Here is a 121,896-nt window from a genome sequence, read left to right as displayed (position 1 = left end):
GAGATAACTCACTGATCGTCCCTCTCTCTTAGTATGAGGCAGGACCCCTGCCCTCTCGCACGCTCCTCTTCATGCTTCCTCCCGGTATCCCACTTCCCCACTGACCTCAGGGCTTTGGTCTCCTTCCCCCCTAGTTTAAAGCCCTCCTCACTAGGTTAGCCAGCCTGCTTGCGAAGATGCTCTTCCCTCTCTTCGTGAGGTGGAGCCCATCTCTGCCTAGCACTCCTCCTTCTTGGAACACCATCCCATGGTCAAAGAATCCAAAGCCTTCTCTCCGACACCACCTGTGTAGCCATTCGTTGACTTCCACGATTCGACGGTCTCTACCCAGGCCTTTTCCTTCCACGGGGAGGATGGACGAGAAGACCACTTGCGCCTCAAACTCCTTTATCCTTCTTCCCAGAGCCACGTAGTCCTCAGTGATCCGCTCAAGGTCATTCTTGGCAGTATCATTGGTGCCCACGTGGAGAAGCAGGAAGGGATAGCGATCCGAGGGCTTGATGAGTCTCGGCAGTCTCTCCATCACATCGTGAATCCTAGCTCCTGGCAAGCAGCAGACTTCTCGGTTTTCCCGGTTGGGGCAGCAGATAGATGACTCAGGCCCCCTGAGGAGAGAGACCCCGACCACCACCACCCACCTCCTTCTCTTGGGAGCGGTGGTCGTGGAACCCCCAACCCTAGCACAGTGCATCTCATGTCTTCCAATCGGCGGAGTCTCCTTCTGCTCCCTTCCCTCAGACGTATCATCTGGTCCACTCTCCGCATTAGTACCTGTGGAGAGAACATGAAAACGGTTACTTACCTGTATCTGCGTTGCTGGTACATGGACGCTCCCCTTTCTTCTTCTGGAGGTCACATGCTGCCAAATTTCTTCACCGTCCTCCTGTCCCCGCAGCGCAGCCTGCTCTGAATCTTCAGAACCTTGTGCCCGTAGAAGCATATCCTGACGTCTGTCCAGGAAATCTTCAGTTTCTCTTATGCAACGCAGGGTCGATACCTGTTGCTCCAGACCTTGAACTTTCTCTTCCAATATGGAGACCAGCTTGCACTTTGTACAGACAAAGTCGCTTCTGTCCTGTGGAAGAAAGACAAACATGGCACATCCAGTGCAAGTTATAATGGCCTCCAAGTATTTATTTACTGAGCTGAGGTTTCCAAAGCTACTTAAGGATATGAATCGCACGGGGCAGGAGGGAACTATAAATACTGGACCAAGCGTCCCTCCAGCCAGCCTGCACCTGCAGCAGCTTCCAGCTCCACACGTGTCCCTGCAGAGATGGCATGGGTGAGTCTCGGCATGGGTGAGTCTGGGAGCAAGACAGGAAATGTGCCACTCCACTCTCTGCACTGCTGTATGCACCTGCATGTCCGAGAAAGCTATGGTTTCCTCTCCTGGCACCTTGCTTTCCTAGGGTGTCTCTGACCCCTGCTATTTCTGCTCCCACTCCCTCAACCTCTCCCAGGAACAACACTTCCCATGCCACAGCCTTTGAGTGCCTGTGACAGCTGGTGCTCATGAGTGGAGCCTGGGGAGTTGGGGGGGCATATTGCTTTATAATCTTTGTACACGAGTGTGGAGTGCCGCAGGGCCCATTTGAAAAAATCCAAATCAATCAGTAACTTACTGTGTTTCCTGCCCTTCTAGGAAATAGCAGAGTGGCATCAAGTGGACAATGCAGCTACAGTAACTCCTTGCTTAATGTAGTTATGTTCCTGAAAAATGCTACTTTAAGTGAAACGATGCTAATCAAATTTCCCCATAAGAATTAATGTAAATAGAGGGGGGTTAGGTTCCAGGGAATTTTTTTTCGCCAGACAAAAGACTATCTATATATAGTATAAGTATAGTAGAAGTTTTAAATGAACAATTTGATACTGCACACAACAATGCTGATTGTGAAGCTGGGTGGAGGTGGTGGAGTCAGGGTGGGATGTTTCCCAGGGAATGCCTTGCTGCTAAATGATGAACTAGCATTCGGCTGACCCCTCCAGAGTGAACACATTGTTAATGTAGCCTCACACTCTACAAGACAGCAGGAATGGAGGGAGGAGATACAACAGGGCAGAGAGAGACACACACACCGTGTGTGTGTGACGAAGACAGACAGACAGACAGAGACACGCCCCGTGTGTGAGATGCACATTGCCCTTTTAAGTTCGCTGACCCCACTCTAAGCCCTGGTCTACACTGGGCGGGGGGGTGTTGACCTAAGATACGCAACTTCAGCTACGCGAATAGCATAGCTGAAGTCGGCATATCTTAGGTCGACTTACCTGGCCGTGAGGACGGCGGTGAGCCGCTCCCCTGTTGAAGTGAAGACCTGCCCTAAGTACACTGCCTTTTTAAGTGGATCAGCAAGTTGAGACAGCAGCTGCTGCCAGCAAGCTCCCTCCATCCTGAGCCCTGTCCTGTCCTGGCCTCTGCACAGGAAGCAGGAGGCTCCCTGAGCAGCTCCCAGGCAGAGGGCAGGAGCAGCACAGGGCAGTGGGGGCGGGACAGCTGAACTGCCGTCAATTGGTAGCCTGCTGGGAAGCTGCTGCACAGGGAACTTAGGGGATCTGATGGGGGGCTGCTGGTCCACCCTGGTTCCAAGCCCCCACTGGGCTGCTCTTCCTGCAAGCAGAGGACAAAGCAGGCGGCTGCCAAACAATTTTATAAGGGAGCATTGCACAACTTTAAACGAGCATGTTTCCTAATTGATCAGCAACGAAACAACGTTAACCGGGAGGACGTTAAGTGAGCAGTCCCTGTATTTAACTGGGGCTCACTGGGCAGGCTGTGTGCTCACACCCCTTGCTGTGCAGATGCACTCTGCTCCCCCCAGAGGTGGCCCTTTCTTCCAGCGAAGTCATGAACGGGGAACAGCCCCTCGCCTTGTGCACTGAGTTGCCCTGTAAGGCCAGTACCACTAACCGTTAATGTGCATCAACCTTTCCTGGCCTAACGAATGGCTCAGAGTAGGTGACCAGCTACAAGTGTGTGAGAGCGAAAACTAACCAGTAACTCACACAAAATGGGTCTCTCCTAGGGAGCAGTCTAGCGCAGGCAACGCTGCACTACTAGACAAACCACCCCTGCCAAGAAGGGACAGTCCCCGTTTGAGGGTTTCCCCTCCCTGGCCCTCAGGAAGCTCTCCTTAATTGGGGGAGAGCTGTCAGTTCCTGGCAGGAAGGCAGCGAGAAAGTGTCTGAGCCTGCTATGGTGAGATACATTCTCCTCTTACCGGAGAGAGGCCCCAGCATCAAGGTTTTCCTGCAGTTTGGGACATATGGGAGCCACCGTGCTGTACACGCTTTATTTGTATTCACACAGACAGCACTAAAAATGGAAACAGAAGCTCTGAACTATAATTAAACTGACAAGGAGGAGAACTCCATGGTAGCATTAAATACTAAGATACATGTGTTAGAAACCGCATTTAACAGTGGAAGGGAGAGAACACTTCAGCCAGCCTATAAACCATAAAACCAGAGCAGCTGTCACTGCCCCTGGTAGAATGCTGTCAGTTCCTTTGCAGGACAGGGATGTGTGCAGCAGTTATGCCAAATGCCATGACTTCCTCGTTTGTGGTTGTTATGGCTAGTGCTGTGTGTCATGGCTCATGCCAGACGTTTCTTGAGGGACACATGCTGGGCCGTTTGGTGGGGTTTTGCCTAATGCTCTCTGGTTCTGTCTATTGAGCTAGGTTTTTATCCCACACCTATCCTTGCAGTAGCTAAGCCCCTTTCTGGAAAATACAAACACAACCTGCTTTCCTGCAATAGTGATCCATAGATTCATAGATGCTAAGGTCAGAAGGGACCATTATGATCATCTAATCTGACCTCCTGCACAACGCAGGCCACAGAATTTCACCCACCCACTCCTGTGAAAAACCTCTCACCTATGTCTGAGCTATTGAAGTCCTCAAGTCGTGGTTTAAAGACTTCAAGGAGCAGAGAATGCTCCAGCAAGTGACCCATGCCCCATGCTACAGAGGAAGGCGAAAAACCTCCAGGGCCTCTTCCAATCTGCCCTGGAGGAAAATTCCTTCCTGACCCCAAATATGGCAATCAGCTGAACCCTGAGCATATGGGCAAGATTCACCAGCCAGATACTACAGAAAATTCTTTCCTGGGTATCTCAGATCCCACCCCATCTAACATCCCATCACAGGCCATTAGGCCTTTTTACCATGAATATTTAATTACCAAAACCATGTTACCGCATCATACCATCTCCTCCGATGATGCACTTTGCTCCATAAGGGTAACATTTATCCTTAATCTGCAGTTTGGACTATGCCCAGGTGCCTTCTCAACACCAGGCTCTGAAAGCCAGCACCTAGTTCCAGGCCATGCTGCTGAGAGCCAGGGCAATGCAGAAGAGTTACTCACTGTACGGCCTTGCCAACTCCCTCTACAGGCTCTGCTTTCAACAACTTGTTCCTGATGCTGTTCGCTTTTGTTCTGGGTTAAAAATTTTTCACTGTTCTTGGGCCTTGAAGCACTAGTGTACCCTGTGGATTTGTCCAGTTGGTGAGTCTGGTGTGACTTCGGTGGAGCTGGGTCAGTTGTGATTCTCAGCTCCTTGAAGGGAGGGTTTGTATTTTTAGTGTCACTCCATCTCTTCCTTTTTTCAGCTGCCCAGCACCTCCTGCTCCTCACCTGCCTGCTGGCCCTGTCAGCCACAGTTCTCACCCTGGCCATAGGAAACCTGAATATCTTCAATGGACCTTCAGATAAATTCTGAACTTCAGCCCAGGGGATCCTGTGCCTGGTATGCAATTTATCTCTGCTGTCCTTAAACACTGGTCTTTTGAGTTCCTGGAGTCCCAGACCCTCCACACAGACAGAACAGGAGCAAGAGGGACAAGATGTTATTGTGTTAGAGAGAGACAAACCAGGTCAGATCCAGTAAGAACCTCTACAGATCTTCATCCCAACTCATATCAAACGCAAGCAGTTTGAGATTTGGAAGTTCAGACCATTTCTTCATTCTGCATTCTCTGGTTTCATAGAATCATAGGGTTGGAAGGGACCTCGGGAGATCATCTTGTCCAACCCCCTTCTCAAAGCAGGACCAATCCCCAATTTTTGCTCCAGATCCCTAAATGGCCCTCTCAAGGATTGAACTCAAAACCCTGGGTTTAGCAGGCCAATGCTCAGACCACTGAGCTATCCCTCTCCTCAATTTCAGCCAGGAAGGATGCAAAAATTCCATGAGAGCTTTGTTCTCTGTATTTCTGGGCCATCCAATACCAGGAAGTACCCAAAATCTTTGTGAAAGGAGCTAATAATTTCATGAGTCTTCAGCCCACTTTCAGAGAAACGATGCATAAGATACCCAACCAAAGTGCCCTGCTTTCTGTGGGTCACCCAGCACAAATCATACTGAGGACCGGGCATTAACAATGCCACAGCTAAGAGACCCTCTGCTGGGAACTTTCCTTTCTGGAACCTAATGTTAGAGCTACCTCTGAAGTGGGAGCAGGGCAATCACCTGTCTACCTGCCACCTACCAGCCTGAGGGAACCAATTTTCAAATCTGCCTGTGAGATTTGGATGCCCAATTCTCAAAATTCATGGGACCTGCTGCCCAAATTCCTGGGGGACCCTGCCGATCTCAGACTCCATACACAGCAGAGCAGGTGGGAAGGAAATTCCGACATTTTGGAAATCCCTTTCATCCCAAATGAGAATGAAAAGTCCGAATTTTAAATTTCCTCTAAACCCCCAAAGTCATAATATAAAACTAGGTAATGAAATGACGAGGTAGCCTAGGCCGGTAGCAATGTAATTACAGCATCTTCCGTGGCCACACCTTGCATTCCTCCTGCCTTGTGCACAGCCACCAAAGCAGCAACCACTGGACAGCCAGCGAACTTTTTGCCATTTTGATGACTTTCTCTGCCCTGTGCTGGTTGGCCATTTGCTCCAACCCCTCCCTCACAATCTCTTCCCCTCAGCATCACTCCACACCTGCCCGTCTGACCTCTGCTCCCCGGCCCAGGGCCCCTAATCCCTTTTCTCTTCACTTCTCTTTCCATTAACTGAGCCCCTCTGAACTAAATTCATCCGCACAAAACTGTGGCACTCCCATGGTGTTTGCTGCCATCCCATTGTGCCCTCTGCTCGTGGTGGTGTGTTCTACACCTTCCCCCGCGCTGGGTCTGGCAGGTCTGTCTGGATAGTCAGCTTTTTGGGCAGGGACCATCTGCTACTCTGTGTACAGTCCGTACAGCTTGGCTTGGCCTTAGGCACTACAGCAATGATATAATTAATAAATCACTCCAGGTTCCAGCTCTCCAGACTAGTGCACAATGGTGAAGTCCACACACCTTCTGGCATGAATCACTGATACCCCAAACAACTCCACCGGATTCCCACTCATTTCAGGGGGCAGTTCAAAAAGCAACCCCCATATTTTTGAAATCCTCCATGGATTTTCCTTGATCCCATCCTAGAAATGTTCTCTATTTCCCTTCCGGTCTCCCTTCTTCTCCACCAGCACCCTGCTCCACCCTTCACTGGTGGAAGAGTTTTCTTCTCTTTGCCACCTGAGGCCTGGATCAGCCACCCCAACTCTGTAGATCATCAGCTCTCCAGCCATTGCTTTTCTTCCCTCTTGCTGTCATTCCCATTATTTCTTCCCATCTTGCTGTTATTTAGCATTTGATTCTGTAAAGCATTTGGAAACAGAATTTGTCTCAAAGATGCTAAACTGGGAAAATAAAGCCCCCCTTCCCTTGGACAGTTTGGGACTATGATGATGATGCTCACCTGACCCTGAAGTGTGTGTGTGTGGGGGGGGGCAAAGCCAAGAGGGAAGAAAGAACATGATAAAGGGAAGAGATGTTTGCCATGCTCTTCCCCTCTCTTCCACCTCCATCTACAGACATCATCACCAAGCAACTGAAGCGTTGATCAACGGGGAGAGCCTGGCTGAAGGTTGACCAGCCAGCCTGTGGTGAGAAGCTTCTAAATTTGTAAGGACATTGAAAGTGTTGAGATCGGCTTCAAATGCGTTTTGCTTTTATTTCATTTGACCAATCTGACTTCTTGTGCTTTGACTTATAATCACTTAAAATCTATCGTTTGTAGTTAATACATTTGTTTGTTTAGTCTATCTGAAGCCATGCATTTGGTTTGAAGCATGTCAGAGACTCCCCTTGGGATAACAAGCCTGTTGCATATCAATTTCTTTGTTAAATTGATGAACTCATATAAGCTTGCAGCGTCCAGCAGGCATAACTGGACATTGCAAGATGGAGGTTCCTAGGGTTGTGTCTGGGACCAGAGATATTGGCTAGTGTCATTCAGTTGCATGATCCAAGCAGCTTACATGCCAGAGGCTGTGCATGAACAGCCCAGGAGTGGGGGTCCTCACAGCAGAGCAGGGTAAGGCTGGCTCCCAGAGTCAAGGATTGGAGTGACCTAGCAGATCTCCAGTCCAGATAACATTAGGGGAATATCACAGTCCAGAGAAGAGCAACAAAATGATGAACGATCTGGAAAACATGACCTATGAGGGAAGATTGAAAAAATTGGATTTGTTTAGTCTGGAAAAGAGAAGACTGGGGGAGTATGGGGTGGAGGGGGGGCATGATATCAGTTTTCAATTACATAAGGAGGAGGGAGTAAATTTGTTCTTGTTAATCTCTCGGGATAGGACAAGAAGCAACGGGCTTAAACTGCAACAAGGAAGTTTAGGTTGGACATTAGGAAAAAATTCCTAGTGGTCAGGGTGGTTAAGTGCTGGAATAAATTGCCTAGGGAGGTTGTGGAATCTCCATCATTGGAGGTTTTTAAGAGCAGGTTGGACAAACACCTGTCAGGGATGGTCTAGATAATACTAGATGATGTCTCGAGGTCCCTTCCAGCCCTACAATTCTATAGGTCATAGCAGAGGCATCTTTGTGGCAGCCTAGGGGACAGGATCCTGGTGTGCTGACTGAACCAGTACCGTTGTCATGGTTATCCATGTGTTAGTGTCTCTATAACTCCTATGGGGCGCTAGTACTGGGCCTTCACAGCCATAAACCTGGCTGAGCACCTTTGCTACTGAACTGAGCCCGTAGCCTGTCTTTATGAAGAACATCGAGGTGTGCTGAATCAGCATGCTGCACCCTCTGCTTGCCCAGCTTCTCTGCAATGCACCTCCCATCCAGACACCAGCCTCATCACAAGCTAAGGTAAGGGAGCTTTCTGGGGGAGCCCTGGGTTAAAGTATTGGCAGTTCTTCACTGCAGAGCAGTCTCCTCTTCTTAGCCTGGCATGCTATGAAACATCTGTCAGCTGGTGAGGCCTAACAGCACCTGGTAAAACGCAGCCACCATGTGCCAATGACCAGGGTGAGTGTGGATGGAGGACGGAACACTAGAGAGCAATACACGTGGCATATTCCGGGTGTGATTCACCATCCTGTTAGTCCAGGGCTGAGAGAAATGGAATCGCACACCATCCACCTGGAGAGGGGCAGTGAATAGTGCTTAACATGGGACACTGCTTAATAACACAGCACTGGATAGGCTGCCAGCTGGCGCCTTGAAGTCAAGACTATTATGGGGAACCCACCATGCCTTTCCTGACTGCTGTACAACCCTATACATACACCTGCCCCACCCCACACGTAATGTCTGCCCAGTTTGTGACCATGTCAGTGGTGAATGAGGAGAGGGGACAGAGGGCTGGGGAGAAGTACAGTGTGGTTGAAATTAGGGCTGTCAAACAATTAAAAATAGTAATCGTGTTTATTTGCACTGTGAAACAAGAACAGAATACACAAAGTGAACTTTATTATATACATTTTGGGATGTTTTTCTACGTTTTCAAATATATTAATTCTAATTACAAGACAGAATACAAAGTGTACAGTGCTCACTTTCTTTTATTATTTTTGATTACAAATATTTGCACTGTAAAAAAGATAAAAGAATGTTTAGCATATCTGGCACCTAAATATCTTGCAACACCAGCTACAACAGCGCATGTGAACTCCTGTTCTCACTTTCAGGTGACATTGTAAATAAGAAGAGGGCAGTCTTATCTCCCATAAGTGTAAACAAACTTGTCTTAGCAATTGGCTGAACAAGAAATAGGACTGAGTGGACTTGTGGGCTCTAGAGTTTTACATTGTTTTGTTTTTTGAGTGCAGGTATGTACAAAAAAAATTTCTACATTTGTAAGTTGCACTTTCATGATAAAGAGATTGCACGACAGTACTTGTATGAGATAAACTGAAAAATACTATTGCTTTCATTTCTTTTTTATAGTGAAAATATTTGTAATAAAAAATAATAATGGAAAGGGGGCAGTGTACACTTTGTATTCTGTGTTGTAACTGAAGTCAACATATTTGAAAATGTAGAAAAACATCCACAATATTTATAATAGATGCAGGTTGGTATTCTGTTGTTTAACAGCGGGATTAAAACAGCGATTAATCATGATTAATTTTTTAATCAAGTTAATTTGTTTTGAGTGAATCTCTTGAGTAGACTGCGATTAATTGACAGCCCTAATTGAAATACAAAACGTTGCTGTGCTGTATGTGGGAAGGGTTCAGGCCTGGACCCATAAAAGGATGTGGGCGTTGCAACAGCATCACACTGCTTACCTGTTAGGTGCCTAGCAAATCACTGGCACACACTGCGATCCATGAGCCTGCGGTAGGTGCCCAGGTTCCCTGTACGCTGCCGGGGGTGAGATGGGCTCCTGAGAAAGGGAGCATGCTAGGTGGGAAGCTGCCTAAACTAGCCAATGGGAGAAGCTGCCCCGACGGGGCGCTGGGCCCCATCTCTCTCTCAGAGATAGATATGGAAGGCCAGGCTGCAGTGAGGTACCCAGCTCTGCTAGTGAGTCTCAGCTGAGAAACAGCTCCAGAAGGTGGGTGCCTCTTGCAAGAAGCTGGTGGGAGGGCAGAGGAAGACACCCTCCCTTGTAAGACTTGGCCCAGTGATTAGTGAACTCACCCAGCCTGCGAGTGGGTTCCGGGTCCAGTCCCTCCTGCCTGATGAGAAGGGGAGTCCCTCACCATGGGGTTGTGGGGCTCCCTCCTGGAGAAACTGCTCCATGTTGGCTAAATAATGAAAGCATTGGGGTGGGGTGGGGTGGTGAAGGAGCACATGAGCATGAGAATGATGCTGCAGCCTGGTGAGAGAGCGAGGACCCTGCTCCAATGGCTCTGAGCATGACCACCAGATCGGGCCCAGCAGGCAAGCACCTCTGCTCCCCCAAGGTGTGACTCACTCTGGGGCTTAGCTGGGTGACAGGCATCCAGACCCCTAGATGGAGGAAGCAGAGCACAAGTCCAGAGGCAGAAATGGAGACACTTGGGAAACAGCCCAAGCTGGTGTTCTGAGAGCTGGCTCTGCCCTCGGGCTGCAGCGGTGCAGGCAGGGTTCCAAGCACCGTGTCTCCAGCAAGGCCCGTTTCTGGTGGCTCAGGGGGGACACTATGTACTGTGGGTTCCCCCCACAGGACGGTCTGGCTTCTGCTAGCTCCACATACAGCTTCTCACTCAACGCAGGTGGTGCCTCCTCCTGGCTGCTCTGGGGAATAGCTCGCTTCCAGATCCGACACATCCCCTTGTGGTCTCCCATTGTCTCCCCTCACTGCAACCCCTCTCCCGCGCCAGGAGCTGCAGCTTCCTCTTGGTGACTCAGCCCACTATGGGGTGTCCCCTCTGGCGTACAGAGTCTCACTGGACCCGCTATCCAGGCAGACCCACTCTGCCAGTGGCTGATAGGGGCCCTGGGCTCGCCCACTACGCCATATCCAGCCCAGGGACCCTACAAGATGCAGCCAAGGTCTGCTCAGTCCCCAACCCTGCTGCTTTCTCCCTGGGCTGCTTCCTACCCACCTCCCACAGGCTTCCCGAGTCCACCCTTCCTGTAGGGCCAAGCCCCCAGGGGTCTTGCTCTTTCCCTGGCTTCCCCCCGTTCCCACCCCTAACAAGAGGGGTGACTGCAGCCTTCCTCCCTGCAGCCAGTTCTGGAGCCAGCTTCCTGGCTATTCTAGCCCAGCCTGCACCAGCTCCATCACCCAGTCAGGGGTTGCTTCTCCAGCCTGAGCCCCCCATGTGGGGCCAATCTCCCTAATTGGCCCTTTCTCCTCCCAAAGGCCTGATCGGAGGGGACTGGTCACACAATGGGGCTAACAACAAGAGAATACCCATGATGGACCCAAAACTGCCTGACTCCCATTCGTTTTAATGGGATTTGGGTGTCTAAATCCCTGTGGCTACACTGAAAGTCTCAGCCATGGTTCCCAAACACCCCAGAGGCTGGAATTCATTTGCATAAAGTGTTCATCAAACAATTAAAAATAAACCAATTAGGAAAAATCAGTGTCTGTGAACAGTTTGGGCCAGCCTGATCCCCTTAGCTTCTTACCCTGGGCCTGGCCCCGCTGGCGTCACTGGAGCTATTCAAGGAGTCAGGCACTAGTCACCATGAGCCAGGGGATCAGAACCTAGTCTCCTGGAACCAAATCCATCCACTGAGCTGTTTGTTACAAACCGGTCGCCCAGCCCAAGGCCTGCATTCTGTCATGCCAAAACCTAGAGACAGTAACTTTTAACATGGAATCCTTCTCATTGGCACACACCTTAGCACAAACACACCTCGTGCACACACACACCCTACAAGTACAAACATACACACATGCATGTTCCTGTTACAAGAGGTTCCCCCCACAAGTAATTCCCATCAGCCATATTTATTGAGAACTTTGTGGAGCGATAAAAATATTTCCACTAGAGCTGTAAGATTTTATAAACCTATATTCTTTATATACTTTAATAAATGCCTCTCTGACAATCATGCAAAGATAGGTATTTCTGTAAGAAAACAGCTCGATAAAAAAGGAAATGGAAAGCACTAATCCGTCCGGTGAGGCTCTCCTGCCCTGGACAGCTGCCTGGTCCCTCACACAGCCAGGGAGAAGACACCCTCTGGCTTTTTGGTCTATTCAGGAATGCAAATCACTCATGACGTGGTACAGTTTTCCCACAATGCCCTGCTTCTATCAGATGAGCCAGACCTGTCTCCTCAGAGTGTGGAATGACCTACAGGCCTGTCCCCTCTGCTCAGCACAGGTCGTGTCTTAGAAAAAGCTGCTTTGACTCATACTGACTACACCGAAGGGCGGCAGGGAGATAGCTTCCTTTCCTCCTATTCCTGTCCAGCACACCTGGAGAGACACTGCGTCAGCTGCGTCTCAGAAGTGCTGTGGCCAGGGGGCTGACTGGCAACTGCCCACAGCTCTGCATGTAGCCTGCGATGGGGGAGCGGAAAATGGTGTTGAACCAGAATGTGCAAAAGCAGCCAGAATTTGGAGACAAATACACATCACTGAGTGAAAAGCAAACTGTGCAAAAGGCAGAAGAGATGGGGGCAGCCCAGCACTCAGACCTGAGCTTGGATTCTGACCACCCGTCGTGGGAGGGATGGGATCTGGGTGGGCGGTGAGCTTATCTGCACAAATACACACACCAGTGGCAGGAAGCTTCTCTGTTGCACCCTGCCCTGCACAGGAGCAGGAAGCCTAGCACGCGGGCTGCAAGCTTCAGTGGCACCAAGGCCGGGAGCAGGGACATGGCTGTTTGTGGAAAGCAGGCCACCTACTCGAACTTCCCAGCAGAACTCAGCTATTTTCCTAATGGTGGCAGTAAGGGAAATGAAGCCCAGTTAGACCTAGGAAACTGCCCTGACTTCCCATGAATGATGCCTTCAAAGAACCTCAGCTAGGTCTGGCAACCTACTAAGAAGCAGATGTGTAGCCGTCACTTTGGGGGGAAGGTTCTTGCCCTCGCTTATTAAGACCTTTACATACAAACAGGACCACTGGTGCTTAGGCATCTGTGGGCTGCTTCTTGTTCCCCAGATTCTTCTGTGTGTGACATCACAGTGGTTGCTATGGAGATTATCATGATGTCACAGAGGGTTCTGACAACTTCTGGGGAATAAACACCAATGAGCCTGCTTTCATGCAAATGTCCCTTGTAGGAGACATAGCATGGAGGTGACTTCTAGAGCAGCCGGACTCTGCAGAGTGTTATTCAGAGCTCTCAGCTGGGCTGTATGGGGAAGGAATGGGCTTGCACTGTACAGCCTCTGGTTGGTGCATCCGCATTTTCTATGTTCCTCAACGGCTCCTCTGCTGACAGGGAGGAGCTAAGTGAGGTCAGCTGTGCTGTGGCAGATGCGATGACCTCAGTGGGCTCAACTTGTGAGCTACAAAACCAGAAAGGGACTATTACCACCTGGAGTCTGATTGTTCAAACCCAGGACTGCCTCCAGCTGGGCACTCTCACTGGGGTAACGACACTGTGGGAAGCATGGGAATTGCTATTGCAGGATGCTGCTTAGGACTGATGCTCACTCGGGTGGAACTTTGTTGCTGAAAACGGCTAGTGGGAAGGGATCGCCGGTCTGAGCCAAGCTGCTCAGAAATCACACAACGCTTGAGAAAAAGTTCAGGAAAGCCTTCCCCATTGGTCGCTGAACATTTGTTTCAATAGATATTTTTGATGGAGCTTTAAATTTCAGACAGCGAAAGACATCCCTATGGGGTGAGAGCTAATTAATACACTGGCATTTCAAAAGAGCTGATTGTCCTAGTACCTGAGCACCAGACACAAGAAGCTGAAGAATTCCCCTCTATTTGACACTGGTGAGGCTATATCTGGAGGCCTGCATCCAGTTTTGGGCCTCCCACTACAGAAGGGATGTGGACAAATTGGAGAGAGTCCAGCGGAGGGCAATGAAAATGATTAGGGGGCTGGGGCACATGTCTTATGAGGGGAGGCTGAGGGAACTGGGCTTGTTTAGTCTGCAGAAGAGAAGAGTGTGGGGGGATTTGATAGCAGCCTTCAACTACCTGAAAACTACCGGAAAAATCATGGAGCAGGTCCTCAAAGAATCAATCCTGAAGCACTTACATGAGAGGAAAGTGATCAGGAACAGTCAGCATGGATTCACCAAGGGAAGGTCATGCCTGACTAATCTAATCACCTTCTATGATGAGATTACTGGTTCTGTGGATGAAGGGAAAGCAGTGGATGTATTGTATCTTGACTTTAGCAAAGCTTTTGACATGGTCTCCCACAGTATTCTTGTCAGCAAGTTAAAGAAGTATGGGCTGGAAGAATGCACTATAAGGTGGGTAGAAAGTTGGCTAGATTGTCGGGCTCAACGGGTAGTGATCAATGGCTCCATGTCTAGTTGGCAGCCGGTGTCAAGTGGAGTGCCCCAGGGGTTGGTCCTGGGGCCGGTTTTGTTCAATATCTTCGTAAATGATCTGGAGGATGGTGAGGATTGCACTCTCAGCAAATTTGCGGATGATACTAAACTGGGAGGAGTGGTAGACACGCTGGAGGGCAGGGATAGGATACAGAGGGACCTAGACAAATTGGAGGATTGGGCCAAAAGAAATCTGATGAGGTTCAATAAGGATAAGTGCAGGGTCCTGCACTTAGGACGGAAGAATCCAATGCACAGCTACAGACTAGGGATCGAATGGCTAGGCAGCAGTTCTGCGGAAAAGGACCTAGGGGTGACAGTGGACGAGAAGCTGGATATGAGCCAGCAGTGTGCCCTTGTTGCCAAGAAGGCCAATGGCATTTTGGGATGTATAAGTAGGGGCATTGCCAGCAGATCGAGGGACGTGATCGTCCCCCTCTATTCGACATTGGTGAGGCCTCATCTGGAGTACTGTGTCCAGTTTTGGGCCCCACACTACAAGAAGGATGTGGATAAATTGGAGAGAGTCCAGCGAAGGGCAACAAAAATGATTAGGGGTCTGGAACACATGACTTATGAGGAGAGGCTGAGGGAACTGGGATTGTTTAGTCTGCAGAAGAGAAGAATGAGGGGGGATTTGATAGCTGCTTTCAACTACCTGAGAGGTGGTTCCAGAGAGGATGGTTCTAGACTATTCTCAGTGGTGGAAGAGGACAGGACAAGGAGTAATGGTCTCAAGTTGCAGTGGGGGAGGTTTAGGTTGGATATTAGGAAAAACTCTTTCACTAGGAGGGTGGTGAAACACTGGAATGCGTTGCCTAGGGAGGTGGTGGAATCTCCTTCCTTAGAAGTTTTTAAGGTCAGGCTTGACAAAGCCCTGGCTGGGATGATTTAATTGGGTATGGGTCCTGCTTTTGAGCAGGGGGTTGGACTAGATGACCTCCTGAGGTCCCTTCCAACCCTGATATTCTATGATTCTATGATTCTATGATACCTGAAGGGGGGTTCCAAAGAGGACGGAGCTCGGCTGTTCTCAGTGGTGGCAGATGACAGAACAAGGAGCAATGGTCTCAAGTTGCAGTGGGGGAGGTTTAGGCTGGATATTAGGAAAAACAATTTCACTGGGAGGATGGTGAAGCACTGGAACGGGTTACCTAGGGAGGTGGTGGAACCTCCATCCTTAGAGGTTTTTAAGGCCTGGCTTGACAAAGCCCTAGCTGGGATGATTTAGTGGGCTTGGTCTTGCTCTGAGCAGGGGATTGGACTAGATGACCTCCTGAGGTCTCTTCCAACCCTAATCTTCTATGATTCTAAGTAGGCTCCTCCCAAGGGAGGACCCCAAACTCTTTGGTAAAGAGATGCTGAACCAGAGACAGCAGCTGGTGCAGGGCCTGTGCATGGAGATTGACGTGACACAGGGACACCCACAAGAATCACCCATCTTTCTCCAGATGGCATTGGTCACCATCTGACAGAGGCAGGATTCAGAGAAAGTGATGGAACACCTCAAGGAACTGGACTGCGCCCCAAAGTGACACAACCCAAACGGTGGAAGCTTCTCAGAATTTATCCAAACTATCTTGAACCTAGTGAGTCTGCAAAGTTGGGCTGGACGACACAAGAACCAGCTTCCTCAGGACATTTCTGGTCTTCTTTGCTTTGCTGGGCTGGAGATGCTGTCAGGACAATGATCCTCTCCATTCTTCAACACCTCTGTTTTGGGGCAGAATGCAGGCAGCCTAGCAAGCGTGGGAAGCCCTGGAAAGGTTTTGTTCAAGTTTTGGGCAAAGGTTCAAGTCAGTCTATTTTATTCAAACTGGTTTCTCCATCTGTGGTGCCCCAGAAGGATAGAAATACCAACTGTCTGAATGAGGAATGCTCTCCGGGCACAACCAGAGAAGTCAGTTGTAGGGGGAAGAAGCTCCAAGAGGACAATTGAGCAGGTCTTTAATCTGGATTGAGGCAAACAAAGGGGTTTTCCATTGCATTTGTGAGTGATATTTAGTAGGAGACTTTGCGAGACAATGCAGAAGACACTGGGAGTAGAGGTCTGGGTGCGGATAGAAGAAAGCTGCTTCTGTCCTTGAAATGGTTTGGCCGGTCTCCAGGCCCCACCTTGTTGCCAGAGCTGGCTGGGAGGGTGAGCTCACCCAGGTCTTGGTTCCTGTTCTTTGCAACGATGTTGGGAAATCCACTCTGGACATTGTGAGTCTGTGGCCTCACCCACCAGTTTGCTACAGTCATGCTCCTTGCAAGGTGGAGTCCGTGATCAGCAAGGGGGGTTATAGGGAGCTGTCAGCTGCTGTGTCCCCGGACTGGTGTGCAGCACACTGCAGGATGGGAGACTGGAAACGGGGCCTTAGTCTCCAGCATGGCCAATGGAGGTTCATCGAGACTCTCCCAACAAGGCAAGGACACTGGCTGAAACAGGGCACAGAAGGGCAACTTGCCTGGCCAGGGGATTTCTGGGAGGGCCTAGCGTCAGGGATCTCCTTGTGCACTGCCATGTACAACTCACAATGAAATGCTGCCTTCCTGCCCCCATCACCCAGCTCACAGGAGAGAGGAGGGGCCCTGCAGCATCTGTGTGCACATGCCAGGAGGGGACCTGATGCCTGCTGTACGTGTGCGTAGGCACCTGTGCCAGGCTAGGGCCCTGCAGTGTGTGTGTGCGTGTGTGAGCAGTGCAGCACCAGCCCTGTGCTCGCACACACAGCGCTGCTCCCATCACTAGGCCAGGTGTGCCTGTCCGTCTCTCACTGCCCTGCTGGGGGAGTGGCTGGTGTGGGAGATGCTGCCTGGCCACACCAGGATTAGTAGAGCAGACGGGGGGCACTGGAGGATCCTGATGTCCAGTCCCTCAAGGAAGCATATTCCTGAGCATATTTACCACCATGGGACATGGGTTCTGTGGCACTAGGACTGTTTCTATCTTCTCTGCTCCTCTCCCACCGGTGCCACGAGGCCACACTCTTCTCTGAGTGCCACGCATGGAGCCCACTGGCCTCACTAGCGTAGCACATGTAGGAGAGAACAGAATGTGGGTAAGACCTGAGTAGGTTCCTGAGGGTGGCTCTCAGCTGGTGGCCAGGAGGGAGGGGGCCCACAGAGGCTACAGGCGCCCAGCAAGTGGTGTGACTGTGGCTTGGGGACACAGACCCGCACTAGTTTTAATATAGTGAGGGCGGGCTGCAAGTAGTGAAGCTAACTGGAGTATGGACCCAGCATCCTGGGAGAGTTTTACGTGGGTGGCTCGTCCATGTCGAAGCCTGTGCTGCTGTCGTTACCCACGCTAGCTAGATGGACGCTAACGGGGGCATGCAACGTCTGCTACAACCCCCCTTCACTTGCTGTGTCGACATCCCATACATCCGCTCTGCCTGGGCAGGGCCCTGGGGGAGCAGCTCATGCTTTGCTGGGAGCAGAGCAGAGCTCCCTGCAGCATAAGCTGCCAGGCCACAGGCTGCCTTGGGGACTGAGAGTTTTGCTCTGGAACCACTGCAAAATGCTGACTTCACTGGCTCCTCATATTGTTGGGGAGCAGCCTGGGCACACGGCCATGGCCACTGCGCTGCACCAATCAGCCACGTCCCAGGCCTGCACCTGCCGCACGAGGCCTGCTCTGGGGCCCAACTGTGAAGGAGCCTTGAGGGGAAAATATGTGAAACTCAGCACTGGGGTGGGGGGGGAGGGGGGGGGCTGTAGACAGACATGCGGCTCTGCACACATTCAACATGAGGGAAGCAGCCCAGTGGCTGGGCCTGACTCAGTCAGACCATGGGGAAGACTGCCTGCAGCCGCAGGTGGGCAAGGCTGGGTTTGCAGGAGCCTTGCCAAGGAAGCCGGCTGAGTCCAAGCCAGGGTAGGCATGGGGAGGGTGGCAGCAGAAGCTTTGGTGCGGGTCAGCCTTTATTTCCTGTAGGTCGCTGAGGAAAGCGCAGCGAGGGTCCATAATAAGGCGTATTGCGTCAGCTGAAGGTGCTAGGTGCATTGTTGGTATTGAGTAGCATAGCTGGCTTTGATGGCTGGGCTTTGATGTAAACATTTCTGGTCTAAGTGGGGCGGGAGCTGGAGAGGAATGAGGTGGCTAGTGGGAGTCCTTCATCTGTCTCTGGATCTTCTGCAGCATCTCCTGCATCCGCCGCAACTGAAATGGAATAAGAAAGCATGTGAGGGCCAGCTCCCCGCCACCCATTGCTTGGGCATCAGCACTCTGCTTCGGAGACCGGGACACAACCGTTGTGCTCCCTTGTGCCAGCCAGCGGGAGTGACAGCACAGAAGACTCGTCCTCTGTCACCGTAGGGCCTGATTCTCCCCCACCTCACACTGGGGTAGCTCTTTGATACCTGTGCACAGGGAGTGCAGGGGCTGTTCAATGCTGCCCACTCTGAACATTCCACCTGCACGAAGGGGGCTGATGGTGAAGAGTGCTGGGGCAAGGAGCAGGCCCAGCATAGCTAGGCAAAGCCTTGGGAATACAGAGAGAGGGGTTTCTCCTGGGAACTCCAGTGGCAGGAGTTAATTAGAGCAATGCCGCAAGGAAGGAGGGGCTGGTGAGGCAGAAGGGGTCCAGGCCGGGTCTGGCTTTAGCTCATATCTTCAGTCCTGAGCTGGCAGAGGGGAGCAGGTCCCTGGAATGTGCAGAGGAGGCCAACCTCGGGGTGCGCCAAGGCCAGCGAGAGCAGGGAAACAAGCTGGTTAGCACCATGGGCAGAGCAAACTCGACCTTCAAAGGATGTAGCTAATTCCTCGGGGGGAAGAACCCAAAGCCCAGTTCTGTGGGAGGGAGACCCAGGGAGGTGGTAATGGCTGCAGGAGGCCAAAGGTCAGTGGACAGCTTTGCACTGTGGATGGAGCTGGACTCTGTTAGCTCCTCCAGTGGGAGGGGAGTGGAAATACGCAAAGCGTGGAGTGTGTCAGGCCCTGCTGCAGGCTGCCTCTGCTGCCACGGAGAGCGAGGGGGCCACAGCCCAGCACCGTTGCATGCAGGGAGCGGGCGAGAGCACAGCTCTGAGTTCTAACCAGGCCTCCCACGGGCGGGGGGGCTCCAGTGTAGCCCCTGGCAGGAGACAGAGGCCCCGGCCCCGCACACACCTCTTCGTCCTTCTCCCGAATGAGTTTCTCTGTCTCAGAGTCCGGCACTGCTGGGACAGCTGGGATGGGGAAATCTGTCCCGCTTTCCCGCGTCAGTTTGCTAGAAGGCAAAAGAGGAAGAAACACATGGGTAGTTAGCACGGCCCTCAGTGCGCTGGAGAGGCCAGGCCAGCCGGGCAGGCGGCATTTAGAGCGATGGCACAAGGGCGGTGGAACTATGGGAGACTGCGTCCCACAAGCCGCACCTTCCCGTCTCTCCAAGACTGCACCGGTGGGACCTGCACCAGAGAAGCAGGATTGGGCCTGAGGCTCCTGTGCCCTGTGTCCCTGATGCCACCAGCGCAAATGGGGGCAGAGCAGCACCATGCTGACAGGCCGGCGTGTCACACCCAACCCGCACTAGGGAACGCGAGCCCACAGACAGCGCCCCAAGGCAGACTCAGGCTGTGGCTGCAAAGGCTCCTCAGAGTTGCTCTGGTGTCTGCGATGCCCATGGTCACACACTGCCGGGCCCGTCTCCTTCTGGGGAGCGCGCAGGGCCAGCCGGCTTGAAGGGGAAGTGAGCAGGGCCTGCTCCCTACAGAACCCCTGCCCGTCACAACAGTCAGAGAGTGAACAGGTGACTTCCCATCACAAGGGACAGGCCCACAGTAGGATCTTGCTGGAGAACTGGCAGATCAGAGAAAATCAAAACACACAGGGGGTGGATTTACCAGAACCCAGAGTCGGGGGAGGGGAGTGACAGAACAGGCCAAAGCTCCTAATTCCCCCCAGATGGGGCCCGCACTTAACACCTGAGCAGCTCCCCTTTGCCACTCAAAGCCTGGCCAAAGAGCCAGGTCTTGGAGATGGGGGAGCCCATTGGTAGGGCCCCAGTGCCTCTTCCCTCTCCTCCCCTGAGGATATGCACACTGGGTCTGTGAGCCCTGGGGCTTCTTTCTGAGAAGTCAAGCCCCAGCAAAGCGCACACACAAGAGGGATTGATACTGTGCCCATCGCTTTGGTAGCTTCCAGAGAGGCATTCATGACGTGACTGGCCCCGGGCCCCCTCCTGCTGCTGTGCAGTGCTGGGTTTCAATTGGGGAAGGCAGGCTGAAGCAGTGCACCTCAACTTGGAGCAGGACGGGGCGAGGTTTGTGGAGGTTCTTCGTCCCAGTGGAAGGGAGTTTCACAGTCCCTACCCAGCCCCTGAGAAAGCTCTGTCCCCAGGTGAGCTGCTCCCATGCTACTGGCTGCCGGTGCTGCAGGTGACAGAGTCCTGTTCCACTCCTGCTGCTGAGGGGCCCGCCAGATGGGCTCTGGGGCCACTGCTTGACCCCATTTGGATGTATGGGGATGTTACATTTCCCACACTAGAGGGCCCAGACACACAGGCTCCGTGGTCACACCCAGCTACCCAGAGAGGATGCTAATGTGTCCTCGGACCACCATGCTCGGGAATGGTCCAGCTGGCAAGTGCAGCCTGGCTGCTTCATGGCAGATACTCTCCTAGTCTCTAGCTTTGCCTCCATTTATCCCAGGGTCAGTCAGCAGCTAGCCGGAGACCCAGGTCACCCCCCCCCCCCACTCTGGCCTTCACCAAGGACACACCCAGGCCCTGCTCAGTGGGGGCAGCTCTTCTTAACACACATGCTATGTCTCATGTAGGGATCAGCCTTCTAATCCACACAATAGGACTCAACATGAAATGCGCTGGCCCAGTACGACATAATCCACCCAAGGCTTTGCCATGTGGCTGGACCACAGAGCATCACCCTGGGATGCCAGGGACCTGTTCCTCTAGCAATCAGGGAAATTCCACAAGAGCATGAGTGCCACCTTGTGGGGCATCCAAGATTGTTAGGATATCCCACAGGGTGTCCCTACCACTCACTGGGCCTTGCGTGTCTCTGGGCATTAGGAACAGCTGATGGTCCCCGAGCATACTCCTATGGGGAACACACACTGGCCTCCCCTTGTCATTCTGCAGACAGACTGGGCCCATCAGCAGCCAGGACTCCTTTTTCCTGTACAGGCATCTGCGGTGCTTTTGGTGGGTCAGGTAACCTAGCAAGGCCCTTCCCCTCCATCAGTGGTCAGTGTCCTCTCTCAGCCACTGGCTGACATCCAGACCCATCAGCCAGACATTGTCACACAGCTTGGGGACTGTGATACTTGCCATCAAATGATCAGTTTGTAGACATATAAGAACTGCTGTTGAAAGAAGCCCAGGTTAACGGGGAGGCCCCAGGACAAGTAGAATCCAAGACCAGTGCGGGGGCAAGTGCTAGGACTAGAGCCTCCCTTGCCACTTGTGTGGCTCACCAATATAGCAGCAAACCCACTGTACAACAGGCAGCGCTTGCCTAGCAAGCGCTTGCTCCAGGATCTGCTGGATTCCGAACTCGGGTGCAAAACTTCAAAATATATTTCTTTAGGAGGAAACTCAATTTGTATAAACCCAGCCAGATTGGGATGGTCCCGCGCTTCCCATGGGCAAGGGGCCATTTCACAGAAAGTGAGATTCCTCAGTGGGAGAAGAGTCTGGGACAGAACAATGGTGATGCTCTCGTTACATGAGGCAAAAGCTCCAAGCTCAGCTCCAAGGGAAAAACCTGCTCTGGCTGAGCTCAGTGAGGAGTGAGAGTCACCCCTGTGCAGAGGGTTAGCACACGGCCTGTGCACTGCTTCCCTCCCATCTAAACTCACACCACTTCAGCACTGCCCATGCCCTGGGCTTGCCCTCTGCCCAGCAGCGAATGCTACCCAACAGACAGCAAACTGCAGACAAAAAGGCAGCATGTTTGCAGAGGAGCAGGAGAGTGCTGGGGGATGGGGGGGGTCACCCCAGCGAAAAGACTAAACTGGCAGCTGGAGCAACTCATTCTGGGGGATGAATCAAAGCACGTCTCTTCATGCGCGGTGTTTTCCACTTCCCCCTGGAGAACGAGGAGAGACATTGTGCTCTATGGACTGAGCCTGTGGAGTGCTCGGCATCGACTGGCACCTGGCAGGCCTGTCTCCCAGGGATGCCAGCAGAAGGGAAGAGGCTGTGGCTCTATGGAGCACTGGACTCTCCCCAGTGGGAGAACCCTGCTGCTGGTTCACGTCCATCCTTTGGTGGAGTGTTGCTCTGACTGGTCACAGATCGTGGCCCCCTTGGGGTGGATCTTCAGACGCATTCAGCGCTGGCCTGGCTCTGCTCCCACTGACGTCGGGAGGAGTTTTCCCACTGACTTCACCGGGCACAGAGAAAGGGCAGCACTGAGCACTGACCAAACTCCCACCCCAGGGGATTTAGTTATTTATTATCTGACATGTGGTCATGCCCAAAGCCCCCGCTCTGGCCAGACCCCATTGTGCTGGACACCGTACAAACCCAGAAGACAGAGACCGTCCCTGCCCCAATGAGCTACAATCGTATAACAGTGCCTGGAGGGGCTTGCTGCTTGTCAGTAGCAAAGCATTGTGAGAGACAGCCCAGGCTGGGGAGAGTTCAGGGGGCACAGTGCTCCCATGGTCCCAGGCTGCACCCCGGGGATCCCGTTACAGTGGCTCTGTGAGCAGGATGAAATACACAGCTTGTTGTACTGAGCAAGATTTGCACTTCATACACTGGTGTAAAGATTTTAAGTGTGGTGGCTAAGGAGAGTCAGGAGGAGGCTACCAGTTTGTTATTTTGGGAAAGGGAAGTAGGGACAGAAAAGCGGAAAATGACTGAAAGAAGTGAAATCTTTGCAAAGTTGGAGTTTTTTAGACTGCAGGTTGCAGAAAAAGAGAGAGAACACCAGAGACTCAGTCTCAGCCCTAAAGAAACTGGCCACGGAGGAGAAGGAAAGAGAATGAGAAGAAAGAGAGAGAGAAAACATGAACTGGACCTGCTAGAGAAGGAGAACCAGAAACCACTGACCCCAACCATTCCTGTCACTCCAAAAATTCACAGTTGGGACCATCTATGGCCTGCATACAACAAGACCAGCTCCTGCATTGCAGCTCGAGGCAACACCACACCAGGAAGAGATGGTGATGTAATGCCTGCCACGGAGTGAATTGTCCAGCAAGTTGCAGCTGAACCAGAGACAAATCCCATTCTAGGGAGCATAGAGAAATATGTCCCGGAGGAGAGCCCAGAGAAGGGGGAGGTAATCTCAGAAACCACTGAGGTGGGTGAGGATTCCTGTGACTCCGTAACACAGGGAAGCAGGGTGCTTCCAGGTATGGTGTGGGCTGAGACTAGCTCCTTTTCAGCAGAAGGCAACATGCCCTCAGGAGCAGGGGCAGGAGAAGTGTTGCCAGTGATTAAGGAAACTACCCCAGTTGTTAGCTGGCAGGGCTTTGCAGATGAACAAGGAATGGATTCCTTCTTGGGGAGCACAGAGAAATGTGTCTTGGAGGGGAATCTAGAGGAGGAAACTGGGGAAGGAACAGTGGGAGTACAGGAATGTCTCCTCATTGGTCACCTGAGAGAGGATGCTCATGACTGAATGGGTGAGTTAGCATCTGATCAGTCTGTGACCCAGGTTTTGAGAAGGAACTGCGTAACTGACTTTCCAGAGGGGAACAGTCACACAGCTGACTTCTCAGGGACAGAGAAAGGGGTGACGGAGGGTACCCCAATCCAGGTCCCAGTTTTTCAGGATGCTATTTCTGATAAGTGTTTGGAAAGTAACTGTGTCTCTTTACATCAAGATGCAGCTCCAACGCCTGTGACAGCAGAGGAGTTGAGACCAGGAAATTGCCAGGTGGTCGTTTGTGAGAATGCAAATGGCCCAATTGACAGAGAGGTGGGTGTCCTTCCCCAGGCTGGTGAGACACAGAAAGCAGCTGTGGGAAAGCTGCTGGGAAAAGGTGAACCTGATCAAAGGGTAAACACACCTAGCCCAGAGAGCATGGATCAAAGCCCTCTAGGGGCAGAGAAGGACTCGGTGCTGGGAGGGGGAAACACAGGGTAACCCTAATAAGGGAGCTGGATTTTTTGCATATGTACAGTCCTGCGGTTGGGAGACAGCTCCTCAAAGGGCCAGTGAATATGCAGGATCCCCCTAAACATCTATCTTGCCAGATCCTGAGGTACCAAAATCCCAAAAACATGATTAAAATAAGAACCCAGGCATAGGGGAACACTGGAGGGAAAGAAAAACCAGTGCCTGATTACATGGGAGAGAGTCAAAGGACACTATGGGTAATGAACAAACCAACGTCAAACCAGACTGTCTGAACAGAGGGCATGGTATCATAATGATACTTGTAAACGCCCATCTGTTATAACAATGTTGGTATTAATTTTAAATCTTGGGGTAAGAATTTTGATACTGATGTTAAAACTTGTGGTAACGCTAGTTCTCAGTTAATACATGTAAACAGATTTAAAGCTTATCACAATAGAGAAACCATAACAAACCTGGTTTGCTGTGTGTGAGGGGGAAACTGAGGCACGCTGCCTCATGGTCTTGATGGCTGGATGCCAAGAGAACTATAACAAGAGAACTGACACAGGGAAGAAAGTTAAGCAGCAGGATACGGACCCTGGACTTCAGGAAAGCAGACTTCGACTCCCTCAGGGAACGGATGGGTAGGATCCCCTGGGGGACTAACATGAAGGGGAAAGGTGTCCAGGAGAGCTGGCTGTATTTCAAGGAATCCCTGTTGAGGTTACAGGGACAAACCATCCCGATGTGTCGAAAGAATAGTAAATATGGCAGGCGACCAGCTTGGCTTAACGGTGAAATCCTAGCGGATCTTAAACATAAAAGAGAAGCTTACAAGAAGTGGAAGGTTGGACATATGACCAGGGAAGAGTATAAAAATATTGCTCAGGCATGTAGGAATGAAATCAGGAGGGCCAAATCGCACCTGGAGCTGCAGCTAGCAAGAGATGTCAAGAGTAACAAGAAGGGTTTCTTCAGGTATGTTGGCAACAAGAAGAAAGCCAAGGAAAGTGTGGGCCCCTTACTGAATGAGGGAGGCAACCTAGTGACAGAGGATGTGGAAAAAGCTAATGTACTCAATGCTTTTTTTGCCTCTGTCTTCACTAACAAGGTCAGCTCCCAGACTGCTGTGCTGGGCATCACAGCATGGGGAGTAGATGGCCAGCCCTCTGTGGAGAAAGAGGTGGTTAGGGACTATTTAGAAAAGCTGGACATGCACAAGTCCATGGGGCCGGACGCGTTGCAACCGAGAGTGCTAAAGGAATTGGCGGCTGTGATTGCAGAGCCATTGGCCATTATCTTTGAAAACTCGTGGCGAACGGGGGAAGTCCTGGATGACTGGAAAAAGCCTAATGTAGTGCCAATCTTTAAAAAAGGGAAGAAGGGACCGAATGGCTAGGCAGCAGTTCTGCGGAAAAGGACCTAGGGGTGACAGTGGACGAGAAGTTGGATATGAGTCAACAGTGTGCCCTTGTTGCCAAGAAGGGCAATGGCATTTTGGGATGTATAAGTAGGGGCATAGCGAGCAGATCGAGGGACGTGATTGTCCCCCTCTATTCGACATTGGTGAGGCCTCATCTGGAGTACTGTGTCCAGTTTTGGGCCCCACATTACAAGAAGGATGTGCATAAATTGGAGAGGGTCCAGTGAAGGGCAACAAAAATGATTAGGGGTCTGGAACACATGACTTATGAGGAGAGGCTGAGGGAACTGGGATTGTTTAGTCTGCAGAAGAGAAGAATGAGGGGGGATTTGATAGCTGCTTTCAACTACCTGAGATGTGGTTCCAGAGAGGATGGTTCTAGACTATTCTCAGTGGTAGAAGAGGACAGGACAAGGAGTAATGGTCTCAAGTTGCAGTGGGGGAGGTTTAGGTTGAATATTAGGAAAAACTTTTTCACTATGAGGGTGGTGAAACACTGGAATGTGTTACCTAGGGAGGTGGTAGAATCTCCTTCCTTAGAAGTTTTTAAGGTCAGGCTTGACAAAGCCCTGGCTGGGATGATTTAATTGGGGATTGGTCCTGCTTTGAGCAGGGGGTTGGACTAGATGACCTCCTGAGGTCCCTTCCAACGCTGATATTCTATGATTCTATGATTCTACGATAACACAAACTGCCTTCAAGTTAGTCAGTGATTAAATCCTCTTGCAGTAAACTAAGGAGGGGAGGTGTGACATTCTGTACCTTGGAGGAGCACCCTGTAATCCTCCATGTTCCTTATTTTTAGACAATTGTGATATTACATATAAAGCAGGCCTTGTAAGGCATCAGGGGAAAGGTTATGATCTACTGAAAGTCATTTCTCTATCCATAGATGTGTATCATTAAGGCACATGATGTTATACAAAAAGAAAAGGAGTACTTGTGGCACCTTAGAGACTAACCAATTTATTTGAGCATAAGCTTTCGTGTATGTGTATGATACATAGCTTATCTAAAGTGATCACTCTCCTTACAATGTGTATGATACATCATACACATTGTAAGGAGAGTGATCACTTTAGATAAGCTATTACCAGCAGGAGAGTGGGGTGGGAGGAGGTATTTTTTCATGCTTTGTGTGTATATAAAAAGATCTTCTACACTTTCCACAGTATGCATCCGATGAAGTGAGCTGTAGCTCACGAAAGCTTATGCTCAAATAAATTGGTTAGTCTCTAAGGTGCCACAAGTCCCCCTTTTCTTTTTGCGAATACAGACTAACACGGCTGTTACTCTGAAACCTGTCATGATATTATGAGAATTGTGTTGTATGGTTGTCACTAAAACATGCTGCAAGTTGAGGAATCAGCCAGATATTAGCTCCCCAGAGGCAATTGCAAGGAAAGTGACCAGCGTGTTATAAGAAAGGGCTTATATGCTATTTTATATGAATGTTTAATAAGTTTGTTCTTATAACTTAGCATAAGTTACTAGCTTAGCATAAGTGATTAAAGTAGTTGAAGCCTTAGGCCAAGGTCAAGCTGACCTGAGAGGAAGGCTGAAAAAGCAGCTGAAAAACCAGTTGAAACTGCCCGTTATCACTGAAGATAAGGAAGAATGCAAGGAGTAGGACTGACTGTCTCCCGGAGCAAATTCTGTGGGATCTTAGAGTCGAATCAAGCACCGAGAGTGGTATGGAAAGGGCTAATTGTTTTTTTTCCCTAACACAGCGCCCGGGCAGGGTGTGAAACAGCCCATCCACAACCATTGTCCAGCAAGGGAGCTACAATGCAGTAACTCACCTGCATGAGGCGATACCAGGGAAATTGCTCAACCTTGCCTGGAGACTCAGCAATGCCCCCTAGACATGCCTGGATTTGTGTTCTACAAGCACATGGACTGGGGGTATAAAATTGAACACAGGGGGGCCATGCTTGGCCTTTCTACTTCACCCATCTACACTGCAAGCAATAAGGACACTCTGAAGCCTCCAGCTGAGGGGACTGGCCCAGATTTCAAGGGTGAAATCTGTGTACTATGAACTGCAATATCCAGTGTGGTGAGAAAAACTGCTTAGTCTAGTTGTTGCCCAGTCTAACAGGGTTGAGAGACTGCGTGCTTATATTTTATTTCTTTTGGTAACTCTGACTTTTTGTCTATCACTTAATATCACTTAAAATCTATCTTTTGTAGTCAATAAATTTGATTTACTGTTTATCTTTACCAGTGAGTCTGTATGAAGCGTGTGGCAAATCTGCTCAAGTTCTGCAAAGGCTGGTGTATGTCCACCTTCCATTGACAAAGTGGTGAACCAATTAATAAATCTGCAGTGCTCATCTGGAGCAGTGCAAGACGGTATATTCCTGAGGTACAAGGCTAGGAGCTGGTGCCTTCTCTGTGTGATTCATGAGTGGCTCTGGGAGCATTCAGGCAATCTAGCTGGGTGTGGGGCTCCACACGCTGTTGTGCTGAGTGATCACAGCACCTGGAGGGGCTTGCTGCTTTTCACTAGCAAAGCATAGTGAGAGACAGCCCAGCCTGGGGAGAGTTAAGGGGGCACAGTGGTCCCACGGTCCCAGACCGCACCCCATGGAACCCATGACAGTTCACACGCTGTACTGTGGCCAAATAAAGCCTCCTGTTGCTACCCCACAGCCTACAATTGGGCAGCACAGGGCATGAGGGAAAGCTCTGGTTAGCTACATAGGGCATGTGATATTTTTTGTGTTACTGGATTGGATGACTTATGTAACTAGTCATAACCCCAACATGGACCTCAATACCTGGTATTGACCCTCAGCCCGATTCCTGACTCTGTCCCTGACCCTTGGCTTGACTGCTGACTTGGACCTCAGCTTGTTCTTGACACGGATACTTGCTCTGACCCCTTGCTTCAGTTCCTGGCTCCCAAGCTGTTGCCACTAGTCCTGCCTACCTCCACCCTGGATCCTGAGAGTTTGCCTGGACCCCCACATAACCCATGGAGAAGGCCGGCCTGGTGGGGACATGGAGGCAGCGGGACACCCTTTACCCGGCATGTCCCACCAGGCACTAGACTTTCCTGAATGGGTTGATAACCCCCAGGAGGAACTTCCCCCATTGTGAACACAAGTGGTGCAGCTCTCATCTGAGAACCAGGCTCTGCAGGTGCAGATCACCCAGCTACTACGAGAGCAGGCTGCCCAGGGTTGGGACGAGAACACTGCGCTCTGAGCATGCGGTGCAGCCGCTCACCTGGACCCCAGACTGACACTCCCCCTCCCAGAGCACTTCAGCAGAGTCTGCCAAAACTTCAGCAGGTTCCTTAACCAATGTTATCTGCTCCACTCCCCACGTCTACCCCACAGACCAGGCCAAAGTAGGACTCATAACTACTCTCCTCTCGAGGGAAGCGCTGGATTGGGCTTTGCCTCTACTAGAATGACAGAGCCTGACACTGTCATACTGGGAAACCTTCTCCCAGGCCTTCTCTTCTATTTTTGATGACCCCCATCATGCTTGGTTGGCTGAGGTGGCCTGCAAAAACTACAGCAAGGGCAGGGACCACTCGCCTCCTCGGCCACCCACTGTAGGTGGCTTCTCTCCAATACAGAGTGGAACAAAGTGGCCCAGCTCCACCAATTCTGGTGAGGATCATGCAAAAAGACCAAAGATGAGCTAGCTCACGTGGAAATGCTGACCCGTCTAGATGACTTAGCTGGCCTCACCATATGCACTGACAACAAGTTGCATGAGCAGAGTGAAGAAAGGAAGGGGACTGCGTTGCCTCCTAGCTGGTGGCCCCAAGTACCCATCTCCAAGCTGGTCCCAGAAACCAAGCAAATTGGTGCAGCCCATCATCACGTGACCCCGAAGGAAAGGGAGCACCACCCAGTATTTCTACTGTGGAGAGTCCGGCCATACTCTCACCAGCTGTCCCTTGCAGGCTCTCACACAGAAAAAGACAGGAATGACCAAACACAGGCCTGGAGATGTGTGCCAGCATGGGTGGGCCCTGGGTTATACATCTCACTGGCTGCCCACATATTACCAAACCACATCCAAGGCACCGTAAGCCCTTGCCGTACTTGCAAATCCAGGTTTTTGTGCACATCCCAGGGAAGCCCCAAACAAATTCCCCACAGTGGCGCTCGTGGACTCCAGGGCTATGGTCACTTTTATAGACGCCGATATGGCACAAGCCTTGGGCATCCTGGGGCAGCAAAAAACAGCCCCCAACCTCATAGAGACTATATATGGCTCACACCTGTCCTGGACCAGTAACTCTGGAAACTGTGCCCCTGGAAGTTGTTATCCAGGACCATGAAGAAATCCTGTGGTTCAGAATGATTGGCTCGCTCCACTTCCCCATAATTTTCAGCACCTTATGGCTGGCCACTCATGACCTGCATGTCCTTTGGCATGAGCAGAATGTCAGTTTCTGCTCTGAATTCAGTTTGCCTGAGTGGACCAACAGACGAGTCTTGACTTCAAGATACACTTGTCCAGGCCAAATCCAGGTCGCCCTAGAGGTGCCCTCAGGCCCAGGGTGTGGCCCAGCTGTGTTCTATCATCCAAGCTGACTCCTGCTCTTCCTGCTAAGTGCCATGACTATGCGGATGTTTTTGAGAAGAACGCGGATGTCCTACCACTGCACTGTGACAACTGAGCTGCAACCTGGGGCCAAGACACCTTTTGGTCGCATCTTTGACATGTCAGAGCTGGAGATAGCCACCCTGTGATCCTATGTCCAGGAGAACCTAGCCCAGGGGATTATCCATCCCTCCATCTCCCTTGCTGGGGCCCCAGTTCTTCTTGTGCACAGATTACTGGGCCCTCAACCAGGTAAACCATCAGAAACCAGTATCCTCTCCCACTCATTTCGGAATTGTAGGACTGCGTATGATCAACCCAGATATTTACCAAGCTCAGTCAGCGAGACGCCTACAACCTGGTGCAGATCCGTGCAGGGGATGAGTGGAAAACAGACTTTTGAACCTGCTCTGGCAGCTACAAATGCCATTTGGTTTTACAAACGCTCCAGCAACATTCTAGCACTTTGTGAACAAGGTATTTTGTGACATCCTAGATCACTATGTCTTAGTCTACCTTGATGAAATATTTGTCTTGTCGGAAAGCCACGAGCAGTACATTCAACATGTCCAGTCAGTTCTGGATCAATTCTGCTGACATGATCTAAATGCACAGCTCCAAGTGCACCTTTGATCAGCACTCCATGGAGTTCTTAGGTTACATCTTGTCCCCTGAGGGCCTTCGAATGGATCCTGGAAAGGTGAATGCTGTTCAGTCCTGGGCAGTCCCCAGAACATCAAGGAGCTGCAACACTTCCTGGGTTTGCTAATTTTTATAGGCACTTCTTCATTCCTGGATTCTCAGACTGAATAGCCCTATTGACAGAACTTCTCTGCAAACACGGCTCCTTCACCTGGTCTCCAGAGACTCAACAGGTGTTCAATCAACTCAAGATGGCCTTCACCAGTGCTCTAAACCCGATCCATTCCAACCACACATGCGCCTTTGTCCTTGAGACTGATATATCTAATGAAGCAATTGGGTTAACATTTTCCCAAAGATATGGGCCCCCAACAGCAATTGCTTCCCTGTGCCTATTACTCCCAGAAACTCATTCTGGCAGAATAAAATCATTAGATTTTAAATAAGGAACTTCCAGCAATCAAGGCTGCCTTTGATGAATGGTGCCACTGCCTTGAAGGTGCCTGATACAGGTTTACACAGATCATAAAAACTCAGAGTATCCCCACAGAGCAAAGGCACTCAGCCAAAGACAGCTTTGATAGGCCCTGTTCTTCACAGGCTTTAATTTTACCATCACCTATCACCCAGACCAAGGCAGCTGACATCCAGTGTTTCATATATCTCTATTAATGCCATACATCCCAACCCCTTTGTGCATCAAACACAACCACCTCCCCACCAGTGCAGGTCCAGGGTCATAATGAACATGTGATTCACAAAACACTGGATTCTAAAATGAAACGTGTCTCTTTCAGGTATCTAATTGACTGGGAAGGCTATGGCCCTGAGGAGTGATCCTGGGAGGCAGTGTCCCAGCTCCCAACCTCATGGCGGCCTTCCATGCAGACCACTCAGACAAACCTGGCCCAGCAGGAAGCACCCATAGAGGGTGGGAGATAATGTAAGGATCGGTGGCACTGAAGGGCTACCAGGCAACCAACAGCCTCACACGGCCAACTGGTGGCAGCTGTAACCTGGCCACTCCCTGCAACCTGTGATCTGCAGAGATGGCATACCACAGGAAGTTCCACCCTAAGTGATCTGACTGACAGTTGTCTTGGTGATCCCTGATTGGCTCCTTGATCCAAAATAAGCCCATGGAGCGTGCCAAGAAGCGTCCAGTTAACAATGTGGATCCTGGCTTGCTGCCACAACTGCCCTGCTTCTCTGTTCCTGAACTCTTAGTACTGACCTCAGCTCCGACTTGGATTCTGAGTCCCGATCAACCCCTGGAACTCCAACATGGACCCCGATACCTGGTATTGACCTTCAGCCCGATTCCTGACTTCATCCTTGACCCTTGGCTTGACTCGTGACAGGGATCCTGGCTCTGACCCTGGGCTTCAGTTCCTGGCTCCCAAACTCCTGCCACGACTCCTGCCTGTTTCCACCCTGGATCCTGACAGCTCCTTCTAGTAATCCAACTAGCACCATCATATGTTACTGAATCAGTCTGGATCTGGGCTTTGGGCACATGGAGACCTGAATAGGGGTGCCTCACTGAATCTGGGAATACGTTTTGCAGCATGAACAGCTCCACGTGGACGAGAAGAGGGGGCTGCAGCAGTCTTTGGTTTTAGACTTGAAAGGAATTTTGGCTTCTTCAGTTCATGCCCACTCCACAATTATCTTCAGTTGTTCAGAGGAGCCAATAAAGCAGCAAAGGTCTGTATGTATCTATGGTATCAACCTTCCATCTCCAAGCAGCATTAGGTCTCCTTCAGATTTCAGGGAGGGAAGTGAGGTTGGAATGACTGTGTAGTTTTGGTCATCTCTGGCACCTGCTCCTGACCCTGCACCCAATTGTAGCTGGACTTCCTTCTGGCAGAAGAGATTGAGATCACCTCAAGTATTCCAAGAGCTGCTATTCTGAGAATCGAGGAAGACTCCAACAGAGATTAAACAATTCCCTCTCTTTGAGATGCTCAGGGCCTGGGGTTCATGCTCAGCATTGTAGATCAGGAGACCTGGCTTTTATTCCTAGTTGGGAACAGAGTTATGGTGTGACTTTAGCTCCCTTTGTCTCAGCTGCCAGATGGGGATGACAATCCCAAGTGCCGTGTTTGTACAGTCTGCGAGACCCAAGCATGGAGGATGCTGTATTGAGCAAGGGCAACTATCATAGTGCCAGGGCCTCTGCTGGAGTGGATCAGCACAGCTCCACTGCCTACAACAGGGTTACATCAGTTTACACCCCCTGAGAATATGGCCCAAAATACATATAAATCACTACATGCACACATGATCACTGACACCTTTAGGACCCCAAAGCAACCCCCTGAATCAGTACAGTTCACGTGGAATGACAGAGGCAGGCTTCTTCCTGATCACAACATCTAGTGTGCTGGGCATGGACCTGTGATTTATGCCATGGAAGCCGGCCCAAGAACCGGTGATCCTCCTTTTTACACACAAGAAACGGGGCCACCCGCAGTAATGGGAACGGCTCACCAGCGTCACCGCTGTTTTACTACTCAACGGCCTTCCCAAGTGACTGACAAGCCTGTGTCTTCCTCCCAGGCAGAGCTCCTCAATGGTCCGTACAGACGTATCAGTGCAGGCTGAGGGCTGAAAACAGGAAGCCCCTACCTCTTGTGGCCTAGACACTGAGTGGGATGCTAGGACCAGAAGTTTATCACCACATCTGGGATATCAACGGTGTTGGTAGTATAGCCTGTTCCAGCTCTCAGGGATTTGGGAAGAGGTTGCTAGCCAAAAACACATTAGCAGCATTCACTTGTTTTAGGGGGCTGGACTCCTCTTCCACACCATAATAGAGGCTCAAATTAAACATGTATCCCAAATTAAAAAACATAGCAAGAGGAGCAAAAAAGTGCCACCGTGGCTGAACACGAAAGTAAAAAAGGCAGAGAGAGGCCAAAAGGCATCCTTACAAACTGGAAGTGAAAATCCTAGTGAGGAAAACAGAAAGGAGCATAAACTCTGGCAAGTCAAGTGTCAAAGTATAACTAGGCAGGCCAAAAAAGAATCTGAAGAGCAACTAGCAAAAGACTCAAAAGCTAACTGCAAATAAATTTTTCAGTGCACCAGAAGCAGGAAGTCTGCCAAACAATCAGTGGGGCCACTGGATGATCAAGGTGCTAAAGGAGCACTTAAGGAAGATAAGGTTGTTGGAGAAGCTATATGAATTCTTTGTTTCATATACTGCAGGGGCTGTAAAGGAGATTCCCACACCTGAGCCATTCTTTTTAGGTGACAAATCTGAGCAACTGTCCCAGACTGAGGTGTCAAGAGAGGAGATTTTGGAACAAATTGATAAATTAAATAATAATAAGTCACCAGGACCAGATGGTATCACCCAAAAGTTCTCAAGGAACTCAAATGCAAAACTGTAGAACCACTAACCACCTACTAGATCTCTATCAAGCGTTCTTACAACTACAATACCCACCTGCTGAGGTGAAGAAACAAATTGACAGAGCCAGAAGAGTACCCAGAAGTCACCTACTACAGGACAGGCCCAACAAAGAAAATAACAGAACGCCACTAGCCATCACCTTCAGCCCCCAACTAAAACCTGTCCAACGCACCATCAAGGATCTACAACCTATCCTGAAGGACGACACATCACTCTCACAGATCTTGGGAGACAGGCCAGTCCTTGCTTACAGACAGCCCCCCAACCTGAAGCAAATACTCACCAGCAACCACATACCACACAACAAAAACACTAACCCAGGAACCGATCCTTGCAACAAAGACAGTTGCCAACTGTGCCCACATATCTATTCAGGGGACACCATCATAGGGCCTAATCACATCAGCCACACTATCAGAGGCTCATTCACCTGCACATCTACCAATGTGATATATGCCATCATGTGCCAGCAATGCCCCTCTGCCATGTACATTGGTCAAACTGGACAGTCTCTACGTAAAAGAATAAATGGACACAAATCAGATGTCAAGAATTATAACATTCATACACCAGTCGGAGAACACTTCAATCTCTTTGGTCACTCGATTACAGACCTAAAAGTTGCAATTCTTCAAAAAAACCCAAAAACCTTCAAAAACAGACTCTAACAAGAGACCGCTGAATTGGAATTAATTTGCAAACTGGATACAATTAATTTAGGCTTGAATAAAGACTGGGAGTGGATGGGTCATTACACAAAGTAAAACTATTTCCCCATGTTTAGTCCCCCCCATTGTTCCTCAGACGTTCTTGTCAACTGTTGGAAATGGCCCACCTTGATTATCACTACAAAATGTCCCTCCCACCCCGCTCTCCTGCTGGTAATAGCTCACCTTACCTGATCACTTTCGTTACAGTCTGTATGGTCACACCCATTGTTTCCTGTTCTCTGTGTATATAAATCTCTCCACTGTATTTTCCACTGAATGCATCCGATGAAGTAAGCCGTAGCTCACGAAAACTTATGCTCAAATAAATTTGTTAGTCTCTAAGGTGCCACAAGTCTTCCTTTTCTTTTTACTAACTGGTATGTAACCTGTCGCTTAAATCAGGCTCTGTCCCAGATGACTGGAGGATAGCTAATGTGACACCAATTTTTTAAAAAGGCTCCAGAGGTGATCCTGGCAATCACAGGCCGGTAAGCCTAACTTAAAAGTACCAGGCAAATTGGTTTAAACTGTAGTAAAGAACAGAACGATCAAACACATAGATGAACATGATTTGTTGGGGGAAAGAGTCAACACAGCTTTTGCAAAGGGAACTCATGCCTCACCAATCTGCTACAATTCTTTGAAGGGCTCAACACTCATGGAGAAGGGTGAACCAGTGAATATAGTGTACCTGGACTTTCAGAAAGCCTTTGACAAGTTCTCTCACCAAAAGCTTTTAAGCGAAGTAAGCAGTCATGGGATAAGGGGGAAGGTCCTCTCATGGATCAGTAACTGGTTAAAAGATAGAAAATGAAGGATAGGAATAAATGGACAGTTTTCAGAATGGAGAGAGGTAAATAGTGATGTCCCCCAGGGGCCTGTCCTGGAACCAGTGCTGTTCAACGTATTAGTAAATGGTCTGGGAAAAGGGGTAGACAGGGAGGTGGCAAAATTTGCAGATGATACAAAATTACTCAAGATAGTCAAGTCCAAAGCAGACTGCGAAGAGCTACAAAAGGATCTCACAAAACTGGATAACTGGGCAACAAAATGGCAGTTGAAATTCAGTGTTTAAAATGCAAAGTAGTGCACATTGGAAAACATAATCCCCACTATATATCCAAAATGATGGAATCTAAATTAGCTTTTACCCCTCAAGAAATCTTAGAGTCATTGTGCTCTGAAAACATCCACTCAATGTGCAGAAGCAGTCAAAAAAGCTAGTAGAATGTTAGGAACCATTAGGAAAGGGATAAATAATACGACAGAAAATATCATAATGCCACTATATAAATACTGCATGCAGTTCTGTTCGCCCCATGTCAAAAAAAGGTATATTAAAATTGGAAAAGATACAGAGAAGGGCAACAAAATTGATTAAGGGTCTGGAACAGCTTCCATATGAGGAGAGATTAAAATGACTGGGACTTGTCAGCTTGGAAAAGAGACAACTAAGGGGGGATATGACAGGTCTATAAAATCATGACTGGTGTGGCAAAAGTGAATAGGGAAGTGTTATTTACTCCTTCTCATAACACAAGAACCAGGGTTCACCCAATGAAGTTAATAGACAGCAGTTTTAAAACAAACATAAGGAAGTACTTCTTCACACAACACACAGTCAGCCTGTGGAATTCATTGTTAGGTGATGTTATGAAGGCCAAAAGTAATACTGGGTTCAAAAAAGAACTAGTTAAATTCATGGAGGATAGATCCATCAATGGCTATTAGCTAAGATGGTCAGGGATGAAACCCCATGCTCTGGGTGTCCCTAGACTCTGACTGCCAGAAGCTGGAAATGCGAGACAGGGGATGGATCACTTGATGATTACCTGTTCTGTTCATTCCCTCTGAAGCACCTGGCATTGGCCACTGTCATGATCCTGGGCTAGATGGACCTTTGGTCTGACCCAGTATGACTGTTCTTATGCTCTTACCCATGGGAAGAGATAGTAGCAATACTCATGTCCAAGAGGAACCCTGTAGGTTCTAGGATGCTCCTCTATCTTGGGGCTTTCTACAGCAGCTATCACCACTGCATCTGAGCGCTACATGGAGTCTTTTGCCCCCTCCCTTCTCTGGTTATGATCTGAAGGCCAGATACGGTGATGAAGTGTTAGCCAGCTGCTAGTGGAAATGTGGCACAGAGATAGGCACATGCCACGACCCACCATGGAGGCTGGACAAATGCATTGTCCTTGCTGGGGGGTGAGGATTGACTAATAGGTTCCTCGATCATTCAAGAATGTGTGTGAGAGAGCGCACCTCGGATCCATCAGGCTCATTGTACATGAGCCCTAGCGTACCCCACCAGCTGCGGCAGACTGAGTTTGCTACAACTGAGTGGGAAAGGAACTTGTCCTTTTTCAGTCTGGTGTTAACTGATACTTCCACTGTGGCAGTTTATGGCAGCCACACTCGGAGCTCCCCGAACTCTCCTTATCTCTCTCCTCCCTGAGAGCCTGAACAGCTAATCTGTTAGAAAGCTGCAGTCCTTTACCACCCGAGCCCCAGAGCCGACGCACTTGAAACAGCCGCTCTTGGCTCACTGTTTCGGTGTGTCCTACGACCGTACCACTTCACTTTCAGATATGGTAGGGCTCCACCCGTATGTCCAAACTAAACTCCTTGGTCGTATGCTGCTGTTGGATTCCCTCAAGACAGCAGCTCCCTATTATAATCCTGGAATGAAAGGCCATTGAATGTTGGCTGAGATTCTCAAGTGTATTTAGGCGCCGAATGCCCATTGATTTCAAGGGGAGTTAGTTGATTAACCCCATTGAAATCAGTTAGGTACCTAAATATCACTGAGGATCTGAGCCACTGGGACTGAATTCTAATCCCTATTCTGGTGTCTGACCATCAGGCCTTTGCTGTACTCCACCTTTAAGCACAGAACCTCGGTATGGCCAGAATTTCCTGCTCTGCCAGTTGTCTGAAGACTAGAAATTGTTCCCACAGCTCAGTAATGCAGGAGGCTTAGCTCAGGAGAGGCCGCGCTGTGCTGGGCTCAGCAGGGTAAGTGCCTGTGGCTGCCTTTGGTGGAATGGTCCATCTCCTGGCCACTGTTTAGGGCTATGGTTCTCTTCAATGCCTCCTGTGTCCACTTGGCCCAGAACTGGAGCTCTGGCCGAGCTGTCTCCAGAGCCACCACGGGGGTGCTCACAGACTGCATGCTTTAGCAGTAGTAGGGCTGCACAAGAAGGAATGCCTTCCCAACAGCACTGGTCACTGAGTACCATTCACAATGCCAGCCTGTTAGAGTACTGCATGCCCACTGGCGATTCTGGCTGCAGAGCCACCATGACTGATGATGATGCCCAAGAAAGGAAGAGACCAGCTTGACTCTCAGACGCCAGGCAGAGTCTGAAAAGAGACCGTCATAGTAACTGAGCCCTGCTGGATTGGAAATGACTGGGGCATAACAAACCATTGGCCTAGCATGCCGTTTCACATGGTCACTTTCTGGAGTAGATATGGATGAGACCAATACAGGATTTGATACAACAAAATACTTTTTATGAACTAATGCAGGTAGAACAGACACACAGGGCCAGCTGCGGCCTGTGACAGCAGATCAGAGCAGCACTCCACCAAAGGACAGCCGTGAACCAGCATGAGGGAAGGGATCTGGGGAGAATCCAGTGCTCCAGAAAGCCACAGCAGCTCCTGGCCTGCTGGAGTCCTTGGGAGACAGCACTTCCTGGTGTCATCCGATGCCGAGGAATCAGCGGGGTCACTCCATAGAGCAGTCGCTGCAGCACAGTCCCAAGGTGGAGGACTCTCTCCTTCTTCCCCAAGGGGATGCCGCAAAACACCGTACACGAAGAGATGAGCTTAGATTCATCGCCATGAATGAGCCATTAGAGCTGCCATTTTAGCCTGCTACCTGGGTGTCACCATCCACTCAAGCTATGGGCAGACAGCTCCTTACATGGCCGACCTGCCCTCTACTGTGCTGGCCTAACTCAGGAGTCGCTCTGCTGAAGTCACTGGAGTTACACCAGGGTGAGAGGAGAAGCAGCAGTAGGGACCGGAGCCACAGCTGGTGTAAACTGCACTTATTCTCTGATCGCAACACGGGTACGGAGCTTTTCCCCAGCGGAGGTTCTAGCCCTAGAGCTCAGTGCATATGTGGGGGCACTGCAGACAATGAGCAGCAGATACATGGGCAGAGGGCCTGGCTCTCCTCTGCCCTGCGCCCTAGGCCACCACCTACTCCTAGGCAAAACGCGACCAGAGGAGAAGCCAGAGCACCGTGCACCTCGGTGAGTGACTCCACAGAGAGCTCTCCCTCCCTGCCGGAGCACTATCAGAGCAACCTGTGCTCCCAGCCCTGTGCTGGCCACAGAGCTGCCCCTTGGCTTCCAGGCTGTGCACGTGGGGGAGGAGTTCACCCTGGCACTGCGGCCATGTTGTGCCAGCTACACATGGGGTTGTACGTCCCGCCCAGGCAATACTGCTGGCAGAGGCACCTTCTGGGCTCGCTCGGAGCTAACTGTCCTGGCTCCAGGGGTAGCCTGGGGCGAAGGGGCTTGTCGGGGTGGGAAGTGGCATGGCTGGGATGTTCCAATGATCTGGCTGGTGCCTGGCTGCTGCAAGGCCCATCTGGCAGGGATGCTCGAACCAGCCCCCAGCAGCCACAGGATTGAGTGCTTCAGGACCACCCCCCGGGGCTCTGCACAACACGGAGATGAAAGTGACCCATGGTTTTCCTGCACAGTGTCTATCATTGTGGCTCAGTGTGCAGGGTGGGGCGGCCTCACCCCGCACTCCTGCTGCCCACACACCGGTATCATGCCACGTTCCTTGCCCAGCCATGGGCTAACCCCCAAAGGGAGAGGCTGTCAGGGATAGATGGTCTCCTCTAGCTCCTGTCCTTGACCTGCCTCTCCCAGGCCCATTCCTGGATGTGGGCACCATGGCTCTGTTCCCCCAGACTTCCCCATGCAGAGCTCAGTGCAGAGGCTGAAGACCCTGCTCGTGACTCCCAAGGTTCTTGGCAGGGGGGGCACTTGTGTCTGGCTCCGTCCTGCTGCTCCTGTGCCCACTCCTCCCGTACCCCCACAGGCCCTGTGTCTGCTTCCCCCATAGCCCCACAGGCCCTGTGCCCTCTCCTCCCGTACCTCCACAGGCCCTGTGCCCGCTTCCCCCATAGCCCCACAGGCCCTGTGCCCTCTCCTCCCGTACCCCCACAGGCCCTGTGCCCTTTCCTCCCGTATCCCCACAGGCCCTGTGCCCACTCCTCCCGTACCCCCACAGGCCCTGTGTCTGCTTCTCCCATAGCCCCACAGGCCCTGTGCCCTCTCCTCCCGTACCCCCACAGGCCCTGTGTCTGCTTCCCCCATAGCCCCACAGGCCCTGTGCCCGCTCCTCCCGTACCCCCACAGGCCCTGTGCCCGCTTCCCCCATAGCCCCACAGGCCCTGTGCCCTCTCCTCCCGTACCCCCACAGGCCCTGTGCCCGCTCCTCCCGTACCCCCACAGGCCCTGTGCCCACTCCCCCATAGCCCCACAGGCCCTGTGCCCGCTCCTCCCGTACCCCCACAGGCCCTGTGCCCTCTCCTCCCGTACCCCCACAGGCCCTGTGCCCGCTTCCCCCATAGCCCCACAGGCCCTGTGCCCGCTTCCCCCATAGCCCCACAGGCCCTGTGCCCACTCCCCCCGTACTTGCGGTTCCTCTCTTTCACCACCATGCGGGTCATGCTCTGGATGCACTGCGCCCGGTAGTTCTCATAGTGGGTCTCTCGTGTCACATCCTTGAGGTCCTGCATGTGGGTCTTCACCAGCATGGTACGCAGTTTCACAAAGTCACAGTGCGCAGGGTTCTCCACTGCAGGGGAGGGGCCTGGCTTAGATGGGCAGATTAGGGGACACCCAGCAAAGCAGGGCCTCCCCGACATGGGTTGGGGAGCTGAGGGCTGAGGGAACAAATGACCCTGTACTGCAGAAAGGCAGAGCACTGCTTTGAGTTGGCCTGGCTCCATAGTTGCATGAGGGGACAATGAGGGCTAAGGAGGGCCCTGCTGCAGGCCGGGGACGTCGCCCTGGCCTCCCCCAAATCACATGGAGGTGGGGCAGCACCTTAGTGCCCCCCGAGTACCCCCATTGAGATCGCCAGCCAGGACCTGTCTGGTGTGAGTGCCATGGCCCTGCCTGCTGAGACTGGCAGCAGTCCCCGTCCATGAGCACCACTGCCCTGGGGGTGGAGTGATCAATGGCTCCATGTCTAGCTCGCAGCCGGTATCAAGTGGAGTGCCCCAGGGGTCGGTCCTGGGGCCGGTTTTGTTCAATCTCTTCATAAATGATCTGGAGGATGGTGTGGATTGCACCCTCAGCAAGTTTGCAGATGACACTAAACTGGGAGGAGTGGTAGATACACTGGAGGGTAGGGATAGGATACAGAGGGACCTAGACAAATTGGAGGATTGGGCCAAAAGAAATCTGATGAGGTTCAACAAGGACAAGTGCAGAGTCCTGCACTTAGGACGGAAGAATCCCATGCACCGCTACAGACTAGGGACCCAATGGCTCGGCAGCAGTTCTGCAGAAAAGGTTCTAGGGGTTACAGTGGACGAGAAGTTGGATATGAGTCAACAGTGTGCCCTTGTTGCCAAGAAAGCCAATGGCATTTTGGGATGTATAAGTAGGGGCACTGACAGCAGATCAAGGGATGTGATCGTTCCCCTCTATTAGACATTGGTGAGGCCTCTTCTGGAGTATGGTGTCCAGTTTTGGGCCCCACACTACAAGAAGGATGTGGAAAAATTGGAAAGAGTCCAGCGGAGGGCAACAAAAATGATTAGGGGACTGGAACACATGACTTATGAGGAGAGGCTGAGGGAACTGGGTTTGTTTAGTCTACAGAAGAGAAGAATGAGGGGGGGATTTGATAGCTGCTTTCAACTACCTGAAAGGGGGTTCCAAAGAGGATGGCTCTAGACTGTTCTCAGCGGTAGCAGATGACAGAACAAGGAGGAATGGTCTCAAGTTGCAGTGGGGGAGGTTTAAGTTGGATATTAGGAAAAACTTTTTCACTAGGAGGGTGGTGAAACACTGGAATGCGTTACCTAGGGCGGTGGTGGAATCTCCTTCCCTAGAAGTTTTTAAGGTCAGGCTTGACAAAGCCCTGGCTGGGATGATTTAGTCGGGGATCGGTCCTGCTTTGATCAGGGGGTTGGACTAGATGACCTCCTGAGGTCCCTTCCAACCCTGATATTCTATTATTCTATTCTATGATTCTATGGAGGTGGGCGCAGGAACATGGAGGAGGATGTGGTCCCTGAGCCACTGAGCTACAAGCCAAACCCGCCTTACCTTCCACGATGCCCCAGGGATACAGTCGCCCACGGACTCGCCTTCCTTTGGCCTCCACAACTGTGTTGCTGCCGATCACAGCGAAAGGAATGCTCTCCTGGAACAGAGCCATGGGGTTACTCCTGGCCATGGCCTCCCCTATCCCCGGTGCCCTGGGACCCCATGGTCCATCTGCACTGGAGTGGGTAGTGTCATTCCCCATGTGGGCAGACACACCCGCAGTAGCTTGCTCACTGCACGGGTGTAGCTCTGGCTGCACAGGTGATGGGGCAGGCTGGCTGCCCTGAGAACAATCCCATTGGAGCTCCTACACAGGCTAGCGTGGGTGAGTCCACCTAAGTGTAAGTTACACGGCCAGCTCCAGTGTAGATGCACCCTCTATTTGCTCTGCAGTCCAGCTAACAAGCCTGGCATGGGAGTGCAAGTAGCTTTCCATTACTGGCACTCCTTCCCCTCGAGATCAGCACTCAGGGTAGGAGCGGGGCCAGCGGGAGAGAAAGTGGAGCAGTGAGAGAGATGGGCTGGAAGAGAGAAGCCAGCTGCAAAGGGTCACACAAGGTTGGTGGTACCAGGTATGCCCCACTGAACAGGAGCTGGAGCACCCCAGAGCAATGGCTGGAAAGGACCTGGAGAGCTGCTGCTGGCTAGGAGCGGAAGAGCCATGTAAACTGACGGTTCAATGGGAGCTGGAGCAGGGCTTGGGTCTGGGCCCAGCTGCTGATATAGGAGCCCTGCAGCAGTGGAGAGCGGGGGCTGGACTTGCGACAAATCACCATTGTGTTAATCCTGCTGCAATTCCTGCCAGCTGGGCCGGGAAACAGCATTTTACTGGCCCTCCCGGTCCTTTCTGCATGCCTGTCACTCAGAAACTCACCTCCCATCCTCTCAGTAGCCAGCAGTGATCACTGGTGGATCCCCTACCAACCCAGACAACCAACTGGATGGCTGCCCCTCCCTCCGCTCCATACAGCAGAGTGTGATGCTGGGGTCCACCATCTGGGCCTGATGTGCCATGCTACATTAGCTTGGTACGTTGCGCTGGGCCACCACCCTGGTTCTGTGCCCCCCCCGCAGCTCAGAATGACAGCACCATGACGGTGACACTGCTGGCTGGTCCTGTTGGCTTGGCTAAGGCAGTCTGCTCGCTGTGGCAAGACCAGCAGCCTGTCAGTCCCACTGGAGAGGCCTTCCTCCCCAGGCAGCCTCCTTCCATGAAGCTTTTTGTCCCATCTGGAGAAGCTGCCCGTGGCCACATTAACCTGTAGCTCCTCTGTGCACTCTGGGTATTACCCTGCGGGCCGGTATTTAACCACCATCCTGCATGGCAGCAGGTGCAATACCATCCCGGCACTGGGTGGTTCTGTAACGGTCTGCCACGCTGTCCTCCTCCCACTCTGCTGCCTGTGTGGGACGGGGCAGCTGCAGCGCCCCCATGACAAGCCCCCCAGCTTGGTGCTGCCCTTCGTTGCTTGCGGCCTCCCCGCCAGCGCTGTGTCTGTGCCAGGCCACGGGGAGCCCAGGATGGAGGCTGGGAGACGCCATTGCAGGCGTGATCCTGCCCACGCCGGACTCAGTGGCAGGTTGGCGATCGACGCCAGCGGGAGCAGGCCCAGGGTGCTTTACAGGCCACTCTGGCAAAGGAGCCGGGAACTCAGCTGACGCACTCGACAGTTTGTGTCCAGCTCTCCTCACTGCTGGCAGCGGTCAGCAACTAATAACACCGAGTCCCCGTGACCGTGGTCTATATTCTTTCCTTCAGATTTCTTTTAAAAGGTTTATTGTCAAAGGCACCTGTGACTCTGCTGTCTCTGAAATCTCCCTAGCCTTGCATTCACACCTGGGCACTGTCTCTCTCTAGTGCTTTCCCCCCAGGGTTCTTCTAATGCCCGTACTTTGGAAGACCTTGCTGCCTTAGTCCTTTGGTACATGTCCACTCATTCCTTTATCTGCCGCTGGTCGCTCTTCCTCCAAACCCTGGGCTAGTTCTGAATACGGACTGGTCTGGTTGCTTCCCCAACACGTTGCATTTTCAGGGTGTCAGATCTCTGAGCAGCCCCTCCTGCAGCCACACTGGCTGATTCGTACTCCTTGCCTCTTTCCTTTTCAGAGGATCTAGCCTTTGGGGATCCCCCACTCTTCTCCCATGCCTGTGGATTTCAACCCTCCCTCCCATTGCTCCTTACTCACTAGATCAGGTGATTCTCCAAAACTGGCTAATGCCCAGATGCTGCTGTGTTCTGCACGTACCTTGTGGGGTCTGATTCCATTACCTCCTGTTCTTGGTCGGAGCCTCCCTCCCAGTAAGCAGATGATCCAGGAAGGTTTCCCTTCTGGCTGGACTACAAAGCTTCCCTTCTCAGAGTGTAGAAGCCACTGGGCTGAGGTATGTCTGGCTGCATTTGTCACACAAGATATACCTGGGGCTTAGCAGGCGACTCTGACCCTGTTCCCTGAGCTGCATTCAGTGGGACAGCTGCTCTCATCCGCTCACCTTCAGTGCCTGGTCCTGCAGCTTGAAATCCTCATCTTCATCAGAGTCGCACTCAGGGAACTGGTAGATCCGGATCCCATAATGTTCGATTTCCTCTCTAATCTGAACAAAGAAACAACCCCTAAGACTGATGGCTCTGGCGCTCAGCCCTCATTTTAAGGGCATCCCAGGAGAGAGAGGAATACGTTATGCTCACCTACATGCCAACTACTGTCTGTTCTTCCATCTCACACTGAACAGTAAAATCCAGACACCAGTGGTTCATTTCCTATGGTTTCCAAACAGGCCAGGTCCCTGACATGGTACACGGGCTGCTTTCTGCCAGTTCTGACCATTGTCTCGTGCCCCAGGAACCCTCTGGCACACACGGTGTGGCAGCTGCTCTCTCTGCAGCCTGGCCTGTACCTCTGTCCCTCTTCTCACCAATCCTCAGACTCCATGAGGCCACAGGGACCAGCTCTTGTCTCTTACATCCTCCATTTCAGAGGGGTTGCACCCTGCTGTCCCTTCCCTTAGTATCCTGTAGGACTCTGCAGCTCCCTCTCCTGACCTGTCCTCTCCCATTCCTGGGATCCTGAGGGGGGCACTCGGGACTCTGGGAGCAGCCCTACAGAAATGCCTGTTTAGAACAGGCCTTGGCTACACTGACCCAACGGGATGGAATACCCCAGGCGCAGCAGCACCCGAGGAGCGATGGCCGAGGCTGGGGCGTAGACGGAGCTCATTGTACCACGGCGGTGCCCAGACACGCGCAGGACACCCTGGCTGAGTCCCGGGAGGCATACAGCTGCTCCCCTAGCTGTCAATGGTTAACGGTGCAGGTGGGAAATTGTGGCTCCCATTTGCCAGAACAGAGGCAGTGCCAGAGTGAAAGACTCTGTGTTAGCCCGGGACGGGGGTGGGAGGAGCATTCCATTACTTGGGCTGGGGGGAGGGAGGAATTCAGAGGTAGCCAGGCCTCCTCTCACCTTGCTTTTCTTGCGCTCCACCTCTGAGGGCGTCAGGGTGTCAGCTTTCGCCAGGATGGGCACAATGTTCACCCGCTGATGGAGAGCTCTCATGAATTCCACATCCAGGGGACGAAGGCTGCCGACAGAGAGCAGAGTTAGCCCTGTGTAAACTGGGGCTGGATGTTCTCCTCGCTACAGGACTCTGGCAGAGCGAGCATCCACCAAGCACTGCCCTGGCAGTGCGAGCTGGGAACTCCAGTGTGAGCTTCCCCGGAGCAGTGCCCTGGCAGTGCCCAGCCAGGACTGCGGCAGTGCAAGCATCCTCCAAGCACTGCCTCCCCCCACTGCCCGCTGAGCCCCCTGCAATGCAAGTGTTCCCAGAGCAGCCCTCAGCCAAGAGTCCTGCAGCAGCCCAGTCAGCGCTTGGCTGGGAGTCCAGAGCTGGGAGCTCCACACTATGGGCCCACCCAGGGCCCGCACTCAGTCACTGAGCTGCAAGCTTTGCTCGCTAGGGCCATGTCTCGGCCTTGTGGGCAAGGTGGTTTTAGCCTTCTCAGGGAAGGCGGGAGGAGCGGCTGCGGCAGGAGTTCCCAGACCCGTGTCCAAAGGGTGAGATGACGTAGAGGCAGCAGTGCACGCGGTTGTCCTGGATGTTCTTCCGGTTCAGGCCACTCTCGTCCCGGAAATATTGCTCGAATTGCTGATCTATGTAATCAGCCACAGGTTTCCAGCTGTGGAGAGAGGGGACAGGCTGGAGAAAGCCAAGTGAAGCCAGTGCCCGTTGCACCGGCCGGCATGTTAAAAGAACTCTGTACTAGGAAATGTAAGACCGTCAGCTTGGAATTACCCTGCTTCCACTGTCCTGCGGGAGCTGCAGGGAGATGCTGCCCCTCTCCAGCCCGGACCCAGTTGCGAGAAGCTACGAGCTTCACTAGTGCTGAAATACAGGGATGACTGCACCAGAACCCAGGCCGGCATCTGATCTATGACAGTGCAAATGGCGGAGGGCAATCGGGGGAAATTCTTATCCTCCTCTTTCAGCCTTGCATCCCAGATTAACCTCACAGGCCTGGGGAACTGTCCTTCATCCAGGCCTCCGTTAAGATAACACAGCATGCGTAAAAGCAGATCATAAAGTGATAGAAATGTAACAGAGCCACCCCTCGCCTGACAGAAGTGATGTGCCAAATCAGGAGATCTGGGACTCTGCTATTAGACCCATGTTGCGATAGCTGCCTCTTTAGCTCAGGCGGTAGAAGCTCCTGCTTTCCCCCCGTGGTGTCAGGTTCAGTGACCCCGATGACCCACACACAGGCACTGCACTGTCTGTGAGCACTAGCCTGCAATCTGCTCCCACAAGCAGGAAGACAAACCACAGATCCCGCTGCCCCCTGTGCTGCTGCTGTCTCCCAAAGCCTTGTGCAGCCCACTGGACAGGGGAGAGTTGGGCCTCCTGTACAGGTCAGCCCACAGGGAGCAGCAGTTAACGTAGAAGAGGTCTGAGCTATGGACCTAAAGATGGCGGGTTCACACCCAGCTGCTAAGCCAGGGGAGCAGTAAATATAGACACGTATAGCTGCTAGGGAGAGGAGCCTGGTGTGACTGTTAGCAGGGGTCTAGACTCTAAGCTGTGGTATGAGAAGTGATGGGGACACTGTACTAACATTCGTTATGCTGGGGCAGTTTACTATTTACTGGGTTAATGGGAACTGGCTGTTTGCGGTAGCCTGAGACTGAGAGCAGTTGTTGGGGTGGGATTTTGCCTGTGTCCAGGGCAGGAAAGCCTGGTCCTGAACTTATCATAGAATCATAGAATGTCAGGGTTGGAAGGGACCTCAGGAGGTCATCTAGTCCAACCCCCTGCTCAAAAGCAGGACCCATCCCCAATTAAATCATCCCAGCCAGGGCTTTGTCAAGCCTGACCTTAAAACTTCTAAGGAAGGAGATTCCACCACCTCCCTAGGCAACGCATTCCAGTGTTTCACCACCCTCCTAGTGAAAACGTTTTTCCTAATATCCAACCTAAACCTCCCCCACTGCAACTTGAGACCATTACTCCTTGTCCTGTCCTCTTCCAACACTGAGAATAGTCTAGAACCATCCTCTCTGGAACCACCTCTCAGGTAGTTGAAAGCAGCTATTTGATTTAAGAGAGCAGCCTCGCTCTCCTCCACACCTATTACAGGGGGGGAAGAGGGTGCTGTGTATCTGTCACCAGTTTGAATCCTGCCCAGTGTAGCTCCCACACATGTCTGGGGGCTCTGCCCCATTTCCAGCTCCCACCGCCCCATGCACCCCTGTGCTCTGCATTACACTGTAAGCTCTTCAGGGCAGGGCTGTCTCTGACGTGTGTTCAGACAGAGCAGAGCACCATTGGGGCATGCCCCTCTGGGCAGCAGGAACCACAGCTGCCTCTCTGGGCATGTGGCAGAGTCGGTCCCACTGTGACTGGCACAGGGCGGGTGGGAAGCAGATCAAACAAACAGAGAAAAAGCCACTCATCTTTTCTGGTAAATCTCTCTGTCTCTGGGCCGGTCTCAACATCTGTTTGGGTTTGGGTCTGGGTCAGGATTGTTGGACTTTCAAGGTTGGCCATATGGGTTGTCTGATCTGTAGCTGTGTCTGGGGAAAGGCAGTGTTTCCCAGTGGGTAGAGCACTGAACTGGGACTCAGGAGACCTGGGTTCTAGTCCCAGCTCTGCCACCGGCTGGGTGACCTTGGGCAAGTCACTGTCCCATGCCTCAGTTTCCCCATCGGTAAAATGAGGATAAGGACCCTACCCTCTGGAGATCTGTTTAAGAGCTAGGTGGCATTATTTCCTTTACTTCTGTTGGTTTAAACTACAGTGTTTCTCTGTACCACGAACTAGACTTACTGGCAGAAATGAATCTAGAACAATGGGGCTTGTTAAAGGGCAAAGCTCACACCACAGGTGGGGTCAGGACCTGCATGCACACATCCTTTTGGCGGATGTAAGAGCTGGAGTGCGCCAGGCTGGCTTTCCAAAGTAATTTTCCTGGCTGAGTCCCTCACATTGTGCAGATAAATCACAGGAGCAACAAACAGCCAGACCAGACCGGACATTTACCTCGCAAGGCAGCCTGGGAAGCCAGGAATTCTGTTCCAGCCATGAACATTGCCACCTTGTTCAGCTCCCTCTCTGGGGTCACCAATAACTGTACAGACAAGCACTGACCCCAGGACTGCACTCTGGGATTGGCCCCTTTGTACACGATGGCTCAGTTACTACCGCTTTTATGTTCCTCTCTCCAGACCGGTGTCTTCCCCATGCAACCACTCAGCACCAGGCTTCCAGGCCATTAGCAGAAAGCCTGATTTGTACCCCGAGCCTCCTCCAGTCTCTGCTGCCCCCCTCCCGCCCCCACCGGATGTGAGCAGTTCAGTGAGGCAGGGCTCACCTGCTCAAACCAGCTGGTTTGTGTGCAGTGGCCTGTGCTCATCTAGTACTTGGTATCATTTATGTTCTCTCCAGGGGCCAGACTGCCCAGTGTGTGTGGCTGCCCGGGCTCCTGCTCATCCTGCCAGGCGAACTGCGGAGCCATGGCCCCTTCCTCTCCCGTGGGACATACCATTCCGTGTTGTTCACAGCGTCGCCGAATCCTGGGGTGTCCACAATGGTCAGGCGCAGTTTGACCCCCTTCTCCTCAATGTCCACCACGTGTTTGGTGATCTCCACTGTCTGAGTAATGCGCTCTGGAACAGCAACAGAAGCAGTCAGTGGGTTGATCCGGCAGGGGCCAGGGGGAGCCGAGCTTGGCTGCACCAGGACGGTGGAGGCCCAGATCTGTTACCTGTGCGCAGCTGCAGGGCCAGCCTGTGCCAGGTACCTGGGGGTGATGCAGAGCTGTGCTGTGCCAGCGAGCTCTAGCAGGGATGGTCTCAGATCCTCAGCACAAAGAGGCAGGACCATGGCCTGGGCTCTTCTTAGCTCCTCCCCTTGCTCTCTGGGGAGGTCTGTGCCTCACGGATGCTCAGAGGGGACAGCCCTTGTGCTCTCCTGACTGCAGGCCCCTCGACTGGGACTGGCCCTTGTTCAGGGGTGCAAGGGCTGGGGTGAGAGAGCTCCAGGCTCCCTCTTCCTCCCTGCATGCCTGTGCCTGTGGAACCTGGAGCACTGCTCCACTGCTCTGGTGGTAACGCACGGCGGGCGGGGAGCATGTTGGGAGGTAGAAAGAGACGAGTGGAGAAGAGGCAGCTGCAGGGCTCCCCTGAAAGAGCGGAAAAGGGGAAGCAGCCCCAGTTGGGGAGCGTCTAGGCAGGGCGGCATGGAGTGATGGGAGAATCAGTCCCATGGTGATTTCCAGAGGAGTCCGGGCTCTTTACACTCACCAGGGCAGGGCAAGCAGGCTGAGCAGAAGCCGCTCCCTGGCCATGCCCAAGGCCCCTTGCTGCAGTTTGTGGCTACATTATCAATGCCACGCTGCTCCAGTGCCTTGGAGGGGGAACTCGGTGCAGGGAGGTTTGCAGCCCTGGGGCCCAAGCGAAGGCCACACCAGCACTGCTTAGAGACGGCAGCTCCCGCGGCTGCGGTGTGGGGACAGTGAAGATGTGGGCACTGCCTGTCATGGTCCTGCACCGCAGCGAAGGAGCTGGCCTGCTGTAGACTGACCATACATAAACAAATCTGGGTCATCCCCGGAGAGCCCCAAACACATTGCTCAGGGCCCTGGCTGTGACAGGCGCTTGGCTCCCGTGCAGCTCCCCAGACCCTGAGAAGAGAAGCTCGGTCAGGACCCATCCCAGCCCTGGAGGAGCTGATTCTGGGGGCTGACATGCCAGGAAATGTGCGAGTCCCCCCTCCCCCTGCTCAGCTAATGCAGCGGAGCCCTTTGGATTGTGTAAATGGGCCTGGAGTCATTTCAGCATCTGTGACTGTCTGCCATTTAACCCTCCCTTTTCAGAGGCTATTCCTGAGGCGCGGCGTTCTACGGCTCCAAGCCAACGTGCAGCACTGGGCCCAACGGCACCTTGGCACAAGGCAGGCGGGAGTCATTTGGCAGAGGCCTTCACTCTGCCTTTGTCATTGGTTGGGCTGCACAGGCCGATTCAGACAGCCTTAAGCGGGGTGTCCCCAGGCAGGGGTTCAGCCTTCTCCATACCGGACGAGCTCCAACAGGCCAGAGGGGAGCAATGGACCCCAGAGCCAAGCTGTGCGTGGGCAGGGAGGAACGGGGACAGTGCACTGCCACAGAGGCAGCAGACCCCCAATTCTTGTGGGATGGGGGAGAGCTATACAGAGTCCCCTCTGTGCATGGCTGAGGGGTACAATGCTGCCTCCACGCCCCCAGTACCTGGGCACTGACCACAGCCAGGTGTAACACACACACAGGACTCTGCCCTGGCCGCTAGGGGCATCTCTCCTGTCCTTTTGGGGGGTTGATTTCCTGTGGGAGGGGAGTGTGACATTGCACTCCATAAGCTTTATGAAGGTATGCTTATTAATGTGAATATGATGTAACTGGAATATGCTTTATGCAAAAGGTCTCTTGTAAGGTATCATTACAAAGCTTATAATCTACTGAGTGTGGTCATCCTATTTGTATGCATGTACCATTCTTGTATCGGAAGCTAGAAATATGAAGTATAACGCTGAGGTCCTATTGTAATTATGCAAGGTATGGGCCATTAATGGTGGTTTAGAATCCTGATGGCTCCCATTGACTAGGACAATTGGTTGTAGATGGTTTATTTACCTGCAAGCCTTCCTGTGTATGTGTGGGCCAGCCCTTGGATAATGAAAAATGAAGTCTCACAGGACATGTGACCATGTCACATGACACTGGAATCCATCTTAAATCTGGTACTTTTCCATTTAGAAGGAGGGGTGGAGACCCAGAAAGACAAAAGATTCCCGCTTGTGCCAAAGCTATAAAAGGGGGTGGAGCAGGACAAAGCAGTCCCAGTCATGAGAAAACCCCTAGTTTCTACCTAAGATGTCTGCTGGAACTAACAAGGACTGTACCAGGGGAAAGGATTGGGCCCAGACTAGGAAGGCATCCAGTCTGTGAAAGAAGCTTATTGGAACATCTCTGAAGGTGAGATATTACCTGTAATCAGTTTCTTAATGTATTAGGCTTAGACTTGCGTGTTTTTGCTTTATTTTGCTTGGTGACTTATTTTGTTCTGCCTGTTATTACTTGAAACCACTTAAATTCTACTTTTTATACTTAATAAAATCACTTTTGTTTATTAATTAACCCAGAGTAAGTGATTAGTATCTGGGGGAACAAACAGCTGTGCATATCCCTCTATCAGAGAAGAGTGAGGGGGGATTTGATAGCAGCCTTCAACTACCTGAAAGCGGGTTCCAAAGAGGGACGGAGCCAGGCTGTTCTCAGTGGTAGCTGATGACAGAACAAGGAGTAATGGTCTCAAGTTGCAGTGGGAGAGGTCTAGGTTGGATATTAGGAAACACTATTTCACTTGGAGGGTGGTGAAGCACTGGAATGGGCTACCTAGGTGGTGGTGGAATCTCCATCCTTAGGGGTTTTTAAGGCCCGGCTTGACAAAGCCCTGGCTGGGAAATTTAGTTGGTGTTGGTCCTGCTTTGGGCAAGGGGTTGGACTAGTTGACCTCCTGAGGTCTCTTCCAACCCAAATCTTCAATGATTCTATGAATTCCAAACTCACCGGGAATGTTCTCAGCAGGGGTGGCCAGAATGCTATTGATTTGGGGACAACTCAGAAGAGGGAAAGTGGAGGCACATGGAGCATAGGCAGCTGTTGATTGCACTCTGCTCGCTGGCCTAAGAGAGCTGAATGTGTGGACATCCTGAAGGAGAGGGGAGAACTAATGGTTCTCTCAGCTGGGAGCCCAGGACAGAGTCTCAGCCAACAGGGGCAGCCAGAGGAGAGGGGAGAGAGGCCTTCATTCCTTCAAGCCTGCCCCAGGTGGGCAAGAGTCCACCTTCCCTTCCAGTCTGGGGGGAAGAAAGGTACTTGGGGGTGGGGGGAGGAGAGGCACTGGCATGGGCAGAGAATGGGGGAGCCTCTGCAAGGGAGGGGGATGGGAGGATGGCATGAAGTGAGCTCAGGGGAGAGGGGAATGCAGGGAGCCCTTGGTGCGTATAGTGAGCTCAGCTACGCGTGTGCACTCCCCTCAGACAGTCCCTGGGCTACTGTCACAAAGGGGCCCAGGCACCTCACCACCTCGTTAGGTGTCACTGGCATCTGCAAACCCTCGCTTGGCTGCCACCGAACCCTGCAGGTGCCTAAACTCGACGGTTTCCGAGTGGAAGTTCCACACACACGGATGCTTCTGCCTCAGGGCATCGCACTACAGGCCCCCGGCAGGCCTGCAGCACCTGAGCCCCGGTGCGAGCCACGAATGGGGCATTCCTCCACTGCACTCTGCTGCTGGCCCCGATCCCACAAGCACGCTCCCAGCCCGCCCCGCTCCACCCAAAGCAGCCAGGAGAAGCAGAGGAGCAGGGGTTCCCTGCTACCCGCCAGCCCAGCAGGCAGGGCACTCACCCGGGAGAAGAGACGTGTGGTTCTGGTCCCCCTGCTCCAATTGCTCTAATTCTGTACCCACCATGGAACTGCTTCACCAGGAGAGACTGAGGAGCCCAGGGAAGAACAGCACCTGGCGAGTGCACTCGCCTGGGAGGGGGCAGATTGTTGAATCATATTAAAGAAGTTCTATATTAAAATCACAAATGAGTTTGATTCCCCATAGTTTCAATTCCAGGGTATTACTAATTAAGAGGTCTCTTGGTTTTTGATACTGTTTCTCTCCCTGTATGTGTGAAACTTGCAAGCTGCTAATTGCGTTAGTACTTTCTAAGACAGAGTCTGTTCTCAAAGCAATTCACAGAGAGAGAGACTCAAAGCAATACTCTGTAACAACAGAAACAGCACCCAGAGACTCCCCGCCCTTTTGTTGTATTAACAATTGTGATTAAAATAGAGATAGAGGATGTATGTGGATGGATGCTTGGTGTGGATAATAACTGAATGATCAGGGAGGTGCCAGCCTAAGAATCCAGTGTCCATCGGCTGAAGAAGACATCAAGTGGAAATAACCAGAGGACCCCCGGAGGGCAGACTGGAATCCACCCAGCAGCCTCAAGAATGGGAGAACCAAAGAACAAGATACATCTGGCAGCACGGAGCCATCAGGAATGTGACATCTGCTGATTGATTCAGCAACAGCATGATGAAGCAATTCCCATAGACTGGCATAGGAAGAAATTCCTATAAAAATGGACTCTGGAAAGTGAGAACTTTGGGGTCTGATTCTGCAAACCAACTTCCAGGAGCATTAGATGAGCATCTGACAAGGCCCTGCTCCCTCCTCATGTCCAGGTCACCTGGCCAGTGGCTTGGCATGAGCAACTCTAAGGCTGGTAACTATGATAACAACCTTGCAGAACCTGTGTGTGTGTGTGTGTATGAATGAATGAATGTGTGAATAAATATGAGATTGAATGGAATGTTATAGCTATAACTAACTGCTTACTATGATTCTTTCTGTATCCACAATAAATGTGGTATTTTGCCTTTCCCCCTTTAATAAGATCCTGCTGGTTTTTATTCTATTGGTATAACAAGATCCCTGTTCACAGCTCTTCTGCTCAGGCCAGGAGAGTGCTCCAGCCACTGGGCGAGAGGCTAGGGGCTCATGGCAAGCAGAGACAGGCGCTGCTCTGCAGCTTGGATTGAGGTGCTGAACTCCCTTAGGGGCGGGGCTTAGGACACCTCCCTCTCATCAACATCTCCCATTGGCTAGCTTAGCGTGCTAGCTTTTGTGGATCCCGTTCTCAGCCGCCAATCTCTCCCGCCACACAGGAATCCCAGTGATCTAGACACCAAAGTTAGGTGTTGCAGTACTGAGCAGTGCAGCGCTGGAGACCCTTGGTGTATCTAGCCCTGTGAGACACAGCAGGGCACGGGCCTTTGCTGTTGCGCTCCTCGCAAGCTCTTGAAACGTTTCTTTTCTTGCCAGCATCCCTCCCTCTGCCCTGGGCTGGGCTCTGGGCAGTTGTGGGCCAATGCGGGGCACTGGAAGTGAACCCTGTGTGAAGATGGTCACTGACTGTGGAGCTCAGCAGTGCTCAGCTTGCTGATGGCCGTACAGCCCATGGCATCCGATGAGCTCACCAAGGGTCACGTATGTTGAAAAGGACATGGGGTGGGGTTATGTCATGGCATGGGGTCTGGAGGAGGAAGGGCAAGGGCCCATTACAGCCCTGAGAGCTGCTGGCGAGAAGTATCAAGGCCAGAGCTACGAAAAGAACCCAGCTGGCTTGACTCCTCGTCCTGTGTTTTCCATTAGTCTCCCTCCACCAGAAATTAACTCACTTGTTTAAAAACCTGAGGGTTCCATATAAGCTTTGGCCTTTTGTAATGACATGGTCCCAGCCAGCCAGCTGGAACGAAGGGGAAATGGGGGCCGCCTCCGGGGCACATTCATCAGGCTGCAAACAGCAGCATAAATCACACGCCAGTTCTAAGATGATCATAAAACAGGGGTCAGTGTCACAGTAGCACCTCTCTCCCTATTGTGGGATTCTGGCTTGTGCAAAACCAGTGGGATTTACATGCAAACTTCACTGGCAGTTACAGCCACTTATAACGGGCCTGAATTTACACAGCAACTAAACAATAATGATCTCTAATGCTTCTCCTCAGATCCCAATGTCCTTTACAAAGGAGAGCTGTATCATTATCCCCATTTTACAGCTGGGGAAACTGAGGCACAGAGCTGTCCAAGGTCACCCATCCCCCCAGTGGCAGAACCAGGAAAAGACACAGGTCTCGCGAGTCCCACCCCAGTGCTCTACTGCTCTGAAGAGAGATGCCACGCCAGTGCAAGTTCGCCTGTTTTGCCACTGACCCGTATACACCTAATGGTCTGATTTGTCCTGGCCCTGCTCCTTCTGTTTCACTGTCACGGAGTGTGGGGGAGTCCAGGCCCTGCACCCCTCATCCTGGGATTCACTGAGACTCTCAGCCAGCCAGTAAAACAGAAGGTTTATTGGACAACAGGAACACAGTCCAAACCAGAGCTTGTGGGTAGAACCAGGACCCCTCAGTCAAGTCCTTCTGGGGGAGCAGGGAGCTTAGACCCCAGCTCTGGGGTTCCCTGCATTCCTCCACCCAGCACCAAACTGAAACCAACCCCCCACAGCAGGCTCCCTCCTGCAGCCTCTGTCCAGTTTCCCGGGCAGCGGTGTTACCTCCCTCTCCCCCTCCCCCTCCTGGCTCAGGTGACAGGCTCTCAGGTCTCCCATCCCCAGTGAAACCCCCCTGCCACATTCCCAGGTCAACACTCCCCCCTCCCTGCTGCATCACAGTCACTTTACACCTGGGCAGAGGGCGTGAAATGCTCCGAAATCAGGATTCCCCACGAACTGCACAACGCTATGGAGACAAGCTGTACTGTGATTTTTGGCACTGCTGAATTTAGCCCATTACTGAGAGTCTCTGTGCACTTACACTGGCTTTAACTCCACTAACATGCATGCGGTTACTCCAGAATCTCCCTGGTGAAGGGAGAGGAGAACCAGCCCCTAGGGTCATGTTATCTAAGGCCTATCTGGGGAAGAGCAAATGGGTTTGGATAAAGTTAGAACTGATCCAAACATTCGCACCTGACTCAAACTGAGCCCCAAACCAGAGCCGGGTCCAAGACACAGTCTGGATGTGCTCTGGTTTCACAGATCGAAAGGCCAGAAGGGATTGTTAAGATCAGCTCCTGCTTATCACAGGCCCTAGAACTCCCTCCAGAGACTGGAGGCCCTTTTCCTCCCTAGCGTTGGGGGGTGGAGGGTGCCGATGCAGGGGTTGGGTCAGGCCCAGCTCTGCCTCAGACCCAACTCGAGGCCTGAAAACATTGAGGAAGCTTCTGCTGGGGGAGGTTGCTCATTCTCCCCCAGAAGCAGAAGCCCCCACTTTAGGGAAGGCTCTTTCTCAGTCAGTGGGTTCCTGGCAGGGGCACTCTCCATCTCCAGCCCAGAGACATATGGGGGCTCGTGCCAGAAACTAACCATCTGTGATGCTCTGTCCGCCGTGGCTGAGGTGCTGACAAGTGATGGCAGGGCAGCACGAGGGGCTCGGCAGTTAGTCTCTCCAACCCAGAGCTGCAGGGGTAGTTAGGACTTTAATTGGACTAAATCAGTGGAAGTTAGGAGCCCAGTTCCATTATCTTGGAGGATCCGGGCCTCAGTGAGTTCCCCAGCAAACAGGTTCCATTATAAATCCAAGGATAGTTTCTCTAACTGCCTCCAAACCCCAGCTGTACCATGCACACATCCTACCGTATAACTGGGTGTGAGCCCCATCCGAACCCAGCTGCAGAGATCAGAGCTGGCTGAATTTAGCCCCTGCTCTAGTCCACTAATCCTGATCTTCCTGATTTTCCATGGATGCAGTCGTTACACCCAAACATGTGAGCAAGCAATGCTCAGCCTGTGTGTTGTTCAGGCTGTTGTGAATATTTGTAACTCTTGGGATACGATTGGTCATCTGAACTACCTAATTCTGTTTCTGCTCCCTGATTGGACAGCTGAATAATGAACAGTCCAAAATGGTCCATTAGACCATCTAGTCATGTTTCAGACTAAGGCATTTACAGGAATGGATGTGCAAGAGAATACTAATTCAAGCTACGACCTGTGAAGCTTCCAGCACCCACTGACATATCCATTAAACCTGGGGGAAAGTTTGTCTAAATGTTGAAATTCACAAAATTACAAAATAAAAACAGGAAAGTTTGGAATCCCTGCCGCCCTCCCCTCCCCAACCCAAATGTTTGAACAAGGAGTGAAAATGTTTCAGACTTTGAGGGGATTCCACCCGGCTGCTGCAGATAATCAGCGAGCCCAACAAGGGGCTCTGAGTCCTCCTCTGGCTGTGCCTCCATGAGAAGGCTTTTCACAAACGGTGCGATTTACATTGCTGTAGTTAAACTGGTACAAAGCTCTGTGTGGATGCTCTTATTACCTTTAAAGAGCAGCTATAGCTGTTTGGTTTAAGCCTGTTCCTCAGCGACACAAGCAAGAGGGGGTTCTCGTGTTCTCCTGTGCATGAGGCAAGTACTCAGGCGGGAGGGACCTGGGCAGGCTGAAGACTTTCTAAACCCCACCCTTTGTAACCCACCCTTCGGGGACCCCGTGGGCCCACCTTTCCTGCCTCCCAGTGCAAGCAGCTCGTCTCTCTGGCAGCAGAGGGATGAGGGCAGCTCTGCGTGGCACCCATTGGTGCTGCTCCGGCTGGGACACAGGGACTGCCAGACCAGGCCATCTAGCCAGATGCTAAGGAAGGAGCCCTGCAGTGGACACTTATGATCAGTGATGGTCATTCAAGTGACGCACTTCACAGGCCTAGTCCTGCTCACTTGTGGCCGCAGGAAGCCGAGCGGCTGGGAAAGGAGGGGTCACCCTTCGGTGGATATGCGGGACTGTTACCGGGGCGCCGTGGGAGCCCGCAATAGCTACAGCTGTTCTTTATAAAAACCCACAGAGACAAAAGCAGCATGTCATCTGCAGTGGGAACTTGAGGCTCCTCTCTGCTCACAGCAAGCGGGCATCAGCACACCAGCTGACTGCAGCAGAGGTGAAAGGAGCCAACCCTTGGAGAAGCCAGACAAGATCCTCACTGCGCTAATCAGAGCGGTAAGCAGGCCTCCCGCGGGACGTTAGAGCAGGAGATGCGCCACTTGCCCAAGGACTAGCTCGGTCTAGAGCCACCCCAGGAGAGCCTGAGACAAGCACAGGGTTCTAGACGATCCCAATCAAGAATCAGCCACCCACCGCACCCCTCCCTGAGCTCATCAGCAGGGAGCCTGGAACAGGTCCGCTTGGGCCAGTGGAACCCGGCAGGGAGCACGAATGGGGATTAGGACACCTGTGGGCCAAACCCTTTGCCCTTGTGCAGGGCTGGGTCTCCTTGTGCCAGCGTGAGAGGGCCAAAGCAAAGCTCCCACTAGCATCAGTGGCAGCTGACCCAGGCCCACAGGTATGAACTCTACAGGATCTCTCCAAATAACCACCACCCAGACGGTCTCAGTCAGGGCTCCCCTTGGGAGTGGGGAAGCTTCTCCCAGAAGGCCCCCAGTTTGGGCTCCTCCTGGTGGGGGGAAGAAGGGGTTCTCCCAGAGGGCCCCCAGTCAGTCTCACCCCTCACAGAAAGGTCTCTACAACAGCATCCCGCTCGTTTACTAACAGGCCTCACTGTGTTCTCTGAAGCTCCGCCTAAGGAGCAGACGCTTTCGACCAGCTCCGGGGAGCTCCAGGGTGCTGCACTGATTTTCACCAGCCGGGGAGCTTGCCCAGTCGCCTGTTTCACTTCACTTCTATGGCCCCGGCATAAGAACCTCCTCAAAAGAGAGCAGGAAATCCCACCGAAGATCCCTCCCTCTCACCTGAACAGCCCGTCTCCGCTGTGTCACCCAGGCAGGAGCATGGGGCAGCCAGCCTTTCCCTAAAGCTGCCTCCTACCAGGCACTGAGCTCTAGCAAGCCCCACATTAGTGCTCCCTGCTGAATGGGCCAGGTTGCTCCCTCCCTGCTGATCCCCTGGCTGCTCCCAGCTGGCTGGGACAGGGAAGGCTTTGGTCTCTCCTCTTACCTTCTGCACTGAGGAGTTTGCGATCCCTGTACATGTCAGTGAGGAAGAGGCTGTTCACCAGGGTGGATTTCCCCAGGCCAGACTCTCCTAGGGGAAAGCAGAAAGACAACAGTTCATAGAGATCAGAGGCAAGGCAAGAGGCTTGGGTTCCTTTGGCCCCATCAGGTTCCCAGGGCACATGCCAAAGAGACAGGATCAGGAGCTGCTGCTCCAAAAATGAAGGCACCACAACCCAGGAAGTGTGACCCCCAACCCAGAGACCCCGTGTGTCCGGGATCCTCTGGGATTTCTGCCTCCTCCCCAAAAGCAGCAGCAGGGCCATGGCTTACAGGGGAGAGGAATGGAAGACACGCATCTCTTCCACTGTGCTCTGCGGCTGAGTTCCCAGGACATGCTGGGCTCCTGAACACGGGAGTGTGAATCCACCTGCCCAGCTCCCACAGTCTACGCTGCTGGGGTCTCTTCTTCCTTCCTTCTCTGCCCACTTTCACCCAGAGTGCAGGTCAGTTCTGCTCCCGCTATAGGAGGCAGCATTCTCAGCCTCTGCTTCCCCCACAGCCTGTCCCAGTGCGCCTGTTCCCAGGGGCCTCTTTAAAGGGCTGCTGGGTGAGGCCTCAGGGGTGCCCCTACCTGCTACCATCAGCGTGAAGTCAAACCCCTTCTTCACCGATTTCCGATGGACCTGATTGGGGAGCGTCGCAAACCCCACGTACTCCTTATCGTCCTGCAGGGGGGAGGATGGGGGGCATGTGAATCTGGAGTGCCACCCCTATCTCACTCCCACCTCGTCCCTGGGGCATACCCACCGTTGGGATGGAGAGCAGTCAGCTGGCCCCGTTCTATGCCCTGGCCCTTGTCGCCAAAGCCCTAAGCAGGCTAGGGCTCCCTCAGACCTCTGCACTTGGCAGGGATGCTCCGGCTGAAGGAGTCCAGAGCTCACAACGGGCAGAAGAAGAGCCTCCTCTGATGACGACAGAGCCCATCTGCTGAGAGCGAGGCAGTCTGAATTCCCCAGCTTTGGGGCTTGCCCTCAGATGTGCCTGCTCAGGCTGGCTTTTCCCTGGCCAGCTGTGTACGGGATGCCTGCACCGCTCTCACAGGCCTGAGCAGGCAGACAGTGTCAGAGACCAGGGCAGGCAAGGCCGCCCTCTACAGGGGTGAGGGCCAGCACCTGCATGTCACAGGGTACCCAGCCGCTGCGGCAGTGCACAGCATCGTCCCTACCGCCTAGGAAGAGAAGCCAGGAGGCAGGGACGGGCCTTTGCACAGGGACTTGGACACTTTGGAGTCAATCCCGGCACAAGTCGAGTACCCTCAGCTCCAGGGAAGCCAATGCGAGGAGATCTAGGAGTGCTCGGCCCCTCGCAGGCCCCAGTCTGTCAGGCACAATGGATTTAGGAGCCTATGCAAGCTCTAGCCCTGGTGTGTAGGTGTCCTTGATCCCTGGCGTCTCACATAGCGAACAGGCAGATCCTTCAGCAGATCAGAGCTGTACAAGCCACCTAGCTCCCTGCTCCCCAGTAACCCAGAGGCTGGAGCTCCTTGTCAACTGAGAGGCTTGCCCCGGAATGCACCGTACCTCAGAAGAGTCGTATGGATCAAGCTTGCCCCATGGACTTCTAGGCCGCGAGGGGCTCAGGGGTGCCGGAGCTGCGATGTGCTGCTGAAAGTCCGGGGGCCGAGGCCGGGAGAAGGGCCTCAGTTCCTTCTCGTCTAGCAGCTCATCGGCAATGGGCCAGGCTACACTGGAGAACATGCCGGGATCTACGGGCCCCTGTCCATGGGCTCTCTTGCCCTCCTCCGGTTCAACTTTCCTAAAGCTCTCGCCTGAAGGGAACTCCTTCAGGAACTGGGCCAACTCTGCCTCCTCCGAGTCTTCTTTCAGGAAGCGCTTTATCTGCAGAGAAGGGAGAGCCGGGGGAGGGAGAGTGGCAGGGGGAGATCAGGGGCAGCCAGGGGGAGCGGGGAAGAGAGAGGAGCACGCTGGTTTATGGAAAGTTAGACATGATGGAGCGATGGCAGGTGAAACAAGCCTATGCGCGCCGCCCCGCTAGTCCCGGCGCAGGGTTTGTTACCCGCATTTGCAGGTTACTTTCAGCTCGGGTGGAATTTTACAGGCTGGAAAGCTCAGCAGCTGTTGTAGATATCTAGTGCGACCTGGCCCACCCCCCCCGCTATGAGTCGTTAGTGCAGGCGTGCAAGGAATCTGCTGTTAATAATCACATGCACCAAAGAGGGGCTGGGAGAGCATGAGGAAGAGTCAGGAAAGTGGGAGGATCTTCCTCGCACCCAGCGAGTTCAGGGCTCCCAGAGGTCAGGGCTGGGGATCCATTGGGGAGCAGTATGGAGATGGCCTAGGCTGGAGGGACATTCCCATGCACCTCGAGATACAGTTCAGACTCTTACTGCTTGCTCCCCATGCATCTCAACCGGCTCTTCAGCACGCTCTGGGAGGCAGGGGCTGGCCCCTTCTCTAGGGACAGAAGGGACGGCCTGCTCCACTGCACAGGGCTGGGTCTCTTCAGGGTCTCCAGGAGCAGCTGGGCCCCCATCACACTCTGCTGCCTGATTGCAGCATGTGAGGGGTGAGAGAGTGTGGGGTGGGATGGAGAAAAGGAATCAAAGAAAGAAAAGATCAAAGGCAGGGAAAGAAGCAGCTGGCTGGGGAAACCCCACTAGGGCTCAAGCCAGAACTGCACAGCTCCCTGCGGAGAGCACAGCCGGGTGTGTCTGCGAGCCCCGCATGAGCTCTGTCCTGGCACTGCCAGAGGAGATCAGTGGAGAGGCTGCACTACCGACGGAGACCGTCAGGGGTCACAAGTATCTCTGGGTGCTGGGGACAGCTCAGCACTTGCTGCATCTTCAACACAGCACAATCTGTGCACCCCGCAGCCTCCCCCACGTGCGGTCAGGCGATGGACACTGCAGGCGGTGATAGCCAGCCCCACCCCCACCCCCATGCCCCAACTCCCACTGCCACATTTTGGCTTCCTCCTATCTCTTCACATGCCTGGATGTGCCGGGGCACAGGGCTCCCATCACATCTGAACGTGCCCCATCCGCATGCCTATGCACACATGCGATGGGCTTGCCTGTGTGCCCACTGGCTGAGTCTGCTGATCTCTATGCGGAGGTCTGTATATATGGGCATGTGCACATCGTGGAGATGAGTATCCGCACTGCGCACGTCCCTGTGTGCACACGGGGATGCCCGTGTCACAGATAGGTAATTGGTCAGGGCTGATTTCACCATGCACTCACAACCCGACAAAAAATACCTCCATCGACACTAATCATAATTTACAGCTAGGCACAGTAAGAGAACTGCTGCTTGAGGGCGTATCAGAGCGGCTGGAAGGAGATTTACTTGGTATATTTTGACATTGGATGTGGATAATTTGTGGGTTAATTTGTGCTTTAACTTTCTGAATCTCAACATCCGCTGTCATTAAATAATTAGTCTGACCCCCCCAGAACTTCCTGCAACTGTGAGCATTTAAATATCAAAACAGCTTAAAACTAAACATTGCCATTATCTGCTGCAATTATAAAAAAACAACTGCCCAGCCCAAGCAAGAGGTTAGAAACATAAGTGAAACAGACTGGACTCACCCTCTGCAGGGTTCTCCAATTTAGCTTTGTCCCATTTCGCTGAAAAGGCCCAAATAATCCCACCTCCACCCCGCAAAAAGGCCTTTCAGCTCCCCCGGGGAGATGGCTCTGCAGCCTGACCGAGCTCAGTAAGGTTGATATTGGATTGTGTGGCTGCATGCGCTGGGAGCGTGTGGCTCCATGTGTCTGGCTGCACATGCAAGTCCCTGTGTGTATCTCCCATGTTCACACACTCACCAGCATGCGACAGAGCTGCATTACGGACCGTGAACGTCACGGCCAGACCAAGGGTTCGTTCCAATTTTTGCTCAGTTTGGGGACCACCCAGAGACTTTCGCAGGCCAGGCCCAGGCCTCTCCCCTGCAGTGGTGAAGCTCCCCATTCCTGTGCTGAGACCACAACAGCTGAGTGGGCTGGGGCAGCTGGCAGTTCCTGCTCACCATTTCAGGCACACTACTCAGCGCAGGGACCAGGGAGAGTAGCCCAAGGGGCTGACTCACATCCTCGCTCCCCCCCTTCCCCAGCAGAGAACAAGTCCTGTTCGGTGCCCCGCATAAGGCAGGCAGTGATGGAGAGCCCGCTGTCCTGTAACCGGGGAGCACCAGGAATAGCAGCCACGGCAGAGTGGCTCAGGAAAGGATGCCGCTCCTCCCATCCCTAAACAGCTCCCCAGGACTTAGAGCCCAGGAGGAAAGGTTAAGCAGGGGCCTGGCCTGCATGCCTGAGGCACCCACAGGGCCCTGCATGCACCTCAGCGGGAGACAGTGTGTGCAATTACCACAGCAGCCAGCCCTACCTGAGAATGGTGCCCAGCCCGGACCGGGCTGCAGATAGCGCAGCAAGGAGCAGCTATGTCACCTCCTCCCATTCCCGTGCTAGCAGGTTTACCCTTCACCCTTGGAGAGCGCAGGCTGTCACCGCTGCATGTGAAATCCCTGCGGGACTGGAGAATTGCCTTCCTCCCTCGCTGGGGTCCCAGCCCCCTGGGTCGGGGCAGTAGGGGGCACTCCCATTTCATGACAGTCCTGATACCCACCATAGCCACGACGGGAGTTCCCTCGGCTGTGGGAGGAAGCCTCTACGCATGTGCCCTGGGCCTTCCCCAGCCCTCTGGCACACAGCCCTGCTCAGTCACTGCCCTAACCGCCAAGGTGCCTCCTCCATTCAATCCGCCCCCCTGGAGCTTGCTGCTGACACTTCCCCAGCAGGGGGTCCCCCACCCCGGCGGAGACCATGCCTGGGCCAAGCGCTCGGCTCTGCACCCACAGTCTGCCCCTGATGATAGGGCTGGGCTCCAGCCTCCGCCCAGCCTGGGCCTGCAGCTCCCTGTGACAACGGGAGAGGGGGACAGACGGCTTGGGAGCGGGGAGGAGCTGGGCAGAGCCCAGAGAAGAACACAGCACATACCTGAGCTGTTGCAGGTCAGCAGGCTCATGGCTTCTGGCCCAGGAACTGGGTGCCTCTGGCCTCCACTGACACAAGCTCTACAGCCCGTTTACAAGGCATCCCAAGCAAGGAGGGATTCCCTGGAGGGTCACCATGGGAGGCAACAGCCCTGAACCCAGGGCAAAGTAGCTCTCCAGCACCCAAGTGCCCTCCAGAGCATGCAGGAGCCCCCCGCTCTCTGCTGCCCGCTTGAGACCTGAAGGGGGCCTCAGGCTAGATTGGAAATCCCTCCCCACCTCGGTTCTCTCCCTCCCAGCCTGGAGGGTCACTTCCTATTGCCATGCCAGATAGATCATTTTATCAGACAAGAGCCCAGAGCCAGGCCAGCTGTGGCAGGGCCAGCAGAGCTCAGAGCCCGGAGAAGCTTAGCTGAGCGAAGGATGGATGAGCCAGGGCAAGGCACAGAGGGGCCAGCCATGCTGAGAGCAGGTGCAGAGCAGAGACTGTAAGCAAGACTCAGGTCTGAACCCCACAACCGAGAAGAGACACTCAGCTGAATTCTCCTGCTTTGGATCCCAGCTCTGCCCCGATAAGGGATGCGCCAGAACCATTCCTTCACCCCCACATACAGAGCTCAGAGATCCCAAACCTTACAGAGTAGCTTTTGCCCCAGCAAAGCCAGTGTGGGTATGGGCTGTCTCTGCCCAAGGAATTCTGCCCGCCTGGCTTTGCCTCAAACTGCTGCACCTGTCCTTAGGGGGTGGGGGTGGTGGATTCTGTGTACCCCCCAAGCCAGCTGAGACACAAACATTTCCCACAGCCCTCCCTGCACTTGCTCTTTTACAGGGATGCTCTTTACAATGTGCAGCACCCTTCTAGGCCATTTTCCCCAGGTCCCACATGGGATCCTGGCCTGGATGCATGAAGTCATGCTGGCTGTAGCCCCAGGTTCGCCAGCAAGCTCCTCCACGTGGCAGCTGTCCTTTCACAGCCTGGTGTTTTTAAGGGCCAGGGAGTGCTCCCAGCTGCCCTTTGGACTCCTGTCCTAGGAGAGACAATGAGATTGACAGCAGCTGCAGCCGAAGCTGGAGGCAATATGTGACTCAAAGAATTAACTGGCTGGGTTGCACCAAAATCAAGGTCATGCTGCTTCCCGGGCTCCCCTGCCTTGCTCAGGGGCCTCTCCTGCACCAATTCCCCACTGCAGGGTTCTCAGCATGTCACACCCAACCTGCTGTTCCCATTTCCTCTGCTAAGTCACCTGAACACCTCTCCCCGATGCCTCCTACAGGCAGCAAGGAGCCGTCTCCACACGGGGCTGGAAGAGGCTGGAATTGGGGTCGCTGTGGGTCCCCTCCCCCAGCAATCCCACACCGTCTAAAGCAGAGTTTGTTATTACAAATCAATGCCCTTCATTATGTTTGTGGAACTGCAGCATTCCTGCCCCCCCCGCCCGGCTGCCCTCAGGGCCTCGCTCCCTCTCCAGCCTTGCAGAGGTCACCATGCAACACAACAGTGTTTCGCAGCACACTGCCTCAGTGCTGCAGCTCTGTCTGTCCCATGGGCAGGCGAGCAGGTGCTCCTGGAAAGGCTGCTACCATGCTGCAGGCTCAGGCCAGGCCCCCAGCCACCTCCTGAAATGACACTGTCCTGGAAGGGTGAGCGAGCAGCCCTGTGCCAGGCTGGTGCAGCTCACCACGAGCCGTCTGTGTGCTAGCTGGGCTGGTCTCTCCGGACGTCTGCACGGCAACAGAAGACCCACGGCCCAGCCGCCACTGGCCTGGGTCAGCTGACTCGTGCTGGGGCTGCAGAGCTAGAAAACTGGCGGGTAGATGTTTGAGCTTGGGCTGGAGCCTGGGCTCTGAGATTCCATCGGGGGCAGGCACGGAGGGTCCAGCCCAAGCCCAAACGTCCCCATGGCTATTGTGAGTCTCCCAGCCCAAGCCTGAGTCAGCTAACCAGGCTCTGAGACTCACTGCCAGGGGGTTACTGTAGTGTAGATGTTCCCTCAATGGTCACACTCTGCAGCTCTAGCCCCTGCTAGGGCTTCCCTGGCTGGGTTCCCAGCTGGCCCCGGGAATGAGTCCACAAAGTAAACCCCGCAGAACAGACACAGTAGGTCCCAGCAGGCTGTGCCGAGCGGGCAGACCCTTCCTAAGTGGGTGCAGGCTAGAAGGGAAAGGGAGGAGAGCTGGGAGGGTGCAGCATGAGAGAGGAACAGGACCAAGCCCCTTGAGATGGGAGTGGGGAGAGAATGCAGGGAGAAGCGTCTCTCCGCACAGCATAGTGAACGCCCTGGACAGAGGGCCCCGGCTGGCTTCCCGGAGAGGCACTGCGGGGTCAGCCCCCAGGACAGCATTTAGGGCAGCCTGAGCCAGACACGACCCCCCCTCCCTCCCCACACACACACGCAGCAGGGGCCCAGGAGGACGTGGCTGGATACTCTCTACCTGCAGCTCGCTCTTCGGCTGGGCGCTGGAGGCCATGTCTGACCCTGGGGATGTCCGTCCAAGGGCGAAAGAGGATGCAAATGGGGACGCGGTGCTGCTGGGGCTCATTAAGACGGGCCGGGGATGGCCCTGGCAGAGCTCCGCCCTCCCAGAGAAGCCGAGCCCGGTGGCTACGCAGCAGAGCTCAGGGAGCTGCCACTCCAGAGGTGCGCGTGCTGGAGATGCCGGCGCAGGGCTCTGCCATGGCAGTCGCTGGCGCACGGGGAGGGCAGCTGCCTGTGGCTCCCATCGCGGCCACCGTGGCCCAGCCACACGCTGCCCAGCTCGCTGGCGGGAAGGCAGGAGCTGACGGGGCAACTTGCCAAACAGTAACGCACGTCCTGAGCCACCCAGCTATTCCAGGGAGCCACAGACACTGCCGGGGGCCGGGGGGAGGAGAGGGGTTCTGAACAGAGCCAGGGACAGAGGCAAGAAGATATCCTTATCCCCAGTTCAAGATGGGGAGGCCAGGGCAGCTAGCCCCACCACTGGCTCAGGACAGACGGCCCCACCCCAGCCCAGGCTGCGGGGCGGCTTTGGGCTCCTTCGCTTTCACTCCAGCACCACCCTTGGCAGCAGCTGGCGGGGTGAGGGGCAGCCCTGCGGGAAGGTGGAGAAGCGGCAGCGGATGGTGCTGACCTAACCCGAGGCCGCTGGGAAGAACAATCTGGCAGAGCCCGTGGAGGCCTGGGCTGGAATGTGCAGAGCATTTAACCAGGCTGCGCAAAGGTTAATGGCTGAAGAGTCAAAGCCCAGGAGGCAAACCAGAAAACTGGCTGGGGAGCAGGAGCCAAAGGTGAAGCCCCCTTGCTGAAAGGGCTGGCTGAGGGTCTCCCGGGCCCTGTTGCTGGGAGCTGCAACCAGGCTTACACATGAACCTGCTGCCTTCACAGATCATTATTCAGGTAGTAGTGTCATGCCCAGGGAAGTTAGGAAACACCAGAATTATGGTTTCCTGGGTGACCCTAATTCGGCCTCCTTGTGTGTCTGTGCTCTGAGACAGCCTTCGTTGCATGCCCATGCTCGATTCTTCCCACAGGTTCCTGCCTCCCTCTGCGCCAGGACAGACGAAAGGGCAGCCTGCGATTCTTTACCCTCGTCGTTCAGGGCGTGGCCTTGGTGGTACCAGCACCCAACCCGGAGTCTGCCCTGTTTCCTTGTGGGCTCTCCCACGGGCGCTTGCTCAGAACCAGAGTATCGAGTGTGTCACTGGGTGAGGAGAGCCCAGCATCACCCCAATTCACAGATGGGGAAGAGACAAAGGGAGTGGCCCCATGCAGGGAACCAGTGACAGAGTCGGGATTCGCACTCGGGACCTGTCCCTCCAGAGTGTGCTGAGAGATACTGAGTGCTCCCAGCTCCCACTGATGGCAACTGCAGCTGGCAGTCAGCAGCTCTGCAAAGCTGAGCCCAGCTCACTCAAGAGGCACACAGATAAATGAGCCCCCCCACCCCAATCAGTGGCTACACTCCTTATACAGGTGGAAGGGAGGTGGCGGCGTAGGAGCCCCACCACAGTACCACCCCAGGGGAATCCTGAGGGGGCAGTTATGGTGGCTTTCTGGCTGCTTTATGCAAAGTGCAGGGCAGCCACGGGCTTGGGCTGAGTTAGCTCTGATTGACAGCAGCAGGAGTGAGAGGAGAATCAGGCTGGTTTTACAGGACTCTCAAACTGGAGACAGAAAATAGTGATGAAAATGCAACCAGGCTCCAAAGGATCCGGCTGGTGAGCTGGCAGACAATGCAGTGGGGAGCCCTCGGGACTCAATGGGGACTGTGAGACCTTCTCGGAGAGTAGGGTTTGGGGCCTGCGGAGAGGCTCTATAACCATTTACTTGCTGCCAGTGAGAGCCTGGCTGTAAGGCCCATAGGCAGCATACAAAAGCCAAAGGGCTGAGCCTGGTGTTGCAGAGGGGACTTGGGGGCCATGGTGGGGATGGTGTCCCTAGCCTCTGTTTGCCAGAAGCTGGGAATGAGCGACAGGGGATGGATCACTTGATGATTCCCTGTTCCGTTCATTCCCTCTGGGGCACCTGGCATTGGCCACTGTCAGAGGACAGGATACTGGGCTAGATGAACCTTTGGTCTGATCCGGTGTGGCCGTTCTTATGTTCTTATAACATTCAGGGCCCAGAAAGAGCAGTGGGAATCAGTGGCATTGCCCAGTGTGAACAGAGTCAGCTTCCCACCAGATGACATGATGGAGTCCAAGGGCAGCAGAGATGCAGATAACTCAGCTCTGTCGGTGTGTCCACACTAGGAAAGGAATGGGAGTTCTTCCCACCCACTGGTTGGCCTGTGGGGCGATCCTAGTGAGGAGAAGGCAGCATGTACACAGTTCACCGCACTCTGCTAAGACGTGACCACTGCCTTGTCTTCATGAGGACTTTACCCAGTGTGAGTTACCGCAGCTTTTCCCGGAGTGTCTGAGTTATGGGGGCTCCAGTCAGGAAAAAAGAAGGGACTCGGAGGTGACAGCAGGGGGTGGAGGGAAATGGTTCACTCTATGAGGAAAGCAGGTGTAACGATGCTGGTTCTGGCGGGACCCAACGGAGAGTGTCAATTCAGGACAAATTGCTTAGAGCAGGGCAGTCACAGCCCCAGGCTGGGGTTTCTGTGCCCACCAAGGCAAACCAAACCAGCCAGACAGAGAAGACTTTGGTTTTACCCCACTGGCTAACCACAAGTCATCCAAGCAATTCCCTCAGACACTCCAGTTTACCAATATCACCACCAGTGCCACTCGTTATGGGGACGAATGGTTATGAAAACCAATCCCCCAGTGAAAGAAAAAAGGTTCCCTCGATCCCAAAGGACCAAGCCCCACACCCAGGTCAATATACAAATCAGATCTTGCCCACAAATCACGCTGTTGCCAATCCTTTAGAATCTAAAATCTAAAGGTTTATTCATAAAAGGAAAAAGATAGAGATGAGAGCTAGAATGGGTTAAACGGAATTAACGACATCCGGTAATGGCCAAGTTCTTGGTTCAGGCTTTTAGCAGAGATGGAATAAACTGCAGGTTCAAATCAAGTCTCTGAAGAACATCCCCAGCTGCGGTGGGTCTTTCAGTCCTTGGTTCAAAGCTTCAGTGTAGCAAAGTCCCTCCAGAAGTAGGAAGCAGGATTGAAGACAAGATGGACGAGCTGCAGCAGCTTTTTATAGTCTCTTGCCATGTGGTCTCTTTCTTTGTCCCAAGGACGAGCTGCCCAGCACATGGCCTGGAAACACCTCAGAGTTCTGTCCATAGGCAGGTCCCTGCACACCTGGCTGAGTCCCAAGGCGTGTCTGCCTTCTCTCAGTGGGTCAGTTGTGTCGCAGATGGTCCTTAATGGGCTATCCAGCAGGCTAGGCAGAGCTGACACCAACTTGTCTGGGGTGTCACCCAGAAACACAGCACAAGTTTGAACTACAGACAGTACAGAGCCAATATTCATAACTTCAACTAAAAAATGATACACACATATAGACAGCATCATCATAACCAGCAAACCATAACCTTGTCTTAGACACCTCATTTGACCCCTTTTATATAAGATTTGGTGTCACTACAGGACTTTGGTTGCAACAATGATCTATATGGTCCCAGATTATGTCAATAACATCACACCCTCAACGCAAAATTGATGCAGGAAGGGATGACACAAACATCACTGACTGCATCCCAAGAGCTTCCCTCCTTGGTTCTGTCTTACTACAGCAAGTATTGGTGTATAAGAGAAATGGTTTATCAAAGTCATGTTCAATAACATGATTGAATCTTTACAAACTCAAGGTAAAACTTGGTTAGAACAATAGCGGATTGGATCTGCTTTTGCAGCATGGTTCCTGTAAGTCTCATGTGATCTTGCCAAGACCTAAAGAACATAACTACTTTATCCATACAAGCTCTGGCAAATGTTTGGAACCTAATTAACATCAACTTAATGTAGATATTACTGTAGTTTACAGTACAGGAATCTTGGCATTTAGCCATGAAAGCAATATGGTAGTGTGCCTCAGTTTCCCTTTTCATACAGCATATCAGGTTTGGAATGTCTTTTCAAAAGTTTCAGTACTGTTTACAGCCCTTAACTGTGAAACATCAGTATAACAAGGACTTTTAACACAAAGTGTGTTCTCATGTATTCCTTTTACCACGTTCAAGGGATTTTCCAAAAGATTAGGCATATTGTACATTTTTACAGTTTTTGGTAATAGCAACATATTAGTTACCAAAATTACCATGAGCAATAACAACAAATTCATTGCAAGTGTCCATCTACATTCATGTTTGTTATTCCACACCTTTGGCTCAATACTATTGGGGTTTGGGCATTTTAGGGTTAGCCTGTGGCTTCCCTTTGCAAAATTAAGTTATCTTTTTCCTCCTTGTCCTGAAGGATCAAACCCTGATTTCTCTTGTGTAACAGAATTCACTGGCTGATTGGGTGTGCTCTCTGCGCTAACAGCTATTAGCTTCTTCTCCCTGCCAGCCAAGTAATTTGCATTACCACAGACAGGAGCCAGTTCACCAGTTTTCAGATCCTTTGCTGCTACCAATTCCAAGGCTGGGCTCTGTCTTAAAGAGAAACCATCCATTTTCACTAACAAGCCAGACTCAAAGTTCTGCTGTCCTTCCCTTACCAACCTCTGCTTCCACATGGAATCTCAGTTAAGTTCACTGAGAGAATACAAGTCATATCCAAAGCGTCTAGAGATGAGAGTAGACCTGCCATCCCCTGCATTCTCGAGAGATTAACTGCCCAGCTGTTCTACTCTGCAGACTCAGCTACCCAGTCTTCCCTCTGAACCTGAGACACAGTCTGTTCACTCACAGAATCAGCATGGAGACATTCCTCTCTCAACAACCTTGTCTCCCCAACAAGCTGGCCAAACCCAGCCACTTGGTTATAGGACTCTTCAACTTCCTTAACAGCTTTCGCTTCATCTGAGACCTTCTCAAAGCTATCCACACTGGATCTTTCAAAAGGAAAGTCAGTGGATCCATTCACCACAGAAAATTTCTGTCTGTTAGGAACTGAAACTTTCTTGGTTAAGTTTCAGAGTAACAGCCGTGTTAGTCTGTATTCGCAAAAAGAAAAGGAGTACTTGTGGCACCTTAGAGATTAACAAATTTATTTGAGCCTAAGCTTTCATGAGCTACAGCTCATGCTCAAATAAATTTGTTAGTCTCTAAGGTGCCACAAGTCCTCCTATTCTTTTTTCTTAGTTAAATCACTTTCACACCCTTCAGTTGCAGTAAACTGCTTGCAAAGACTCCATGAGGATTCCTTACCCTAAAAGCTTTTCTAAGCAGCAATTCAACCCTCACAGAAATTCTGCCTTTGCCCTCTTCACCTAGGGCTTGCTCTAGAGGAACACGTCCCTGAGCAACAACAGACTCATTCTGGGTCTCCCTTACATCCAGAATCACCTCTGAGCCAACTGCACTATTCTCAACCATCACAGGCTGAAAGGCCCCTTCTGTCTGCTCCACAGACAAAGAGCGAGAGACACTTTCTCCTTTCCCAGACACACAGCTTGGGATCTCATTTCCCTTGTCCCAGCTCACAAGGCTGTTCACAGACAACTGCTTGGAGACCGGGGTAGCTCCCTCCACAGGCAAGTCAATACCCCTGACAGACACAGGCACGTTTCCTTCACTGTCACAATTCTCCACCCAGCTAACAGGTAAGGTCCAGGGACACTCATCTTCCACTCTCCTCGCCTTCCCCCACTGCTGACTAGACAAAGCCATCAGCTCACAAGGCTGCCTAGGCTCATCCCAAATCTCCTTCCCAGGCACATTGCCACTCCCCACAGATAAACTGCTCCTCTTCTCACTACCCTGAGCTACTTCCAGCAAATCAGTTACCTTTTCCAGGTTCACTTTTATAAGCTGTACTAGCCAACAATCCATCACCCATCAAAAAATCCACCCTTTCCTTTCTCAGTTAGGGCTTCAACCTGACCATCCACTTTCATCTGCTCCTGAAAAACACTGTCCTGACCAATGAGTTCTTTCTGTGCTTGATCTAATTCCAGATTCACCTCTGAGACATTAGACAGACAGTCAGAAACTTCATTCACAGACAAACAGCTACTTTCCAAAGATAAATTTTTGGAAAAACCCTCCACAGACACAACTTTGGGATTCATCCTCTCCTGTGCCTGGTTTGTGTTAACTTGACTGAACATAGCTTTAATATCATTTCCAATCATAAGATCTTTAGGGACTGTGTTCTTCACTCCCACAACCCTGGTGCCCTCAAATCCCTTCCGTTTAAGGTGGATTTTAGCCAAAGGCACCCTGACAAAATACTCAGATAGGGCTACCACAATTACATTTTCTTCTCGCCAATAATCTTCCTCCCTGACAAGACTTGCTTTAACCAAAGTAATATCTGCTGCGGGGTCCCTCCATGCCATACACCTCACTCCATTCACTTCTGCCCTGCTAATAAACTCTGCATTATTTTCCCCATATTTAGCTTTAATATGAGTTTTAAGGTCAAATTCTTCAGAGACCACAGAAACAGCATTTGCACACAGGGCACCAGCGCTGGGCTCTGTGTGGCTTGCCTGTGAGTTTATAATAACAGGATTAGCATTTGCCATGGCATTTGGGGTTGCTGGTTTTGGGTCGCCCTTCAGGGTTCGGCAATCTGGTCTCACGTGACCCAGCACAACACAGAGATAGCATTCAACCTGTTTATTCTTGTGGTGAGAGTTCCTACCCACTGGGCCCCCATAGAATCATAGAATATCAGGGTTGGAAGGGACCCCAGAAAGTCATCTAGTCCAACCCCCTGCTTGAAGCAGGACCAATTCCCAGTTAAATCATCCCAGCCAGGGCTTTGTCAAGCCATGAGCTCCTTTATAAGAGTCAGGGCCAGGTTTACTTTTAAATCCTTCCCCCTTGAACTGGGGAGAACAGTGATTAATTTCCCCCTGGGGTTTATACCCTTCCCGAGCCCTGTTTTGGGTATGGGCATCTGCAATCTCTGCAGCCCGTAGGACTGACTCAGTCCCTATCACACACAGCTGCTCTCACATGGTCAGGCACGATGTCTAAGAACTGTTCCTAAGTTATTAACTCCAGCAGTTTTTCAAAACTGCCATGCGTCTTTACTCCCACAACCCACTTTTTAACAAAACCCATCAGCTTATGAGCACATTCTACAAAAGTACAATCATTAGACATTTTAAATTTTCTAAACTTAACCCTGTAAGAATCAGGAGTAATCTTGAACCGCCTCAACACAGAATCTTTAAACCGCTCATAATCCAAGGCTTCTTGTTCCCCAATTCATTAAATACCTCCCTGGCTTTCCCTGTCAGCCTGGTCAGAAGGACAGGCATTTGCTGATCATCGGGGATCTGGTACAGATTGCAGAGGCGTTCAGAAGTAGACAAAAACTCCTCTATGTCCTCAGTATCGTTGTAAATGGGACACATCCTCTCCCAGTTCTTCTCGTGGCGGTTGGGAAGTGGAGTACCAGGTGGAGATGACTTTCTCCGCTCTTCCATGACTTGGAGCTGAAGTCTGGCCATCTCCTGTTCCATCTTGTGAGTCTCCTGTTGCCCGTCAAGCTTTCTCCTCAGCCACCAGCAGCTTCAGACGCCCCTTAGGAGCTTTTTCTTCTCTCTCTGCTGCCTCTTTCTCTCTCTCAGCAGCTTCTCTTTCGAACTCAGCATTCTTTTGCTTTTTCAGCAATCGATGCAGATGCTAGATTCCATTCATGCTCAAGTTGCAGTTTATTTGTTGCCTTTTGCACTCTAATTTTTTCTGCAGCTTCTGTAGCCTCAGCTAAGGGCTGTGCTCCTGCCTCCTGACCACTGGCCACTAACAGATTTCTCAGTTCTTGATTTGTAGCTTTCTTTCTAACGCTTATTCCCTTTTCTGAGCACAGATCTTCCAGGGCTTTTTTGCCAAGGCCCTTATATGCTCTTTGCTCACCCATTGCAACTGCTCTTTAACCAACCCAACTCTCAATACTAAAATTCAAATTTGGATAGCGTGGGGTTCTGACCCAAAGTTTAATTGACCTGGTTCTGTGGATCCTAGCACGACTACGCCACTGTAATGATGCTGGTTTTCTGGCGGGACCCAACTGAGTGGGCCAATTCTGGACAAATTGCTTAAAGCAGGGCAGTTACAGCCCCAGGCTGGGGTTTCTATGCACACCAAGGCAAACCAAACCAGCCAAACAGAGAAGACTTTGGTTTTACCCCACTGGCTAACCACAAGACACACAAGCAATTCTCTTAGACACTCCAGTTTACCAATATCACCACCAGTGCCATTCGTTATGGGGACAAATGGTTATGAAAACCAATACCCCAGTAAAAGAAAAAAGGTTCCCTCGATCCCAAAGGACCAAGCCCCACACCCAGGTCAATATACAAATCAGATCTTACCCACAAATCACGCTGTTGCCAATCCTTTAGAATCTAAAATCTAAAGGTTTATTCATAAAAGGAAAAAGATACAGACGACAGCTAGAATGGGTTAAACGGAATCAATGACATCCGGTAACGGCAAAGTTCTTGGTTCAAGCTTGCAGCAGTGATCGAATAAACTGCAGGTTCAAATCAAGTCTCTGGAGAACATCCCCAGCTGTGGTGGGTCTTTCAGCCCTTGGTTCAAAGCTTCAGTGTAGCAAAGTCCCTCCAGAGGTAAGAAGCAGGATTGAAGACAAGATGGACGAGCTGCAGCAGCTTTGTACAGTCTCTTGCCGTGTGGTCTGTCTTTCTTTGTCCCAAAGACAAGCTATCCATCCCATGGCCTGGAAACACCTCTGAGTTCTGTCCATAGGCAGGTCCCTGCACACCTTGCTGAGTCCCAAGGCGTGTCTGCTTTCTCTCAATGGGTCAGTTGTACAGCTGATGGTCCTTAATGGGCCATCCAGCAGGCTAGGCAGAGCTGACACCAACTTGTCTGGGGTGTCACCCATAAGCACAGCACAAGTTTGAATTACAGACGGTACAGAGCCAATATTCATAACTTCAACTACAAAAAGGATACACATATATATACAGCATCATCATAACCAGCAAACCATAACCTTGTCTTAGACACCTCATTTGACCCCTTTTATATAAGATTTGGTGTCACTACAGGACTTTGGTTGCAACAATGATCTATACGGTCCCAGATTATGTCAGTAACGTCACACCAGGGGACATACAAACCCCTTCAGGCAAACAACTCATCCCTAGGGAGAGATCAGTCATGCGCCACTGGCATGACAGCTTGGACGAACATGGCCCCCTAGCCATATGCAGCAAGTTACTTGGGAAAATGACTGAGGCAGAGTCATGGGGAGTTAGACGGATTCTGTTTCTGGAAAGGATGGAGAGGCCTGGTGCAACAGCTTTCTCCTTCTCCGAAATAGCCTTATGTCCACACAGCCCCATGCCCTCCCAGAGCTGGCACACACTCAGGAACACACGCTTACAGTCCCTCGCCCACAAGCAAAGGCAGGCCTCTAAGCTCTCTCTGCATCCAGCACCACTGAAAGGCAGCCACTTCTGGGGTGGAGGATGGACAGCACAAAGCACAACAGTAGGGGCAAGCTGGCCTAGAGGGCCAGGTCACCCTCTGCTCTAAAGAACAGGGTGATGGCATCTTCAGTATCCATGCTGGGTGGACAGGGCACCTGAGGAAAGCTAAGCTGACAGCCAGGGTCTCACCCTGGTTTGGGGTGGCAGGGTGGGGAGTGGAGCACTCCATCTTACACAGGAAAAGCAATCAAATCATGACGCTGAGCACTTCCGCAATCCCTCCACGCAGGGAGCTGACAATACCTTACAGACATTCACCTGCTAAGCCCTCTCCCGCACTGTGGGGCAGGATCACGATCCTCATTTCACAAATGGAGAAACTGAGGTACAAAGAGGGGCAGTGACTCGCCCAAGGTCTCCAGGGAATCAGTGGCAGAGATGGGTCTAGGAGGAGCACAATGTCCTGACTCCCAGTCCGGTAATCTGACCTCAAGACCATGCTGCCTTTATGAGCCCCATCAGCACAGCAAGGGGGGACGGGGGAGCGGACAGAGCCATGGTCCCAGCCAGCCTGCAGCAGCTGTTTGTAGTGATAACAGAAGCGCCTGCCATCTCAGCTCCTGAGCTCGCTCCATTCCTAGAGCAGAACTAACCCCCCCATCCCCAGCCCTTGGGTCTCCCCTGCCAGGGTTCAGGCCTGCAGCAGACCAATCAGCTGGAAGCAAGAGACTGGGAGCAAGAGCCACCCTGAAATGTACTCCGGTTCCCTGCAGAGCCAGACCTTTCGGGAGACAGCAATGGCTGCCCGTGTGCTGGCGTCACCAGAGATCCGCTCAGGCTCGCCGACAGGAGCCACTCGTCACTCATCCAGCAGCCCCAGCCCCTCACCAGCAATGAGAACGCGCACAGCAGTGGGAAGGCTCATTGTCACTGGGCACAGCGCCCCTGAGCACGGAGACGACAGTCCCACTGTGCCCAGAGAAAGCAGCAAACGCCAGAGCCTACCTGCTCTTGCTGACCAGCTGCCTCCACAGTCTCTTACCACCAGGGCAGCCCCTGGCTAACGCCGAGGAGTTCCGGCCTCTCGCTGTGCAGGCTTCGCTGCTCACGCCGGGTGGTGGGGCAGAGCAGGCTGGAGACAGCTACTCCTGCTGGCCAGTCCAGCTGGGGCTGTTTCAGATGGGTACTTTCCGGGAGAGTCTGGAATGTCTCCCAATGGTCACTGATAACAGCAGCACCACCAAGGGACACAGCTCTTTTCATCCCAAAACAATTTACAAACATACACAAATGTAGCAAACTGATATGCAAATGCTATACAGATCATGTACAACAGTGAAATGCAGCCACCTTGGGAGTGGAATGCAGCGGCAGTTTAACAGTGCACAGCACCACTACCCACAGGTCAGAGTAGACAGTGGAAAGTAAGACCCCCTAGGAAATGGCAGGGGTACGTTGGTTGGTAGTATGTAACCCTCCATGTTGGCATTTTCTCATGACAGCAAGAGAAACCCCCTCCTGTTGGGAAGTGTGCCATGGGGTTTCTCATGCCCATCAGTGGGCAGAGCCTCAGTTTCATATCCTGTTCAAAAGCTGGCACTACCGTCTCTGGCCGCTGATGACGAGAGTTGAGTTCTTTGCCCCCCACGCCCTGGGTCCGGAGGCTCAGCTATCCCAGCAGATTTCATCCCTTAGGGTAAACTGGATTTTGTCTCTATTTTGTTAGCAAAGAGCATGGGTGGGGCTGCCTCATAAACAAAAGCGCACGCTCACTAATTACTGGTTTCAGAGTAGCAGCCGTGTTAGTCTGTATTCGCAAAAGGAAAAGGAGGATTTGTGGAACCTTATTTGTTAGTCTCTAAGGTGCCACAAGTACTCCTTTTCTTTTCACTAATTACTGTTATTACAGCCCCAGCATCTTGGGATCATCATACTGCCTCCCATCTCACTCAGCATGAGGTTTGGATGACAGGGTGTCCCTAGCCACACGTGGGATCCAGATGTGAATCCAGTAGCATGACAGCCACTGCTGCCTGGAACTAAAACAGCTGTACTTCATGACTCAAGACAACTATTTGTTCCAGAGGAACATGAGCAGGGAGAGCATCTCGCTGCCCTGACCTCCTGGGAGTACAGGGGCTCCCAGCCCCACGACTCAATCATTTCCCATCTCTCGGTCTCTGGCATGTTGGGGTCCCGTCCTTTTGCATTGTCCAGCTAAGCCTGTTTGAAACACCATATGTTGTCTCCCTGACCTCATTCGGTGGGCACACCTGGAGGGACAGAGGCATACAAGAACAGAGAGGATCCCTTAGTCCAGTATCTTGCCTGACAGGGATCAATACTGAATGATTCACTGGAAAGTCCAGCTCCCTGCCATGTGCAATACTACAGCATGGGAGGATATTACTTCCTGCTCCCAGTGATGTCCTGAGACATGAGTATTGACAGCCCTTCTCATTTTATCTTAGCCCTGGTCTACACTATGCGTTTAGGTGGAATTTAGCAGATTTAACCCTGCACCCATCCACACAACGAAGCCATTTTTGTCGACTTAATGGGCTCTTAAAATTGATTTCTGTACTCCTCCCCAATGAGGGGATTAGCACTGAAATCAACATCGCCGGGTCGAATTTGGGTTAGTGTGGACACAATTCGACGGTATTGGCCTCTGGGAGCTATCCCACAGTGCTCCATTGTGATTGCTCTGGACAGCACTCTCAACTCGGATGCACTGGCCAGGTAGACAGGAAAAGCCCCACGAACTTTTGAATTTCATTTCCTGTTTGGCCAGTGTGGCGAGCTCATCAGCAGAGGTGACCATGGAGTCCCAGAATAGCAAAAGAGCTCCAGCATGGACCAAACGGGAGATACTGAATCTGATTGCTGTATAGGGAGACGAATCCGTGCTATCAGAACTCCGTTCCAAAAGACGAAATGCCAAAATATTTTAAAACGATCTCCAAGGGCATGAAGGACAGAGGTTATCACAGGGACCCGCAGCAGTGCCGCGTGAAACTTAAGGAGCTCAGGCAAGCCTACCAAAAAACCCAAGAGCCACTCTGGGTCAGAGCCCCAGACATGCTGCTTCTATGATGAGCTGCATACAATTCTAGGGGGTGCCCCTACCACTGCCCCCCCCGTACATGGACTCCTGCAAGAGGGGAGTCTCATACAACAGGGATGAGGATTTTGGGGATGAGGAAGATGATGAGGAGGGGGAGGTTGAAGATAGCGCACACCAGGCAAGCGGAGAAACCGTTCTCCCCAACAGCCAGGAACTGTTTGCCACCCTGGATCCAATATCCTCCCAACTCTCCCAGCCTGGGCTCCCGGACCTTGAAGGCAGAGAAGGCAACTGTGGTGAGTGTACCTTTGTAAATATAACATACGGTTTAAAAGCAAGCGTGTTTAATGATTAATTTGCCCTGAAGACTTGGGATGCATTCGGAGCCAGTACAGCTACTGGAAAAGTCTCTTAACGTGTCTGGGGATGGGACAGAAATCCTCCAGGGACATCTCAATGAAGCTGTCCTGGAGGTACTCCCAAAGCCTTTGCAGAAAGTCAGACTTGATGATCATAATGGTCCCCTCTGACCTTAATATCTATGAAAAAGGTTTCTGGGGCGGGCAGCCTTATTGCGTCCTCCATGGTAGGACACTTTACTACGGCAGGCCAGTAGCACGTAGTCGGGAATCAATGCATAAGAAATCATGGCAGCGTGTGGTCCCGGTGTTTGCTGGCATTCAAGAAACATCCCTTCTCTATCTCTCTGTGTTATCCTCAGGAGAGTGATATCATTCCTTGTCACCTGGTTAAAATAGGGGAATTTTATTATGGGGACATTCAGAGGTGGCCGTTCCTGATGGGCTGTTTGCCTGTGGCTGAAAAGTAATCATCCCCGCTGTTAGCCACATGGTGGGGGGAGGGGTGAAGCGATCATTCCAGAGAATTGGGTGGGAGGAGGGGGGATTAGTTGGGTTTGTGCTGCAGTTTAACCTGAAAACATCCCCTCCTTTTAAATGGCCAGTGTGTCTTTTTCAGTTTTAATCTCCCTTTTTTTCTTCCCGCAGCTGCAAATGTTTCAACGCTGCGACTAGCATTTCTGTCCCAGAGGCTAGCGCAGATAAAAGAAGGCGAAAAAAACACACTCGCAATGAAATGTTCTCTGAGCTCATGCAGTCCACCCAAACTGAAAGAGCCCAGCAGAATGCGTGGAGGCAAACTATGGCAGAGTCCAGAAAAGCACAAAATGATGCGAGGACAGGAAGGACACACGAGACGAGAAGTGGCGGGAGCAACAGGAGAGGTGGCGGGATCAAGAGGAAAGGTGGCGGCAGCGTGATGACAGGAAGCAGGATGCAATGCTGAGGCTACTGGAGGATCAAACTGATATGCTCCGGCGTATGGTTGAGGTGCAGGAAAGGCAGCAGGAGCACAGACCGCCACTGCAGCCCCTGTGTAACCACCCGCCCTCCTCCCCAAGTTCCATAGCCTCCTCACCCAGACGCCCAAGAACTCGGCGGGAGGGGAGGGGCGCTCCAGGCACCCAACCATTCCACCCCAGAGGACTTCCCAAGCAACAGAAGGCTGGCATTCAATAATTTTGAAGTGCAGTGTGGCCTTGTCCTTCCCTCCTCCACCCCCCCACCCAGGCTTCCCCTTCCCCCACCCCTCCCAGGCTACCTTGGCAGTTATCCCCCTATTTCTGTGATGCATTAAGAATGCATGAATTTGAAACAACAATGACTTTATTGCCTCTGCAAGCGGTGATTGAAGTTGGGAGGGGAGGGTGGTTGGCTTACAGGGAAGTAGAGTTAACCAAGGGGGTGGGTTTTCATCAAGGAGAAACAAACAGAACTGTCACACCGTAGCCTGGTCAGCCATGAAACTGATTTTCAAAGCTTCTCTGATGCGCAGCATGCCCTGCTGTACTCTTCTAACCACCCTGGTGTCTGGCTGCACGTAATCAGTGGCCAGGTGATTTGCCTCAACTTCCCACCCCGCCATAAACGTCTCCCCCTTACTCTCACAGATATTGTGGAGCACACAGCAATCAGTAATAACAATGGGAATATTGCATGAATATTGCATCTGATGAAGTGAGCTGTAGCTCGCGAAAGCTTATGCTCAAATAAATTTGTTAGTCTCTAAGGTGCCACAAGTCCTCCTTTTCTTTTAATGGGAATATTGGTTTTGCTGAGGTCTAACCGAGTCAGTAAACTGCACCAGCGTGCTTTTAAACATCCAAATGCACATTCTACCACCATTCTGCACTTGCTCAGCCTATAGTTGAACAGCCCCTGACTACTGTCCAGGCTGCCTGTGTACGGCTTCATGAACCATGGCATTAAGGGGTAGGCTGGGTCCCCAAGGATAACTATTGGCATTTCAACATCGCCAACAATTATTTTCTGGTCTGGAATGTAAGTCCCTTGCTGCAGCTGTTCATACAGACCAGAGTTCCTGCAGATGCAAGTGTCATGTACCTTTCCCGGCCATCCCACATTGATGTCGGTGAAACGTCCCTTGTAATCCTCTGGTGCTTGCAGCACCATTGAAAAGTACCCCTTTTGGTTTATGTACTGGCTGCCTTGGTGCTCCGGTCCCAAGATAGACGCCCAATCGCCCCCCACAGTTAGGGAATCCCATTGCAGCAAAGCCATCCACTATGACCTGCACATTTCCCAGAGTCACTACCCTTGATAGCAGCAGCTCAGTGATAGCGTTAGCTACTTGGATCACAGCAGTCCCCACAGTAGATTTGCCCACTCCAAATTGATTCCTGACTGACTGATAGCTGTCTGGCTTTGCAAGCTTCCACAGGGCTATCGCCACTCGCTTGTGAACTGTGAGGGCTGCTCTCATCTCAGTGGTATTCTTGTGCTTCAGGGCAGGGGAAAGCAAGTCACAAAGTTCCATGAAAGTGCCTTTACGCATGTGAAAGTTTTGCAGCCACTCGGAATCATCCCAGACCTGCAACACTATGCGGTCCCACCAATCTATGCCTGTTTCCCGGGCCGAGAATCAACACTCCCTGGCATGAGCCTGCCCCATTGCTATCAGGATGGCCAAATTGCCGGGGCCTGTGGTTTGAGAGAAGTCTGTGTCCATAACCTCATCACTCTCGTCACCGCGCTGCCATCGCCTCCTCGCCTGCTTTTGCAGGTTCTGGTTCTGCACATACTGCAGGATAATGCGCGAGGTGTTTACAATGCTCATAATTGCCACGGTGATCTGAGCAGGCTCCATGCTTGCCGTGATATGGCATCTGCAGGAGAGCAGGGTTGCAGGGGAAGCAGTGGTTGGATGACCAGTTTTGCAGACCTACTGCACCATCTGCTGCCAGGACACAACAGCTGAGCGGGCTGCACACTTGACGTGGTATGGCGAGACAAGAGCAGCCGAGCAGAGTTGCAATGGAAGCGGCCCTGCGAGACCACCAGGAAAGCAGCAGAGTGGAATGGCAGTAGAAGCAGTGGGTGACGATGATGACTATTAGCAGTCCTACTGCACTGTCTGCTGAAAGCAGTTTGGCGCCCACAAGGAAAAAAGGCGTGAAACGATTGTCTGCCGTTGCTTTCATGGAGGGGCGACTGACAACATGTACCCAAAACCACCCGCGACAATGTTTTTGCCCCATCAGGCATTGGGAGCTTAACCCAGAATTCCAATGGGCGGCGGAGACTGCGGGAACTGTGGGATAGCTACCCACAAGGCAATGCTCCGGAAGTCGACGTTAGCCACGGTACTGTGGACGCACTCCGCCGACTTAATGAGCTTAGTGCGTTAGTGTGGGGACACACACAATCGACTATATAAAATTGCCTTCTAAAAAATCGACTTCTATAAATTCAACCTAATTTCGTAGTGTAGACATTCCCTTAGTTAGGGTCACTGCAGATACTATTCTTCTCCACGGGATGGCTGAGCCTTTATTAGACCTCACTAGTGACTTGCCTCAACAACGTCCTGTTGCAGCGTTTCACCAGTTAGTTACGCGCCACGTTGAAAACACTTCCTTCCATCACCTTTTAATCTTAATGGCTCCCTTTACCTCATACTATGTGATGGGACACACAGGAGCAATTCCTGGCCTCCTATGCCAGTCAGCAGCCCCTGTGAGACATTGTGGCCAAAAGGGCTAATGTGATCCTGGGATGCATAAACAGGAGAATCTCGAGTAGGAGTAGAGAGGTTATGTTACCTCTGTATTTGGCATAGGTGCGACTGCTGCTGGAATCTGTGTCCAGTTCTTGTTTACACAAATCAAAAAGAATGTTAAATTGGAGAAGGTTCAGAGACGAGCCACAAGAATGATTACAGTGAGAGACTTGAGGAGCATGAGCTGTTTAGCTTAACAAAGGGAAGGTTAAGGGGTGACTCGATCGCAGCCTGTAAGTACATCCATGGGGAATGGAAATGTGATACTAGAGAGCTCCTCAGCCTAGCAGAGAGAGGTCTAATGGGATCCAATGGCTGGAATTTGAAGCTAGACTGCAAACGAGATGTACGTTTTTAACGGTTGAGAGTAATTACCCATTGGAACAACTTACCAGGGGTTGTGGTGGATTATCCATCACTGGCCATTTTAAAATCAAGACTGGCTGGTTTTCTAAAAGCTCTGCTCTAGTTCAACCAGGAATTAATACAGGGCAGGTGTCTGGCCTGTGTTATGCAGGGGTCAGACTAGATGATCACAATGATCCCTTCTGGTCTTCGAATGTATGAATCATTGTATTTCAACTTAACCCATTTCTCTTACTCTTCCTGTTCCTCAATGGTACAGCCCTCGGCTTGCTAATCTCCTTGCCTGGAAGCCCCTGCCCTAACACACACACTCAGCCATGTTCATTGTTCTTCTCCGGGTCTCCAATTTCATCTGCATCTTTTCTGAGATAAGATGACTCTATCCCCACAACGATGTACCCTCAATTCAGATGGCATTCTAATCTTTTCTACATTAACCTCTATTCCTTTTTAATACAACCTGCCATCACACCCCCTCCTGACAACAGCTAGCCCCTGAGCACATCTGCCCTGAACTCTCCCCATGGACACCTAGAACATTTTACTCCAGTTCACCACTGTCCAGCCTGTCTGAGTAACTGAAATCGCACATTCCTAGGTCTGTGATCTTGCGACGACTGCACCGACTAATCTACCATCAGGTCACCAGTTCCTTAGCTTTGCCAGGTCACTTTGTGCCTTTTCAGGATCCAATCGAGCCTTAAATTCTCACTAACGTCATGTTACCACCTTGCTTTCCATCCCCAATAAACGTTCCGAGCACCAGCACTCCTAAAAGGAGCTCAGTGGCAGGCTCTGTCTAGGCTGGGTTTGCTCAGGGCTCCCCTCTCTCCTAACCAGTTTTTAAGCCACAGCAGGACTTCCCCTTCCACGCTGTGGCATCGTGTTTCCTCAAAGTGCTGCTCTTCTGTGAGCAGCAACCCTCCCATGGCACTGCAGCGCACAGCATTTCCATCTCTCAATAATTCCAGATTGAATGAGCACAGTTTATAAGCATGGACGTTCCTAACTGCAAATACTCGAACAGCTCTGGAAATCAAGCTGGAATCTTTTCTTCTGGCACATCAGCACCCCTGATATAAGGCCTGAAGACCAAATCAGGCCCTCCATGACACTTGTGCTACCTCATCTAGCGTGGGTTTGCAAAGGTGTGTAAGCAGAGTCAGGATGAGCGTTACCCTGACATCCGGTGGCGAGTCGTGGTGGGTTGTGGAAAAGAACTTCAGGGGCTGATCTCATTTGCATAGGCACACCCACCCCGCCTAGATGGTCACTTTGGCTGCTGTGGGATCCTCAGTTTCTTTGTTATTGGGGCAGGGAAAATAAAGTGTTATTATCCTGATTATGTGAATCAAGGACTGTGGAACTATACTTGGCCTTTTGTTATGATGGAGGGACTCACCATCAACTAAGCAGCACTTGCTAGGCAAGAGTCCTGGGTTCAAAAAATTAGTGAAGGGAGAGCAACTGGGGATAGATATTAATGTGTGGTGGTATGGGCCTCCTGGTGGGGGTCCTACATGCCAATTGCACTGTCTCCACTGTGGAATATCAGAGCTAATTTTGATTCCAATAGGAGTCTAGTTACTGGCTGCTGAGCTGACATCACTTTGGGCCAACAGTGCACGAGCACTGAGGCTCTCCTACTACAAGCTGAAATCACTAAAGAGCTAAAATTACTAAGAGCTGAAATCATTGAGTGTTGTGTTGGGGGGGGGTCTGAAACTATATTGTGGAGTAGTTTGTGGGATGGCTGGAGCAGTTCATGGGACGGCTGGTGGAGCAGAGCAGTTTGCAAGACGGCTGGAGTGGCTCACAGGATGGCTGGTGGAGCAGAGCAGAGCCCCACAGAGAGGTGGGGCAATTGGCTTCGGACCACATAAGGTGCCCCTTAAACTGCCCCCCCCCCATTTCCACCCAGGTTGAGAGGTAAAACTCTGAAGATAAACTTTTGAACTCTGGGGCTGCACTGACCAGAAACAGAGACTTTTGGGTTGTTGGACTTTTGGGACTTTGGGTGACTTTTGGGTTGCTGGACTCAAGAACCAAAGGCCCAATTTGCTGGGGGTGGGTTTTTGCTCATGGGTTGTGTTATGAATCCTGTTGGTGGTGTTTCCCTAACATAATGCCACATTGCTTCTCTCGGTTATTAAAAGGCTTTTGCTACACTCAGACTCTGTGCTTGCAAGCGGGGGTGTCCCAGGTCACTGGGTGGGGGCTCGAGCCTGTTTTGCATTGTGTTATTGGACTGGAACCCCTAGATACTGAACCCAGCCCTTGTTGCTGCCAACTCTGACGGGCAGAAGGGTTACAGGTGTATTTCACTGGAATTTACTAAACAACTCTGCTGCTGATGCAAAAGAAGAAATAGAATCCAGCTCTGATAACTTAGCTGGGGCAGCTCTCCAGGGTTAATGGGGATAGACTCCAGCTCCCTCTCCCATCACTGGGCCGGCTGGGCAGGGCTAAGCAAGGAAACACAGTTCTGAATTCACATCAGAAAGCATCTTTTTACACAGACCCTTTTCAGAGCACACTTACCCTTCAGTAGCCCCTTGGGAGAAACTTGCTTACCATTTTATAAATTCAATTCACCAATCTGATTTTAAGTCTTTCAGAAAGTGTGATGGGTTTCTAACCTGTACAGCACAGCCTTAGAGAAGCCAAGCCGATTACAACACATTCCTCTAGCTGCTTTTTATCCTCTTTAGTGACTTCACTATTTGTCCTGCTACTTAAACATGGCTCACTGGCCCCTAAATCCTGCATGTTACCTTTGATCCATTGCAGAGATGGCTACAATGCTTCTGCCTGGCAGCCAAGCAGTTATCTAATGCTACATTGCATATTTCTAAAGGGTAGGTCAGATAGCTGCACAGGTAGTTCTGACAGAGCCGCTGGGCAGTAATCCCTTTGGGGCAGAACTCCATGTTCTGCAAGTGAATGCTGTATTTCAGGACAGCAATCCGGTCTGTACTATGCAGGAGGTCAGACTAGATGATCACAGTAGTCCCTTCTGGCTTTGGAAGGGAATCGAAGAGTCTATATACATGGTTATTAACAATGATGCCACCAAGCCCTGTTGAGTGCCGTGTAATTTTGCGAGCTGCCTAGTCTCCTTTCTCTGACATCTCACCTCCTCTGCCTGTGAGGAGTAATGCCAGGGCTAGTATTTCACCCACCACTCCCTATGCTGAAGGCCAATGGAAAGAGGGGCTTTCACTTTTCTGCCGTCCCCTTAACCTCTCCAACTGCCTCCCTGGATTCACCAACTCTGCCACAGCCTTCCAAATTGTGACATCCATCAAACGTTTATTAGAATTTTACAGTTTTGCCTATTTGTTCTGCAAGTTTCCTTAGTCTCCACCTTATGTTTTACCAGGGAAACGTTGCTCTCAGACGGGCCTCATTTGGGCTGGATTTCTATGTTTAAAGTACATTTGTAGTAAACCACAGTAACCCCTTCTAGCTGTACACATCTGCGTGAGGTGGAAAGCCAGCTCTGTTCATTTTACTTTTACTACAGAGTTACGAAAGCACAAGCTGGATGCAATTCTGCCTCCACCAACAGTCAGACAAGTTCCCACGGCAGAACCTTTTGCTTGGTGCCAGTGTGTGCAGCAGAAACCACCAGCTCGGCTCCCGTGCTGAGCGCCTGGTGCTGACGCTCGCAACACCAACCTTCGATTTGCAAATTGCATCGATTTGCTCTGAAAGTCTTTGATAGTAAACACCAGTCCTATGGGACCTATTCTGCACTGACTTTTCTAATTGCAGCCACACTCCAACGCACTCTACCCTGGCCCATATACACTCTTGCATAAGTTGCATTGGTCCCTGGCCCTATGCCTTGTCCTGGCCTGGAAGATCAGCTGCCTCCTACCCAGTCCGGTGTCACTTTGGTCTCAGGAGATTTTGAGGAGAAAGGGACAGCGGCTGAAGGGGCAGTAGCTAAATGCTCCGGGAAACAAACTTCACCTTGGAGCCCATCTCCCAGACCAGACCTTCCTCCCTTCCAAGAAATGGGTAAACAACTTCCCAGTGACAGAACGAGGGACACAAACTGACAGAACTCAACCTCCCCTGGTGCCCAATGCCTGCTGGTGCATACGGTCACCGGCTGAAGGAAGCAGGGTCACCTTTTGCTACCAGGTTCCTGGTTTGGGTGACTTTGAGTCACAACCCGAATATTAATGAGCACGAGTCACATGACCCAGAGGGACAATGTGTTTCCAGCCCTGGTAACTGCAGAGCAGATCCTGTACTGGGATTTCCTTTGAGGCTGTCCCCAGCTCATATTCCTTTGCCTGAAGCTAGTCAAGAGCTTTAGCAGCTGCATATATCCTTATAGCTGCCCCAATCCCCCTGCCATGCTACGTGATGGAAACTCCAGGGATTTCCATGCCTTGGGCAATATGTTAATAAAGGCAAGGCACTTCCAGAAGGCTGTCACTGCTTTTCTGTGTACTCCTTCCCCTTTCCGGTCCCTTGTGTGATTGGATGGAAGGGGGCACTGCTCTGCATGTTAGGTATGCACCGCAGGAGAATGGTTATAGTTTGAACTATAGCTTTGATCTGTATTTCTCCTTCAAGAGCTCCCATGCCAGGATGAGGGCTACATGTAGGTGCCCAGACAACACGGTGATGGGCACAGTATGAGAAGCTAGATGGATTGCAAGGCTGCACTGATCTCTGTGTGCCTTTCTCTTCCTGGGTCCCATCCCCAGGCTGGCATGGTTTCTGATAGCACTGGTTGCTGTGCTTGTGTTTTGCTCCCCAGGTCCCTGTTTGGAATATGCTGGGAACTGTGGTAGGAACCATCTGTGTCTCTCTCTCTCCTGTGGTTCATTGGGGGGGGGGTGTCACGTCCTGTCCCGTGGGGCTGACCCCTGTGACTCTTTCTCTCGCATGGGCCCTGCCCCCCCAGGTGTTTTGGATGAGGATGGATGCGTGTGTGCCATGAGCCTCATCACAAGGTGGGCGCGGGGGTCAGTGTGAAAGGTGGCACTGACCTCGGGGTGCGAGTCCCACCCAGTACCATGGCACCTCTCTCCCCTGCTCTCTGGGCAGACTCCCATGCTGGGCCGAGCTCGGAGCCTGGAGCTAGTGCTGATCTGCCCTGCGCCTTCCGCCGGCCCAGGTCCCCGCAGGTGGCTGAAAGGATGAGGGAGGAAGCCGGGGGGCTCTGACCTGCATACCGCTGCGGCGGGAGTCCTGAGCCTTTTCAAGGCAGGTGAGAAGCTGCCCGCGGGCCAGGGGTGGGCAGAGACTTTGGCACCTTGCTCTGCTTCGCCTCCAACTTCTGCAAGCCCAGCCCGGCGCCGGGCGGTCCCACACTCACTGGCCGTGCCCCCGCCCGGCTCCCCCAGCGCCTGGCGCTGGCCAGCGGACCCCAGCCGGCACTCGCCGCCCTCCGAGCATGCCCGGCCAAGCGGCCTCGGCGCTCCCCGGCCTGGATGGAGCCCGCTGCCGCAGCGCATCCCCCACCTAAGGGCGCAGCGCCCGGCTCCCGCAAGGGCACGAGGGGGTCTGGCTGCAGGTGGGACCCCCAGCGCCCCGCGCCCCCGCCCCCGCCCCGCCGGGCGGCCGAGAAGCCAGGCTCACCATGGCGCAGCTCCGGCGGCTCCGGGGATCGCGCACAGGCTGCTCCGGCCGGCCGGGAGCGCAGCGCAGGGCGAGCCTTGGCGCGGCGGGCTGCAGTCAGCGGGTCACGTGGCCGGAGGATGCACCGCCCGGCTCGGCCCGGCCCGGCTCGGCCCGGCTCGGCTCGGCTCGCCTTGAGGGGGCGGGGAGCTGGTCACCCGCGCGGCGCGGCCCACCTGCCTCCTTCCGAGGGCTCCCGGCTCCCCATCGTCGCGCCCGCTCCGCCGCGCCCGGGCTGCTGCCATGGGGGTCGGGGACACGCCAGACTCTGCCCCCGTTTCGGGGGCTCCAGGCGGCGGTGGGGGCCGCTCCTTTGTCCCGTCCGCACAGGAGGAGCCAGCTCTCTTCTGAGCCTCCGGGGGAGGGGGGGTTCAAAAGCACCTGAGTGATTTAGGAGCATTTGGCATGTGATTTATGCCCTTGGGCGCCTAACCCCCATTGAGAGCCAGTGCTGCGCTCACTCCTGAAACTGGCCTGAGGCCCCTAAGTCAGCCAGGCACCTGGGAATGTTACCCCCCGCCTGTCAGCCCCGCCTCCTGGCTGCTGAGCCCGGGGGTCCCCATGCATTGCTCCAGAGGACCAGCAGTCCCTGGGGGCAGAGCCTGGCGGAGTGTGGGAGGGCATCACAGTGGCCATACACATCAGAAGGGTCCAGGGGAGATTTGGGAGACAGTCCTGAGCACTTGGGAAATCTCCCAGTGAACAATTGTTAGCAGAGTCCGACATGTACTAGCACAGTGCAAACCAGTGAGAACATCCCCTGGAAGAAGAACCAGCCAAGAAGATGCAGGACAAAGGTTGCTGAGTCAGGTCTCATCTGGTGGTTCTTGAATGTCCCTATCCCACCACAAGAAAGGTCTGTGCTACACTGAGCCCAGCCCGAGGCAGCGTCTTTCCCAAAGATCCCTCCAACCGGCGGGCTTGGCATTCAGTCCCTGCTTGGGAGAAGAGGAGCTCAGGCCCTGTCCACACAGGAGGATGAATTCTTTGTTGGAAATGCACTAGCCTGGGCATTCATGGATGCTGGCATGTATTGCAGACGAAGGGTGGCCCCGTAATTAGCACACTAGATCCAGGTTCAATTCCCTGCTCTGCCACAAACATCCGGTGTGACCTTGGGCTAGGTACTTAGTCTCTCTGTGCCTCAGTTTCCCATCTGTACAATGGGGATAAGAGCCCTGACCTACCTCCCAGAGGTGTGTGAAGCTATACATAGCAAAGATTGGCACTCAGCTGCGGGGCAGGAGGGCATACAAGGTGATTAAGGCAGGCTCCTGCAATGGAAACCGCCTGCTCTGCAGCCTTTGGGATTTCAGGAGGGATTCCTCCGGTGGAACAAGGTTGGTCTGCTGTGACCGAGATGCCCTCAGCATTCTCCTCCAATTCCCACCACTGTGGCCTAGGAATCAGAGCAGCGTTGCTGGGCGGAGCAGGCCCTGGGATGGGGCACACGGAGCTGTCAGGAATGGCATGGGGAGAACAGGCTGAGATGAGCACAACTCATGCACCTTGCCTGACCCTGTATCATGGAAATCTGGCTGGATGATTCAGCTGGGCCAGTGCTGACCTGGCTGCATGCAGCCGAGAAATCATGCATCATGAAGGGCAGGTGGGTGGGCTAGGAATCAGTTGCCGTTGTGCTTCTAAGCTGCTGGTCCCACCCCAGAGACGGTGCTGTGACTGGGCTGACCTCGCCCAGTAGTCCTCACATGGGAAGAGCTCGGGGTTCTAGGACAGCCCACCCCTCTGCTCCTGACTCCGAGCCCTACGTGGCTGATCTCTCTTCGGATTTGCCTTTGGAGTTGCCCAGGTTAAATGTCCTGAGTTATTTCAATGCTCACTTATGTGAACACAGGATTTCATGAGTTCCATGGCAGCTCTGGGGCTGCCCCACATAGGCTGGTGTGCTCTGGCTCCGAGCTGTGGTGTGGGACTGGAGACTTGACACATGGACATTCCCTTCCTGGGCGTTGCCCCCTGCAAGTTACTGCTGCGCAGATGGCAGTGGGACACGAAATGGCAGCAGAGACAGGAATGATGGTGGCTGTCACTTGCTCCCAGTCTGACTCACTGAGGAAAGGGGCATTTTTACATTCCTGTGCCAGGGAAGTGGTAAAAGCATAAGTGTCATATCTGCCAAGATAGGGCCAGCAGAACCATTCCTGGAGTGGCCATTCTGGGAAAGCCTGAGCTCAGTCAGAGAGTTGAGTGTTTCTAACACTCAGGAAGTTTCTGTCCACTCCACCAACAATCAGTTGGCTCTGGACTGATTTCGCCAAGGTAGCAGAGCCAGAGCAGAAGGAGACAAAACATCTGTCCCTCTCTGGTTGAGCTGAATGGAGTTTCATCGATGGAGGAGCTGGAGATGCTGGGAGAATGACAGAACCCAGCACAGAGCTTCTGGGTGGGGACTGTTAATACCTCCCTTCAGGAGCGCAAACTGTGCTCCAGGGTGTAGTGCTGGAGCTTTGCTCAGAAAGCCGCCTCTTCTCTAGTCTGAACTTTCAGGTGTTGGGGAGGAGTAAGCCAGATCTATGTCCACAAGAACTGGTGTTTCTCCACCTTTTTGATACCAGGGAACAGCTTGCTGCCTTCCTAAACTGTGTCAGGGAGATCTCAGGGACCAGCGCCAGGCCATCAAGAAATACGGTGCTAGCCCACAGTGTAATGTAGCCCTTCTGTTCCTCCGTTTCTCACCCATAAAATGAGGACAATGCTATTTGCCACAAGTGAAAGGTGAAGCTAACCACAAGCTAGAGGAGTGGATGAAGAATCGGCTTGTTCTGGTAATGGCTTGAAATGAGGTGAAGGTTTCTACCCATCAGAGGAGTGAAGCTCTAGAACAGCCTTCTAGGGGGTGCAGTGGAGACAAAAAACCTAACTGCGTTCGAGACTGAGCTTGGTAAGTTTACGGAGGGGATGGGATGACGGGACTGCCCATTGTTGATTGCCAGTAGCAAATATCCCCAGTAGCCAACGATGGGATGCTAGCTGGGGAGAATGCTTTTCCAGGTATCCTTCTTGTGGGTCTTGCCCATATGCTCAGGGGCTAACTGATTACTGTATTTGGGGTTCAGGAAAGAATTTTCCCCCAGGTCAGATTGGCAGAGACCCTGGGGGGTTTTCACCTTCCTCTGTAGCCTGGGGCACAGGTCACTTGCAGGTTTAAACTAGTGTAACTGGTGGATTCTCTGTCATTTGAATCTTTAGACCACGATTTGAGGACTTCAGTAACACAGCCAGAGGTTAGGGGGCTATCACAGGAGTGGGTGGGTGAGGTTCTGTGTCCTGCAATGTGCAGGAGGTCAGACGAGATGATCATGATGGTCCCTCTTGGCCTTAAAGTCTATGTGTGTGTGACTGAGAAAGGCTGAATGGCCTTGGACAAAGCACATAGCCTCTTTGAGCTTCAGCTCCCTCTCTGTAAAATGCAGATAATGATATTTCTCTACTTCCTAGCGTTTGCCAAGTGCTAGCTATGTGCCCAATGTTCTCAGGACCAGGGCAGAGGGGGCACAGAGTTCTGATCTCCACGCGCGCTCCTCTAGCCCCTGTGGCTAGTTCAGGGCATTATTCCTTCTGTCTTTCTTTGCAGCCATCCACACAGACCAAATATTTTGCATCCTGTTTGATCATAAAATAGAAACGTTTAAGGAAATGGCTGTAGTTCAGGGCAGTTACACTCACTGGGAACAGGCAGATTTGCTTGGAGAGAACGTTTGCCCAGCTCCTGCCCTAGCTGCGGTGTTGGAGTCTGAGATCTTCTGTCTCACCCCCTGCTCACGGCGCCCCTCTAGGGTGAGGGATAAAGTCCATTCCACTCCCTGTGCTGCCAGCCCTATCCTGCTGGGCCCCAGGGGCAATTGTATTCTTGAACTCAAGGCTCTGTCTGTATCCTTCCAACGGGTGTTTTCAAGACACAGGTGGCTCTCGCCCTCCACACAGAGAAGCTCGCTGACAAAGTGTGATGAGATGAAGCTAGTTCCTTGCCTGGATCTTGTGCACACACACGGGCTGCAGAGGCCGAGTTCACACATATTCAGGCTCTGGGGATAGGAGAGGCTGGGAGAGGGAGGAGAATATAGATGTCTAAATCTCTAATCCCCCCAGCAAGTGCTTTCCTCCGAGACTCAGCATTACTGAGGATTACCCTCTTAAACTCTTCAGGAGATCATCTGCATCTCCCTATGCCCTTCAGGGGCCAGCAATGCTGCAGTGTTGGAGTAATGTTCACACTCTGTGGGGAGGAGAGGGAAATCTGCTCCTCGACATTAGTGAGATGAGCTTAGCAGCCTCAGCTGAGTGGGGGACAGATATGGGGCCACAAATTCACATGCAGAAGCACCAAGCAACCAACAATAAGCCAACTGGTCAGAGCCCTGTGTAAAGTGTGAAGTCGGAGGCAGTGATGGCTGGATGAAGCTGCTCAGGGTAAGAGAGGTGAGCTGCAGCAGTTTAAATAAGGCATTAAATCCCACAGGGATCAAAGGCGCAGTGCAGGGGGGTGAGACAGAAGGGAGGGAGACGCTTCCAGCCTGGAGTATGTTTCTGCAATCATTCTGTCTTGGTCTATGAGAGAACCTGAGCAGGACTGGGCTAGGCCACATGTGGATCGGAGACTTGCTAGGTGGAGTTCTCCCCTGAGTTGTAAACAAAGTGGTGCCCACGTAGTGTTAAGAGGTGCCATGCTGCTGCAGCTTTCATCTGAGACTGCTTCTAATTATGAAAGATCCCCAAGAGGCAGGCGCTGACTCCATCATCTGGTCAAATTCCAATCAGAGTAGTTACATCCTGACTAATCCCCACAGGCTCACATGCTGCCCTGCAGCCTTTTGCTGTTAAACAGCAGCTGTGTTTCACCCCAGAGGTGGCTGCACTTCAGTGGTGGATGTGGTCATTCCCATGTTTAAAGACACTTCAGGATGAAAGAAAAAATATATTATGAGAAATCCTCAGTTGCAGGCGTCAGGCAGACGCTGATGGGTGCCTGCACTGCTTGGGACACTTGGAGCATTCAGGAAGCTAATTCTGGGCATTCCAGGGGGAGATGGGCCGGAAACTTGCAATCACACTGCATGGTTCCCATGGGCAAGGGAAGAGCAGAAACAACTATTTCTGCTCCCCTAGACCTCTAGCCAGAACTGACCCTGCTGGCGAGCCTTTCCCTGAGAGCCCCATGAGAACCCCAAAGAGGTTTCCTTTGGCCACAGCTTCCAGGGAATGCAGCCTGTCTGTCTGCTTCCTGGAGAAGGGAAGCTCAGTGAGACTGTCCAAGTCAGGCAGAGTGCAGCACGCTTCCCAGTGCCTCCCTGCGGCTTTGTGAGAAGATGGGACTGCTGACTCTGGAGAGTGCTGGCCCAGGCCTTGGGGGGCTGCAGGAATGTGCCTTCCTTTGGCCAGGCCCATTGCAGAGGAACAGATTCTTGCACCTGCTTTCTCAGCCCCAGGATGGTGGGGCCCTAGGAGACATTGCCCCACATGCAGAGGGTGTGGGCAGAGGTGCCCAGCTGGCCCGCCGGAAGGGAGCTTCTGCCTGCTGGGGTGTAGTTTCTAGCAGTGGATGGGATCTGACTGATCAGTTCAGCCTCCCTAGTAGAGGTAGAAGTGGAGCTGAGTGGGTTGCTCCAATGGCTGGGGGAAGCCCCAGTGCCCTGAACCATTAGGCAGATGCTGCTATATCCAGCTGGCATTTCCTCCGCAGAGTCCCTCCCTAGCAAATGAGAATGAGAGACAGTGCTGCCTGCCACTCAGAGCCAAGGGCAGGCCCTGGGCATGGTCTGTGGACCCTCCTGAGGTGAGGGACATTGCGGGAGCAGGATGCAGAAAGAGATGGGCAGAGACTGACAGAGTTTTTAGCAGGATCTTCCCTTCTCTAGACCTAGTGCAGTGACCGAGCTCCCCCATGCCTGGGCCTGGCCTATGGCAGAGGGGTTAGTGTGGACATGGCAGGGAGAATTCTCAGGCCGTGTCCTGGGAAGCAGAGCTTCAGTCAGCGGCTAATGGGCTAGAGAGCTATAATTATCTTTGGAGGCTGAGTTATTTTGGGAAGAGGCCATGCTGCCGCCAAGGTTTTTATTCTCCAAACCAAAACAAGATGGAAAGAACCCAGCCCAGAATGTCCTATCTGGAGCGCAAGGCACAATTAACCCTGCGCCTGCCTGTGCACAGCAGAGTCCTGCACAGGTTGCTGCCTTCCAGGTGGCCATTGTCTTGCTCTGTAATGCCCAGAGCAGACTAGCTCACTGGCTCTGCCACCGGAGATCGTGACACACCATCGAGGTCTGGACAACTGAAACACCGGCCACGCTGCCCGGGAACCTCCTCATGCCCACACCCACCAGCGGGGGGCCACAAACACTCTCCTGTGGTTCGGAATCAGTTGTAAATGTTTCTGTGTGGACACAGGATGTGTTTAAAACACCAAACATGTCTGTTTCCTTAACCCACAGCGTCCTGGCAAATAATCGAGGCCAAGATCATCAAAAGTGCCCACTGCTCTTCACTCAAACGCCCTGGGACCCAAGCACCCAAAGCAGTGGCTGCTTTGAGTCCATGGCTCACTGTGAGTGTTAGACCATGAGAACTAACATGTCTGAGAGGAAGCCACAGGGGGGAGGAAAGGTTTCCTTCAGGGGAGCCTGGACTTCCGGGCCAGTGGCAGCTGGGCCAGGTTGGCCCTTGGCCGAGACTGTGTCCTGATGTAGCCAGCTCTCCCTTGCCGGGGCTCCCTCCTTCCATCCTGCTCCCCATGTGCTCTGCCTTTCTTCCATGTGCTCCTTTCCACATGCTTCCCCCACAATGCCGGCTCCTCCCAGGGGACATTCCTAGGTAGCAGGTCTGAGGTTTATTGGAGAGGCTATTTGCAGATTGGAGCTGTAATAGTCAGTCTGTTAATGTCCACTCCAAACGCACTCAGCAATGACGTGATGGACAAGCTCTGGGCTTGTATTCAGAGCTCTCCAGTGCATGGGACTTAGTGAAATGTTCCATGCTGGAGCTAATGCAGGCTGCCTGTTCCCCAGCCATGGCAGAGCGATAAAGCTCACCCAGATGCCTGAGCAAAGGGCATTGGACATTCCTGGGAGCCAGGAAGCCAGGCACTCTCGTCCCACCTCTAATGACTGCTGGTTATATTTCTGTCCACCTCAGATCCCAGCCTTCCAAGTCAGTCACAGCAATCCCCCATTTTACAAAGAAGTGAATGGAGACTTGTCTCAAAGTCACTGCAAGGCGGAGTTGAGAAGAGAATCCAGGTTGCTGATACGGCCCACTCTGGTCTCATGTGCTCATGTGCACTGCCTTATAGCAGGAGGGATCAGTTTTGGGACCAATCTTATTTAATCTTTTTATTACTGACCTTGGCACAAAAAGTGGGAGTGTGCTAATAAAGTCTGTGGATGCTACAAAGCTGGGAGGTATTGCCAATGCAGAGAAGGACCGGGATATCATACAGGAGGATCTGGACGACCTTGTCAACTGAAGTAATAGTAATCGGATGAAATTTAATAGTGAGACATGTAAGGTCATGCATTTAGGGATTAATAACAAGAATTTTAGTTAAAAACTGGGGACGCATCAATTAGAAGCAACAGAGGAGGAGAAAGACCTTGGAGTATTGGTTGACCACAAGATGACTATGAGCCGCCAATGTGCTATGGCCGTGAAAAAAGCTAATGCGGTCTTGGGATGCATCAGGCGAGGTATTTCCAGTAGAGATAAGGAGGTGTTAGTACGGTTTTCAAGGCACTGGTGAGACCTCACCTGGAATGCTGTGTGCAGTTCTAGTTTCCCATGTTTAAGAAGGATGAATTCAAACTGGAACAGGTACAGAGAAGGGCTACTAGGATGATCCGAGGAATGGAAAACCTGTCTTATGAAAGGAGACTCAAGGAGCTTGGCTTGTTTAGCCTAACCAAAAGAAGGCTGAGGGGAGATATGATTGCTCTCTACAAATATATCAGAGGGATAAATACCAGAGAGGGAGAGGAATTATTTAAGCTCAGTACCAATGTGGACACAAGAACAAATGGATATAAACTGGCCATTGGGAAGTTTAGACTTGAAATTAGATGAAGGTTTCTAACCGTCAGAGGAGTGAAGTTCTGGAATAGCCTTCCAAGGGAAACAGTGGGGGCAAAAGACCTATCTGGCTTCAAGATTAAACTCGATAAGTTTATAGAGGAGATGGTATGATGGGAACAAGAAGGGTTTCTTCAGGTATGTTGGCAACAAGAAGAAAGTCAAGGAAAGTGTGGGCCCCTTAATGAATGAGGGAGGCAACCTAGTGACAGAGGATGTGGAAAAAGCTAATGTACTCAATGCTTTTTTTGCCTCTGTCTTCACGAACAAGATCAGCTCCCAGACTGCTGCGCTGGGCAACACAGCATGGGGAGTAGGTGGCCAGCCCTCTGTGGAGAAAGAAGTGGTTAGGGACTATTTAGAAAAGCTGGACGTGCACAAGTCCATGGGACCGGATGCGTTGCATCCGAGAGTGCTAAAGGAGTTGGCGGCTGTGATTGCAGAGCCATTGGCCATTATCTTTGAAAACTCATGGTGATCGGGGGAAGTCCCAGACAACTGGAAAAAGGCTAATGTAGTGCCCATCTTTAAAAGAGGGAAGAAGGAGGATCCTGGGAACTACATGCCAGTCAGCCTCATCTCAGTCCCCGGAAAAATCATGGAGCAGGTCCACAAGGAATCAATCCTGAAGCACTTACACGAGACGAAAATGATCAGGAACAGTCAGCATGGATTCACCAAGGGCAAGTCATGCCTGACTAATCTAATCGCCTTCTATGATGAGATTACTGGTTGTGTGGATAAAGGGAAAACAGTGCATGTATTGTTTCTTGACTTTAGCAAAGCTTTTGACGTGGTCTCCCACAGTATTCTTGTCAGCAAGTTAAAGAAGTATGGGCTGGATGAATGCACTATAAGGTGGGTAGAAAGCTGGCTAGATTGTCGGGCTCAACAGGTAGTGATCAATGGCTCCATGTCTAGATGGCAGCTGGTATCAAGTGGAGTGCCCCAAGGGTCGGTCCTGGGGCCAGTTTTGTTCAATATCTTCATAAATGATCTGGAGGATGGTGTGGATTGCACTCTCAGCAAATTTGTGGATGATACTAAACTAGGAGAAGTGGTAGATATGGTGGCAGGTAGGGATAGGATACAGAGGGACCTAGACAAATTGGAGGATTGGGCCAAAAGAAATCTGATGAGGTTCAACAAGGATAAGTGCAGGGTCCTGCACTTAGGACGGAAGAATCCAATGCACCGCTACAGCCTAGGGACCGAATGGCTCGGCAGCAGTTCTGCAGAAAAGGACCTAGGGGTGACAGTGGACGAGAAGCTGGATATGAGTCAACAGTGTGCCCTTGTTGCCAAGAAGGCCAATGGCATTTTGGGATGTATAAGTAGGGGCATAGCCAGCAGATCGAGGGACGTGATCATTCCCCTCTATTCGACATTGGTGAGGCCTCATCTGGAGTACTGTGTCCAGTTTTGGGCCCCACACTACAAGAAGGATGTGGAAAAATTGGAGAGAGTCCAGTGAAGGGCAACAAAAATGATTAGGGGACTGGAACACATGAGTTATGAGGAGAGGCTGAGGGAACTGGGATTGTTAGTCTGCAGAAGAGAAGAATGAGGGGGGATTTGATAGCTGCTTTCAACTACCTGAGAGGTGGTTCCAAAGAGGATGGTTCTAGACTATTCTCAGTGGTGGAAGATGACAGAACAAAGGAGTAATGATCTCAAGTTGCAGTGGGAGAGGTTTAGGTTGGATATTAGGAAAAACTTGTTCACTAGGAGGGTGGTGAAACACTGGAATGCGTTACCTAGGGAGGTGGTAGAATCTCCTTCCTTAGAAGGTTTTAAGGTCAGGCTTGACAAAGCCCTGGCTGGGATGATTTAATTGGGGATTGGTCCTGCTTTGAGCAGGGGGTTGGACTAGATGACCTCCTGAAGTCCCTTCCCACCTTGATATTGTATGATTTTTTTATTTCTTCCGCTCACCCCGAAAAGCCTTCCTGATTTCACTCCTGCATGCCCGAGCAATATTTTTATACTCTTCCCTGGTCATTTGTCCCATCTTCCACTTCTTGTAAGCTTCTTTTTTGTATTTAAGATCAGCAATGATTTCACTGTGAAGCCAAGCTGGTCGCCTGCCATATTTACTATTCTTTCTACACATCGGGATGGTTTGTCCCTGTAACCTCAATAAGGATTCTTTAAAATACAACCAGCTCTCCTGGAGTCCTTTCCCCCCATGTTATTCTCCCAGGGGATCCTGTCCATCAGTTCCCTGAGGGAGTCAAAGTCTGCTTTTCTGAAGTCCAGGGTCCGTATTCTGCTGCTCTCCTTTCTTCCTTGTGCCAGGATCCTGAACTCGACCATCTCATGGTCACTGCCTCCCAGGTTCCCATCCACTTTAGCTTCCCCTACTAATTCTTCCCGGTTTGTGAGAAGCAGGTCAAGAAGAGCTCTGCCCCTAGTTGGTTCCTCCAGCACTTGCACCAGGAAATTGTCCCCTACACTTTCCAAGAATTTACTGGATTGTCTGTGCACCGCTGTATTGCTCTCCCAGCAGATATCGGGGTGATTGAAGTCTCCCATAAGAACCAGGGCCTGCGATCTAGTAACTTCCATGAGTTTCCAGAAGAAAGCCTCATCCACCTCATCCCCCTGGTCCAGTGGTCTATAGCAGACTCCCACCATGACATCACCCTTGTTGCTCACATTTCTAAGCTTAATCCAGAGACTCTCAGGTTTTTCTGCAGTTTCATACTTGAGCTCTGAGCAGTCATACTGCTGTGACATACTGCTGTGACATATAGTGAAACTCCCCCACCTTTTCTGCCCTTCCTGTCCTTCCTGAACAGCTTATATCCATCTATGACAGTACTCCAGTCATGTGAGTTATCCCACCAAGTCTCTGTTATTCCAATCACATCATAATTCCTTGACTATGTCAGGACTTCCAGTTCTTCCTGCTTGTTTCCCAGGCTTCTTGCATTTGTGTATAGGCACTTGAGATAACTGCAGTGCGCCTTGCAGTGTGTGACAGCATGCTCTGCAGTGCGCCTTGCAGTGTGTGACAGCATGCTCTGCAGTGCGCCATGCAGTGTGTGACAGCATGGCCTGCAGTGCGCCGTGCAGTGTGTGACAGCATGCTCTGCAGTGCACCATGCAGTGTGTGACAGCATGCCCTGCAGTGCACCGTGCAGTGTGTGACAGCATGCTCTGCAGTGCGCCGTGCAGTGTGTGACAGCATGCCCTGCAGTGCGCCGTGCAGTGTGTGACAGCATGCTCTGCAGTGCACCATGCAGTGTGTGACAGCATGCTCTGCAGTGCACCATGCAGTGTGTGACAGCATGCCCTGCAGTGCGCCGTGCAGTGTGTGACAGCATGCCCTGCAGTGCGCCGTGCAGTGTGTGACAGCATGCCCTGCAGTGCACCGTGCAGTGTGTGACAGCATGCCCTGCAGTGCACCGTGCAGTGTGTGACAGCATGCCCTGCAGTGCGCCGTGCAGTGTGTGACAGCATGCCCTGCAGTGCGCCGTGCAGTGTGTGACAGCATGCTCTGCAGTGCGCCGTGCAGTATGTGACAGCATGCTCTGCAGTGCGCCGTGCAGTGTGTGACAGCATGCTCTGCAGTGCGCCGTGCAGTATGTGACAGCATGCTCTGCAGTGCACCATGCAGTGTGTGACAGCATGCCCTGCAGTGCGCCGTGCAGTGGGTGACTGTGTGCCCTGTAGCACTCCCTGCAGTGCACCATGCAGTGTGTGACAGCATGCCCTGCCGCGCGCAATGCAGTGTGCCTGTAGACTATGACAGTGCACCTTGTAGAGGGGAAGCACATCTACGATTAAAGGTGGAAATACGATGAAGGCAGCCAGATGGTGACATGTAGTCACTAGAGATTCAGTCACGTTCACTAACTCATTCTATGTGTGCTGACAGCCAGGGTTTGTATGCAGGCCTCACAGCAAAGCCTGTGCTTAAACTCCCTGAATTCCCCCGGGTCTCTCGCTCCCAGAGTCTGTTCCCTGCAGAATTAGCTAACACTCACTGTGTTTTTGCTGAGTAGCCATATATGTTCCTGAGTGTGTCAGTGTGAGAGTGTGCGTGTTTGTGTTCCTCTGTACATGTGATAACCAGACACAGCTGGGTTCTCCCCTCACTTTGTACAAGGGGACAGCTGGTGAAAGGTGCCAGCTGGCAGCCTTGGCATCTAAGCCCTCTATGCAAAGGCTGAGCAAGGTTCCTCCATGCTGCCCCACCAGCCTGCCCCAATCCTGACCTAGAGCCCCACATCCAATGAGATGAGAGAACTGTGACCCATTAAATACTGTCTCTACTGAGACCGATGACGGGGGTCAGCTAGTACCGATGGTCATGGTGCGTTCTGAGATGTGGGCGCCTGTTCCATCCCCAGCTCTCCATGCAGCTGTTTGTGACAGGAGGGCGTGAAGCCCTGTTGCAAATTATATCCAACTCCAAGGATGACAGCTTTGCAAACTGTACCTATACGTTCCTTTTAAAATCCTCTGTGTAAGAAAAGTGTGGCCCAGCATTGGCCCCAGAGCAGATCTTAGAAAGAGCAAATAATTAAAAAGCTAATTAGTGGATGGTTTTTGTGAATAACAATGAGGAGCCAACTGGTGCCATTATTCGTTATTCCTGAGCATTTGGACAACCCCAGGGATTAGTAAAAATGCTTGTGAATGCTGGAACTGTCAGATTTTTGCGCACATCATTCGTAGGGAAATCTGCACTATTCGGTGTTCTTCTGTTGAAAATGTTCGTTTGTCCAAACAGGGAGCAGAAACAAACCAAGTGACTGAGGTGACCAACCACACAACACAAGCAGCAAGTACCCGTTGGGCTAGAAATGATCTGCCCAAACTATTTGGCAAACCCTGCAGAATGGCAAACCTGCCCCAGGCTCAGCCTCAGGACCCAAAGGCTGTGCTGTGTTTGTTCTGACCACCGTCCAGAGTGACTGACCAGCCCTAGTGGCTGATGTTCCCATTCACCATTAGACCTGGAACCGCTTTCGCTGTCCAGGGGCTTTGGGGCAGCAGTAGATCACTTTCCCACATGGTGTGGAGGGCCGCACGCTGCCAGACAATGGGCTCCCCTCCCTGTCTTGGCCACATGCAGCAGTGTCCTCTCGTTCCCATGCAATCCCAGCCCAGCTCTGCGAGGCCTGGCTGCCAGGTTGTGTAACCCCCGCTATGCACATCACACAACACACCCTCCCAGGCAGCTGCTCTCCCCCATAGAAGCCCCTCACCCTATGCAGTCCGTCCAGCCCCCAGGATCCTCTGGCTCAATGAGCAACCCCCTGCTTCGCACACACCCCACTGACACCTGCTGTAGCCAGCCAGAGCCTGGGCTATTGGCACTCAACGGTGGCATCTGCTGAGCCAATGTCCTGTTACACAGATGACTGATGCCTGCAGAGCCCAGAGCACAGAACCCTTCACTGGCCAGGGCAGCCCTTCAGAGGAGACTCCCTGCTGTTGTCAGGGTGATTCAGAGCCTGCCCACCCCTCTGTAACCTAGGGCAGGAAACAGGCTGCCAATGTAGGGTTTTCTGCACTGAAGACACCCTGAAAGCCGGTACGTTGTGTGTGCCTTTGAGCTTGGGCATAAAAGGTTCATCCCACTCTTGTTCCCAGTGCCATGACAGGGTCCTGTGCTGTGCGTGCCCCGCATTGCGGGGGATCCAGGGCGGAGATGGCAAGTGCAGGGCAATGGTTTCCCTCCCTAAGTCAGAGAGGTGAATTCAGTGAAGCCCAGAAAGTGCCCAGACCCCAGGGTACCTCTTCCAGGGCCCAGACCAGCAGGGGCACTTGCTCTGAGTGTGACAGGGCAGTTTGCCTGGGCTGGAGAGCCTGGGGCCAAGCCAACCCAGATTACCGAAAAGGAAAGGAGGACTTGTGGCACCTTAGAGACTAACCACTTTATTTGAGCATGAGCTTTCATGAGCTACAGCTCACTTCATCGGATGCATACGGCGGAGGGTGAGAAAACCTGGATTTGTGCTGGAAATGGCCCAACTTGATGATCACTTTAGATAAGCTATTACCAGCAGGAGAGTGGGGTGGGAGGAGGTATTGTTTCATGGTCTCTGTGTATATAATGTCTTCTGCCGTTTCCACAGTATGCATCCGATGAAGTGAGCTGTAGCTCACGAAAGCTCATGCTCAAATAAATTGGTTAGTCTCTAAGGTGCCACAAGTCCTCCTTTTCTTTTTGCGAATACAGATTAACACGGCTGTTACTCTGAAACCAGATTACCGAGTAAGCCCAGCTGAGGGGAACCAGGCACATTGCCCACAAAGAGCAGAAGGTGGCTGCTGTCAGGGAGGAAGCTCAGGAGACTGTAGTGAGGGAGGGAGGCTCCAGCAGGGAAGACCCTGAGCTCAGGGCAGTTGCTCTGGCTAGGAAGGGCTGGGAGTAGCCTGCTCAGGCAGGAAGGACGCTGTACGGGGCTGGAGGGAAGATGTCTGTGTTCAGCTCTGAACTTCCATGTAATGTGTCAGACCCTAAGGAGGGCTGTCATGATGGGACTGGAAAAACCCTGTGTGGTGTTTATTTGGGGTACCACGAAGGGAAACTGAGGTGAGGGGCTGTGTGCAGGGCTGCCCAGAGGCCAGCAGGGGGCGTTGTGAGGTGGTGAGTGGAAGTGGGGGAGGAGTTGTGAGGTGACAACAGGGTATGCTGGAGGCCTGAGCCATGGAGCTGACAGCAGCTGCCCAGATGCCCCGCTCCTTGCCAGGGTGGGTAAATGGGAACAGTGCTGTCCAGGCGAGCTGAGAGGGCACAGGCAGCCACCTGCCCAGCTCTCATCTCTCAGCGAGGGAAGACCCTGGAGAAGTGGGGCAGGCCAGGCAAGGGGCTACAAGCAGGAGAGACGCACCATGCCAAAGGATCTCTTACCTCTTCGTCTGGTGACACGGGAGTTTGGCAGAGGAGCCATGTGCAGGGAGAAGTGTGAGGGTTTGGAAGCAGGTGGAGAATAGGAGCAGGAGGGAAGGAAAGAGACGAATACAGATTACTGCACTATTCAGCGACATGCCCCCCCAGAACACCCAGGCAGCTGCTGACGGGTCAAACAGAGAACTAAGGGGCACCTGTGGGGAAGCTGCTCTCTGCTGTCACCCCACATCGTACCCAGCAGGGCAGCCACCCTCCATTGTCTGAAAGCTCAGCAGGCTGGAGGTGTATTGCTGGGTTTAGATACCAGCCAAAATTCACCTGCTGCTTTTGTTGTATAAATTTCAGCTTTGGCAGCACCTGATCACACCCTCCATCCCTTGGCTGCAGATGCCTCGCAAATGGAGAAAGATGCCCAATGGAAGAACCCCAAAAAGATCACAGGCCACGAAAGCTTAAAATCCATCTTTAATGCAGTCTGTGATTCAGGGTTTAGCCAAGCATAAGCAAAACACTGTGTTTGTGGAGGTTCTACAAAAATAGCAACTTGGGATTCTGGTTGCAATTTCTTGATGAAATGATAACGTGTGGGGCAAGGGAGCCTTGGGGAAAGGGAAATCGACAACCGGGGAGGGAGAGATCTCTAAGCTCTAACCATTAAAACAGAGCAAACCCTGAATCTAAGATTCCACACGAAATGAGATCAGAAACCAACCTTTCAGCCACCACAGGATGTCAGTGTACATTTCATTGGTGAGATCTGCAATGGAGAGAGAGAGGGTGAACTCAATCCCGGCTGTGATGCCATGGAAAATGCTATTTGAACAAGAGTTCAGTGCTGTCCTGGAGCTCAGTGCTGGGCAAGACACAAGCGTGCACAATCCCTGCTCCACATTTCCTCTCTTTCCTGCTCAGCTTAACTGTGTTGCAGTGAGTGGCCAGGTTGAAGAATTGGTAAGGGCCCCAAAATCTCCCGCTCCTGGGTCCACTGGCTGCTAGATGATTTATCCCAAACTCGGCAAAGTTCCTGCCTGTCCCTGACACTACACTGGTTTCTGTCCTGGGGCCATCTCAGCAGCATCCCATCCTCTCCTTATGTGAAGGGTCAGCAAGCTGTAAAGAAACTGCCCCAAGCTGACCTCAGACATTCAGGCTGGCGTCAAGGCTTTTGGAGCAGCTACCATGTCACCTTCAGTAAGGGTAGGTTGGTGGTTGAACCACACCCGTACGGAAGGATACTATGGAGTTTAAAGAACATGAACGCCTTTCTGTAGGTGCATAAAACCAGCCTATACTCATGAACAGACTAGACGGCTGGAGAATTCTGCAGGCTGGTTCCAAAAACTATGGCAATGATCACATTTTCTATTCAATGTTACAGATATTTAGATATTTATAACATTCAAAACCCAGTTGGAGAACACTTCAATCTCTTTGGTCACTTGATTACAGACCTAAAAGTTGCAATTCTTCAACAAAAAAAACCTTCAAAAACAGACTCCAACCAGAGACTGCTGAATTGGAATTAATTTGCAAGCTGGATACAATTAACTTAGGCTTGAATAAAGACTGGGAGCGGATGGCTCATTACACAAAGTAAAACTATTCCCCCCCTCCCCCCCGCCCCGGGCTCTCCTGCTGGTAATAGCTCACCTTACCTGATCACTCTCGTTACAGTCTGCCTGGTCACACCCATTGTTTCATGTTCTCTGTGTATATAAATCTCCCCACTGTATTTTCCACTGAATGCATCCGATGAAGTGAGCTGTAGCTCACAAAAGCTTATGCTCAAATAAATTGGTTAGTCTCCAAGATACCACAAGTCCTCCTTTTCTTTTTGCGAATACAGACTAACATGGCTGCTCCTCTGAAACCAGATATTTAGAGTAATTTCTGTAAAGACCAGTCAAAAATCTACCGCACCCTAACACTTTCTTCCCTGCTGCCTGTGACAGGACTTTTCTGTAAGGGCTCTGGCTGGCTATGACTCACCCCCATCCTGCTGATAACAACAATACCTTCTATTTCTCTAGAATCTTTTACCGGCAGATCTCAAAGTGTTTTAAACATATTCACAAATTATACCTAGTAACAATCTTGTGACAGAGGGGGCACCCATGGCACAGAGAGTTTAAGCAAGTTGGGAGGAGAAGCTATGTCTCCTGACTCCCATCTTCTCCTCACCCACTGCTCGCCACCGAAATGAGCTCCAGGATCTCAGCTTTGAAGCACATACACTTTGTAGCCACACAGGCTGTGTGCACCTCCCTGGCGCCTGCCCATGTTGCTTCTAGCTCTCACAACCATGAAGAGAACCTCAAAATGTGAATCAGGAACCAGTGCAGTGGTCACTGCCTCAGTACTGAGCTGAAGGAAAATCTCCGTTCTCTGTCAGCAGTATGGAGCCTATGACACAGAGCAATTCTGAGTCTTTCAGGGGAGGGCAGAGGTGCATACACACACACACACACGCCTGCACAACAGCTCACTACTATATATTCTGAAGGACTGAAAGGAACAGCCCCAGTAAAACAACTGGGTAGGGTGGTAAAGTCTTTGGCAAACAGATGCTAAGAGAACATGGATAAAATCCAAATCTGACAAATCAATGAATGGTGGCTAGGAGATTAAGAATCAGTTTCCCCAAGCTTTCTAAATCCAGGCTACTCCTGGTCTAATGGCCGTCACTGGAGTCTTCAACAACAGCAGGGATCACTGTTATTCCCTGACTGCAAACACCCTCTCATTCCTGCTCCCAGAGACTGCCTTGGCAAACCAACAGTTCCCAGGATTGGCCACGATCTTTATTATCAAACCTTTGTTTTAGTTTTCAAACACCAGCTGGTCTAGTGGTGGGGATGTGCCATTCACACAGACCGAGAGATATCAGCTTTGAGCAGCACAGAATGAATGACATCAACAACTCAGCCTCCTGATCTGGTGGTTCTCCTCCAGCGTTCACAGGTTGTTTGAATGACACACAGTGAAAGACCCTGCAGACTCCCTCATGACCCAACAGCTCTGTGATACTGTACAAGGCTGACGCTCTGAGCACAGTGCCATATACTGAGGAGGAAGTAATGAACTGTGGGAATGCTGGCACAGGCCAAAAGAACAGCTTTTTGGTTCAGTGAACAGCTACATAGCTGGGACTCAGGGACTACTTATCTAAGAACCAATGCAAACTGCAATGGGGAACACCGTAATGGCAAGCACTTCCTACTGCACAGTCATAAATAGTGCTGGTCAGAAACAGAATATCCATCCCATGGAAAATTCCAGAACTATCTGGGGGAAAACTGATTCTGAATCAGAACAAAAAGCCCAAATGCTGAAATTTCCCATGGAACAAAAATTCAAAAAATTGTTGATTTGGAATCGAACCATTTGTTTCAGTAACATCTACTTGTGTTTCAACTTTGATATTGTGTTGAAATAATAAATATAATATATGCATTGTGGTATTAAACAAAAATACAATACATCATTAACATTAATATTTTAATATAATATAAAAGTTGAATTGAAACTATGAAGTTAAAATGAAACATTTTGACATTATCTAAACAAAATGATTTAGTTGAAAACACGTTCCCACGAAACATTTAAATTTCAACAAAACTGCATTTTCAGACTGAAAACTGGTCAATTTTTTAAAATTTGCTTTAGCCACAGATGGACAGACTATCGGGGCCAAGATGTAGGCAGTCAGGTTGGAGATGGAGTGGTTGAAGATGGAGCCAGAGTTGGGAATGGAGCCAGTGTCCAGAGTCATAGTCAGGAGTTGAGCCAATGGTTGGGGCTGGAGCTGGAATCGGGGGTTGAGCCAAGGGTGAGAGCCAGAGTTGGCGACCTGGGTGAGGATCAGGAACAAGACAGGAAAGCAGGAATAAGTCAGGAAGCAGGTTCAGGAGTTAGGCAAGAAGGCAGGGTCCAATGTAGCAGCCAGGTAGAGCCCAGTTGTGCAGACAACTTCCTGTACCTTTCTTTGGGTGTCAATAGGAAGCCCTGACCAATCAGAGGTCACAGTACTCCTGGAGCCAGGCCCAGGGAAGCCGCCTCTGATGTGGCATTAGGTTCCATGGTCTCTCCTGCTCAGTCAGTTAGGAGCAAGCTGCCGGGTGAAAGCGGAGAGTGGCAGGTGATTGGGCTCCTACAGATCCAGGGTCAAGACCTGCAGTGTCCTGACGTAGGCCTTCAACTGGTCACAACAAGAGGAGCTTTAGGCACAGGCAGAGCAGGTGTCAGACTAATACAGGGATTTCCATCTTCATTTACCAACAGGACACTGCCAGACCGATCTTCTCCGACTACTGCAGAGTGTTTGGCTCCCTGCTCCCAAACGGTATCCTTGTTTCTGCTCCTCATGTGACAGGAAACTTTTGGTCTGGGATCCTTTGTGGCAAGTTCAACACCTTCTTTGAAAGACCACTGACAACCTCTACACCAGGGGTCTCAAACACGCGGGTTATTTTCTGTTGCCCGCCAGCTCCCCGCGGCGCCCCCGCCCCCACAGCATTTACCTAGAGCGGCCAGACCCGCCCCCCGAACACCTCCTGCAGCCGAACCCCCTGCCCTGAGCCCCCTGCTGCACCCCACACCCCTCCTGCAGCCCGACCCCCTGCCCTGAGCCCCCTGCTGCACCCCGCACCCCTCCTGCACCCCGACCCCCTGCCCTGAGCCCCCTGATGCAGCATGCACACCCCCTGGGGAGCAGGGAGGGGGCGGAGTTGGGGTGGGGATTTCAGGGAAGGAGTTGGAATGGGGGTGGGGATTTCAGGGAAGGGGTGGGAAGAGGCGGGGCAGAGACGGGGCCTCACGGAAGGGGTGGAGTGGGAGCAGGGCTGGGGCAGCAGTGCTGGGGGGTGGTCAGTGGTGCAGCCTTTGGGCCAATGTACTAGTCCTCATGTGGCCCTCGTGATCATTTGAGTTTGAGACCCCTGCTCTACACCCAGTGCAAAGGATTCTAGGGCACATCTGGGGGCTCATGGTACCCACTGAAGACAACTGAGCAGACCAGAAGACAGAATTTTGGAAGAAATGACACAGAATAGGAGCTACATAGTGAGAAGAAGGAACTTTAGGAGAGGTACCAAATCACATCATTGCCTAGAGCATCGGCCCAGCTCTGATTTGCAGAATTGTGGCATATCCGAGGACAGGGATACCGAGCTGAAGATACTGGAACAGTTGCCACTGACCTGAGGCATGTAGCCCTCTGTGACCTCATATGACAGGTGCCAGGAAGTAAAGATCCGGCACTAGAGCCAGTGAGTAGAAGGTTGTCCAAGTTCAAATTCCCTGCCTGGATCCCTTGTCACGCATTCCCTGGATATGGATCCAATATTTTGTAAAACTACAATTTTTGTTGGCCACAACCAATGAAGAGACTCCCCAAAATAAACAATGGACTCGCTGGAGTTGTATACCTGTAACTGATGGCAAAACTCAGCGAAATGTTGACCAACAGGGACGATGAGAACCCCCTACACACAGGTATTGGGGGAAGGGGAAATGACTTTGGAGGGCGGACAGAGGTATAACTAGAAGTGATGGGATAGAGCGGAGGGAAGGGGATATTCGGCTGTGTAAGTGTGCAGGCGTGCGTGGCCGTCCCTCACTGTCAGTCTCCAATGGTGGCCACACCTCTCTGCTGTCACGCACCTAGAATGGCAGTCTGTACAAGGGGAAGTTAGCTCTTGAGGGCTCAAACCTTCAGGCAGGGCAGAGCAAGGAATAGTCTATGAGCCTGGGCCATCAGGCCCGGCCGGGCACCAAACGGCCTGAGGCTCTGGCCCTCAGGCAGGGCAGGGCAAATGAGTCAGCTGTCTAGAAGCCCAGGTCCCAAGCAGGGCAGGGCACCAAAGCAGTCTAGGGCTCAGGCAGGGGTGAGCACCAAAGCAGTCTAGCACCCTAGCTCAGCAGATGGTAGACCAACACAGGTCTCCTGGCCCTAGGGTCGGGTGGCAGGGTTTAGGGGGACCCGGACCCACCCAGTTCCACCGGGTCCCAGCTCAGGGCCCTAACTAGCAGAGTATTCTGCCCCTGAGTCCGTGGGGATCTGCCCGCAACACACTGACCTGTCTTCAGGCAGCAACACAGCCTTACTACCGTCAGTTGTCCCTGGGCTGCTTCATCCCCGCCCCTTGGGGTGCACCTGCGTCCCGGGGTCATCCTCTGTTTCCCCGGGATACATTGCAATCCGAGCAGCTCCTCAGCATCGGCCAGGTCTGGCAGCTCAAACATGTCCATCTCGCCCAACTGAGCGAGCTACAGTGTCTGTCTTTTAGAATCATAGAATCATAGAATATCAGGGTTGGAAGGGACCCCAGAAGGTCATCTAGTCCAACCCCCTACTCGAAGCAGGACCAATTCCCAGTTAAATCATCCCAGTCAGGCCTCACCTAATCATTTTTGTTGCCCTTCGCTGGACTCTCTCCAATTTATCCACATCCTTCTTGAAGTGTGGGGCCCAAAACTGGACACAGTACTCCAGATGAGGCCTCACCAATGTCGAATAGAGGGGAACGATCACGTCCCTCAATCTGCTCGCTATGCCCCTACTTATACATCCCAAAATGCCATTGGCCTTCTTGGCAACAAGGGCACACTGCTGACTCATATCCAGCTTCTCGTCCACTGTCACCCCTAGGTCCTTTTCCGCAGAACTGCTGCCTAGCCATTCGGTCCCTAGTCTGTAGCTGTGCATTGGGTTCTTCCGTCCTAAGTGCAGGACCCTGCACTTATCCTTATTGAACCTCATCAGATTTCTTTTGGCCCAATCCTCCAATTTGTCTAGGTCCTTCTGTATCCTATCCCTCCCCTCCAGCGTATCTACCACTCCTCCCAGTTTAGTATCATCCGCAAATTTGATGAGAGTGCAATCCACACCATCCTCCAGATCATTTATGAAGATATTGAACAAAACCGGCCCCAGGACCGACCCCTGGGGCACTCCACTTGACACCGGCTGCCAACTAGATATGGAGCCATTGATCACTTTTTATACTTCTTGTTCCCGTCCCACCCCTCTGTTTCCAGCGTGGTGAGCGTGGCCTTACCGGTTCCGCCCTCCGGGGGCGTCTAGCTGTCCCGCACCATCAGTCTCCAAGAGTGGCCATGCCTCTCTGCCTCAGGCTGTATAACAGCCAAATCCACTGGGCCGTGGAAGAGCATCCCCAAGGGACATGTTGGAGCTGGAAACCCCAGTGCTTGCGGCATTTAAAATTTTATCACAAATGCTTCTCTGCCTTGGGATGAAGCATCTCTGTCCAGGCTCTGGGCGTAAGGTACAGGAAATTCTCCAACGCACACCTCACCACCCCTTTGCCTTGTGGTGACACAGCACCTTGAAACCAGGGACTTATTAACTGAGCTGAATGGACCAAGGCCAGGACAACGGGACCATTGTGGTGCGCACTAGTTCAGAAGGAACATTTTCAGTGCTGGTGGAGATAGGGCAGCTGAACTGCCTTAACTGGTTCTCCCAGAACAATCCCACAGCGCTCCTGTCCCACGCAGAATACCTGGCAGTTCTCTGCCTTGTGGGGACAGAGCCAGGAACTGTGGGATAGATATTCACAGCAGTGATTCTGAGTTAGGAACCAGTTTATGCAGATCAATACCTGCTTGTCTGTACCATTTAACTAGTGCTTTCTTCTAGTACAGACGAGCCAGGAGGTCATGTCAACGAAGCGGCAGCCAGAGTGTTCCACTGTGTAAGAGGCATCCTCACAATAGAGAAAGAGATCTCATAGAATCATAGAAGATCAGGGTTGGAAGAGTCCTCAGGAGGTCATCTAGTCCAACCCCTGCTCAAAGCAGGACCAATCCCCAACTAAATCATCCCAGCCAGGGCTTTGTCAAGCCGGGCCTTAAAAACCCCTAAGGATGGAGATTCCACCACCACCTAGGTAGCCCATTCCAGTGCTTCACCACCCTCCAAGTGAAATAGTGTTTCCTAATATCCAACCTAGACCTCCCCCACTGCAACTTGAGACCATTACTCCTTGTTCTGTCATCTGCTACCACTGAGAACAGTCTAGATCCATCCTCTTTGGAACCCCCTTTCAGGTAGTTGAAAGCAACTATCAAATCCCCCCTCATTCTTCTCTTCTGCAGGCTAAACAATCCCAGTTCCCTCAGCCTCTCCTCATAAGTCATGTGCCCCAGCCCCCTGATCATTTTTGTTGCCCTCCGCTGGACTCTCTCCAATTTGTCCACATCCCTTCTGTAGTGGGGGTCCCAAAACTGGATGCAATACTCCAGATGTGGCCTCACCAGTGCCAAATAGAGGGGAATAATCACTTCCCTTGATCTGCTGGCAGTGCTCCTACTAATAGAGCCCAATATGCCGTTAGCCTTCTTGACAACAAGGGCACCCTGCTGACTCATATCCAGCTTCTCGTCCACTGTCACCCCCAGGTCCTTCTCGGCAGCTGGTGTTAAGCCATGTAGCACACTGAAGTCAGCCCAGCTCCACTGACTCCAATACAATGACACAGATTTACATCAGCTGATGATCAGGCTCTAGATCAGTGGTTCCCACACTGTGGGTCAGGACCCCAGATGGGGACATGGCAATCCCTAGTGTGCGAAGGATGCCATTTTGCTCCGCCCAGTGTGACCTTGTGTGCACAGTGTGCGAGGTCAAAAATGCATGGAGGATGCCATTTTGCTTTACAAAATGGCATCCCTCATGCGGCCTGAGCCCATGTGCACCATACGTGCAAGGTCACACTGTGTGGAGGACATAAAATGGCATCCTCCATGCTGTCTGGGGTCCTGGGAGGAAATAAGTTATTAAAATGGGGTCATGCTGGCAAAAACTTTGGGAACCACTGCCCTAGATTTTGCAGAATGCAGCAAAACACTGTACTGTCTGAGACCCCACATGGATTGTCTGTGATTCTGACTCCTATTGCCCTTATGTGTGCTCTGGGGAAGGTGCTGCACCCAGGATTGTCTGCTTGGCATGGAACCAAAGGTTAATAGGAAGTTCCAAACCTGCCCCCCTTGCTTTTCTGAACACTCAAGTGTCTCCTTTCACTTGACTTCCCCTCCACATACTTCCATATACTGGTGGGTTCCTCCCTGAGTGACCCTTAGTGATAGCTCCCTCCATGGAAGCTCTGCTCCCCTGATGTTTGGATGCATAGTCTCCCCCAGATGCACTGGAGGGTCTGCAAAAGCCTTGCAGAACTTTCCAAGGACTGTGTATTCTTTCTGCTCCATCCCTGTGAAGCTTCTTTAAAACAGAACAAGGAGCAATGGTCTCAAGTTGTAGTGTGGGAGGTCTAGGTTGGATATTAGGAAACACTGTTTCACTAGGAGGGTGGTGAAGCACTGGAATGGGTTACCTAGAGAGGTGGTGGAATATCCATCCTTAGAGGTTTTTAAGGTCAGGCTTGACAAAGCCCTGGCTGGGATGATCTAGCTGGGGTTGGTCCTGCTTTAAGCAGGGGGTTGGACTAGATGACCTCCTGAGGTCCCTTCCAACCCTAATATTCTATGATTCTATGATCCTTTCAGGCTCATATTTGGGGTTGGCGGTGGAGGGGGGGCGAGATGTGTGCCTATAAGCATCCCAGTTCCCAGTATGAGGTCCCAGGTTGAACATACCTACGGTTGTTTCTTACTCTGATGTAAGTGTCTCAGATGGGGACAGCCAGCCAAGAGCTTCGCACTCAGTCCCATCTAGCTTCAGCATGAAGCAGTCACAGTGATAGCTGCTACTACAGAAGCAGGACTGAGTACAGCCCTGTAGTGGAGACGTGATCATAGTGGAGTTACAGGACATCAGTCCCAGCCTGCAATGTACACGCTGAGAGACCCCAGTAAATTCATGGTCCAAGATTGTTTGTACATACCCACAAAGAAAGCACTAAACCTGGGAATTGTTCTTTCTCTGGCTGGCTTGATCATGTCTGCTGCTTCATAGCTGGGCCCAGCACGCTCCGGCTCATCCTTATGTGATGGGACAGCCATGAGTTGCTTGTCTGGTAACACTGGCATAGCCAAGTCTTTGCCTGAGATCCTTGTGCCTTCACACACACAATCTAAGATCATGTCTGTCTCCATAGGCAAAGTTCCAGCAAGGAGTGGCTCAGCCGCTGGCACTGACGACCCTGGCCACGCGGGAGCCTGACTGTCTGACTGTCCAGTGTCTGGCTGAAGTAAGGACCACCATGTTGATTCGGGTCCAAACTTGGCTAAGGCCCTAGGAGGTAAATCCCTGGGGATTAATGCAGTCTGTGGCCGGGGCGAGCCTCTGTGGGTGGCTGCACTCGCAGCATGGGGTGAGCCCCTGCAGGTTAAGCCAGTCTCCGAGTGGAGTGAGAGCCCAAGGAAGGGTTCAGTCTGGGTTGATGCATCCTTTGGGACAGACACATAGCTGCTAGTGCATCTGGTCTGTGGATGGAATGAGGTCCTGGGAGCCACTTCGGACTCCGGATGGAGTGAGCCCCTGCAAATCGATTCCATCTCTTGGTGCAGTGTGCACCTGTAGCTTGACTCACTCTCCGGATGGGGAGAGCCCCTGCGGGTCCCTTCGGTGTCCGGATGGGGAGAGCCCCTGCGGGTCCCTTCGGTGTCGGGATGGGGAGAGCCCGTGCGGGTCCCTTCGGTGTCCGGATGGGGAGAGCCCCTGCGGGTCCCTTCGGTGTCCGGATGGGGAGAGCCCCTGCGGGTCCCTTCGGTGTCGGGATGGGGAGAGCCCCTGCGGGTCCCTTCGGTGTCCGGATGGGGAGAGGCCCTGCGGGTCCCTTCGGTGTCGGGATGGGGAGAGCCCCTGCGGGTCCCTTCGGTGTCCGGATGGGGAGAGCCCCTGCGGGTCCCTTCGGTGTCCGGATGGGGAGAGCCCCTGCGGGTCCCTTCGGTGTCCGGATGGGGAGAGCCCCTGTGGGTCACTTCGGTGTCCGGATGGGGAGAGCCCCTGCGGGTCCCTTTGGTGTCCGGATGGGGAGAGCCCCTGCGGGTCCCTTCGGTCCTTGGCGGAAAGGAGACTGCATAGATGGGTTCGGTCTGAGTTGATTGGTCCTTTGGGTTGAGGATGGTTCTGCGAGCACCTTTGGTCTGTGGCTGAGGTGAGTCCTTGCTGGCTGAAGCAGCCTCTGGGCTCCTGGGGATTGATCCTGTCTGTAAGGATTCGCTCTTTGGGAGAGCAGGAGGCCTGTGAACGTGTCCGGCAGCCAGTGTCGATGTTCCCTGGTTCAGTTCAGTCCCTGGCAGGTGGCTGGCTCTCTGGTGTGGTTCCGCCCTCTGGGCACTGAGGCCCTGCTGCACAGTTACCAGCAAATGGCTACTTGTCACTGACAACTTCCCTGGCTGGACCGAACATTTCCCACTTCTCAGTTCCATCACTGTCTGTGGGGCGGCGCTTCGGGGGCTCTCGCTCCCTCGCTGCGGTGAGGCGCTTTGCGGGAGATCACGCCCTTGCTGGGGGAAGACACTGCGCAAGAGCTCACCCTCTCGCTGCGGCGCGGCGGCTCGGGACGGGGCGATCCCCCTACGGAGCAGGAAGCCTTGGCAGAGCTCATTCCCCCGCTGGGATGAAGCACTTAGGGGAGGCTCACTCTCTCGTCGGAGCGGGATGCCTTGGGAGAGTTCTCCTGCTCGCTGGGGCGAGGCGCTTCGGGGCGAGGCGCTTCGGGGGATCTCGCTGCCCCGCTGGGGCGAGGCGCTTCGGGGGATCTCGCTGCCCCGCTGGGGCGAGGCGCTTCGGGGCGAGGCGCTTCGGGGGATCTCGCTCCCCCGCTGGGGCGAGGCGCTTCGGGGGATCTCGCTGCCCCGCTGGGGCGAGGCGCTTCGGGGGATCTCGCTCCCCCGCTGGGGCGAGGCGCTTCGGGGGATCTCGCTGCCCCGCTGGGGCGAGGCGCTTCGGGGGATCTCGCTCCCCCGCTGGGGCGAGGCGCTTCGGGGGATCTCGCTGCCCCGCTGGGGCGAGGCGCTTCGGGGGATCTCGCTGCCCCGCTGGGGCGAGGCGCTTCGGGGCGAGGCGCTTCGGGGGATCTCGCTCCCCCGCTGGGGCGAGGCGCTTCGGGGGATCTCGCTGCCCCGCTGGGGCGAGGCGCTTCGGGGGATCTCGCTGCCCCGCTGGGGCGAGGCGCTTCGGGGGGGTGCACTTGCTTGTCGGAGCAAGACACCTTGGCAGCGCTCATTCCCCTGCAGAAGTGAGGTGGTTCGTGGGGGCACATTCCCTTGTTGGAGCAGGATGCCTTGGAGGAGCCCTCCCCCTCCCTGGGGTGAGGCACTCCGGGGGAACTTTGCTGATGGCTGACCTAAACTATACCCTTTCTGAGCAGAATCCATAATCTGTTCCCTTGAAGGCTGTCCGTCCTGCAGGCTGAACAAGCACCATCTGTTAAGAAATTAGGATTTTTGACTTCCACAAAAAACTTGCTTTGCTGGCCTCTGTTCAATTATCAATTCCCTTAACTATGAGCCAGCCTAGTAATGTCATAAAGAAGTGATGTCATCAGTTTCTCTGTGACATCACTCCGGTTGCAGTTCACCTTGGCAGCCATCTTTTTTTCTTTTTTTCCTATTTCCTATTTATTAATGTTTTTAAAACATATATAGAAAAACAAACACTATAAAATATACATACACTTCTCATAATACATCAACTCCTTCTGATATATTAACCATCTGCTACCTAACCTTAGCTATACTTTAAACATTTAATTACATATAATATGAATGGTTAAAATATAAATCAATTATTTGTGTTACACAACAAACAAACACATTTTGTTTAAAAAGAATCTGACTAGTTAAAGAAAAATTGTTTAAAAAGATTGGAAGCAAAATTCAGAAGAGGGGGATCCAGATGGAAAGGGTCGGAAGTGGGTAGAAAAGAGAGTGAGGTGAGGGGGGACTATGCATTTCATAGGATCATTCAGATATTTCTAGAAAAGGATTCCATATCTCTGAGAATTTTTCTTGGGTGTTTGTGTTACGGTATACAATTCTTTCCATGGTGGCCAAACTTACGATGTTTGAGCCACTAGGATTGTTCTTATGTTCTGGCTCTCACCAGCCTTGGCTACATTGTAGGGTGACACCAAGTCTTAGATTTCCCCCCAGAAATGTATGTCCTGTACTGCGCAGCTCTCTCCTGGACAACACAAGTTATATAAAGTCTGTTATTTCTTCAATAGAAATAATATACACACAACTTGCCACCCCAAATGGAGTTTCCCAGACACTTCAATTTAAACACACTGGATTATGTCAAAAACAAACAAAAAAACTTTATTAACTACAAAGGGATAGATTTTAAGTGAGTACATAAAAACGGCCATACTGGGTCAGACCGATGGTCCATCTAACCCAGTATCCTGTCTTCCGGCAGTGGCCAATGCCAGGTGCCCCAGAGGGAATGAACAGAATAGGTAGTCATCAAGCAATCCATCCCCTGTCGCCCATTTCCAGCTTCTGGCAAAGAGAGGCTAGGGACACCAGCCCTGCCCTTCCTGGCTAATAGCCATTGATGGACCTGTCCTCCATGAATTTATCTAGTTCTTTTTTGAACCCTGTTATAGTCTTGGCCTTCACAACATCCTTTGGCATAGAGTTCCACAGGCTGACTGTGTGTTGTGTGAAGAAATACTTCCTTGTGTTTGTTTTAAACCTGCTGCCCATTAATTTCATTGGGTGACCCCTGGCTCTTCTGTTATGAGAAGGAGCAAATAACACTTTCTTATTTACTTTCTCCACATCAGTCATGATTTTATAGCCCTGTATCATATCTCCCCTTATTTGTTTCTTTTCTAAGCTGAAAGCTCCCAGTCTTATTAATCTCTCCTCATATGGAAGCTGCTCCATATCCTTTATCATTTTTGTTGCCCTTTTCTGTAACTTTTCCAATTCCAATATAACTTTTCTGAGATGGGGTGACCACATCTGCACGCAGTATTCAAAATGTGGGCATAAAATAGATTTACATAGAGGCAATATGATATTTTCTGTCTTATTATCTGTCCCTTTTTTAATGATTCCCAGCATTGTTAGCTTTTTTGACTCCTGCTGCATATTGAGTGGATGTTTTCAGAGAACTATCCACAATGACTCCAAGATCTCTTTCTTGAGAGGTAACAGCTAATTTAGACCCCATCATTGTATGTGTATAGCTGGGATTATGTTTTCCAATGTGCATTACTTTGCATTTAGCTACATTGAATTTCATCTGCCATTTTGTAGCCCAGTCACCCAGTTTTGTGAGATCCCTTTGTAACGCTTCACAGTCTGCTTTGGACTTAACTATCTTGAGTAGTTTTGTATCATCTGCAAATTTTGCCACCTCACTGTTTACCCCCTTTTCCAGATCATTTATGAATAAGTTGAACAGTGCTGGTCCCAGTACAGACCCCTGGGGAAACCACTATTTACCTCTCTCCATTGTGAAAACTGACTATTTATTCCTACCTGTTAGAGGGCTTTCCCTTTACCCTCTCCCATGGTTCTTGTCATGCAGACAGCGAGCAAAAGACCAGAAGTCCAAAGTGCAGACAATGTGATGTAATGGAGTATAGTCCAAACCAGCTTAACGACTTAGTATTCACTGGTTCGATTGTTCACAGCAATGAGTTCCACAGATCCATTTTTGCACCAAAGTCCTGAAGTACATGGCAGCATGTAAATATGTATAATTGTGCTAGATGCAGGTGCACTTATACTCCCAAGTGTTGTATTGCAGAATTGAGTACATTCCCAGCATATCCCATATACATCACACCCAATTGTCCACCGCTGGCAACAGGCCATTGAGTCTGCTTCTCCATGCCCATTGAGGAGGGGCACATCCAAACATTTTCTCTGGACAAACAATTACTTAACTGAATTATTGTCCAATTTATACCATTCCATCCTCCCCATCTATCCCCCAGTGGTTCCCAATGAGCTCCTCCCTTTCTCAGTATTCCCATAGGGCTCATGGGGACCACCTTAGTTGCCTTGGTCCCGTTCCAAGGTACCACGGTAACTATTACACAGGTGCTAACCCCACAGGTCAGGGATGTTATTTTCCATGCGGAAGGGTATGTCTTTGCAAATATGGATAAATATGGGCTAGCTTCTCCTCCCACCAGGTTAGCCTTCTGAAGCCATCCCCTGCCCACATCACAAGCTTTCCTGTCCATTTTACCTCTGCCGCCCTTTCCCACCCCGTTGCGACTGCAGACAGCTGCTGTGCCAGTAGTTCATTGATTGGCTGCTGCTTACATTCTGGCTTATCAGTTGCTTAGTTACCCAGCTGTACCCCAAATGTCATACACCCAACTCTGTGTTTTCTGCTGCCCATAAGTCCCTTTTTCGGTAATGATTCCATGTATGTCCTCTCACCCACCAATTAAATTGTTGCTTTAGCCCTTCTATGTATGTACTGCAGTTGGGGTGCACTCGGTCCACCCGCCATTCTCTGGGGTGTACCACCCATGTTATGGACTGGAAAGTGCTCGTTGCACCCTCTCCCACATGTTTGCCTGTTGGGGGGGTATTCCTGGCTCCAGGCTGTGGCCAGTTTAGATCAGGATTCTTCCAGCTTGGCATCCATACTACCTGAAGGGTTACATTCTGCAAAGCAGTTAAATTGTCATATACCCAGCATCCCAGGGGAGACTTTATGCCCAACGAGATATGTACATAACAACTGCACGTCCAGGGATTTTCCTCTGAGGAAGTACCATTATGATTACACATGGTAACATCACATCCCAGTTGTGGGACCCCATACCTCAAAGATGGTTCATACACTCTGGGAGACCATAGGGATTTGGTTTTTGGGCCCTCTGTGACAAACCACATGGCTGGATGACTGTGTTTCCCACTGTCATTGATCATGGCATATTCTAAGGAATACCATGCAATATTTCCTGATAAATTTGATATTCTCCACCGGGTCGGGACCCCCGCTTCCAATCCATACACCACATACCGACACTGCCAAATTCATATGGGGGGATTAGTGGTACAGTTTTCTATGGGTATATCCTTAAAGCCCTCCTCTGCCTCAGCTTGGTGGTGTAGTATTCCACGTGTTTCCTCCTTTTGCCACTTCACATCATGGGATCTGGGTAGGATTTACAACAGCAACAATTGTGATTAGTAGCAATGAGTTTTGGGAGCCCGTGCGTCCAGTGAAGTGAGCTGTAGTGCGCTCTCCAGGCAGGTCACACCAGGCTCTGATCTTGGCTGCTCCCTGTTCATCTTGCCAGGCCACTGCCTGTTGTACCCGCTGAATGTGACCAATTAGCGTGAAGACCCACTCCTGTGTCAGGCCCTGTGTGGAGACTTCCCCGGTATTGGAGGGAGTAAATTCTCCCATCACTCCATGGGTCTTCCCATAAGAGCTTCATGGGGGAGAACCCTGTTCTCTTTGATTCCCGGCCCCTTATCCTCATTAAGACAAAGGGCAATAGTTGTGGCCAGTTTCTCCCTCCCATTTCTACTCCCTTTTTCAGTTCACTTTTGATAGTGCAGTCCAGCTGCCCCGCGCCTGTGGGTCATATGGAACAACTGTGTTATTCCAGGCGTGCTGTGAGCTCCCCACCAAGTCTGACCGGAAGGCGACCCCTTGGTCAGCGTCAATCATCTTTGGGAACCCCCAGCGAGCGAATACCTCATTTACCAGCTTTTTAGCAATCACCCGGACAGTCTGACGCCTTGTGGGGAATGCCTCCACCCACCTGCTGAAGGCGTCTACCACCACCAGCATAAACTGGTTTTCCTTTTTATCTGGTGTAAGGGTCCTGTGTAGTCTATTTGTATCCTTTCCCAGGACCTTGTGGGGCCTGTCTCATTAACTCCCCCCTAAAACTCCTGATAAGGTGGATTGTGCCTAGCAGAGTCCAAACAGCATTCCAGGTGCGACTTCAAGTCGGCCGTCGTACCCAGCCACCAGCACAATTGTTTCAGAGTCTCCAAAGCCTCTTCCCACCTTGGGAAGTCCCCCTGCCACGCTCCCATACACCCAGCTTAGGAAGGCTGCCCAACTCTCCTGGGGGCACCACATTATTGGTCCTTCGGCTGTGAAAGCACACCAAATATCTTCCCTCAGCTCCAGCTTTGGTACATGTTTGTCCCCCAATTTTGTAATCCCATCAGTCCCGGATCCGATTCCTGCAATTTCTGAATGCAACTTCCCCGATCTGTATCCACCTCACTTCTGGTTATTACTGCTGAGGGAACACTTTGCTGTGGCTCCCATGGCCATAGGGGTGCCAGCTCACTTTGCCTCTATATCGACCAGGTTATTCCCTTTGCTGAGCGTCCTGCCTTTCTGTGTGCCTTTACGTTTACCACATTGATTCACGTAAAAGGACGACTGAGCTCCTCCACTTTCCTCTACCAATTGTCATGCTTAACAGTGGAGCCATCCATTGCCCTGAACTGATTGTCCGCCCACATTTTAGCAGCAGGGTGGCCCCCGAAACACATAATCCGAATCCTCCACCA

At 52.0% G+C, this 121,896-nt stretch overlaps 1 protein-coding gene across 9 annotated transcripts; it reads right to left on the bottom strand.

Annotated features, from left to right (window-relative positions):
• Positions 1–14,874: 14,874 nt before the first annotated feature.
• On the bottom strand, positions 14,875–89,551 carry SEPTIN4 (septin 4). 9 transcript variants are annotated; one of them, XM_073315307.2, is made up of 12 exons: positions 89,457–89,551; positions 60,923–61,240; positions 59,974–60,067; positions 59,344–59,430; positions 49,343–49,466; positions 46,349–46,483; positions 45,771–45,888; positions 44,803–44,904; positions 42,312–42,408; positions 40,665–40,827; positions 19,321–19,420; positions 14,885–18,372 (listed from the first exon to the last, which is right to left on the bottom strand). In XM_073315307.2, exons 1-12 carry the CDS (start codon positions 89,457–89,459, stop codon positions 18,313–18,315), a joined length of 1,401 nt encoding a protein of 466 aa, XP_073171408.1. In that variant the 5' UTR covers positions 89,460–89,551; the 3' UTR covers positions 14,885–18,312. The 9 variants fall into 9 exon arrangements, 7 of the variants coding, with proteins under 7 accessions (XP_078705343.1, XP_073171408.1, XP_073171406.1 ...); XM_073315305.2 differs by lacking the exon at positions 89,457–89,551 and adding an exon at positions 66,792–66,849; XM_078849215.1 differs by lacking the exon at positions 89,457–89,551 and adding an exon at positions 61,750–61,850.
• Positions 89,552–121,896: the final 32,345 nt, after the last annotated feature.

Source organism: Lepidochelys kempii, chromosome 17 (assembly GCF_965140285.1).
Source record: "Lepidochelys kempii isolate rLepKem1 chromosome 17, rLepKem1.hap1, whole genome shotgun sequence".
In the NCBI taxonomy this organism is placed as follows: Eukaryota; Metazoa; Chordata; order Testudines; family Cheloniidae; genus Lepidochelys; species Lepidochelys kempii.
Note: the sequence above shows the minus strand (reverse complement) of the source record. Positions and strands in the feature narration are given on the sequence as shown.

What these genes read in the sequence shown, in the direction of transcription:
- SEPTIN4 (XM_073315305.2), bottom strand. Translation starts at nt 66,827, where the DNA reads ATGGCCTCCAGCGCCCAGCCGAAGAGCGAGCTGCAG. An exon ending in ATCCATACGACTCTTCTGAG is followed by an intron (nt 60,068 to 60,922) that starts GTACGGTGCATT and finishes TCCCCCCTGCAG; the next exon opens with GACGATAAGGAGTACGTGGG. An exon ending in CAAACTCCTCAGTGCAGAAG is followed by an intron (nt 49,467 to 59,343) that starts GTAAGAGGAGAG and finishes TTGCTGTTCCAG; the next exon opens with AGCGCATTACTCAGACAGTG.